Below are 142,643 nucleotides of genomic sequence, written 5' to 3'. Positions count from 1 at the left end.
GGGGTCACTGGAGGGGGGAGATCTTCAGTGGGATCATGATCCGAGACTCCATGTTCCGAACCAGGGGGACTGCAAATCAAAAGGAACAATCATCACTGTGCATGGGAGCCCTGGGCAGAGGGGGCTGTACACACCGCTCCAGCTTTGGCCCCTTAGGAGCTCACAGCTACTCCACTCTACCAGCAGGAGGCATTGCAACACACTGATTCCAGGAGAGTTCTCGTTTACACTGGTTCCAGCCCCTCCCAGGAGGCGGAACTGAAAAGGAGTGTACAGGTGGAGTGCTGGCTGGAGAGGAGATAGGGTGTGCCACAACAGAACAGACAGACAGTCCAGCTGCTCCAGTGTCCTCTTTCCGGCTGTGAGCAGCCAATACGATTTCATAGGAAAGCATATAATCCCCACAATACACCTCACTGGGCAACACTATATCAGCGGGGGCTTTTCTTCCTGACCACAGCTGACAACTGGCTTCGGCCCTGGAACATGAGGATTAGAGCTCACAGCAGCAGCCCCACCGGAGAAGCACTCACCTGTGTAGTACACATTCTCATCCCAGCCTCGCTTCCTCCAGGCAGCGTTCCTTGTCTCCTCTCGGGACTGTAGGTCCTTGTAGGCTGAAAGAAGAAAACGCCAGGTGTGCACCCCCACATTTGCTGAGTTCTCCAGTGTTCGCTGCCACCAGCAGCTTAGCAAGAATTCCAGGCAAAAGGGAGCATTGCTGTGCGGGGCGGGACAGCCTAAGTCTTGGTGTGTCTCCATGGTGTGCTTTAATGCGGGGGGGGTTGTGGGGGGGTGGAGTTCTTTGATAGGAGGATTGTGTACATGAATGCAGTGGAAGGGTCACTCTCCAGGAGCAATTCAATCCTACCAAGGATGCCAATGTTAATGGTGGGTTTTGTGATGAGGATAACTGTCCACTTCGAATTGGGCTGAGACCCACCAAACTCATTGCACATGGGTGATCTTCCACTGGAGAAGCGATGCAGCAGTGGCAAGGCTGGCCACATACACTTTGTTAGCTGCTCAGAAGTGGTTCGTCGCCATCTCAGCTGATTGCTTTTTGCAGGAGCTAGGGATTCTCCCCAGTGTCTTTCCATCAGATTTCAGTGCGAGTAACACCACTCTACCTCCCTGCACTTTCAACTAGATAAAGAGTTATTTTCAGTCCTTGTCCTAAAGTATTGTGTATGCTGCTGAGTGTTGTTAAACCAAGCTACCGTGTTCCACCCCAGAGTTGGCTGCATTTTGTTGGCCCTCCCTTTGGAAGCAGTTTGCAAAACACACAGGGATCCTTCCAGATGAAAGGTACAAAGGAAATGTACAATGTTCCTATTTTAAAAATCACATGTGTCTGCCCTAGTCAATTGGGCTGTGGTTGCCAAGCAGCACGGGTAACTAGACCTAGTAGGAAAATTTTGGATTAAACATTTTTTCCTTGGAATTTATGTTTTGCGGGACTGTGTTGATTTTGGTGGAATTCCACCAGAAACCAGCAAGAACCTGATGGAACCCTGCCTGCCATTGCAAACCTGGCTGTTTTCCTGCCAGCCTGGAGGACTGATAGAGAGCCCAGAGCCTAGGGATAGGTAGGTCTACACTGCAATTAACCACCCCTGAGTGGCCTGTGTCCGCTGACCTGGGCTACGCGGCTGTAAAATGGCGGTGTCGACTTTCAGGCTCAAGAAGGAGCCCGGGACAAGGATCTCAGAGCCTGGGCTCTAGTCCAAGCCTGAATGTCTACACTGCAGTGTTTGCAGCCCCGCAAGTCAGCTGACACAAGCCAGCCGGAGAGGTGTGTGTGTTAATTGCAACATAGACATACCCAGAGAGTTCAGACTCCCAGTTCCTCACTAACCAGGGTTGGCAGGGCTGTCAGGTCCCTGGCTCCCCATCAGCCCACCAGAGCTGCCCCAGAGCGGTGTGGAGATCGGGAATACAACTGTGTGGAGAATGTGTCTTTTTGTTCTGCGTTTGTACAGTGCCTAGCGCAATGGATTCCTGCTCCATGACCAGTGCTCCTACATGCTACGGCAATGCAGTATCAGAACTGAGCAATAACTGGGAGGTGTTTCGAACTGGAATCAAACCAAATTTTGAAATCTCAGACCCCGCCCTGAAATGGAATCCCTGCTCAGCTCTCATTGCTATGTACAAGTCAGGAGATACAAAATGTAATTGATGGGGCAGGAGCTTCTTTAAAGGCACTTGGTGATAATAAACCATCTTACAACGCTTTCAGCACTGCGATAAGGACCAGCCTCTAAAAGCAGCCAAGAGGGTAAAAACAGAGGCATGAAGGTAAAGGGGAGATGGTGTGTATGTGTTAGGAGGGCATCAGGGGAGGGAATAAGGGAACAAATTTAGGGCCAGCAAATCAAACTAAATCTCCCTTTTGGAACGGCCAGGGTCTGAAGTTGATTAAGTGGCGAGGGAGGGCCCATGGGAGTTTTATGCTCTAGGATGCATCCTCACAAAGGTGGGACCCTTGTGCTGCAGTGCTGGTAGAGCAAAGTTACCCACCAGCTGAAGTTCAGGCCAGATAATGGCTAATAAATACTCAAAAGGAAAAGGAAAGCCACCTACCCCAGAGGTGATGAACCACGTAGAGTTCTCCAATCTGGGAGAAGAACCCGCCCACCGCTTCCTGGTTTTTCTGACGGTATTTAATGGCCCGAGCCCTAGCAAAGACATAGGAGGAGAGAAGCAATCAGGTGGCATTGCTCTGGGACGCAACCAGCATTGCAAGAGGTGTTTTAAAATTTCCGTCAAATCCTAATTATCCAACCTCCTGCTATGCAAGTCTCCTTTAATGACCCCAGACTACTGGCTAGCTAAATGTATCTGTCACCCATGTGCAACAAGAAGTGGTCACGTGCACATTGCCAAGGTCAGCAGCAGGGCTTGAACTAGGAGACTTCAGCACAAGATGCACAGGCCTCGACCCTCAGAGCTACAGGAGAAACATCACCACCAGGGAAGAAGTAGCAGGCTGTTCTTGTCACCATAGCTGGGCACTAAAGGGCACCGTTCTCACACACATAGCATGTTATACGTACAGTCAGAACAGGTCAGGATTCTACCTGGCTCCTCCAGCTAAGAGGAAGAAATTAACAGCAAGAGAGAGAGAAAACAGAGCAAAGAAAGCAGAATGAAAATCCAACTGAGATTCGATGGTTAGCCACTTAAAGGTGGAAGGACGGTCTAATGGCTCAGGGACTTGCCTGGCCTAGGTCTCAGCAGACCTGAGTTCAATTCCTGGCTCCATCGTAGACTTAGGGCAAGTCACACCATCTAGCCTGCACCTCAGATCCTGTCTGATGGGGCTAACACGTCCATACCTTGCAAGAGGGGTGGGGGTGGAGGGGATGAAATCTGTTACCGATTGGACAGTGCTCAGATGCTACAGGGATGACAAGGACAATCTAAGCACCTAGCTAGAGTCTTACACATGCCATAACTTTGATTCAATAGCAGCCCCCACCTTGATATTAGTCAAAGAGATGCGTGTATCTTATTTTGGATACATGTAACTAAGACCTGGCCAATGCTGGCATGAAAAGATCAGACTGCTTTTGCCCAATGCAGACCCCCTTTATACACTACTACTGTCCATTTCTGCATCCAACAATAGTTCAGATCGTACAATACAGATACTCACCTCCCACTATAGGCCCAATCCTGCAGCCTTCCCTTGTGTCAGCTACCCACACTGGGACTGTCACCACAGGGGCAGGGTGCCTGCTAAGTTCTTTGTATCTACATTACAGTGGCTGCTAGAATTTCCAGCTGAGATCCAGACCTCCATTGGGCTAGGCACTGTATGAACACACAGTAAGAAACACTTCCTGCCCCAGAAAGGGTCTTTTCCGAATACCCATCCGAGGTAGGGAGGAAGCATTGTCTCCACATTACAGATGGGGAAACTGAGGCCCACAGATGTTACATGTCTGGCCCACGGTTGTGCTGAGAGTCTGTGACAGAGGCAGGAAATGGACCCAGCTCTCTCGAGTCCCAGTACTTTAACCATTAGGCAATCTGGAAGTCAGTGGAGTCACTCAGGAGTCTAGCGGGACCGGGCTTTCGATTATACTGATCTTCAGTACAGTGGTCTGTGTTATTTGCCACAGAACAGTGAGCGGATGGTACCCGTGGAAGGCCACTGCCTCAGCTGGAGCAGCAGCCAGCATCAAGCAAAGAGGTGAAAGGAAAGCTTGGTGCAGGGGAAAGAAAGAAGAATGCACTGGGCGTTTATTGAGGGAATTTCCTTCAGTGACCTCAGCGCACATATACAAAGTGGGTAAGGCTCCCAGCGGGGGAAACTGAAGCTGGAGAGATGAATTGTCTTGTCCAAGATCACTCAGCAGCTTATCGTGTGACCTTGAGCGAGTCACTAATGTGGCTCTGATCACATGCCAGACTGGTGACTTCTTGGGGAAGGGACGCTTTAGTACCCACATGTACAGTGCCGAGAACAATGGGGTCCTGCTCCCTGTTTGGAGCTGCCTTTGGGTTTTACCACATTACAAATAACAAACAACATACAGCATCATCAGGACTAGAACTTGGGTCTTCTGACTCTGACCCTAGTGCTCTAACTTCCAGCATCCCACTGCTTACATTCTCAACACAAGTGTTTAACGTTGTCTCTTTCAGCCTAGGGTGATACAAGGTGCTCACTGCTCTGCTTTGGGCCTCGCTTATGGGGCTCATGGCATTCAAGAGGCAGTTCCAGGGAGGTTAGATTTCAGTTAAAGCTGGATGGACTGGCACTACATAAGAACGGCCAGACTGGGTCAGACCAAAGGTTCATCTAGCCCAGTATCCTGTCTTCCAACACTGGCCAATGCCACATGCCCCAGAGGGAATGAACAGAGCAGGTCACCATCAAGTGACCCATCCCCTGTTGCTTATTCCCAGCTTCTGGCAAACAGAGGCTAGGGACACCATCCCTGCCCATCCTGGACCTATCCTCCATGAATTTATCTAGTTCTTTTTTGAACCCTGTTATAGTCTTGGCCTTTACAACATCCTCAGGCAAAGAGTTCCAGAAGTTGACTGTGCATTGTGTGAAAAAATACTTCCCTGTGTTTGTTTTAAACCTGCTGCCTATTCATTTCATTTGGTGACCCCTAATTCTTGTGTTATGAGAAGGAGTAAATATGACTTCCTTATTTATTTTCTCTACACCAGCCATGATTTTATAGACCTCAGTCATATCCCTCCTTAGTTGTCTCTTTTCCAGGCTGAAAAGTCCCAGCCTTATTAATCTCTCCTCATACGGAAGCCGTTCCATACCCCTTATCATTTTTGTTGCCCTTTTCTGTACCTTTTCCAATTCCAATATATCTTTTTTGAGTTGGGGTGACCAGACCTGCACATGGTATTCAAGGTGTGGGCATACCATGGATTTACATAGGGGCAATATGCTATTTTCTGTCTTATTATCGATCCCTTAATGATGCCCAACGTTCTGTTGGCTTTTTTGACTGCCGCTGCACATTGTGTGGATGATTTCAGAGACCACAATGACTCCAAGATCTCTTTCCTGCGTGATAACAGCTAATTTAGACCCCATCATTGTATATGTATAGTTGGGATTATGTTTTCCAATGTGCATTACTTTGCATTTATCAACATTGAATTTCATCTGCCATTTTGTTGCCCAGTCACCCAGTTTTGTGAGATCCTTTTGTAGCTCTTCGCAGTCTGCCTGGGACTTAGCTACGTTGAGTAGTTTTGTATCATCTGCAAATTTTGCCACCTCACTATTTACCCCTTTTTCCAGATCATTTATGGGTCCCTGTCCAGCCAGAGACCCCTGCAGATCTGGGCTTTGTTCCCACTCTGCACAGCACTGGGATTGCTCTTCAGGAATACAAAGAGGCTTGAAGATTCGATGCTTACCAGTTATTCCCCCACTCGATCATGGTCCCTGGCTGGAAACAAAGAGAAGGAATTAAAACCATGTCACGATTGCTTTTATCCTCTGTAAACTGGGGATCAAGGTCTTTCTCAAGCTCTGCTTGCCCACCTGGGCCAGAAAGGAATCCCACACCCTCACCCACCCTGTACAGCAGGGCAGAGCTGACGAGCTGCAGTAACAGAGGTGCTCATTCCCCCAGAACATCAGGCATAGGCCACTGCCAGACCAGGAGAGCAGATCAAATGGTCTGCGCCAGGTGGGCCCACCTAGATGCTCACCCAGTGCTCTAGACTATTGCTGTTGCATATGTGGGGGTGCTGGAGACTCAATAAAGAAGGAGCTTTGAGTGAAAATGCTCCTGTTTGTACCAGTCATTTGTCAGATGGAAGAGCTGTGTCCCCCACTGATTTAGTTCCTGACACTGTCTGGAAGACAAAGATGAGTCACCAGGGTTTGGGGTTCAGCTACCCCTGGGTAACAAGGCCTGCTCCGGGTACCTGCCTGTGTACAGGTCTAAAGGCAGTGCTGCTTCATTGCTCTATTGTCCTCAGCCCAGCTGCAGGGTTAGCAGCCCCAAGCAGCCCTGGGCACTGCTCCCCCACGTGGCTCAGGAAGGAGAGATTCACCTTTAGCTTGTACGTTCTCAGCTCGTAGATGTTGGGCCCGACCCGGGGCAAAGGCTCATTCCAGAAACTGAATTCCAGGAGTAACTGGTTCCTGCGAGACAGCAGCATTTTACTCCTCTCCTTGCGGAACTCCAGGTACTCCTGCAAAGAACAACAGCTGAGGGAAGCCGCTGCCCCCAGGGGCTGGGAGCATGAATCCCAGCAATGGCGCACTAGGGTTCCACTGTGCCCAGGGGCTCGGAGTGCAAATCCGGGCCTTAGTGCATCATGGGTGGGAAGGAGCATTGCCTGGAGCACCTGCAGGGGGAAGAAGGGGAGGCAGGGGGCTGCCAGCTGGGGAAGTGACATGGTGCCCATGGCAGGGAGATTGCAGTCCCTGGGCAGGGAGCGAGTGCATAAGCAGCACCGTGGGGGGTCACATGGCAGAGCTGAGGCGGAATTACGGTTAGGATGAGTTGCGGTGAAGCGTGCGGTACCTTGTTCTGTTTCAATTTGTTCATACAGTCCATGAGTGCCGGGTACCCGCCGGAGAAACGCCACAAGTGCACTGCAACGAGAGAGTCAGGCCTGGCTGGGAGTCCTTGTGAGGTGAACACGAGTGGTCAGCGGCTTTCCAGGGACCCAGGCACTCCACCCAAGCTGCCTCATGCGCCAGGGCTAATCCCACCTGACTTGCAAATTCCACCCTGTCTCTCAGCCAAGGTCAGAGCTGCTAGGCGACCTGCCCAGCAGGATCGGAGGAAGTCAGAACATACACACTACGACCCACGGCCATCTCTCCAAAGCTAGGCCTCCTTTCTGGGCTAGTCTGGAGCAATGCTGCAGCCCTGACCTTCACCACCAATTTCACCCTCCTTGGCATACCGCACGCTGGGCAAGGAGGATTTTCTGCATGACTTTACTTTGTTGCTTCTGATTTCATCTGTGCTATCAACCCTAAGCACAGGAGAGGCTGATGGGAGCTGTGGAGAAGGGGTGCTGGGTTAGCTTCTCCTTCTTTACAGCCAGAGACCTAGGTTCAAGACCCAAGTGACAATGAGTCAGCTGGACCAAAAGCCGAGTTTGCCCACATCAGAAAACCACCCATATGATTTGACATGCTGACAGCGTCTGCTCAAGATAAAGCCTGGCAGTAAAAGAGCAGGGGGGATTCTGATCAGCAGAGCTAGGGCAAAGAGAACTGAGACTGGAGGGGCAGGGAGTGGTGCAGGTCAGGACTGAGGTGCGTTGAAGAGCTGTGTGCAAAACAGACCTGGAATAACAGGGGGAGCTATGCGTGGGGCTGGGGTGCATTGGCAGAGCCATATGCAAAGTCCTTGTAACATACGTGGCTCGCGGCAACACGTTTATTCCGGGAATATCAAACTCCCATGCTGTGAAGAAGAGATTAATTTCTAAAACCTGAGAGGGGATTTTCAACGTATTTAGCTACACACAGTTCAGGTCTCCATCGCACGCCCCAAGTCAAGGTGCCCAGCTCTTGGTAGGACAGGGAACGTGCCTCCCGAGCTGGCTGCACCTTGGGGCACCAAAACCGTGGGCAATGCCCCCTCCTGAGCCCACAAGTCCTGTCCGGCGGCTGCCTGCTCACCTGCCTGGTCCTGTTCTCCGTACCACGTGTTCCAGTTCCCAACCAGGTCACACGGGTAATCGGTGTCCGAGTGCAGATTGGGCAGCACCTCCTCCCTGCAGAGGATGCAGAAGGGTCAGAGGGGCAATGCCCATGGGTGGCTCGGACTGCCCTGCAGAAGAACTGCATTTAAGGTCCTTCCTCCCACTGCCCAGGCTACGAGGGACTGGGCAGATGGGGAAGCAAGAGGCAGAGACCTGAAGCTGGCAGAGGGAGGGGTGGTATTTCTCCTCACCTGTCCAGCTAATGGGGGGTTGCACCAGCTGCCACTCCAAGGCAGACTTCAGAGTGTGCTGGGGCCTGGGGTCAGGGTGAGAGAACACAGGGCTCTGGAAGTGACCAAACACTCCCCCCTTACGGAGGTAACGGGCCAGTCTCCACCCATGGCCCCCCTACTCGCCCCTCCAACCCAGCCGGGAATGTCTTAGGCATGAACTGGAGCAAAGTGCTGGTTGCTAGGGATGAGCCGCACCACGTGCAACACAGTGAGTCAACTCAAGCTGACACACTCCTGCTTCCTTTGGCAACCCTGAAACCAAGGCCCTGGAGACAGCGAGAGGGACAAGGGATCCACTGGCCCCATAGAACATACGAACGGCCAGACTGGGTCAGACCAAAGGTCCATCCAGGCCAGTATCCTGTCCACCGACAGTGGCCAATGCCAGGTGCCCCAGAGGGAATGAACAGGACAGGGAATCATCAAGTGATCCGTCCCCTGTCACCCATTCCCAGCTTCTGGCAAACAGAGGCTAGGGACAATTCAGAGTCCGTGAACTTGGGGTTCACGTGACAGGGAAGGAAGATGGGATAGAAAGAGGAGCAGGGACTGGGGAATGAACATGGAGCTGCAGAAGGAAGCTGAGAGGCAGAGCTGGGGCTCTCACATCCGCCTGCTGAGGGTCTCAAAGCACTTTGGAAACGCACAGGAATGAGACCCCACAGCCGAGCGAGGGGTGAGTCAGAATCCTCTCCCCTATTTTACAGACAGGGAAACTGAGGCACAAAAGGGGAAGTGATTTGCCTAAGGTCACACAGAACCCAGGAGTCCTGACTCCCAGTCCTGTGCCTTATCCACAAGGCCCTTCCCCTCCCTACCCAGGGGCCCGTACAAGGAACAGCTCCATCAGTCAACCCCGCTAGAACCTATTGCACAGGTGTGTGTGTGGGGAAGATACACTCACGTCAGGCTGTTGTAAGCGTCCAGGCATTCGGGCTTCACATTGTGAACTGCAGCAGGGAAACAGACAGAAAAGTCACGTCAGCAGGGCAGAAATTCAGCCCCAAGCCCCAAGGAACACAAGGGCAGGGCTAAGAGCAGCCAGCCATCTTTCTGGGCTGGGCAAAGCGATATGCGGGTGTCTGGCCTCCATGCAGCTCTCACCCTCCGAGCAGTACACTGCTTTCATATGCCCACCGCCCCCATGATTCTCTGCATAACCCTGGTTCTAACGCACAGCGGGGTCAGGCCCTGGAGACCAGGAACCAGCCTCTGACTTGGCACGACTGCCAGTCTCAGCTTCAAGATGACCAGGAAGTGAACAGCAGGGGGTGCTGCAGGGCAGGACTAAGGTGCATTGGGGGAGATGGGCAGGACTGGACAGCAGGGGCATGCAGGGCAGTGTGATGCACGAGCAGAACCTGTGTGTGCGTACAGACGCCGTATCCCCGAGAAGGTTTATTTACCTCCTGGGCCAGCTGGGTGATTTGCCAGCCAGATCCCCTCCCACATCGCCCCCAGCTAAGAGGGCAGAGGAGCCCTCCACACCCCCCGCTAACACCCCCCCACGGGGCCAGCGTTAAACACACACAAGGCAAATATCTGCTTGGGGCCCTGCTATGCTGCAGCTCACTGCATGGCCCATCTCTCCTGCAACCGGGGGCAGGGGGAGGCGTGGCAATGGAGGCACTCCCCCAACGGGATTGGCCTGTGGGGGTCTCAAGGCCCACCGCCAGCAGACAGGAGCCCCACAAATGACAAGGCTATCCCTGAACACAGGCCACCCCCCCGACACTGGTGTGCAGATTGCAGTGGCCTGGAAAGGAACTCAGGAGAGGAGCCAAGGGAGGGATAAGGAGAGGGGCAGCTCACACTGGATCTTGTACAGGTTGCTGGTTTCTTTCTTCGACAAGAGTGTGGAATGAGCGTCTGTTCGGGGATCCACTTTGTGGACAAAGAGTGAGCGGAACCAGCTGCCCTCGTTGTCCCTGGAGTATCCCCTGGAAGAAGGCGCAGAGGTCAGCAATGGCCGAGATGGGCCGAGGTGTAGAAGGGAGTGAATACAGGGCTGCAGTCAGGCCCTCTCTCTCTGGCACCCACAGGCTGTCAACAGCAATAAAAGGCATCTGCCATGCACTGCTGGGTTCCCTCGCGGTCTAAAGTCACTGCCCTGATAGATGCCCTGGAGAACCGACCTACACCCTGCCAGAAGCATTGTCCCAGTAGCCAGGAGCAGGTAACTGAACAAGGCCAGATGAGGAAGAAAACCCATAACACAGCCATCTAACTGAACTAGTCTTGTTACCTGTGTAAGGAACCAGCCCTCTGAGAACACCGAAATCCTCAGGGGATCAGAGCGCAGGGCACTGGCAGCGAGCAACATGTATCCCTCCTCCAAACTGCCCTCCCCCCGGCATTCAGGAATTCAAATCCCCCACCCGCACTGGATCAGGCTAGCTCGCGCAGCACCTCCAGAGCACGCTGGCCTATTTGTTGACGCAGGGTTTTGCCACAGGCGGGTAGGGTCCAAGGCTCTTTTCGCGGGGAATGTGCCGAATCCGCTATCTGACACTGAGGCTGTTTGCTGCTTTAGTCCAGGGGTTTTAATTGGGTCCACTTGCTTAGATAGGAGGACAAGCGCATTTTCTCAACCAAAAATAGACAGACATCGATTGCCACAGGCTCAAAAATACTTACACGTAAAACACAGGAAGTAACATTTCTTCAAGGAACCCTTGGTAATTAACAATTGAGGTCCTAATAGCAAAGAACTGGGATTAAAAAAATACCACAGGGTTTCAAAACTCCACTCCCCAGTGCCAACAGGAAGGGCGGCATCCCAGCCGAGGAGAATGCGAAGCACTAGCGTACGTGGGCTTGGCTGCTGCAGCTCCCTTTCGGAGTCTGGCAGCAGAGGCCCTGCAGGCAAGGTCTGCGCGCCTGTCTAATCTGTGGCTCTTCAGGGAAACGAGCACTGCTTCCACGTGGTACGGCATAGAGAGCCCTGTGCCAGAGACACTTATCAGGCTGCCTCCTGTTCAAGCCCCTCGGACACAGGGTGCGCCACCTTTGGTCCAAGACCTGGTCTAACAAGCAACTGCACAGTGGCCTTTCCGAACTCTTCACCTGCACAGGCAAAGTAAGAGGCTGTCTCCAGGGCTGAACTCACAAGGGGGTGAAAGGTGCACGCAAGTGGGATATGGGTACTCCTCTCAAAGTCTGCCCCTAATCCCAGCAATTCATCATTGGTGAAACAAATCAACAGTGTGGGAGTGAGAGCGACATTTATAGTGCTGTTGGGCTTCAGTGCTAATGACTCAGGAAGCACCTCTCTCTCTGAGCTATCGTTGCAGGCTGGCTGCAGACTCAGGAAGACAGTGCTGCATCAGGACACCTTTGGAAAGTTATCTTCACAACCATAAGGGCCGGAACTCTCCTGGAGGTGCCAGAGCAGTGGTGCCATGGTGCACTGAAGCAGACACAGATCCCTCTCCCCCCGTCTGTCCCTCCCATGAAAATCGGCAGAGATGCACAATTTGTGCCTGGCGAGACCTTTGCCCCAATGCTACAATCTCTAGTAATGCATTAACATCAGAGATAAAGATAAATAACCCTTCTCCTGGCTTCAAACAAACCTCCCAGATGCTTCCTGAACATTTCAAACCTCCACCTGGCCCCCTCCTCCATCCTTCCACCCTCCGAGTCCTAATAATCCAGAGCAGCCGGGAGTGACCCCGCACCGAGGGGCTGAGCTGCCCATCAATCCCTTACCACATCATTGTTGCAAAGGGCTTTGAAATCTATCTGGATGGGCAGGATCATTTACCATTAATCTGGGGGCTCTATTCTGCTGCAGATCTGTTATGCCCAGCTTAGGGGCTGCAGGCCTTTCTCCTCTTACTCCTTTGATTTCAGTGCAATTACTCCAGACTTGGAGGGCAGAATCAGGCCCCTTGGTTTAAGTGTAAATGACCCCTGTGTTTCCAAGTCGGCTCCTAGAGGAGCCCCCATCTGTCCCGCTCCCCTCAATTGTATCAAACTCATGGAAATTGATTCATTCTCTTTCCTAACACTACAGTACCCTGGGACAAGAGCACATGGCGTGGCATGCCCTACCCTCTGGGCCCAACCCTGGGCATTGGAGAAGGGGCCACTTGCAGCTAATTGTTGGCCTTTCAAGCATGCAGAGCTCAGTCTGAGCTTGGGGCTGCCCTTCCCCAGCCATTCAAACAGCTTCCTCCGATCCTCCAATTTAGTGTGGGGATTTTGCAAACTCAGATACTAAAGTGCCTTAGGTAACCAGAGGACAATGCTCCCAAGCCACTCCCAAGCCAAGAGCAAAAGGTCACAGTGATGAAGGGGAGAGACAATGGGGGTGCAGAGGTCCAGGGTAGGAGTGGGAAATGGGGAGGGAAGATGATGACACAGAGGCCAGGGGAGAGGTGACAAAGGGCCCACAGTGGCGCTAATGAAGGGACAGGTGCGGGGATGATGGGGAGGGCCCGGTGTCCCAGGTGTGGAGAGGCCCTTGGGAGAAGTGATAGATGGAAAGGGACACAGATGGGGGACATTGGAAGGGGTGGCACAGGGGCCCGAAGCAAGGGGGGTATGAGGGGCAGGGATGGAAAGGACGGACACATTGGGGGGCAGGGGCCTGGGGTAACGACAGTATGGGGGCGCCGGGGACGGACACGTCGGGGCGCGGGGGCCGGAGGCGATGGGGGCGCCGGGGACGGACACGTCGGGGCGCGGGGGCCGGAGGCGATGGGGGCGCCGGGGACGGACACGTCGGGGCGCGGGGGCCGGAGGCGATGGGGGCGCCGGGGACGGACACGTCGGGGCGCGGGGGCCGGAGGCGATGGGGGCGCCGGGGACGGACACGTCGGGGCGCGGGGGCCGGAGGCGATGGGGGCGCCGGGGACGGACACGTCGGGGCGCGGGGGCCGGAGGCGATGGGGGCGCCGGGGACGGACACGTCGGGGCGCGGGGGCCGGAGGCGATGGGGGCGCCGGGGACGGACACGTCGGGGCGCGGGGGCCGGAGGCGATGGGGGCGCCGGGGACGGACACGTCGGGGCGCGGGGGCCGGAGGCGATGGGGGCGCCGGGGACGGACACGTCGGGGCGCGGGGGCCGGAGGCGATGGGGGCGCCGGGGACGGACACGTCGGGGCGCGGGGGCCGGAGGCGATGGGGGCGCCGGGGACGGACACGTCGGGGCGCGGGGGCCGGAGGCGATGGGGGCGCCGGGGACGGACACGTCGGGGCGCGGGGGCCGGAGGCGATGGGGGCGCCGGGGACGGACACGTCGGGGCGCGGGGGCCGGAGGCGATGGGGGCGCCGGGGACGGACACGTCGGGGCGCGGGGGCCGGAGGCGATGGGGGCGCCGGGGACGGACACGTCGGGGCGCGGGGGCCGGAGGCGATGGGGGCGCCGGGGACGGACACGTCGGGGCGCGGGGGCCGGAGGCGATGGGGGCGCCGGGGACGGACACGTCGGGGCGCGGGGGCCGGAGGCGATGGGGGCGCCGGGGACGGACACGTCGGGGCGCGGGGGCCGGAGGCGATGGGGGTGCCGGGGACGGACACGTCGGGGCGCGGGGGCCGGAGGCGATGGGGGTGCCGGGGACGGACACGTCGGGGCGCGGGGGCCGGAGGCGATGGGGGTGCCGGGGACGGACATGTCAGGGCGCGGGGGACAGAGGCGATGGGGGCGTGGGGGCCAGAGGCAATGGGGGTGCCAGGGACGGGCACGTCAGGGCGCCAGGGCCGGAGGCAATGGGGGCCGGAGGCGATGGGGGCCCAGGGGGCTGGAGGCGATGGGGATGCCGGGGACGGACACGTCGGGGCGCCGGGGCCGGAGGCGATGGGGGTGCCAGGGACGGACACGTCGGGGCGCGGGGGCCGGAGGCGATGGGGGTGCCAGGGGGCCGGAGGCGATGGGGGTGGCAGGGACGGACACGTCGGGGCGCGGGGGCCGGAGGCGATGGGGGCGCCGGGGGCCGGAGGCGATGGGGGCGCCGGGGGCCGGAGGCGATGGGGGCGAGGCCGGAGCCGGGGGCACGGGGCTCACCGGGCTCCGCTCAGGGCCAGGCAGGGTCCCCGCAGCAGCCGCCGCAGCGCCGGGCTCCCGCCCGCCCGCGTCGCCATCTTCGCGCTGCGGAGGCTCAGCCGCAGCCCGGCGGTGCGCGGCGCGGCGCGGCGCCGGGGCGGGGCCGGGGCAGGAGGAGCCCGCAGCGCCCGAGCCCCTCAAATACCCTCCCCGCGCCCCATTGCCTTTCGTGGCGCAGCCCCGCCCCGGCTTACCCGCCCCCCAGGGTTGCCATTCACAGCACAGACCCAAACATCCCAGCCCCGCCCCTTCCCCAGGCCCCGCCCCCTCACGCCCCTTCCCCAGGCCCCGCCCCTTCCCCAGGCCCCGCCCCCTGGTCACGACGTTCCGCCTCCCTCGGTGGTTCACTCACTTTCACTGGGCCGGGGCTGGGGCCGGGGTTGGGGCGCAGGGTTACCTGGCACAGCTCCCGGTCAGCGGTGCAGCGGGTCCAAAGCAGGCTCCCTGCCTGTCCTGGCACCACGCTGCGCCCCGGAAGTGGCCAGCAGATCCGGCTCCTAGGCAGAGGCGCGGCAGGCAGCTTTGCGCGCTGCTCTCGCCCCCCCCCAGCTCCCATTGGCCAATGGGAGTGGGGAGCCAGTGCTCGGGGCAGCACGTGGAGCCCCGTGGCCCCTCCCAACCTAGGAGCCGGATCTGCTGGCCGCTTCCAGGGCACAGTGCGGTGCCAGGAGAGGTCAGGACTAGCCTGCCTTAGCCCCACAGCACCGCTGACTGGACTTTTAATGGCCCGGTCGGTCGTGCTCACTGGAGCTGCCAGGGTCCCTTTTCGACAGGGTGCTCCAGTCGAAAACTCGACACCTGGCAACCCTACCCCCCACTGCCCCATTTGACTCCTACACACGCCCTGTCCCTAGCAGCCTCCTGCCCCCACCTCTCCCCTCCCTGCCTGGGTTATACAAACCTTTGTCTCACCAGGGCTTTCTTATCCTTCCCCAAAGCACCAAGCCTGGGTCCACTCCCCCTGCTCAGTCCCGCCTGCCTTAAGCTGTTCCATTCCCTACTCTGCCCACCTGTGACCTTGCAGCACCTAATCCCCAGAGCCACAGTGCAACAAAGGGGTCAGGGTGACCAGATACAAGTGTGAACAATAGGGACAGGGGTTGCAGGTAATAGGTGCCTATATAAGAAAAAGCCCCAAACCCCCTTGGGACTGCTACCTGATGTGCCAAGACTACTTGTGCTCCTGCTTTCCTGTCCTGTCAGCTTAGGACTTCAGTGCCCTGCCTGGTTTGAGCCAGACCCGCTAGCCTGCTGCAAACTCAGACCCAGGTCTGAACCACGTCCCCTAACAGCTGTAGGCTTAACTGAAAGCAGCTTAAGAAGAGTTCCTGCCTTTAACACTCAGATGCCCAACTCCCAGTGGAGTCCAAACCCTAAATAAATCAGTTTTACCCTGTATAAAGCGTATACAGGGTAAACTCATAAATTGTTCGCCCTCTATAACATTGATAGAGAGATATGCACAACTGCCCCCCCCCCCCAGTATTAATACATACTCTGGGTTAATTAATAAGTAAAAAGTGATTTTATTAAATAAAGAAAGTAGGATTTAAGTGGTTCCAAGTAGTAACAGACAGAACAAAGTGAATTACCAAGCAAAATAAAATAAAACCCGCAAGTCTATGTCTAATCAAACTGAATACAGATAAAACCTCACCAGTTGCAGTAAGCTTTCTTTTACAGACTAGTCTCCTTCTAGTCTGGGTCCAGCAATCACTCACATCCCCTGTAGTTACTGTCCTTTGTTCCAGTTTCTTTCAGGTATCCTTGGGGGTGGAGAGGCTCTCTCTTTAGCCAGCTGAAGACAAAATGGAGCGGTATCCCAGGGGTTTAAATAGACTTGCTCTTGTGGATGGAGACCCCCTCCTCTCTCCTATGCAAAGTCCAGATACAAAATAGAGTGATACATGCATACAAATAGGATTAATAGATTCAGTAGATCATAACCTTTACAGAGATATATTACATGGCATATGTAGCATAAATCACATTCTAGTTATGTCATATATACATTCATAAGTATATTTCCATAAAGCCTTATGGGGGGCACCGTCACAGTGACCAGATACAAGTGTGAACAATTGGAAAAGGGGTTGTGGGTAATAGGTGCCTATATAAGAAAAAGCCCTGAATATATTGGGACTGTAACTATAAAATCAGGACATAAAAGCAGCCTGTGGGCAGAAAATCCACTCCACCAGCCCTCCACAATACCAGGAGAATGGAAATGCTCAGAAAACTTCTCCAGGCCCCATTCCATCTTGCCTTCCAGCTGTGCAACCACACCAAGCCCAGCAAGGTTACTCGAGTCCTCATTTCGAATTCAGCCTTGCCGCTGGACCTCTGTTCAGTGTTGGTGATGCATGAGCCAGAATAGCCTCTAGCTCCCTCTGCTGGAGCTGAGCTGGCTGCAGGGCTCACAGGTCAAAAAGTAGTGAACCCTTACACTTGTACCTCCTGTGTGTGCAGATGTTTCTGAACATGAACCAGGCAGATCTGCTGAGTTAGAAGGTGACAGTATACTTACCTTGTGAGAGTAAAGCTACACTTGAAGATGATCAAACATACCCTAGACCCCAGTCCTGCACAGATCCACGTGGTCAGTGTGATATTCTATACCTTGGGGGAGCACCCTGTAACCCCCATATTCCTTATTTATATATAATTGTGATATTGCATATAAAGCAAGATGTGAGGTATCAGGAGAAAGGTTATGATCTGCTGAAAGTCACTGTTGTATCTAAATATGTATATCATTAGTGCACATGAAGTTATGAGATTGTGTTGTATGGTTATCACTAAAATATGCTGTAAATTGGGGAATCGGCCAGATGTTAGTTCCACAGAGACAACAGCAAGGAAAGTAAACAATGCCCAGGAGGGTGTTGAACAACCATCAACAGCCATTGTCCAGCAAGGGAGCTACAATGCAATGACTCACCTGCATAAGGCCATCCCAGGGAATTGCTCAACCTTGCCTGGGGACTTAGCAATGCCCACCAGACATGCCTGGACTTGTGTTCTCCAAGCACATGGGACTAAGGGTATAAAACAGAACACAGTGGCCCCATGCTTCGCCTTTTCTCCTCCCCCGACCTATGTTGCAAGCAACAATGCCACTGAGAAGACTGAAGACTCCAACAGAGGAGACTGGCCCAGGTTTCAAGGGTGAAACCTGTGTACCATGAACTGCAATATCCAGTGGGGTGAGAAAAACTGCTTAATCCAGATATTGCCCAGGCTAATAGGGTTGAGTGTTTAGATTGCATGCTTATATTTTATATTATTTTGGTAACCACTCTGACTTTTTGCCTATCACTTATAATCACTTTAAATCTATTTTTTGTAGTCAATACACTTGTTTTACTGTTTATCTTTACCGGTGAGTTTGCCTGAAGTGTCTGATAAATCTGCTCAGGTTTACAAAGGCTGGTGTATGTCCACTTTCCATTGATGAAGTGGTGAACCAATTAATAAACTTGAACTGCTCATCTTGAGCCACGCAAGATGGTATATTCCTGAGGTACAAGTCTGGGAGTTAGCGGGATTTGGCTGGTGCCTTTCTCTGTGTGATTCGTGAGTGGCTCTGGGAGCATTCATGCAATCTACCTGGGTATGGGGCTCCATGTGCTGTTGTGCTGAGTGATCACAGCGCCTGGAGGGGTTTGCTGCTTGTCACTAGCAAAGCATTGCAAGAGACAGTTCAGGCTGGAGAGTTAAGGTGGCACAGCAGTCCCACAGTCCCAAGCTGCACCATGGGGAACCCATCACATTTTCTCGCCTTTGCCCTCGCAAACTGGAGCATAGCATCAGAGAGATCCAAAGACTGGCCAACGGCATTTTCAAGGGATAAAAGAACAAGCAATGTCAGTCTCTTGTGGCCATTGTTGATCGAATATATGTTTTAATGAGCCAAAACTTTGAACAGCTGCGCTCACCACTCACAACTGTGACTGGCAGCATGAGCAGACTCCTCAAAGCTATCCACACATAAGGAAGAGTGCCCTTCAGCTTTGCATCATGCATGAACTGGAGAATTCAGAGTGCAGAGTGCTTCCCATGTGGCAAAATGTGACGGATATTGTCCAATTCGACATAGAGATCTTATCTTTGATGTCCGAACATTCCCCATGTGTCAGCATCCGGTGAAGGTCTGTACAATTGTTTGAGCATTTTCCTGTCTGCCGGCAGCTTACTAAGGTCATTCAAAAGCCCCCAGTCTTTTCGTGGTGCTTCATTTGTCCAAACCTTTCCTCAACGGACACTCGAGCAGTGTCAACGGGCAAGCAAAAAAACCTCCCACTTGATTTTTTCTTCTGAGCTTCCCATCACCTCATCTCTGCTTGGTAACCAAACTGTCTCTTCTTCTGGTGGAATACTACAAGGAGTCCGGTGGCACCTTAAAGACTAACAGATTTATTTGAGCATAAGCTTTCGTGGGTAAAAACCCCACTTCTTCAGATGCACCTGGTGAATACTAGTTCCCTCGAAGACAGGCTCAACTCCTATGTTTCCCACCATTTCTTTGGCAGCAGTGATGGCACCTTCAAGTACGTTTCCCCTGTCGGCCACAGCGAAATCAAGGCAGCGTCTCATCGCAGTAGTAGCAGTCGCAATGTCCATGGACTGAGTTTGTAATGCCTGGCCTACAATGTTTACTTGGAACAGGGTATTGGCCAAGCCACAACTGACACCAGATATTTGAAGTCAGTGATCTGGCTTGCCAGGTTTTGCGCTTTGTGTTAGATTCTGGCCTTGGCTTTACTCGACTACACCAATTCCATCAGAGCGTCGTAAACCTCAGTCTCTTGGTGCCTCATTGACCTTATGCTGTCAATGCAGCTCTCCCAGAGAGTGTCACTTACCAGCTTCACAGTCAGATTTGTAGCATTGGCCGTGAGGCTCTTCCACCTGATAGTTGATGCTGAAAACAGGACGTATATCCTTTGCAGTACTGCGAAGAGAGATACTGACTCAAAAGAAGATGATGCTGCATCTGACACAACCAGTTGAGGGAAAGGCAGCCACAAGGCATGAAGAAAGCTCTTGGATTCAGTACAAGAATCCTTGCTAGGACGTCACTGTTTCTTCCCTTCATGTTTGCGCCATTGTCGTAGCCTTGGCTGCGGCAGTCCTGAAGTTTTACTTTATTCTCATTTAAAACGTTCATAAACAATTCTGTTAGGCTTTTTCCAGTAGAGTTTCCACAGACCTGAAGCAGATAAAGTGTTCCTTTACTTGGATACAGTCATCCTCGTCGTCAACAGATCTTACTGTAAATGGCATCTTTTCCCTGTGACTAATGTCAGGAATGCAGTGCATTATTACAGCGTAGTACTTTGCTGAGCCACATCAACATGTCATCAAGCACCTTTCTTGCCATAAGGTCAATCAGTTTGTTTGGAATTGTTTTGCTGCAGTAATGGTCCTTCGCTTCTTTACGAACTACTCGACATAGTTGCTCACACGTGACATTGTCATATTTTCCAAGGAGCTCTGCCAAACCAAGGAAATTACCGGTATGTTCAGTGGACAACTTATCTGATGAGCCCCAGAAAGCCAAATTATTCTTTGCAAGGAAGAGGGTAACTGAAATCAGATGCTTGAGCACATTTCCCAAATCTGGGTTTCTACTTTAATAATGCGCTGGTCTTCTGCGTGTAATGCATTTATTCAGCGTGAGCCCGGACTCTGTCAGGCCTGAGGGCTTTTTCTGCAGCCACATTAGGACAGCAACAGCCATGAGCTAAGAAGCAGGAAATCACATCCTCACATTCCCTCTAAATTACATTAAAACTATGACATATCAGGCTGTTATAAGCAGGCACCTGTCCTAATAATGCCCAGCATCACCAGAGAAAGAAACAGATCATAAGATGTTTAGGGAAAACTTTGTTTGACAGCATTCTGCCTGGCAAGGAATCACCTAACAGATGTGATTGTGAAATCTATACTTCTTTATTGGCCTTCATGGTCCCTGCTTCTCTATTTATCTGTCTGGACTCTGTCTGGTTCTTTGATCATTTCTGCCTGTTGCATCACTAACTTTGCAAGATTTAAATCAGCTCAGGTGGTGGGCTCTGATTGGGTAAAGAGTGGTTTCGTAATGGGCTAGGATGGGTGGAAAATGCCGGTTTGCAGGACTTTAGTTTACAATGGTTGGGGACAGTAGAGCTAAGCAGGACTCAAGTTTCACTATAACTGGGGTCCAACAGGAATTTCTTGGGAACCAACTCCAGGGCGCAGCCCAAGATCAGAGCTGCCAGACCTCAACACCCTGCCACCTATATTGTGCAGAAGCTGGAGTCCCTGGACAATCTGATCCTGGCTGGCCACTAGGAAAAGTTCGTCTGATTATGGGGAGTGGTGAGCATTGTATGCTTAGTGTGTGTGTTCTGCTTAGGTAACTGTTAATAAGTAGAAGTTAAGAATATTACTGTGTAAGGCTCTTTCACTGGTAAAAGGCCCCTCAAACCCACAGAAGATTATGCCCTTAGTCCTAGGAATTGGGTAAGGGTGGATACTTAAATTAACCTGGTTACGCCCTGAGCCCTAGGAACTGGGTATGGGTGTCCTGGAGCCCTAGGAAGGGGGTAAGGTCGGTGCCTAAATTAACTGGATTATGCCTTGAGCCCGTGGAAAGGTAAAGGTGGGGTGCCCTAGAGTGTGTGGGTAACAGACTCAACCTCTATCCATTTGGAGTAGGCCATAAAATGCCCGGGTGACTTTTCATGTTGCTTCAGAGCATCAGCTAAGTATACCCGGAAAGTGCAAGCAAACAATTTGGCATTCTTATGAAATATTTTTCAAGAAAACCAGAACACTTTGTCAGTTGATTTTGAGTAAACTAGACAGTGCCAATTCAGTTTCTCACCATTCTCGAGCACTCTTTTGCAGTGTGACATTGAGAAGTGTCGATTCTGCTCATTTGCTGGAAACGTCATATCCTCAATTTTGCCCGGCCCGTTCAAAATTGTACGATCAAATATGGGCAGAGTTTAGGAGTGCCGGCCATAGAGCAGGATCTGATGTATCATAGAATATCAGGGTTGGAAGGGACTTCAGAGGTCACCTAGTCCAACCCCCTGCTCAAAGCAGGACCAATCCCCAATTTTTGCCCCATCCCTAAATGGCCCCCTCAAGGATTGAACTCACAACCCTGGGTTTAGCAGGCCAATGCTCAAACCACTGAGCTATCCCTCCCCCCAATTGAGTTATGGTATGCAATTTTTCTCACTGCTGTTCCTGTCATGGGAGGCTGATTCTTCTTTATCGTTTCTCTCCTTTCCATGTGAGTCACATTCTTATTTATCATCCCTCTCCTTCACTCCGCCAGGAAAACTGGACAATTCTCCATCACTTTCCTCACATTTCCATTCCTTATCTTCAGGTAAATCTGCTAATTCCTTAGTAATAGGACTTTCATCATTTACACTTTGCTTCTCAATTTCTTCTGCACTGGGATGATCGCTACTGCCTAAAGCCTGGTCTATGTCGTTCTGTTTCAGATATTTTCCCATCAGATTTGCCCCTTGCTGCAAACTATTTTGCAATTGAGCTTCCTGCTTCCTATACTGAGCTCCTGAAGACTTCTTCGGGGGCATCTTTTATTTTTGGTGAGGGAAAACAGTATTGGGAGAGCAAAAATCTATGTTACACAGTGTTAGAAAGTCATAAACATTACATGTTAAGCATGGCAAAAGCAGTACCAGTATTTTATATTGTTGTGTAGGTAGCGGTTTGATGGATATCTCTGGTGTCTCATTAAATATGTCCATTGTTAGTCGCTACTGATACTCTTCAAGTCTTAAAACACAAATACACTCTCACAATTATACAATAAAACAAAGTTCACAATATCACAGCAGGGCTCTCACTTCACTTCGTTCTTGTATCTCCAGCGGGTCAGAGGCTGGACAAGAAGTATAAGAGCTCAACCCCAGAACTCACTCAGGAGGCAGCCGCTGAAGAGGCCAGACGCCTCTGGCCCAGCTCCTGCCAGGGAAACTGTAGCAACCAGCGGCGGACTTGGAGACTGGCCTGACCAGCCAATACTTGGCACGGATCAGTGTACACGTGGTGGAGAATGTGGGCAGCGGTCCCCCGATCCCTGTGAGAAGGGATCTGAGGAGGAGCATGCCCAGGTGGCCATGAAAATGGACAAGCTTGTTAAGTTCTGGGCCAAAAGCCGCCAACAACCGTAGCAGGCGGCCCCGTTCCAGCAGCAGCAGCAGCTGGTCCAGCAGCTTGGAACGCAACAGCTGATTTTGGAGCTGGGACGCCAGAACCGGGACCACCAGCAACAGTGCCTGCAGCAGTTGACGACTGCTGCCCCGTCCTGCAGAGCCCCAGCCTGGGGGTGCCACCGGACCATCCTGTGTAGCCCCTCCAATCTGGTTGACCAAGATGGGCCCCAACGATGACGCAGAGGCCTTCCTTGTGATGTTTGAAAGGGTGGCGTTAGTCACAGGGTGGGCCCAAGACCAGTGGGCTACCCTCTTGGCCCCGTACCTGACTGGGACCGCCCAAACAGTGTATCGAGGCCTGTCTGCAGCGGAGGCATGGGACTACACCTGGGTAAAGGTGGTAATCTTAGATGCCTTGGATGTTAGCCCAGAGACCTTCCGGCAGTGGTTCTGGAGTCCGGTTTACCCAACGGGTGCCCAACCCCGGATGGTAGCACAGGAGCTGAGGGAGACAGGCAAGCAGTGGCTACAGCCCAAAAGGTGAATCCTGGAAAAAATTATTCTGGAGCAATTTGTCCACATCTTCCCATTGCGAGGGAGGGCCTGGGCCGGGCTGGCTCTAGGTTTTGCCGCCCCAAGCAAAAAATTTGCCGCTCCGAGAGAGCAACTGCCCAAGCACCAAAAAAACCCCCAAACCCCGGAACCCCCCAAACCCCGAACACCCCCAACCCCCCAACTCCCCAGCCCCCAAACCCCCAAACCCTCCAAATCCCCCAAACCCTCAAACCCCCAAACCCCATGCATGGCCGGAGGACTGCCACACCCCCAAACCCCCAAACCCCGTGCTTGGCCGGAGGACTGCCACACCCCCAAACCCCCAAACCCCGTGCATGGCCTGAGGACTGCCACAGCCCCAAACCCTGCGCATGGCCTGAGGACTGCCACACCCCCAAACCCTGCGCATGGCCGGAGGACTGCTGCACCCCCAAACCTGCCGCATTGCCGGAGGACTGCCACACCCCCAAACCCCATGCATGGCCGGAGGACTGCCGCACCCCCAAACCCCCAAACCCCGTACATGGCCGGAGGACTGCCAACCCCCCAAACACCCGATCCCCGCGCATGGCCTGAGGACTGCCAAACCCCCGAACCCCGCGCATGGCCGGAGGACTGCCAAACCCCCGAACCCCGCGCATGGCTGGAGGACTGCCAAACCCCCGAACCCCGCGCATGGCCGGAGGACTGCCACACCCCGCATGGCCTGAGGACTGCCAAACCCCCGATCCCCGCGCATGGCCGGAGGACTGCCGCACCCCAATACCCCCGAACCCCATGCATGGCCTGACGACTGCCTCACCCCCGATCCCCGCGCATGGCCGGAGGACTGCCGCACCCCGCACGGCTTTCGGAAGCCACCCCGGAATTGTGCTGCTCCAAGCACGCGCTTGCTTTGCTGCTGCCCGGAGCTGGGCCTGAGCCTGGGTCCCCCGCCCCCGGCCCGCAAGGCAGCTGCTGCCATCACCCTGACGGAGGATTTCCTCGCTGCCGAAGCCCCGGTGGGACCCACTATGCGAGTTGCTCCACCTGGACCAGAGCGCCCTAACCCAGAGAAAAAGAGGGCCACCCAGCCTGAACTGTGAAATCCTTCACGGGGCCAGGAGCCCCGACCCAGACCTGTCGAGGTCCTGGTTCAACAAGCCTAGGCCAGGTATCAAAGGGACCAACCGAAGCCTCCCCAGGGGCCTGGCGGGAGCACCCGCGCGGCCTGGGCACTCGGAGCTCAGATCCTGCTTTCCCTGCGGGAAATGTGGACATTTACAGCGGGACTGCACTGAGATGGATTGCAGCTCTGACCAGGTCTACACGGGAGAAGCCCACGCCTGATGACCACAGGCTGCCAAGATTATGGTGCCAGTGGTTGTCGGGGATTGCCCAGCCTTCTTCCTAATTGATTCAGGCTGCGGCCAGACCTTAATGCATCAAAGCCTAGGCCTCCAGGCCGACCCAAGCTTAGGGACAATCCAGTTACAGTGCATTCCCGGTGCCATACGACCCTACCCCAGTGCCCAAGTCCAGCTGGCTGTGGATTGTGGATGGGGTCAGGCGACTGATGGTGGTCGGTCTGGCTCCTAGACCCGCCTACCCGGTGATCTGGGGGGGAGGGATAGCTCAGTGGTTTGAGCATTGGCCTGCTAAACCCAGGGTTGTGAGTTCAATCCTTGAGGGGGCCATTTAGGGATCTGGGGCAAAAATTGGGGATTGGTCCTGCTTTGAGCAGGGGGTTGGACTAGATGACCTCCTGAGGTCCCTTCCAACCCTGATATTCTATGATCCTGGGGTGGGACTGGCTAGACTTCCTGGAAGTCCTCTGCTTAGACGCTGAGGAGAGCCCCGCGATCGCCCTAGTACTGGAAGGGGGGCCTCCCTGAGGCCCAGTCAGAGTTGGAGGCACCTGACCCCCCCAAACAGGGAGAAGAACCTGAGGACTGCCCTCCCTCCTACCGGGAGCTGCTGCTGAGCCCCTGCTTCACACCGATTTTTGCCATGACCAAAGGGAGGATCCCACCCTCAGTCGCGCTTATGAGCAACTAGCCGCTGTCAATGGGGCTGTAATTGACCCGCGCTGGGCGAAGCAGTGGACACACTTCGAACAGCATCCGGACCGGCTCTATCGGGTAGTACGGGACCCACGCACTGGAGCACCCAGACCCAACTACTCGTGCCTTGACGTCACTGGCGAGCGGTAATGAAACTCGCCCATGACATCCCGTGGCCCAAGTGCCTGGCAGCAGGGAAGACCCTAGTCTGGAGACTGACTCAGTTCTTCTGGCCTGGCGTGCATCAGGAAGTGAAGAACTATTGTAGTTCCTGTCCAGAATGCCTGCTAGCTGCACCCCCGTGGACACCCAAGGCCCCGCTGGTCCCCACACCCATAGTGGAAATGCTATTCGAACGCATTGCCATGGATCTGGTGGGTCCCCTCCCAAAAAGCATCGCCAGATTTCAGTACATATTGGTCATGGTGGATTATGCTACCCATTTCCCAGAGGCAGTACCACTCCGGAGCATCACTGCCCGAACCATCACGGGGGAGCCCGTGAAGGTCTTCGCTCATGTAGGCCTGCCCCAGGAGATTCTCAGTGACCAGGGCACCAACTTTACCTCCCAGCTGCTGCAGAAGGTGTGAGAGCTCCTGGGGAATCAAGTAGTTGCACACCTCTATCTACCATCCGCAAACCGACAGCTCCGTTGAACGGTTTAACCGTGCCCTGAAGGACATGTTGTGCAAGTTCCCCCCAGAAGAACTATGGCGATGGGACCAGCTACTCCCATCCCTGCTCCTGGCGATATGGGAGGTGCCCCAGTCCTCTACAAAGTTTTTCCTCTTTGAGCTGCTGTATGGTTGCTGCCCATGGGGGCTGCTGGACCTACTGTGTGAAACCTGGGAGCAAGCTCCATCACCAACCCAGGGCTTCTTGAAATATGTTCTCCAGCTCCAGGAACACCTCACTCAGGCCAGAGCCCTCGCTTGGGAAAATTTAAGGGAGGTTCAAGCACAAACCTATAAGCGAGATATGTGGAGCTGTGAGTTTAAACCTGGTGACCAGGCCCTGCTTCTCCTGCCCTCGAGGGCGTCAAAGCTACTGGCCCGCTGGCAAGGACCCCATGAGGTGGTCTGGAAGGTTGGGCTCATCACCTATGAGGTCAACCAGTCAGACCGACGTAAGTACCAGCAGTATCATCTCAACCTCCTGAAGCCCTGGCGGAAGCGAGAGGGCTTATTAATTAACCCCTGCCCCCTGGAGCCAGAACTGGAGCCCCGCGCACCCTGGACCGAGGACCCACAGCTTGGGGAGACCCTCACAGATGAGCAACATAGACAAACCCAGTGCCTCCTGCAGGCGCCCTTCACCATCCAGCTGGGCTACACAACCCTAGTGTATCATACCATTCAGACAGAGCCTGGGGTAGTAATCAGAGAGACGACCAGGCCCTTGGCGCAGTGAATGCGGCGGGTCGAAGGTGAGGTACAGGCCTTGCTAGAGCTGGGAGTTACTGAACCCTCACACAGTGAATGGTGCAGTCCGGTAGTGCTGTACCCAAACCCGATGGCATGTAGAGCCTCTGCATCGACTTCCGATGCGTCAATGCTATCTCCAAGTTCGACCCGCACCCGATGCCTCGCTTAGATGAGCTGCTTGGCTGGTTGGGGGAGGCTCACTTCCTCACCACACTGGGTCTCAGCAAGGGGCAGGGGCGGATCCCCCTTGACCTGCTTCCAGGGAGAAGACCGCATTTGCTCTTCCCTTCATGTCCCACTCTGCCCCCAGGCACTGAGACAGGTCAGCCAGCCTGTATAGGGGAGAGATTGCAGCAAGCCCTCTGGGGCAGGGACTGTCTCTTTGTCCTGCATTTGTACAGAGCCTAGCACCATGAGGGCCTGGGCCGTGACTGGGGCTGCCAGGTGCTCCTGCAATACAAACAATACGTTAGGACTTTAAGTGGCCAGGACAGTGGTTCAGAGAATCATAGAATCATAGAATATCAGGGTTGGAAGGGACCCCAGAAGGTCATCTAGTCCAACCCCCTGCTCAAAGCAGGACCAATTCCCAGTTAAATCATCCCAGCCAGGGCTTTAGCATTAGCTTAGGATGAATTGTCAGGCTGTGCTGGGTAGGGATCGGTACTCTGTCCTTGTATTTTTCACAGTGGAGGCAACACAGTCTAGTGGCCGGGGGGAGAACTGTCATCCCATTTACAGCTGGGGAAACTGAGGGATGAGAATGGGCTGTGTAGGGCTGACTCTGGTGCGGGCAGCGGGGGGGACTGAGTAAAATCCCTGTATGGGGTGGGAGGGGACAAGTAGGGCTGGGGATTGATCTTTGAAGGGGGAGAGGGTAGCAGGAGCTAGGCAGGGGTGGCTGAGCAGTTGCTGAAGAGCTGCCCCACATTCAACAAACGGGCACGTCTCTCTGTGCCCATAATGGGAACATGGGGCCACCTGTTACGTGGGGGCTGCATGCTGCATGTATATGAAAGCAGAGCAGTACACCCAGCCAGGTCCCTTGCCCCCATTCCAGCTAGCCCCCCGCAGCCAGCTGCCCTCCCTCTCACCTAGGACACTTGCCTCCACTCTGGCCAGGCCCCAGCCAAGCCCTCAACCCCAGCACAACCAGACCACCCTCTACTGGCCCCTGGCCCCGACACCAGCCAGCTAGGGTTACTAACTTTATTTTTGCAGAAAACCGAACACCCTTGCCCCACCCTTCCCTGCCCTATCCCTGAGGCCCCACCCCCACCCAATTCATTTGTCCCTCCATCCCTCACGTGCTCTTTCCCACCCTCACTCACTCACTCACTCATTTTCAACAGGCTGGGGCAGGGGGTTGGGGTGAGGGAGCGGGTGAGGGCTCCGGCTCGGGGTGTGGGCTCTGGGATGGGGCCGGGGATGAGCTGTTTGGCCTGCAAGATGGGGCTCTGGGCTGGGGGGTGGGCCAAGAGGATTGGAGTGGGGGGGCTCCAGGTTGGGGTGTGAAAGGGGGTATGGGCTCTGGGCTAGGGGTGTGGGCTCTGGAGTGGGGCCAGAAATGAGGGGCTCAGGGTGTAGGAGGGGGGCTCCAGGCTGGGGCAGGGGGCTGGGGTGCGTGAGGGGGTGAGGGCTCTTGCTGTGGCTGTGGGCTCTGGGGTGAGGCCAGGGATGAAGGGTTTGGGGTGCAGGAGGGGGCTCTGGGCTGGGGCTGAGGGGTTCGGGGTCTAGGAGGGGGATCCAGGCTGGGGTGGGGGAAAGGACCCTGGAGGGGGTGAGGATTCCAGGAGGGAGTTGGGGTGTGGGACGGGGCTCAGGGCTGGGGCAGAGGGTTAGGGTGCGGGGCTTGTGCTCCAGGTGGTGCTTACTTCAGGTGGCTCCCGGAAGAGGCTGGCATGTCTCTCCAGCTCCTAGGCCAAGGGGCAGCCAGGTGGCTCTGCACGCTGCCATCACCCACAGGCGCTGCCCACGCAGCTCCCATTGACCATGGTTCCTGGCCAATGGGAGGTGCACAGCCAGCGCTCAGGGCGGGGGCAGCACACGGAGCCCCCTTGGCTGCACTTGCGCTTAGGAGCCAGAGGGACATGCCAGACGCTTCCGGGACTCATGTGGAGCCACGGCAGGCAGGGAGCCTGCCTTAGTCCCGCTGCTGACGGCCAAGTGGAATTTGCTGACCGGAGCCGCCAGGGTCCTTTCTCAACTGGGCATTCTGCTTGAAAACCAGATGCCTGGCAACCTTACAGCCAGCCCCAGGCCCTCACCTCTGTTTGCCCTTAAAATAATGGATAACATGCGGCGCTCGACCTACAGGAGCAACACAGTGTGTGACTCTCTAGTTCAGTAATAACAGTCCGGTGTCCTAGCAGTGGTAGGGTCAGGAGTAGAACTTAAGATCTGCTGCCTCCCATCCCCCTGCTGAGTTCTCCAGGCCTGGCAGGAGGACCCCCCCAACTCCGCACACACACAGCTGAAGCGATGAGGGTGTTCTTCACATTCTGTCCCTCATCAAATGCAGTGTGGCCCATGACAATACCCAGTTGGAGCTGTGGGCGCTGCAGCACAAGCCATGCTTCAGTAAAGATGGAGGCATCCACGCCCACAAGCTTCACTGGAGAACTTTGTAGGCTGCATGTTTGACCACCCCTGAAACATGGAATCACAGAAACGATGCTTTGCCCTCCTCTGCCTTCCTGCTGTATGTGACATGCTGCCCCTGGATCGGGCATTGTCGCAAGCTGTGCAAGGCTGGGCTGAGTGGGAAGCAGCCACAGCTGAGGCCACGCCCCAAGCAGGCCACACCTGGCCATGTTATAAGGGCTCAGGGTGGAGCTGGGTCAGTCTTTCTCCTGCTGTGAAGAGAGAAGAATCTAGCTGGTGGGGAGAAAAGGTTACCTGAAGCAAAGCAGAGTAGGGCTGGGGAAAGGCCAGAGGAGCTGGGGTGCTCCAGCCTGGCAACTCCCCAGGCTGAGGCCTTGGTAAAGGCCTATGCAGGTACTGGGGCTGGGAGGTGCAGCCCAGAGATCAGCAGAGGCAGCTGGTCTAACCTTGTTGCTGGTGATGAGTGGCCATTATGCTGCAGTCTGCCCCTTGAGAAAGGAGCTAGATGATGGCTGGCAATAGCCACTGAGGCAAGGTGGGTGTAGAATGTTGGGGATTCCCCTGGGAGGAGAGATTGAGTGTGTGGGGGTACTGTGGTGGGCAGAACCCCAAGGTAAAGGGCCCTGGGATCTGGGAGGGACATTGGGGGCCAACGGCAGGTGAGACACTGGCCAGTAGGAGGCTCTCTGTATGCTGGAGAGCTAATTTCTGAGAGGACCAGCAGGAGGCACCATACTGGTGAGCCTCGCACTGCTACAGGCATCAAGTGCAGAGATTGGGCCTGGGACTTCAGTGTGTGAAGCTCTATTACCTGGGTGAAGAACAGCCTTGGCGCTAGTCCGTGAAGTGGACTCATGAACCCCTATATGTGGTGTGACGCTCCCAAGACTGTGAGTACAAACCTTGCCGCAGGTGTTGGAAACCAGGGCACAATCCCCAGATTGGGTGTGAGTTCTAAACTTTGATTGCACCAAGTGCAAACTCCTCAGGCACCTTCCCAGCGTGGCCATGGAGTCACAGACAGTCCCTATGGGTGCTCTGGACTGTCTTGCCACCAGGTGAGTGTAGCTCTGTGATGGATGGCCCCTTACACCCAGAATCAAAGCAATATTTGGGTTACTCTGCTCTTTAGGTCTCATCCAAGGACCATACTTGTAGCTGATCCTATAATAAACTATATGAAGCTTTATTAAGCAGGAAAAGAACATTGGAGAGTTATTTACAAGGCAAAAGCAAGGGAACATAGACACACAAATAAGTTACAAGCTCAAGTTTCAAAAGGTAATATAGGCTTCTATCATCAGCAAGCTGTAATTGTCCTTTAGGGCTAACCCAGAGCTCTGAGCTCTAGCAGTTAAAGTCACGGGTGGTTAGGACCTTGGGGCATCCGTCAGCCTAGCCCGGGCTGCCCCAAGGTCCTAACCACCCGTGATTTTAACTGCTAGAGCTCAGAGCTCCTTCGCAGCGGGCAGTCAATACTGACTGACACCCAGGCTAAGTTGCTGGGGAGCTCTTGCTTATGCCTAGAAACCCCTGCCCTCCAAGCAGCATAGAGGTGCTAGGTCCTTTGGCTTGGGATTTTTTATCCCCCTCCTGCCATGTGCTCTGAGTTTTTAAAATGATGGTGCCATGCCCCCTGTTATGATGCCCCTAGGACCAGGGGTGCTGGAACAGTTTGTATAGCGGGGTGCTGAGAGCCATTGAAACAAACTGTAAACCCCGTGTATAATGGAAACCACTTCATGCCAGGGGATGTTGCAGCAACCCCAGCACTCCGAGTTCCAGCACCTATGCCTGGGATAGGGTGACCAGATGCCCAATTTTTATAGGGACAGTCCCAATATTTGTGGCTTTGTCTTCTATAGGCTCCTATTACCCCCCCCCCCGTCCTGATTTTTCACACTTGCTGTCTAGTTGCCCTAGCCTAGGACTAGCCACGACAGGGAGCCAGAGATACCCATGCTTTCACAGTGGAACACCGTTTTTAACTCAATAAGCCTCACAAACCCTCGATCCTGGGAGTCAGGGAAGGATCAGGATCCCTATTTGTCAGATAAGGAAGCTGACACACATCGCTCATGGCATTCCAGCACCAGAGCTGAGCTCAGCACAGGGCCCCAGAAGGCTGGGCCTCCTTTGTGCCTTGCCTGTCATGAGCCAGCTGTGGGCTTCATAGAATATCAGGGTTGGAAGGGATCTCAGGAGGTCCTCCCGTCCAACCCCCTGCCTAGGGTCCATATGACTGTTCCAACAGCTTGGAATAACTAGAGGGCGGTTGCACTCTAGTCACACCCCCATTTTTCCGCTATGCCATCAGGGGAAGCTCCTTACACTGGGGGAATTCCCTAGGGCCTGGATCCATCAGCATAGTGATCCCTTATGCTAGTAAACCCACAGCACAAGGATGAACCAGTGAAATTAAATGCCCTGTCTAAGATCTCATGGTGAGTGTGGCAGAAGTTGGAATAGAATCCACAAGTCTGTAGCCACTACTCTTGCTACACCTAAAATTCCTAGGAGCATAGGTTTGCCAGCCACCTTTGGGAGTTTGCTCTACTAGTGCTAGCTTGTGAGTAGACTTGGCAGAATTCAACATCAATTTTTTTCAGTAATTTCAACCAATATTGCTTCTCAGCCTGCTGGCTAAAATCAAGTGTAAACATTTTGATGGATAATATCAACATTTTGGACTATAAGGTGGATAGAAAGCTGGCTAGATTGTCGGGCTCAACGGGTAGTGATCAATGGCTCCATGTCTAGTTGGCAGCTGGTATCTAGTGGAGTGCCCCAAGGGTCAGTCCTGGGGCCGGTTTTGTTCAATATCTTCATAAATGATCTGGAGGATGGTGTGGATTGCACCCTCAGCAAGTTTGCAGATGACACTAAACTGGGAGGAGAGATAGATACGCTGGAGGGTAGGGATAGGATACAGAGGGACCTAGACAAATTGGAGGATTGGGCCAAAAGAAATCTGAGGTTCAACAAGGACAAGTGCAGAGTCCTGCACTTAGGACAGAAGAATTCCATGCACCACTACAGACTAGGGACTGACTGGCTCGGCAGCAGTTGTGCAGAAAAGGACCTAGGGGTTACAGTGGACGAGAAGTTGGATATGACTCAACAGTGTGCCCTTGTTGCCAAAAAGGGCAATGGCATTTTGGGATGTATAAGTAGGGGCATTGCCAGCAGATCGAGGGACGTAACTGTTCCCCTCTATTTGACATTGGTGAGGCCTCCTCTGGAGTATTGTGTCCAGTTCTGGGCCCCACACTATAAGAAGGATGTGGAAAAATTGGAAAACGTTCAGCAGAGGGCAACAAAAATGATTAGGGGACTGGAACACATGACTTGTGAGGAGAGGCTGAGGGAACTGGGATTGTTTAGTCTGCAGAAGAGAAGAATGAGGGGGGATTTGATAGCTGCTTTCAACTACCTGAAAGGTGGTGCCAAAGAGGATGGATCTAGACTATTCTCAGTGATAGCAGATGACAGGACAAGGAGTAATGGTCTCAAGTTGCAGTGGGGGAGGTTTAGGTTGGATATTGGGGAAACACTTTTTCACTAGGAGGGTGGTGAAACACTGGAATGTGTTACCTAGGGAGGTGGTGGAATCTCCTTCCTTACAAAGAAAAGGAGTACTTGTGGCACCTTAGAGACTAACCAATTTATTTGAGCATAAGCTTTCGTGAGCTACAGATGAAGTGAGCTCACGAAAGCTTATGCTCAAATAAATTAGTTAGTCTCTAAAGTGCTACAAGTACTCCTTTTCTTTTTGCGACTACAGACTAACATGGCTGCTACTCTGGAACCTCTCCTTCCTTAGAAGTTTTTAACGTCAGACTTGACAAAGACCTGGCTGGGATGATTTAATTGGGGATTGGCCCTGCTTTGAGAAGGGGGTTGGACTAGATGACCTCCTGAGGTCCCTTCCAACCCTGATATTCTATGATTTATTTATAAGAATTTATTTTTAAATTTTGTCTATTTATGTTTTCTTGGTTGTGCAAAATTATGGATTTTAAGCATATTTTTCAATTTTTGATCCATCAAAATTTTTACAGTTCCAGGAAATTCTGGATGGGGCAGCTGAGACAATAACATTCTGAATTTCACCATCTCTTGCCATTAAATAATTTAATGCTCTGACAGTTCAAGGATAAATTGTCAATATCACATGTCAAAATAGACAAAGTATCCTTCATTCAAGCTCTAAGTTCTAAGGCAGCATTTTTCTTTTGCCTATCTGCCAGTTTTGATTATTACTGATGGGGATGTTTTTGCATGGGTTTGTGTGTACACGGTGAAATTGACGTTTACCAATTAAAAAATCAAATCCTTCCAAGGCTACGTTTAAACCATGTTTTCACTTTGCCATGCAACATCATAGTATCTTGCATAGCTGTCGTCCTGGTGTGATGCAGATGTGACAATGACACATAGGATAGCACGATCAGCCTGCTGTGGTGGGTGCAAACATGACCATGCACAGATCTGTGAGGCCTGCCATGCCATGGGCAGTTGTGATGGAACTAGGGATGCATGCACCCCCAAGTTGAAGTAGTAATAACAAACACCAAATACATGGTTTCCATCATCAACACCCCTGTGATGTTGCATAATGCTTTATGGAAATATGTTTATGAATGTATATATGACATAACTGGAATATGTTTTTACGCTACATATGCCATGTAACATCTCTGTAAAGATTATGATCTACTGAATCTTTTTACCAGCAGGAGAGTGGTGTGGGGGAGGTATTTTTTCATGCTTTGTGTGTATAAAAAGATCTTCTACACTTTCCACAGTATGCGTCCGATGAAGTGAACTGTAGCTCACGGAAGCTTATGCTCAAATAAATGGGTTAGTCTCTAAGGTGCCACAAGTACTCCTTTTCTATTTATCCTATTTGTATGCATGTATCACTTTTTTTAATTGAAAGTTATGAAAATTGGCTATGTACTTGTTTAAGTAGCCTCAGTGAAGCAGTTGGTCAGCTTCCTGAGAAGACTATTCTCAGTAAGTGCCCAATCAAAAAACACTTAAGCCAACAATGAACTTGGAGATGCCAATCCACATCTGAGCTTTCCCAGAAATGTTGCCTGGTTGGTAAGGAACTCAGTCATGCATGGACATGTGACTTGCCCATGTGACTCCAAAACTCCATCTTTGAGCTGAATTCTGGATAGGAGAGAGGAGGGGGTCTCACCCACAAGAGAGACTATCTAAGCCCCTTTGAGACCCCTCCATTTTGTCTTCAGGTGGCTCAAGAGAGAGCCTCCCAACCCCCAAAGTTTACCTGAAAGATTGGATCAAAGGACAGTAATCACAGGCGTGGGAGTGATTGCTGGACCCAGACTAGAAGAAGTCTAGTCTGTAAAAGAAGCTTACTGGAGCATCTGAGGGTGAAATTTCATCTGTAATCACTTCTACTGTTTTCCGAGTAACAGCCGTGTTAGTCTGTAGTCGCAAAAAGAACAGGAGGACTTATGCCACCTTAGAGACTAACCAATTTATTTGAGCATGAGCTTTCGTGAGCTGCAGCTCACTTCATCGGATGCATGCCGTGGAAAATGCAGAAGACATTATATACGTTCTATATTCTAGAACATCTTGGTGTTATAATATATAACATCAGTTAAGCCTGCAGCCCGTGGGGGCCGTGGGTCAGACCTGGGTCGGGGTCTGCAGCAGGCTCGCGGGTCTGGCTCAGACGGGCAAGGTTCTGGAGTCCCAGGCTAGCAGGGAAGGGGGTTAGAAGTCGTCTCCGCACATGGGGGAGCAGGTCCCCAGGGGTTTCCTGTGATCCGACCCCTCCCCCCCCCAGGACAGTTGTTCCCGCCCCCCTGCCCCGCCCACGTGGCGCTGCGGCGACGTGTCCTGCCGGTTCACTGTCACGGACGGCACCGCAGGGCTGAGCAGGGTTAGGGCCACCACTAGGGGGAGCCAGAGCCCGTGCTTCGCCTTCCCGCCAGGGGCCTGCCGCGGTCTCTCAATCAATCCTGCTGGGAAGGCGGGACCCTAGGGGAACCAAGGGCTAGCGCAGGGCAGCGCCAACAGCCAGTCAAAGTCTAGATAGCTCCGCCGTCGAGGAGGGCGGAAGGTCCTATTGGCTGCGATGCCCCTCCAGGAGGCGGGAGGAAGGGCTCTGTCCCGCTGCTGGCCAATGGCGGAGAGCGGTGGGGTTAGGGTGTGCCCGCTGAGGCGAGCGGCGCTGTGTGAGGCAGGGAGCGCGGGTTGCTGCCCGGCTCGGCTTCTCGCCGCCCCCGCCCGGGCCTGATCCCGATCCCGATCCCGCAGCGGCCGCCGGAGCTGGGAGGCCGCCTGCGCCGCGCGCCGGGGCCCCGACTTCCCCAGGCCCGGTCCCCTTCCGCCCCCCCGTCCCGGGCCCGGTCCCCTTCCGCCGGCCGCCCAGCTCTCGGGGCAGCCGCGCTGGGGTGAGCTGAGGCCCGGAGTCAGGCTTATGCTACGCCCCTGCCCCCGCTCGCCTCGCGCTGCCCCCCGCTGCCGGCCGGGGGGGCTGGCGGACCTGCTCGGGCCTTGGGTTGCGGCCGGCCCCGGCTCGGCCCCCCGGCTGGCCCGCTGAGCCTGCCGTAGGGGCCTGGGGCTGCTGGGCAGCGGGGGGGGTCCTGCCCTGGGGGCCGAACTCCCCAGCGCCTCGCCATGGCCGGCGCCATCGCCTCTCGGATGAGCTTCAGCTCCCTGAAGAGGAAACAGCCCAAAACCTTCACCGTGCGGATTGTGACCATGGACGCCGAGATGGAGTTCAGCTGCGAGGTACCCGCCCGCCGCGAGCCGGGGGCAGCGGGGTTTACGCCGCGCCTCCCGCCCCGGTCCCCGCCCGCCGCCAGCGGGATCCCTGGGCCGGCGCCGGGAGCCCGCTGCTGGGGTGGAGCGTGGCCGCGGCTGGGCAGCGCACGGCCCCCCCGTGCCACGCGGTGGTTTGGGGCAGGCCCTGGAGATGAACGCCGTGACCACTTGACTGCAGGGGGCATGGAGGGAGGCGAAACGTAGCTACCCAAGGTGGAGTTTGATCAGGATGCCGGGCTAGCACACCCCTGTGAAAAGCTGTGTGTGAACTTTATTGAACAGAAAGGGGCTTGATATCATCTAAAGCATAGTACTTCCAGCACCACAAACGGCCAGTTGCCTCCTGTTGGGGCTCAGGCTCATTGGTAAATCACAGAAGAGTGCTCCCCACTGAATCCACTTTCTGGTGCCCTCCCCCCCCCCCGATTTTCCTGTCTACCAGTGGTGGGGAGCTGCTAGCTAAATACAGATCCTCCAGAGTTTCTCTGGAGAGATGAAGGTGTTTGTAGCCAAAGATGGAACATGCAGGGTTTCAATTTGAATGTCCTTGGATCTACTCACGGCCACCTGCATCTGTTTTGTTTAGGAAGCCCTGTTCCTAAATGGTGCTGTTTTTCATTTGCCTGCATTGTACAGGCACTGGAAGACTACAGGGAGGCCCTCTAGGAATCCATTGTTAATCTAGCATCGAAGTGTAATGTCTTACGCAAAAGATGTGTTGGGATAGAAACTGTATGCATATAAGTATCAGAGGGGTAGCCTTGTTAGTCTGGATCTGTAAAAGCACTTGTGTCTCAGTGCAGGAGGTTCCTTGGTGCTGTGCTGTGATATAACAGAGGGGATGCAGTCATGTCTCAGTGCCCGCGGTTCTGGGTGCTGTGATATAGCTGAGGGGATGCAGTCGTGTCTTGTGGGAGGTTCCAGGGTCCTGCACTATAATATAGAAGAGGGGAAGTCATGTCTTTGCACAGAAGGTTCCTCGATGCAATTCTCTTGTGAGTCCCAACCGCTACTGGAATATGGTACAACACATCCTTGAGCAAAGGAATTGGGGGTGGGGTCAAAAATAATTCCTCTGATTATATTGCAGAACAACAGTCGGCTCTGGGTCGCCCCCTATTATGCTGTTAAATTAGGTACTTTATTCTCCTCTAGCCCCTAAAGAAGAATAGCTTGCAGGTACTCTGTGTAGAATAGGTAAGCAGAAAGCGGTGAACAAATAACTCTTTCATTTACATGAGGTTTTTGGATGACTTGAAATATCTTTTGGGGACTCTAAAGGACAAACTTTGAATGAGTGCTCTAGTATCCATATGCATTTGGCCTTTCATCCCCTTCATTATCACCCCAGCAACATCACTACTTTAGCCTGCTCCAGAAGTGTTTTCTTTGATATGAAAATGCAAATGATTATCTGCTTTGATCTTACTAGCTAGCAGACAGCAAATTCCAGAGATCACATTTTGCAAAGCCCATAGCAGACCTAGTGATTTGCCATTGTAAGTTGGCACTACAGCTGTGTGGTGCTAGCAGTCTGCATGATGCAGTTCCAAACAGAAGCAGGATGAAGTATCCAAGGGGGTGCGGGGAGGGCAGTAATAGAGACCAACCATAGGCTGTGACCTTTCTTGAGTGTCTTCACAACATGATGGGGCCCTGATCCTGAGTCAGGCCTGTGGGCATTAGTGCAGTATAAATAACCTGTTCCTAGGCAAAACATGTCACTAAACTGGAGTCCTAAGAATGTACAGTATCCAGGCACTTGCTATCTGGAGAATGATGCAAACAATGTGAGGGAGGATTTGGAGGGGTCCATCAGATTATTCCAGAGGCATTGCTCTGATGAGAAGTCTCCACCTGCAACTACTGGAAGGGGTGGCTGCTGAGATTCCTGGCAGGTGGTTGTCTCCAGACTTGGTTTGGGCCTCCATCTGTTTTATTAGTTGACCGCTAGAAGGTGTATAATTACACTTGAAGGCAGCAGTTCTGCGGAAAAGGACCTAGGGGTGACAGTGGACGAGAAGTTGGATATGAGTCAGCAGTGTGCCCTTGTTGCCAAGAAGGCCAATGGCATTTTGGGATGTATAAGTAGGGGCATAGCGAGCAGATCGAGGGACGTGATCGTTCCCCTCTATTCGACATTGGTGAGGCCTCATCTGGAGTACTGTGTCCAGTTTTGGGCCCCACACTTCAAGAAGGATGTGGATAAATTGGAGAGAGTCCAGCGAAGGGCAACAAAAATGATTAGGGGACTGGAACACATGAGTTATGAGGAGAGGCTGAGGGAGCTGGGATTGTTTAGCCTGCAGAAGAGAAGAATGAGGGGGGATTTGATAGCTGCTTTCAACTACCTGAAAGGGGGTTCCAAAGAGGATGGCTCTAGACTGTTCTCAATGGTAGCAGATGACAGAACGAGGAGTAATGGTCTCAAGTTGCAGTGGGGGAGGTTTAGATTGGATATTAGGAAAAACTTTTTCACTAAGAGGGTGGTGAAACACTGGAATGCGTTACCTAGGGAGGTGGTAGAATCTCCTTCCTTAGAGGTTTTTAAGGTCAGGCTTGACAAAGCCCTGGCTGGGATGATTTAACTGGGAATTGGTCCTGCTTTGAGCAGGGGGTTGGACTAGATGACCTTCTGGGGTCCCTTCCAACCCTGATATTCTATGATTCTATGATTCCTCATCATACTCACGTCAGGTTGTTGCTGTGTACTGGGGCCACTCTGCTGCTCGCTCTCCCTAGGTACTCCTAGCACACTGTCTCTAGTTTGAGTGCTTTTCTTATTCTTCGAGGCAATTATAATTAAGGCTATGATTTAGTCATGGAATCTGTGACTTCCAGCAACCTCCATGACTTCAGCCTGCGATGGTTGGGAGCTGCAGGGTCCCCCGCTGCCCCCAGAGCTCCAAGCTGCCACAGGCAGGAGGGTACCCCACAACTCCTGGCTGCCATGGGGTACCCCTGAACCCCCGAGCTCCCAGTTGGTGGTGGGGAACCCTGAGCTCCTGGCTGCCATGGGCCCTCGGAGCTGCAGACGGCAGAGGTATCCCACAGACCCCAGTTGCTGCAGGCTGTGCAGCTGCCTGCTTCAGGTGGTATGGGGACCCACAGATCCCTATTTTTTCATGGATCGTTTTAGTAAAAGTCGTGGACAGGTCATGGCTTCTGTGAATTTTTCCTTTTTGTCCATGACTTTTACTAAAAATATCTGTGACAAAATCTTAGCCTTAATTATAATATACTGCCTTGGGGGACACTATCTGCGATCCTCCTCAGTCTGAGCCATTGAGAGAGGAAAGACACTGCTTAAAAACTCTCTTGTTTTTTTTTTGTTTTTTTTTAAACCCCATCTCCTGTTTAACTCAAATATTGATAAACAGTAAGAAAGAAAAAAATTGTTAAAAATTCAACTCTTCTCCTCCTTCAGTTAAGGTCTGAGAAAGCTTTGTGTGTTCTCTGGTCCTCCACGAAGACCTTCAGAAAAGGGAAGAGAAGACTTGAGATTACTTATTTCTAAGAAATAGTAGCTCCCCTAGTTAAAAAAGGCCACTTTTCAGGCCTTTATGCCCACCCTGAACAGAGAGGGTATAAACCCATTTTTTCCCCCTATTTGTGAGTCACCTTTAAGAATAAGGAAAGTTAATATCCAACACCCGTGCCTTGGCCTAATTTAACTACAAACAATTGAATGGTTTCTCTCCATATGTTCTTAAATAAATATATCATGTTTCAGCTAAGATCAAGCATGGAAAACTTGAGCCCCAAACGAGAGTTTTTCAGTAAGGGGGGACAAAAAGAGGTGGTTTTTTTTGTGGTTGTTTTTTTTTTTGTGGTTGTTTTTTTTTTGTTTGTTTCAGAACAGTCTTTTAATAGGCTTCATAAATCCAGAGAATTGAATGCAGGAATTCCTTCACCACTTCAAATACAATACCAATGGAATGGGTTACCTAGAGAGGTGGTGGAATCTCCATCCTTAGAGGTTTTTAAGGCTTGGCTTGACAAAGCCTTGGCTGGGATGATTTAGTTGGTGTTGGTCCTGCTTTGAGCAGGGGATTGGACTAGATGACCTCCTGAGGTCTTTTCAAACCCTAATATTTTATGATTCACATTTCTTGCAGTGAAAAAAGGACAATATAAACAAACATTTTCAAGAACCTATGGTGGAAAGTTTTAGCAAGTCTTAGTTCTGAGGGTTGTTACATTATACAGTGAAAATACCTTTTTTCTGAAGATTGAATTTACGAGTCACTTGTGTCTCTTTAGATATACCAAAGGCTGCCACGCATTTCGCCCCTCCCTTGCTATACACTAAAGGAACAGAACTTTGTAACTCGTTTATTGTGCACTTGCTACTGAGCAACCAGTGAATTGGCTTTTGTAGAGCTTGAGTTATACTGGCTGGTGTAGTTTAAATCTAACACATCTAACAGCTCCTAGAATGACTGATCAAATGCTGCCTGTGACAATGATAAACAAAGCCTTCAAATCTTGTATGGCTTATTGGGCCTCTCTACTAGCTGAAAATTGTTCAAGAAGATGTGTAGGCTAAAGGGATTTTATTACGGCTTTCTCTTCCTTTTCCATCTGTTGTTTCTTCAGTATTTCCATTTTCTAGCTCATAATAGTTCATAAACACTGTTTTTTCTTTGTGGTTGATATTTAACCCTCATGAGCCTAACTCATTATATTGCTGTGTTTTCTAATGATCCGGTGGACTTCTAAATTGGGCATGGGATAATAGGAAGCTGACGTTACCCTCCATTTAAAAAACCGCAACCTTTTTACAAGTAGTTTAAAAAAAGAGTCATGGGTCTGCTGTAACTCGGTTGACTCCAACGCAATTATGCCAGGGTGAGTTTGGCCTTGTATGTTTTTATCATTTGTAAAATGTCATTTAATGGCCCTGGAGAATGAAATCCACAATCCCCAGAAGAGGTAGAGCTAATAGACCATAGCAATGCAAACTTTCCTCAACAGTATTTCTCAAACTTGCTTTGGAGGACACCTCTTTCCCCTCCGGGACAAAGAGGGAGTTGTCTTCTTGTCTCCCTGTAAAAATGTCAGTTAATAACCTATGTAGTGGCTTTCTATAGTGTGAAAACTTGTCACTTCCTATAGGCTGTGGATGATGATAACAATGTGGGTTGGATTTGAACTGGCAAGTCTTGCATCTTCAAATGACTCCTCAGGGACGCTTCTGCTAAAGAAGCCCTATTTTTATCATTGCAGATAAACTTCCACAGCCTCTCCTGAAACCACACAAAGAAACTGACAAGAATTGTCAGTGCTGTTATAAAAGCAGGACCTGCGGGAACTCGGCTGCAATCCTTTGCTGCTGTTGTTGGGGAGCCCTATCTTTGTGGGGAAGGAACAAGTGAAGGGAGCTGACTTGTGGCCTGGTGGCACAAGAGCTTGCGTTCCACCATCATCCCTTGTCTTCCAGGCTAGAAGCAATGTTGGAGGGATTATGTTTAGCTGCAGGGGATTTGATAACTACCCACCAGCCAAAAGCAGTCTGCTGCAATTTGAGTCTTTGATGTGGATCCTGGAATGAACCCTGAAAAGATTGTTGGGACATGGGGTGAAAGAATGATATGCAGCTACTAACTGCCACATGGTTGTCCTGGAAACCCATCCACATGCAGAGCTGTAATGAAGAGTCTGTCTTCGGGTTGGAAGGATGGTCACACCCCAAAGCAGCAAGACTTTGTGGTGAGGGAATGAAACTGCCAGTGCAGTGGCTTCCTAGAGATTTGTTCTCATGGGAGAAATGTAGGGTGCAGATTTATTCTTACTCTTCCCATTCACTTGTCCCATTCACTTGCTTACATGCTTTGTATTGTTTCTGGGAAATGAACTTCAACAAACTTAACTCTTATTTTAAAAGGTCTTTTTTGTGGGAATAATATATTTCTTTGCTTTTCTCTAGCGCATTTAATCCAAAAATCTCAAAGCCTTTAAATGTAAATGAATTAAGTGCCTCTGACCCCTGTGGGTGTGACATTCCCCAAGGTACAATCTGTACTGTTGACCGTTGGTGTCCCCTTAAGTCTCTAGCCTGGGGTGCCTTTTACACTGCTTTGTTGTCAGAACAGCCACTCCTGACTTACTTCCACAGCCTTCAGCGTGCAAATTCACTCCCAGCAAAATACATGAGCGTGCTGAGGAATCACTAATGATTTACATACAGGGTGGCACCTGCAGATTCTTACTCCCAACCTTGTCAACCAGAAATGTGTGTCTTGTGCTGCTCAGTACCTTTCTGAACAGTACAAGCTCATAGAATTTGAGCCCATCACTTCATCAAAGGAAAATGATATATGCACCAATAATATATGCAAATAGCGTTTCCCACATACTCTAATCCAAACATACTGGATAAAATAAAACAATAAGATAAGTTTATTAACTACAGGGAGATGGATTTTAAGAGATTACAAGTGATGATGCATAAAAGTCAGGATTGGTTACAAAAGAAATAAGAGTAATATGCAAGCTAATATTTAACAAGCTAAATGAACTTAAAAGCAAAGGTTTGTCTTGCTATACACTGTAGTAAATTTTACAGGCTGGGTCTCCTTCCAGCCTGGGACCACTTCTCCTTACTTCAGTTTTTTCAGAGTAGTTAATAATATGAGCAGAGAGAAGGGAGGAGGAGATGTGAAGTCCTCTCCCTTTATAACTTAATTTCTTGTGCTAGAAACATCCTTGCTGAGTCATGGTGATGCAGGTCATGCAGGACATGAAGTTTGAATGGTCCCTATTGCTGAAGAATGGCTGCTTAAGCCGTGACAGCTCTGGGATGCTAACGTGTCTTTGTCTCTGAACACTTGTTTGAGCCTGCTTTTCTTAAACTTGGAGCATGTTACAGCAATGATACGAAGTAGAATCTTGTAACTCCACATACAATGTTGATGCATGTATTTTACCAGAGCAATAATGTTCAGCAGATTGACTTTTCAAATGATACCTCACAGGGCATACTTTTTATAATTTTTTGTATAAGGCTCTCTCATGGGCTCCTCCTCTCATTTTATACTAAACCTCATAGAGCACTAGTTTTGGTTTCTTTAAATAAATTCTGTTTTAAATCTGCCCCATAGCAATTCCCAGATGTATATTTTCGGAGATTAAACCTCCTCTAAATGAAACCCAAATCTGTAATAATTCCTAGAAATGGAAGCTTAATGTCTTTTACACTATAAAACTTAATAAATACAGTTGGGGTTTTATTTTAAAGCTTTTAATTTGTTTAGGGAAATATTAAAGGCACAAACCCACCCTCTCTCCCTGCTTTCTACTTTCATTATGGCCATTGAAGTGTGAAGTTTAATTAATCAGCAGCATATTAAGGATGGAGACCTAGGGCTGGTTTACACTAGAAAATCAGATCAACCCAGTGTTAGAGAGCTTATTCCTTCACTCTCCCACTTCCCTGGTCCTTCTCGCATGAACAGAGAGCAACAATACCCGAAGTCCGAAGATGCAAACAATTCAATGTTTATTGGGGTGAACTTCCAGCAAGCTTAAATACAAGTTCCTTTTTCCTTATTTTTGAATCCCAATTTACTTCCTGTTTGCCCCTAATTTATATAGTAATAATCTTAGCTATACCTTAACCAATCATTCTACTAAAAAGAAAAGGAGTACTTGTGGCACCTTAGAGACTAACAAGTATTCCTTTTCTTTTTGCGAATACAGACTAACACGGCTGTTACTCTGAAACCAATCATTCTACTGAAATTTAACTAACCAATCCTAACATATTGTAACATGATTAGCTAACCAATTATATCCCACCACCTTAATTAGATTACACCCAGCAAAATTAATTATACAGCAGACAGAAACAATCACAGAACCAGACAGAGATTATATAGACAAACAATAGCAAAGTGGGAACTATAATGACAAAACAATACAGAAGTGAGGCTTTCACATCCCAGCTATTGATAAGTGAGTTCTTGCCAGACAGGATGCTATCAAACTAAGTTTCCTTTTACATCTTCTAGGCACTTCCCTTTCTCTGGAGGTGATAGGAATACAATCCTGTCCTGATAGTGCCTGACCGCCCAATAGCACCTTATTTCAATGTGACTAGTTTGGAATGTGAGGATGTGACTGTTCGCTTCCTAGCTTATGGCTGCCTCTGCTGCTTAGCCAAAGGCCTTAGCCTAAGAACAGGGCCTCAAACTGTCACAGTAAGAGAAGGCCCTTACACCAGCAGACAGTGATTTTGATTCTTTCTTTTATACCTCTAACTAGCCAAGTAATAAGAGTACCCCTAAATTCTTAAAGTACAGGCCTTTACAGACAGGCCTGAATATCTATATCCTAACACCCAGCTATGTCGCTCAGGGTGTGAAAAATCTGCACCCTGAGTTTGTAGTTAAGCCAGCTTAAACCCCCTTGTAGAGAGCACTAGGTTGATGGAAGCGTTCTTCTGTCGACCTAGCTATTGCCTCTCGGGGAGGTGGATTTACTATAGTGATGGGAGAACCCCTCCTGTCGCTGTAGTAAGTGTCTACACTGAAGTGCTACCGCAGTGCAGCTGCAGTGGTTTAAATGTGGACATACCCTACTTGCATATCTTGTAATATCACTGCATTATGGAAAAGCTGGGTTTGCCCCACCTCCCTGAGAACTAGACCACAGATGTTTTATAATACAGCCAGCAGGCTTTGTAGGGGTAACCTGCTTGGAGATCAACATAGTCCTTCTTTCAGCAAGATTGTCTTATTTAAATGTTCCAGTACAGTTAGCACTTTGTCGTGATTAAGGTTAAGATTTTGTCACGGTTATTTTTAGTAAAAGTTACGGACAGGTTGCAGGTCTGTGACTTTTACTAAAAATAATGGGGAAGGGGCTGACGGGGAGAGGGCTGAAGCCTGAGCCTCGCGGAGTGGGGTAGAGAGTTCAAGCTCTGCTGTGGGAGAAGGGAGTCTCCCTTCTGCAGCAGCTGACTGCTCCGGCACCGGTGCTGCAACCCCAATGGCTCAGAGCTCTGGGGTTCCCCTGCTGTCCTCAGTAGCTGAGCACTCTGGCTCCCCCCACCGCCCATGGTGGCTCAGAGCTCCAGGGTCCTCACTGGCTGATACCTCCAGCCCCGCTACCATGGGGCTGAAGTGGGAAATGTCACAGAGGTCTCTGAAAGTCACGGAATCCATCACATCCATGACATCTTATCCTTAAAAGTCATGATGTAAGATGTTAAAGTAATCTAGCAAAGGTAATGCGGTTCTGTCAGTAGGTGAGACTCCCAGATGAGATACTGTAATATCCCTGATTTCTGCTGCTGTATCTGAACTCCTGTCCCTGCATGCCATTGTGAGATGATCAAATTCATTTAGGAAGGAAATTGCATCTTTCCATGCTTTTTGGGGGGTGTTCTTTCTCCCCATGAATTAAGGACAGCTTGGTCTCCTGATCCCCTCTGATTTTGTCGCTGGCCTGGGACCCAATTTGTTTTGCTCTTCACTTGTGTGTCTCCTTCCCTGTCCCACTCTCTCCTTTTCTCTGCAGAGTTATCTATTTGTGTCACTACTTCCACATCTGTCCTTCCAGTAGGGTGGGCTCTCCATTCAACCATTTCTGTAAGGCCTGGGATCTTGGACCCAAAACTCTTCTTCGCTTCTTATTCTGTGGAGATTTAGCTGCTGCCTCAGCTGGTTCTCTTAATAGAATCATCGAATCATAGAATATCAGGGTTGGAAGGGACCTCAGGAGGTCATCTAGTCCAACTCCCTGCTCAAAGCAGGACCAATCCCCAACTAAATCATCCCAGTCAGGGCTTTGACAGCAGGAGCTTTATGGGTCTTGTATTAAAAGTGAACTGAAAAGCTTTGCAACCAATACAGAGAAATAATTTAAGCTCCCAAACCAACAAGATACAAGTTTAGACTAAACATATTTGTCAGTCTAAACTTGCATCTTGTTGCTGGTCTGGGGCTTAAACTAATTCTTTATTGCTTGGAAAGCTGTTCAGTTGACTTTTAAATAGACAGGGCCCAATGCTGGCACTGTATGGTATAGTATTTGTCATAAGATTCCTTAGCAGGATGTTAAGAGCTACTTAGCTGAGCCATGACACCTATGTTTCAACCCAGGAGTAAACCAGGGTTCTCTTTCTGGCAATCTGTAGGGCCAAATTGACTTCATGGGTGTTGCACAGGAAGGGATGAGGGTGTAAATCAGGGCAGAATTTGGTTCTTAGTGCTAAAAAGTGATGGCAGATGAGTAAATGGGAGATGAGTGAAATTCCCCTTCCTTTGCACAATACTCAAACAAAGTTGTGTACATCCCTCCCCACATGTAGATAAACACCAAATGACAGCAATTTGACAATGGTGTACCAGTACTGTAGTGACAACGAACTCTCTAATGCAGCTGACCTTCAACAAATGGCTGGCAAGTTAACAGCTCGGGGAAAAACGTGTGGTTGTCAGCAGCAGTAAATGTTCTCTTTAAAAAGTAGGAGAGGAAAAACACCAAACCCTTCCCTGACTGCAAAGTGAATTTCAGTGAAGTAGCTGAAATGCCACCTGCCAAATCAGGGTGTGATTGCCCAGTGCTCTTAGGGTATTCGGAGACTGTCTGGGAGGTGGGTGCGATTTGGAAACTGCTGATTTTTTTTTTTTTTAAAAAATACAGGAAATGCAGAGGAGAGGCTCCTGTTTTCATTTGAACTTTCTGGTGATACAATGAGGAGATGTGCACACAAAAAAAGAACATAATGCCCATTGAATTCTAGCAGGTTGTGTGATTTGGGAATTAGTTTATCAGATTTCAGAGTAACAGCTGTGTTAGTCTGTATTCGCAAAAAGAAAAGGAGTACTTGTGGCACCTTAGAGACTAACCAATTTATTTGAGCATAAGCTTTCGTGAGCTACAGCACAAAAGCTTATGCTCAAATAAATTGGTTAGTTTATCAGAGACATCTGCCTTGCCTGTGGTATAATTCAGCTCTGCTTCTCCCTTCTTAGAATACTTACAAGTCATTCACATGAGACATTCTGTGGTTTATGTGCCTTCCTTTGTACTGTCCCCTATGAACGGACGGCCCTCTCTGATCCTGTGTGCCCCGTAACCGTCTTCTCCTCCCAATTTTTTCCTCCAAATCCTATCTTTTCTCCCACAGTCCTCGAATTCCTTATAAACCATGACAGTTTCTCTGGATCTGACAGACTGTCTTTATTTTTAAGATAGACATTCTTTTTTGAGTTAGAAATTCATCTATCTGATTTTGTGTGTGTATTTTTAATACTATATAATGCTCTTGTTTTGCTTGCAGTGGCATCCTACAGGCAGCAGCTGCAGCCTAGGAGATTCAGGGGAGGTCTACGCTACAGCTGGGATCGATGCTCTGAGATCGATCCACTGGCAGTCGATTTAGCAGGTCTAGTGAAGACCCGCCAAATCGACAGCAGATCGCTCTCCTGTCGACCCCTGTACTCTACCCCCGACGAGAGAGTTTCTCCCGTTGACCCCCTGCTGTGTAGACCCTGCAGTAACTTGGCCTAAGGTATGTAGCTGGAGTTGCGTAGTGTAGGTTGACTTACCATGGTAGTGTAGACATAGCCTCGGTCTGAGCAATGTGGACAAGGAAACGATTTTACTGATGGCTTATCTTGCTTCCAGAAAGCACTGCACCACAACTAACCAACAGCATTCCTCCAACAGCTGTCTATCCTATTATTATTTGTATTATTGTAGTGCCTAGGATTTCCAGGTGTGGGCCAGGCCCCCATTGTGCTAGGCGCTGTACAGACACAGAGCAAAAAGACTGTCCCTGCCCCAAAGAGCTTACAATCAAAGGATAAGACAAGGCATACCAGATGTCTTAGTAATCTAAGTTCTGTTACACAGTGTGTAACAATGTCTGATTGTTTCTTTGTGCTCCCCAGTCTGTCTGTCTGTATCTGTATTAATATTACAATATGTGTAAATGCCCAATCCACTTTCAAAATGCACAATATGAATAATACAGAGGAGCAAAAACTTTTTGTGGCTACAGTGCAACATAAAACTGCAACAGTGCCTTTACTGCGTAGTACCATAAATGCTGGGGAATGAATTGCAGAGACCCTATGAAGTTAAGAGTGTTCCACTCATAGGGTTGTCTACACTACAAAATTAGGCTGAATTTATAAAAGTCGAATTTTTAGGAAGCGATTTTATACAGTCGATTGTGTGTGTTCCCACTTAAGATCATTAAATCGGCGGAGTGCGTCCACAGTACTGAGGCTAGCGTCGACTTCCGGAGCCTTGCACTGTGGGTAGCTATCCCACAGTTCCTGCAGTCTCCGCCGCCCATTGGAATTTTGGGTTGAGATCCCAGTGCCTGACGAGGCAAAAAACATTGTTGCGGGTGGTTCTGGGTACATGTCGTCAGGCCCCTCCTCCCTCCCTCCGTGAAAGCAACGGCAGACAATCGTTTCGTGCCTTTTTCATGGGTTACCCGTGCAGACACCATACCACGGCAAGCATGGACCCCGCTCAGCTCACTGTCACCATATGTCCCTGGGTGCTGGCAGACGTGGGACTGCATTGCTACACAGCAGGAGCTCATAACTGGTAGCCATCCTCGTCATCTCCTGGGTGCTCTGGCCAGCCTTGGTCAGGTTGGTTGGGGTGCCTGAGCAGACATGGGTGCTCCTGGTAGATCTCAGTGAGGTCTGTCAGGGGTGTCTGCACATAAATGGGGGTGAGTCAGGTCATTCTCTTCTTTAAGTTTTGTCTAATGGAGATTCAGTCCTGCCTGGAATATTGGCAGAGGGATAGCTCAGTGGTTTGAGCATTGGCCTGCTAAACCCCAGGTTGTGAGTTCAATCCTTGAGGGGGCCATTCTGCTTCAGGCTGCTCTCCCAGCCAGCAGCACCATCTGCTGCCAGCCAACCCCTCCCTCCCGCCGTGAAAGCAACGTCCGACAATTGTTTTGCGCCTTATTCCGTGTGGGTGCCATATTGCTGTCAGCACTGTCATCCACCCGCCACTTCCGCTGCCACTCTGCTCTCCTGCTCACGCCATACCATGGCAAGCATGGAGCCCGCTCAGATCACAGTGGCAGTTGTGACCACTCTAAACACCATGCTCATTATCATGCAGTATATGCAGAACCAGAACCTGCAAAAGCAGGTGAGGAGGCGACGGCAGCGCGGTGAGGAGAGTGATGAGGACATGAACACAGACTTCTCTCAAAGTACGGGCCCTGGCAGTCTGGCCATCCTGGTGGCAATGGGGCAGGCTCATGCCATGGAACACCGATTCTGGGCCCAGGAAACAAGCACAGACTGGTGGGACCACATAGTGTTGCAGGTCTGGGATGATTCCCAGTGGCCGCAAACTTTCATATGCATAAGGCACTTTCATGGAACTTTGTGACTTGCTTTCCCCTCCCCTGAAGTGCCAGAATACCAAGAGAAGAGCAGCCCTCACAGTCCACAAGTGAGTGGCGATAGCCCTCTGGAAGCTTGCAACGCCGGACAGCTACCGGTCAGTCAGGAATCAATTTAGAGTGGGCAAATCTACTGTGGCGGCTGCTGTGATGCAAGTAGCCAACGCTATCACTGAGCTGCTGCTATCAAGGGTAGTGACTCCGGGAAATCATAGAATCACAGAATATCAGAGTTGGAAGGGTCCTCAGGAGGTCATGTAGTCCAACCCCCTGCTCAAAGCAGGAACAATCTCCAACTAAATCATCCCAGCCAGGGCTTTGTAAAGCCTGACCTTAAAAACTTCTAAGGAAGGAGATTCCACCACCTCCCTAGGTAACGCATTCCAGTGTTTCACCACCCTCCTAGTGAAAAAGTTTTTCCTAATATCCAACCTAAACCTCCCCCACTGCAACTTGAGACCATTAGTCCTCGTTCTGTTATATGCTACCACTGAGAACAGCCTAGATCCATCCTCTTTGGAACCCCCTTTCAGGTAGTTGAAAGCAGCTATCAAATCCCCCCTCATTCTTCTCTTCCCCAGACTAAACAATCCCAGTTCCCTCAGCCTCTCCTCATAAGTCATGTGTTCCAGTCCCCTAATCATTTTTGTTGCCCTCTGCTGGACGTTTTCCAATTTTTCCACATCCTCCTTGTAGTGTGGGGTCCAAAACTGGATACAGAACTCCAGATGAGGCCTTACCACTGTCAAATAGAGGGGAACGATCACATCCCTCAATCTGCTGGCAATGCCCCTACTTATACATCCCAAAATGCCATTGGCCTTCTTGGCAACAAGGGCACACTGTTGACTCATATCGAGCTTCTCGTCCACTGTAACCCCTAGGTCCTTTTCTGCAGAACTGCTGCCTAGCCATTTGGTCCCCAGTCTGTGGTGGTGCATGGGATTCTTCTGTCCTAAGTGCAGGACTCTGCACTTGTCCTTGTTGAACCTCATCAGATTTCTTTTGGCCCAATCTTCTAATTTGTCTAGGTCCCTCTGTATCCTATCCCTACTCTCCAGCGTCTCTATCTCTCCTCCCAGTTTAGTGTCATCTGCAAACTTGCTGAGGGTGCAATCCACACCATCCTCCAGATCATTTATGAAGATATTGAACAAAACCGGCTCGAGGACCGACCCTTGGGGCACTCCACTTGATACCAGCTGCCAACTAGACATGGAGCCATTGATTACTACCTGTTGAGCCCGACAATCTATCCACCTTATAGTCCATTCATCCAGGCCATACTTCTTTAACTTACTGACAAGAATACTGTGGGAGACGTATCAAAAGGTTTGCTAAAGTCAAGGAATAACATGTCCACGGGTTTCCCCTCATCCACAGAGCCAGTTATCTCGTCATAGAAGGCAATTAATTAGTCAGGCATGACTTTTGCCCTTGGTGAATCCATGCTGACTGTTCCTGATCACTTTCCTCTCCTCTAAGTGCTTCAGAATTGATTCCTTGAGGACCTGCTCCATGATTTTTCCAGGGACTGAGGTGAGGCTGACTGGCCTGTAGTTCCCAGGATCATCTTCCTTCCCTTTTTAAAAGATGGGCACTACATAAGCCTTTCACCAGTCATCCGAGACCTCCCCCGATCGTCCTGAGTTATCAAAGATAATGGCCAATGGCTCTGCAATCACATCCACCAACTCCTTTAGCACTCTCGGATGCAGCGCATCCGGCCCCATGGGCTTGTGCTCGTCCAGCTTTTCTAAATAGTCCCGAACCACTTCTTTCTTCACAGGGGGCTGGTCACCTCCTCCCCATGCTGTGCTGCCCAGTGCAGTAGTCTGGGAGCTGACCTTGTTCGTGAAGACAGGCAAAAAAAGCATTGAATACTTTAGCTTTTTCCACATCCTCTGTCACTAGGTTGCCTCCCTCATTCAGTAAGGGGCCCACACTTTCCTTGGCTTTCTTCTTGTTGCTAGCATACCTGAAGAAACCCTTCTTGTTACTCTTAACATCTCTTGCTAGCTGCAACTCCAGGTGTGATTTGGCCTTCCTGATTTCACTCCTGCATCCCCAAGCAAAATTTTTATACTCTTCCCTGGTCATTTGTCCAATCTTCCAATTCTTGTAAGCTTCTTTTTTGCGTTCAAGATCAGCAAGAATTTCACTGTTAAGCCAAGCTGGTCGCCTGCCATATTTACTGTTCTTTCTACACGTCGGGATGGCTTGTTCCTGCAACTTCAATAAGGATTCTTTAAAATACAGCCAGCTCTCCTGGACTTCTTTCCCCCTCATGTTATTCTCCCAGGGGATCCTGCCCATCAGTTCCCTGAGGGAGTCAAAGTCTGCTTTTCTGAAGTCCAGGGTCACTATTCTGCTGCTCTCCTTTCTTCCCTGTGTCAGGATCCTGAACTCGACCATCTCATGGTCACTGCCTCCCAGGTTCCCGTCCACTTTTGCTTCTCTTACTAATACTTCCCGGTTTGTGAGCAGCAGGTCAAGAAGAGCTCTGCCCCTTGTTGGTTCCTCCAGCACTTGCACCAGGAAATTGTCCCCTACCCTTTCCAAAAACTTCTTGGATAGTCTGTGCACCGCTGTATTGCTCTCCCAGCAGATATCAGGGTGATTGAAGTCTCTCATAAGAACCAGAGTCTGTGATCTAGTAACTTCCGGTAGTTGCCGGAAGCAAGCTTCTTCCACCTCATCCCCCCTGATCCAGTGGTCTGTAGCAGACTCCCACCATGACATCACGCTTGTTGCTCATGCTTCTAAATTTAATCCAGAGACACTCAGGTTTTTCTGCAGTTTCATACCGGAGCTCTGAGCAGTTATACTGCTCCCTTACTTACAATGCAACTCCCCCACCTTTTCTGCTCAGCCTGTCCTTCCTGAACAGTTTGTATCCATCCACGACAGTACTCCAGTCATATGAGTTATCCCACCAAGTCTCTGTTATTCCAATCACATCATAATTCCTTGACTGTGCCAGGACTTCTAGTTCTCTCTGCTTGTTTCCCAGGCTTGTTGCATTTGTGTATAGGCACTTGAGATAACTTGCTGTTTGTCCTGCTTTCTTAGTATGAGGCAGGTGCCCTCCCCTTTCGCGTTCTCCTGCTCGTGCTTCCTCCCGGTATCCCACGTCCCCACTTACCTCAGGGCTTTGGTCTCCTTCCCCTGGTGAACCTAGGTTAAAGCCCTCCTCACTAGGTTAGCCAGCCTGCTTCCAAAGATGCTCTTCCCTCTCTTTGTTAGGTGGAGCCCGTCATAGTGCAGGTCATAGTGGATGGCTTTCCTGAAATGGGATTCCCTAACTGTGGTGGAGCTATAGACAGAACGCATATCCCTATCTTGGGACCGGACCACCAAGGCAGCCAGTACATAAATCGAAAGGGCTACTTTTCAATGGTGCGGCAAGCACTGGTGGATCACAAGGGACGTTTCATCAACATCAACATGGGATAGCCAGGAAAGGTGCATGATGCTCACATCTTTAGGAATTCTGGTTGGTGGGAACAGCTGCAGCAAGTGACTTACTTTCCAGACCAGAAAATAACCGTTGGGGATGTTGAAATTGCTATAGTTATCCTTGGGGACCCAGCCTACCCCTTAATGCCATGGCTCATGAAGCCATACGCAGGCAGCCTGGGCAGTAGTCAGGAGCTGGTCAACTGTAGGCTGAGCAAGTGCAGAATGGTGGTAGAATGTGCATTTGGATGTCTAAAAGCGCGCCGGTGCAGTTTACCGGCTCGGTTAGACCTCAGCAAAACCAATATTCCCATCATTATTACTGCTTGCTGTGTGCTCCACAAAATCTGCGCGTCGGAAAAGCTTTGAAAACCAGTTTCATGACTGGCCAGGCTACGGTGTGAAAGTTCTGTTTGTTTCTTGATGAAAACCCGCCCCCTTGGTTCACTCTACTTCCCTGTAAGCCAACCGCCCATCCCTCCCCTCTTTTGATCACCGCTGGCAGAGGCAATAAAGTCATTGTTGTTTCAAATTCATGCATTCTTTATTAATTCGTCACACAAATAGGGGGATAACTGCCAAGGGGTGGGGGAGGAGGGAAGCACCATGTGGGGTTCAGGAGGAGTGGAGGATGGAAGGACAAGGCCACACTGCACTTCAAAACTTATTGAATGCCAGCTTTCTGTTGTTTGGGCAGTCCTCTGGGGTGGAGTGGTTGGGTGCCTGGAGGGCCCCCCACTGCATTCTTGGGAGTCTGGGTGAGAAGGCTATGGAACTTGGAGAGGAGGGTGGTTGGTTACACAGGGGCTGCAGTGGCAGTCTGTGTTCCTGCTGTCTTTCCTGCATCTCAACCATACGCCAGAGCATATCAGTTTGATCCTTCAGTAGCCTCAGCATTGCATCCTGCCTCCGGTCCTCTCGCTCGTGCCTCCGGTCCTCTCGCTCGTGCCTCCGGTCCTCTCGCTCGTGCCTCCGGTCCTCTCGCTCGTGCCTCCGGTCCTCTCGCTCGTGCCTCCGGTCCTTGCATTCATTTTGTGCTTTCCTGGACTCTGACATTGTCTCCCTCAACGCATTGTGCTTGGCTCTTTCAGCATGGGAGGCCTGCATGAGCTCAGAGAACATTTCATCACGAGTGCGTTTTTTTCCGGCTTCTAATCTTTGATGGCCTCTGGGACGGAGATGACAGGGGGAGTGTTGAAATATTTGCAGCTGCGGGAGGGAAAAAAGGGAGATTTAGTTTTTAAAAAGAGACATTTTAGATAACAATGAGTAGACTCTTTCACGGTGAACCAAGCTGTTAACATTACATAGCACATGTGCTTTCTTTACAAGGTCACGTTTTGCCTCTTATGTCGAGGCCTGCCAGTATGGTGTGAGATCACACACACGCAGGGCCGGCGGGCAACAGAATTCGGCTTGCAGGCAGCCATGGTAAGCCACAGTCTTTTGGCTTCTTTATCCTTCCTAACGTGTGGGAATGGTTTCCAACAGCAGCACCCTCATTTCCCATACCAAGCACCCATTGGGTTGGCCCTTTAAAATGGGTTGGCCATTTAAAAGGAGGGGCTGTGGTTTTCTGGTTAACGTGCAGCACAAACCCAACTAACCCCCTCCCCATTCTCTGGGATGATCGCTTCACCCTTCCCCCCACCGCGTGGCTAACAGCTGGGATGATTTCTGTTCAGCCACAGGCAAACAGCCCAGCAGGAACGGCCACCTCTGAATGCCCCTTAATAAAATTCCCCTGTTTCAACCAGGTGACCATAAATGATATCACTCTCCTGAGGATAACATACAGAGATAAAGAACGGATGTTGCTTGAATGCCAGCAAACACCAGGACCATACGCTGCCATGCTTTCTTATGCAGTGATTCCAGATTACGTGCTGCTGGCCTGCCGTGGTAAAGTGTCCTTCCATGGAGGACGGAATAAGGCTGCCCTCCCCAGAAACCTTTTGCAAAGGCTTTGGGAATACCTCCAGGACAGCTTCATTGAGATGTCCCTGGAGGATTTCCGCTCCATCCCCATACATATTAACAGACTTTTCTAGTAGCTGTACTGGCCTAGAATGTATCCCAAGTCTTCAGGGCAAATTAATCATTAAACACGCTTGCTTTTAAACCGTGTATTATATTTACAAAGGTACACTCACCAGAGCTGCCTTCTCTGCCTTCAAGGTCTGGGAGCCCGGGTTGGGAGGGTATTGGATCCAAGGTGATAAACAGTTCCTGGCTGTCAGGAAGAGCGGTTTCTCCGCTTGCCTGGTGTGCGCTATCTTCAACCTCCCCCTCCTCGTCATCTTCCTTGTCCCCAAAATCCTCATCCCTGTTGTGTGAGACTCCCTCCTTGCAGGAGTCCATGTACAGGGGTGGGGCAGTGGGAGGGGCACTCCCTAGAATTGCATGCCGCTCATCATAGAAGCGGCATGTCTGTGGCTCTGACCCCAAATGGGCATTTGCCTCTTGGGTTTTTTGGTAGGCTTGCCTAAGCTCCTTAAGTTTCACTCAGCACTACTGCTGGTTTCTGTAATAACCTCTGTCCTTCATACCCTTGGATTTTTTTTTTTCAAATATTTTCGCATTTTGGTCTTTTGGAACGGAGTTCTGATAGCATGGATTTCGTCATCTCCTATAGCGATCAGATCTGGTACCTCTGATTCGGTCCATGCTGGAGCTCTTTTACGATTCTGGGACTCCATGGTCACCTGTGCTAAAGAGCTCTGCACAGGGACCTGTGCTGATCAGCTTGCCACACTGGCCAAACAGGAAATTAAATTAAAAAGTTCGCGGGCTTTTTCTGTCTACCTGGACAGTGCATCCGAGTTGAGAGTGCTGTCCAGAATGGTCACAATGGAGCACTCTGGGATAGCTCCCGGAGGCCAATACCGTCAAATTGCATCCAGGCTACCCCAAACTTGACCCAGCGAGGTTGATTTCAGCGCTAATCCGCTCGTCGGGGAGGAGTACAGAAACCGATTTTAAGAGCCCTTAAAGTCGGAAAAAATGGCTTCGTAGTGTGGACGGGTGCAGGGCTAAACCAATCTAACGCTGCTAAATCCGACCTAAATTTGTAGTGTAGAACACTGCTTATGTGCTTTACATAAATCAAAATATCCTGGGCTTTTTTTTTTGTTATGTGTGTATGTAGCAGTCGCTAGAGAATACTTGACCTGGAAATCAACTATAACTACATTTGATCTCACCAACTTTGAAGGTTTTGGCCCTCGTGAAGCTATTCCAGAAATTTTATTTTCTTTGCTTTAGAACCCTAATAACATCATCAGCACCTTGTGAACCCCTCTGATTGCCTTTTTCAACCTACCTCCAGGTTGTGATTGTGACCCATTGATTATGAAACATAGCAATAGTATATCAGTGTTAGTGAAAGATTGGTTGCCTTCTCCTTAAATTCCACCCAGAAACCAGTTGGCAGCCAATGCAGATCACGGAGTACCAGTATGATGTTCACAGTGAAGAACCTCACTTAACAAGCAGGTAGTTGCATTCTGCACCAGTTTCCGTCTCCAAATGGATTTCAGGTGCATCTCCTTGTGGGGCACATTACTGTACTCTAATCTCAAGGCGACAAAGGCACAGTTTGCAGAACTGAGGTGTGCTGACAGATGCATAACCTCCTGGACACATCCGGGGTGGGGGTGGGAAGAGAGCTGTCCTAGTTACTGTTGCTATCTGATCATCTAACTCCCAAATTACAAACTCAAGTGTTTAAATGGTGGGAAACACCCTCAGGCTAGGGTCTGTTATAATTTTCAACATCTCTTCTGGTTACTTTCTCCTAAGGTACCTCTGTTACCTGGATAGAGTTTCCAGCACCACTCCCTCATCTCTAGATCCTGGGCAGACGCTGAGATACATGCTCAACTGCACCATCTGGGTTGATGTGCCTTCATGCGTTTTTGATTTCCTTGGTGGTTAACTGAAATAGAGTTTAATTAAAATCTCATTATCAAGTTGTCCTACAACATTAGTAAATAAAAATAACTTTTACAGCTGCCTCTTGTGGCTTAGTAAGTGACAGTTTAAAGGATTTGACATCTGTTCATTAAAAAAGAATTTGAAGAATATTTTTTATTCCCTATCTGCTCTCAGGTTTTAAATCCAACTATGTTGTGGTCTTTTTTTTCCTACTGCTGCTATAGTTTAAAATTCCCGATGAGAGGTGAGTACACCCCATAGCAAGCTGCCTTGTTTGGATTTATAAGATGCCTTGGGAGTCATTTGGACATCTCCCTATGGGCCGGGTAGATGTATCTGTCTTGTTACAGCCTGCTATTTGATGCACCCTCCGTTTTACTACCCATTATTTGATGCACCCTGCTGTTTTAAAAAGCACAGGTAGCAGTGTTCAGCCAGTCTAATTTTTCTCCACTTCAACCTACTTACTCCAACCAATCCCATTACTTTCAGTTTTGCTAGTGAAACCTGCTTACTTTCTCCCCTCCTCTTGTCACTTCTATTTTATTCTGCTCCCTACACCTGGATCCTCCTCCTTATTCCATCGTGATAGGTGCCCATCTTCTTTTCATTCAAATATGTCCTCAAAGCTCACTTCATCCATGAGGCCCGTAAACACAAGTGTGTCATGTTAAGAGTTAGCGCTATTCTCTGGGACTCTGTTTCACTCCTCTGTGTCTGATCTTTGTCTTTTTAGACTGTAAGCTCGCTGGGCCAGGACTGTCCTTTAGGGCTGGTACGGGGCTCAGTAGAATCTTGATGCTTAGATAAATAATAAAGTGACCTGCTTGACTGAGGATCCATTTTCTGCATTAGTCACCTAAGTAAAGTAATACTATCAAATGTTTGTTCTACAGACTTGAATCATGTCTTAAAAGTCACACTTTCAGCTGGCTGTTTGACCACTACAATTTGATTCTAACAAGTGACTGTATAAATAGCTCCTTCTTACATAACAGGTCTTATCCCTGTTTCATATGTGGGGCCATACCTGCTTACTTTAGTCACAAAAGTAATATTTGACTCCTGTTCCCTCTACTGCGCCAACACAGCTACAAGCGAGTGAGCTGGATTCTGTTGTGGCTCATGTATCATCAATTACATTCCAGTTGCTGGGCCCAGTTGTGCTCTTGGTTAAACCTGTGCAAACCCAGTGGTGACAGTGGTGTTGCACAAATGTGACTGCGAGCAAAATTAGGCCCGCGGAACTGTGTTCCTGATGAAGCTCCAGTAGGTAAGAACTCAGTTTGACTCTCGGATGGCAGAGTTTGCAGAGTTACCAGTTTGCAGGGCTGGTAGTTAGAAAACTCATTTTTCCTTGTGAATTGAGTGAATTTGATCTGGAGTCATTGAAAAAAAAAACACGGAACAGCAAGGTGCCTGCCTTATAGTCCATTTTGCAGAGTAGATCCATACATGAACTTTCTCTCTCAGCAACTGGATTCTCTCCTTGTGTGTGTTTTCACTAAAATGTGGCCTCCCTACCATTTACCCTGCAGTATTTATGGAAGCTCAGCTAACCTCTCTGCTCATATTTGAAGCTACTGTGTAGGCTGTAATTGCCTAAGAAGCAGTTGTGACACTTCTAGTAAGGATGCAATACCAAAATAGATTGTATTATCAGAGTGATGCTTTGGCTGCCTGCCAATTGCATATGACTCCTGGTGCAGATTAATAGATAACGTACCCCCTGTTAATAGATCCCAAATCTGATCGTGTGAATAGACTGGAAGTACTGTATTCCAGCAGCCAACTGCTGAGTTTTTAAGTGCTTAGTGCTGTTTACTTAATGCACTCTATGCTGATAAATTAGAAGTACTCTGCACTTAGTAAAGAAAATAAATTCCAGCCCCACAAAATAAAAGCTTTGCAGCACTTAGCCCTGTTTATAGAGTAGTTCATCCACTATTCCTTCAAGACTCGCAAATATAGCTAGCAAACCATTTGACAATAAAGTCCGTGGGATAATACAAGACCACAAATTCCAGACCGTTCTTTTTGAAGGCTTTGGCTCAACAGCGACATTGAAGGAGCATGGTGGCCCCAACTCCAACTCCAACCCCAAACTCCATTGTGCTTGGACAGTAGCAGAGCCATTGCTGTTAGTTTAAGGTTACTCGCCTAACATAGTTTTCATTTGGGGATTTAGCTTTTATTACAGCAACCGTTCTAGTTTATGGCCAAGGTGGAGAATTATAAACCTTGCTTTCAGGCACTCAGAACTTTCTAAAAGATGATCCTTTATGCTAAAACTTCCCATGATTAACATAAGCAGGGGGATGGTGTTGTAAAGCACAGGTCAGAGAGTCAAGAAGTCTTGAGTTTTATTCCTGGCTGTGTCACAGGCTCTCTGTGTAACCAGGGCAAGTCATTTCACCCCTCTGTGCTTTTTTATGTTCCTTGATTGTAAAATGTAACTTGCCTATCTAATAGGGTGCAGGGGCTTAGATTGGGAATGTCTGTAAAGCATTTGGAGTTCATGCTGTCTAAATGCAAAGTTTTATAAAATAGGGCACGGTGTTTGTCATGGAGGTTGCAGGAAGTCACGGATTCCATGACTTTCTGTGACTTCTTCAGCAGCCAGTGTGGCTGACCCCAGGGCCGCCCAAGCAGCTGGTCCCAGGAACAGCTGGTCCCAGGAACAGCCACACCAGCTGCTGCGGCTCTGCAGTTAGCTGCTCCGGGGGCCCCGCAGCCAGCCACACCAGCTGCTGCTGGAGTGGCAACCGCGCTCAGGCCAGCTGCACTGGCTGCTGCTCTGGTGGTCCTGGACAGTTGGTCCCCGGGACCACCCCCCACAGCTGCTGGTGCCCCCGCTCTTAAGATTCAGTCACGGGTATTTATGTTCAGGTCGCAGGCTGTAATTTTTTTGTTTCTTGCCCATGACCTGTCCATGACTTTTACTAAAAATACCCATGATTAAATTGTAACCTTAATTATAAATATCAAGGTGTGGAATTCAGTCATATATGTTGAAATAAACTGGATTCCTATTCAACTATTATTTTCAATTAAAGTGTGTGTGTGTGTGGGGGGGTATGCTAATGTGAAGTGGTTGGAATTTTAACACCACAGTAAAATGTATAGTTCCCACAGCAACCATAACTCTGTCATTCAAAATACTTTATACACAAAGGGCGAAATTACATTTGTGGGGAGAAAACACAGATCTCAGTTAAATTCTGGCCGCCGATATTTTAAAAAGAAAAGGAGTACTTGTGGCACCTTAGAGACTAACTAATTTATTTGAGCATGAGCTTTTGTGAGCTCATGCTCAAATAAATTGGTTAGTCTCTAAGGTGCCACAAGTACTCCTTTTCTTTTTTGCGAATACAGACTAACACGGCTGTTACTCTGAAACTGATATTTTAAACTAACCATAGACCTCTTTCTGGAGAGGAGAGAATCAATTTACTTGTGATAGTTAACTCAGTGTTTGTAGTTGAGAATTTTAACATAGGTTTTTGCACAAAGTTATGTAACTGCAGATCATTTGTAGTCTGCAGGCTGGTTTAAACTCCAGCTGGGGTGCCTCAGTGTAGTTTGCAGTCTAAAGCACAGCTGGAGTTTCAAAACATTGATTCCATAGAGTACAAATTGCATCTGTGGATGAAAGCCTCCAAATGGCAGTGCGCAGTAACCTGAATTTGTGAACGCTTTCTTTCTCATCTCTGGTAGATAAATGTCTGTACGTAAACCTTAATTGGTCCTTTTAAAACAATAGCCATAAAGATGACCTTTTACACAAAGCAATTTAGTCCTAGTTAGGAAATAACCTCTTGCTAAAAATGTTCTGAATTTTAGAAGCACAAAATAGCATTTTGCATCTTTTATTCTCTCTCTGTGTTTTGTTTAAAACCTCAGATTACACTCCCCTTGAAAAAACTGGCCAGAAAAAACTCCCTCCCAGACTGAGTCCTCATACACCAAGTTGTATCCCATTGCAGGAGGTGCGTTTGAACCCCTGGAATTAGGGCCTTCTAATGGCAACACTGGAAAATCAACCCTGGGTCCTTTCAACCTCACGGTTTGATTGTATCTTCTGTGGATCACAGAGATGCTCTCTGACATTTGATTTGTTTTTATTTGAGCATCTGCAATCTTCTGTTCTTCGGAATGCTCTGGTAACATTTGTGCATGTATTGGGTGAGGGAAGGAGTTCTGATCTGTTCCTTTTGACTCAAAACAGCCGTGGAGTAATGAAAGGGACTACGTATTCCTTGACTGTATTACCCACAAGGTGGCAGTGTGTCACAGCCGCTGGTGTGGGTGACGCACGATCTCTGCTGTTCTTTAGCATTAATAGTGAAGCTGTCCAGGTGGTACTAAGATTGAGCGGCTGTGACAGGGAGGTGTGCTGAGATTCTTCTGCCCTAGGGTTTTGAAAAAATGGCCATATGTCCCTGTCCAGCAGTATTTCCATTCATGCAAGTGGAAAAGCGAAGTGGCTTTGGAATATAGGATCTCCTGTTTTATATCCCTCTTCATCTTCCTCCTCCCCCCCCCTTCATTTTTTAAAATCAAACTTTAACAAGGCTGAGGCAACTGTGGAACTGTTGGAAGGTCATGGCTTGTGGCCTGAGTCAGTTTTCTCGGCTCCAGCAGTTACTTTTTATTACCAAATGTCTCCAGTGTAAAGTGTGGTTGTACTCTGTAAAAATGGCCCTTTGTTACTCACACCACAGCTGCTCCTTGTGTGTGTCTAGAACAGAGTTGCAGACTTCAGTGATAAAAATGAGGCTTTTGTTACTTTTTATTCCTGTCAGTCCTGCAGAGCTAATGACTCCGGGAGAATAAACTGGTCTATTCTTGTTTGTGCATCATCATTAGAAATCGTTTAAGTTCCAGTTTCAGGGTCGAATGGTGCTCTCTGTGTCATCTGTGAAACTCTGTAGAAGATATTGAAGTGAGTCTAGGGATAGCTGGGAACAGGATTTGAAGACATTGGGGTTGCACACGTGCAATTAAAGGCAAAATTTTGCATGCTGAATATTGACCACTGAGGGTGGTGCGGGCGTTGAAAAGAACCCAGATTTTTCAGATCCCAGGTGAGGTTTGGTGCATTAGCAGTAAGAGAAACTGACTTCTTTCTTCTAAACTGAACCAATTTGATATGGTTTCACCGAGACGTGCTCAACATGGGACCTCCATAAAGTCATGTTTGTGGTTGATTTCCAGAGTAAAACCACCCTTCCATGCAGTGCAGGGTAAAATTGCCGATCTGCCATCTGGATTCTATGGGAGGATTTAATGTACGGTGTGCTTGCAATAGGATAACATTGGCATTCCTAGTGCTGTATCTGCATTACAAGGCATGACAGTGGGAGTAGTGGGGGAGGGCAAGCACACACGCAGGAGAAAGTGAATTTGATGTGTCTGAATGGAAAGAAAGGGCGGAGGGGAAGATTATAGTTCAATCTTTCAAATGCCCTTTGCTGTTTGCTCTCTTGCTGCAGGTGAAGTGGAAAGGGAAGGATTTGTTCGACTTGGTATGCAGGACACTGGGACTTAGAGAAACCTGGTTCTTTGGACTTCAGTACACGATCAAGGATACCGTGGCCTGGCTCAAAATGGACAAGAAGGTTGGACTAGAACTTTCCTTTTAGGGGATGGGTGTGGTGGAGTGGGAGGGTAGAACTTTCCCTGGCTGTCCATGCATGAAACATGGAGATGCATCAGTGGGAGTTCTGGGGGTGCACCGGGAGCAGAACTAGGCTTTGGCTGATTTATAGATACATCAGTCAAGAGATCCAAATACAATATGATTGTCCTCCAGCACAGTTAGTGTTAGGTCGGACCTTTAGTCTATCCCTGAATCATCACAAAGCCTTAGACTATACGTACAAGGTCCCTTCTACATTATAAAACTGGTGCATTACATGTTTCAAGGGACAGCCATGTTATAACCATACCCCCAAGATGATTATAATGTAAATGGGGTCTAATATCTTATTTGGAGAATCTCCATGTGTACATAAAGGGCAGACCCTTTAGAGGCGGTAGCTTTCCAAAATATACTGTGCAAATACTGGAAAAGTGAGGTTGAAGTATGACATCTCATTACTAATAGTCTGCCAGTGTTTGAGGTATGGAAGTGCCGAGGAAGGAGACACAATAGCGAACACATATGGGAGATGAAGTTAAGGAAAGGAATACTTCCCAACAGTGTGATCCTCTCAACTGCTGAATAGTCTCCTAATGGAACCATCATTTCTTTTGCTTGTATGATTTAAAACTAAACTGGGCAAACCACTAGAAAATGTACAATAGGGAATTCTTCCTTCTGGTGTCTGAGATGAACCTTTCTTGAGCAGTATTGAAATAAAGGTCTGGTTGAGCCTCTGTTTCCAAACACAGGATATTTAGTTCAGTGAACAGAAGTTAGGATTGTATCTCTCTGCCTAAGAAAAAATATGAAAGCAACTTCCAGGCTCACCAGTTGTCTTTGTAGCAGGAAACTGCATACTTTGACGAAAGATTTGTGTGTGTTGGTAGGACCTGTATGTGCTCAGCAGGGAAGAAGAAAAATGAATCCTCTGCCTCATGCATAGCATGCAGGATGATTTGTTTCTGCTTTGAGTTTGTTTTATAAATATGTAGAAATTGCAAACTTCTTACAGGCCTGTGGGGCAATGGTTCCTGAACTTCCCAGATTGCATCATATTGACCAGGTGACTGGAAAACCTGGAGAGGGAGTACTGCAGTTTGAGGGGAAGTAAAAGTTTGGCACCTGTGTCTAGGCTGTAAGAGGCAATGGTGTTGGGGAGGTTGGAGTCACTGATTGATTGTCCAATCCTGCAGGTCCTGGATCATGATGTTCCAACAGAGGAGCCGGTCACTTTTCACTTCCTTGCCAAATTTTACCCTGAGAATGCGGAGGAGGAGCTGGTTCAGGAGATCACACAGCACTTGTTCTTTCTGCAGGTATATGCTTCAGCAACTGGTTGCCCTTCCCAAGGGCTGGGAAATGTGGTGGGTGGTAGGGCTGTAGGTGTGTTTCTTAATGTTGACTGGCTCTGGTCATCCCAGCATGGCTTCTCGTCTTTAAGTTCAAACCCACTCTGAAATGAGCAATTTCAATAAGCACATGGTGATCTAAAAATAGAGAAAAGATGGTTTGAGTAAACCTAGCAGCATTCAACATACTCAGTCTGTAAATGACAGGTTTCAGAGGAACAGCCGTGTTAGTCTGTATTCGCAAAAAGAAAAGGAGTACTTGTGGCACCTTAGAGACTAACCAATTTATTTGAGCATGAGCTTTCGTGAGCTACAGCTCACTTCATCAGATGTTTACCGTGGAAACTGCAGCAGACTTTATATACACACAGAAATCATGAAATGAGGTGACTAGCAATATTAATAGGTTATACTCTCCCGCTAGGAGGGTATCTGTGTGACAGAGGGGCAGTTTCGGGAGCTAAGCAAAGTGCAGGAGGTGTCACACCCTTGCAACGAGTGTGCATGTCTTGTGTCAAGATATGCCAGCTGTCCGTAATGCATGGCTAGCATTTTTATTGTAAAAAACACAGGCGCATCCTTCTGAAGGAGAGCAGGACAAGTCCAGCCCATGCCATATTCAGGGTACACTATAAAGCTTTCTTCTTCACCAAAGTAGGCCCCAAATAACTGGAGCAGAAGAAAATCCCATAAGACCAATGGAGTCAGAAGCTGATGACTAAGATGGAGTGGGATGGAGAACTAAATGTTTCAACTGACCCACTGTAGTTTGCAGTCTGTGATAATGACACCTAGCTCTTATGCAGCACTTTTCATCAGTAGATCTCAAAGTGCTTGACAAAGGAGGTCCGTGTCATTATCACTGTCTTTTTAGAGATAGGAAAACTGAGGCACAGAGCGCCAAAGTGCGTTGCCGAAAGCCACCCAGCAGGCCAGAGCTGGGAATAGAATCCAGATTTCTTGAGTGCCACTCCACTGTGCTGTCCACTAGGCTAAATTTATAGTAATAGGCTCTTCAGCTTTTCTGGAGAGAAGGGAAATGCCATGCAACTTTGTTTTGGGGCAGTTTGCTCTGATGCTGTTGCACTCTACTTCAGGTTAATGAGGCAGTTTCATCAGAAGTCCCATTTTTCAGGCAAGGATGATTTCTGAAATAACTACCTTTTGGGCTACAACATTCCAGGTTTATTCTCAGCCCATAAAGGGACTTGTGTGTATGTGTGAGAAACTTATAGGACTGGGAAAATTACAGTGATGTCTAGTGGTTACAGTAGGATTCCTTGGTTCTATTCCCAGCTGCTTTTCCTTGGGCAAGTCATTTAGGCTTAAACTTTCAAGTGTCTGCTGATTTTCTTTTTGGGTGCCTCAGGTTGAAGGAGGTTGGATTTTCCAGTGTCCCAAGTTAAAGCACCCAAAATTAGTAGTTTCGGGGCTATTTAGACCTTTATAGCCCCCAAACTGAAGCCATCCAGGTCAGTGAACACTTGCAAATGTAGGCTTCAAACCTCACTGTGCTGTTTCCTGTCCCTCTTTAAAATGGGTATAAAAGCTACCTCAGTGGGTTGTTGTGAGGCTTAATGTTCATGAAGTACTCTGTGCCCTTCTAGTATCTTTACTCTGGGGAGCAAAGTATTCATGTTAATTTTCAGGTCCTTTTTGTTACTCAGATACCTCACATAGGTATTTTAAAATTATTTTAAAATGGCAAATTTGCCACGGGTTTGATCCTGGATGAAAACTGCATCTCTCAACTGCAGTATGTGACTTTTTACTGGGGTTTTTAATAACATAGTGGGGTGGTGGAGCTCTAACTCTGTTTGTGACATAGGAACATGTATAAGTCTGCAGACTCGCCTGATTATGTTAATGCAGAAGTGTAGCCTCTGTGATTGGTAAGGAAAGGACTTAGATGCAAATCACACTGTAAGTGCAAAGTGATGTTACTGTAGCTGATTGTGTGTTAGTGTGACAATCCATTTAAAGCTCACATTGAAATAAAATGCACTTTTTTTCTCTTTGGAAAATTAGTGTTTAATACAAAAATAATCAAACATGATAAGTTAATTTTTAAATGCATGCAAGTCAGGAAATGCAAAGTAGTGGTCCTCAGTAGCTGTAATTTGGCCCTTGTGGGAGTGTGTGCAGTCCTGTGCATGCCACTAAAAGTACTGTCACAAAGCGACCCACAACTCTGGTAATGGTCAGTGGAATTTGAGGGTGGTTGGCACCTCCTGGATGAAGATCAGGGTTTCCAGTAATCAATAATTAATCAATATCTAGTAGACATTTATTAATCAATAGCCAATAGTTAATACAGATTGAATTTATGAAGGAATTTAAAAAAAACTTGGATAAGTCAGTGATTTGAATGTATTAGATGAGACATATTAAAACAGTGCATGATGGAAATAGATATCAATCATGGTTGCCAGAATCTGGAGAAGCAACACTACGATGACAAACTGATCACAGTCTTGTCTTGGTCCTGATAATTGCTTATCCCTTGCCAATATTTATAGTAAGGTTGTTTACAATCCCATTAGTTCCTCTTTTCATATCATGGATAAAAATACATATTTGTCTGGTACATTTCATAAATTTTCAAGCACGTGATCAGACAGACATTTGGTTACTCATTACTTTAATATTTTATATATTGCTGTCTGTTGTGGTTTAAGACATTACTTGCTCAGTCACAAGAGCAGGACACTGTGTTAAAAGGTCACTATATCTTAAGTTTAGCAAGCTTGTATTTTCCCTTCTTAGCATGACCATAGAGGATCATAGGAGTCTAGTTCATGAGCAAGCTATAGGCCTTGTAAAAGACTGGTTCGTAGGCCAACACTGACTGGGCACAAAAGCAATCACAATTAGTCTTGTATATAATAATACAAAATCCTTCATGTGCTCAAGGGGAAGGAGCTGTAGATGCTGTACAAGTCATCATTTTGAATTGTGTGTGTTTATTAGACATAAAATGTTATGTTTAACAAAGGGATGGGTTTAGTTTTCGCTCAGTAGTTTTGCATGTTGAACTAAAGTTCTTCTCATGAATCCAAAGGTGGATTAAGGTTTCCCTGGGCCAGAGCAAGTGGGGGGGCCTCTCCCCATCCCTTCCATTTGCGGCCCCGCCCACAGCCCCATCCCTTTCTGCCCCTTCCCTGGGACCGCACCCCTGTTCTATCCAGGGTCCCCCCCCATTCCGCCAGCTCCACAACCCATTTCTAGTGTCCCCCACCCCCCCGGTGACCCCAAGACAGGAGAAGCTCTGTCCCTGCACCACAGCTTCCCCTGCCACTCCCTGCACTTCTTCAGGGGACCAGGGTTGGGGTGCTGGAGTTTCTCCTGCCCTGCCCACTCAGTGCTTCTGCTGGAGAGTGGGATCAGGGGAGGGGTTTCCCTTGGTGCCCTCAGCTTCTGCCGGGATGGGGTCGGAGCACTGGGGGCTTCCTCTGCCAGGGATGGGGTCAGGTGTTGCTGGGGGGCCTTCCCCCTCCCAGGGGCTTCTGCAGGGGATGAGGTTGTGGGGTCGCTGTGGACTGAGTTGGGAGGTCCCAATTCCATGGCTTCTGCCGTGGACGGGCTGCTGGAGGGGCTTCCCTTGTCCCATGGCTTCTGCTGGGGACAGGGTAGGGGTGTGTGCTTGGGCGGGGGAGGGGCTTCCCCCATCCCGTGGCTTCTGCCAGAGACCTGGTCGAGGGACGCAGGGGCTTCATCTGCTGGGCAGCAGAAGCCAGAGGCCCCCGGGCCCTGTGGGTCCAGTGACTAATTCGCCACTGCATAAATCCATCTGAAAACAGTGGCTTGTGGAAACCTGAGCCTGTTCCCTGAAGAGTGCCAGAGTTTGCATCAGGCAGAATTGTGCCCAGTATGAGGAAAATCTTTAACTGGCTGGTTGGCAGCCCTAGTTAAAACAAACTGCAGCCATCTGCTGTGATGGTTGCGCCTTGAATAGCTCCATTAAAGCAGTGTTCTATCTCCTTTGCTGCTTTGCTCAGGTAAAGAAGCAGATTTTAGATGAGAAGATCTACTGTCCTCCTGAGGCATCTGTGCTGCTGGCCTCCTATGCCGTCCAAGCCAAGGTAGGCACAGAGGAATGACGGGAAATCTCCCATGAGCCCATTGGTGTCTGAGTGGTTTGGTTTTATTTCCTCATGCCTTTTGAGGTGTCAGATGCTCCGTGATAGACCATCATCTGCTGAGGAACTGGGGCGGTGCTAGATTTGTGCAGGCTTGAGTGAATGGCAGGAATGCCAGCTTCATAGCCTAATCTGTGCTAGTGATCCTTCGGTCCTTAGGATAGACCCTGCATCCCCTATTAGGACTCTGTAACGAGGGCAGCGCTTATAAACTGCAGTACCCAGGCCAGCTGGTGTTGCTACAGGAGATAAGTCATCATACCCCACTCCTGCTTTCTGCAGTAGCCATTTCTAACCCCTACTCTTGCACCTTTCAACTCCTCTTTCTGCCAAAGACCCTCCAGCTGGACTGCCACCATGGAATTAAATAAACCCTCCATTGCTGGCCCCAAGCCTTGCTCCAGTCCATCTTACGTTGTTAGTAGTGCAGATTTGTTGGGGTGAGGGAAATAACTTTAGTGAGGTGTTTTTCTTTCCCCTCTTCCTTTCTCTTAGGCATCAGATCATGGGTTCTCTTGTTACAGCTGGCCTAGCCAGATCACAGGCTCAGCAGACATTGGGTTTCCTCCCTTTGAGCCAAATTCTTGTCTTGCATACTAAACCTGAATTGTGCTGGGGACCGATATGAAAGTGACTAGCAGGGAGGAGAAGGGATCACAGAGTCAGAACTCGGAGCAGCCACAGTGACACTATTGAAAGTTGCAGGCTGTAGTCACGCTTACAGCTTTCTACATGCCTACTAATCAGAGCTCTTGGCCAAAGGAGTGGTGTACTTCATGGATCCACTGGCTACACCACTGGCCTACTCCCTCCACCTATGTATGAGAGAGTGGCTGTGGAGCAGTGCTTAGTGATACACTGGGCATAGAGACATCTTGCTTCTCTCGAGCTATCCATGATGGCTCCTCTTCTTTATGAACTGCAGTTGCAGAAGGGAGAATTTGTCTCACTGTCTTTGTAGAACCAACACTTATCCCCTTGTCTTTCCCTACCAGCCTGGCCCTTCGCCTGTCGTGTCATCCTACCCCTTTGTTCAGACTACCTATGTCATTAGTGTTGCCACCTCTGCATAGTTGGGTGGCATTTGACATAAGTATATATTGATAAAAATTGGGACTTATTGAGGGAAAAAAAGTATAGGGCTTTTGGATTTTATTTGTTTTATAACTACAATATCTTGTCTCTGTTTTTAACAAAGCATTATAATTTTGTTTAGAGCGGTTATCAGCCAGGGAAATGGATCTTTTAAAATATTTATTTTCTAAGAAGCATTGTACTGAATATTCATTCAGCACCCTTGTATTCAAGAGCATGAGCAAACATTTGTTTTGATTTCTCTCATTTCCTGTTTCATACAGAATATACATACAGGTTGTGTCTACACTACAGCTTATGTTGGCATAATTTATGTCATTCAGGGGGATGAATAAACTACCTCCCTGAGTGACATAAGTTACACGGACATAGCACTGTCATGTAGACAGTGCTATGTTGGCAGGAGAGCTTCTCCCACTGATGTAGCTACCGCCGCTTGCAGAGGTGGTTTTATTATGCCAATGGGAGAGCTCTCTCCCATTGGAATAGAGTGTCTTCACCAGACGCGCTGCAGCAGTGCAGCATGTATGTATGTCTAGACAAGCCCACAGCGACTCTTTTGATCACAAAAATAGTAGAACTGTTGAGTAAACACTCTGTGCCATTAGTTTCCCAGCGACTGCCACTACGGTTCACATGCTCAATGCCAGGCTGAAGTTAGGTAAGACATATGTGGTATTTTCAGTGTACCCTCTCTCCTGCTCCAGCCACTTTTGCAGTTCCTCTATTGGCCACATGCTTATTAACACACTATTGAATTGTGCTTGATGTTTAGTTTGTAAGGTGCAGCATGGTTTTAAGCAGGGTTTCCTACCTCTGCTGTGATATCTTAGAGAATCACCAGAGGGCAGCAAAAAATACCCCTTGACTTTCAGGATCTGGACGATAGAGATACAAAAGGAGCACTTAAAGACGATAAAGTCATTGTAGAGAAAGTAAATGAATTCTTTGCTTCAGTCTTCACAGCTGAGGATATTAGGGAGATTCCCAAACCTAAGGCATCTTTTGTAGGTGACAAATCTGAGGAATTGTCACAGATTGAGCTATCACTAGAGGAGGTTTTGGAATTAATTGAGAAACTTAACAGTAACAAGTCACCGGGACCAGATGGCATTCACCCAAGAGCTCTGAAAGAACTCAAATGTGAAATTGCGGAACTATTAACTATGGTTTGTAACCTGTCCTTTAAATCAGCTACTCTACCCAAAGACTGGAAGATAGCTAATGTAACGCCAATATTTAAGAAGGGCTCGAGAGGTGATCCTGGCAATTATAGACCGGTAAGTCTAATGTCAGTACCGGGCAAATTAGTTGAAACAATTGTGAAGAATAAAATTGTCAGACACATAGAAGAACATAAATTGTTGCGCAAAAGCCAACATGGTTTCTGTAAAGGGAGATCGTGTCTTACTAATCTCTTAGAGTTCTTTGAGGGGGTCAACAAACATGTGGACAAGGGGGATCCAGTGGACATAGTGTACTTAGATTTCCAGAAAGCCTTTGACAAGGTCCCACACCAAAGGCTCTTACGTAAATTAAGTTGTCACGGAATAAGAGGGAAGATCCTTTCATGGTTTGAAAACTGGTTAAAAGACAGCACTGGAAGAAACACTGGAATGCGTTACCTAGGGAGGTGATGGAATCTCCTTCCTTAGAAGTTTTTAAGGTCAGGCTTGACAAAGCCCTGGCTGGGATGATTTAGTTGGGGATTGGCCCTGCTTTGAGCAGGGGGTTGGACTAGATGACCTCCTGAGGTCCCTTCCAACCCTGATATTCTGTGATTCTATGACAAGGAACAAAGGGTAGGAATAAATGGTCAATTTTCAGAATGGAGAGGGGTAACTAGTGGTGTTCCCCAAGGGTCAGTCCTCAGACCAATCCTATTCAACTTATTCATAAATGATCTGGAGAAAGGGGTAAACAGCGAGGTGGCAAAGTTTGCAGACGATACTAAATTACTTAAGATAGTTAAGACCAAAGCAGACTGTGAAGAACTTCAAAAAGATCTCACAAAGCTAAGTGATTGGGCAACAAAATGGCAAATGAAATTTAACGTGGAGAAATGTAAAGTAATGCACATTGGAAAAAATAACCCCAATTACACACACAATATGATGGGGGGGCTAATTTAGCTACAACTAATAGGAGAAAGATCTTGGAGTCATCGTGGATCGTTCTCTGAAGATGTCCACACAGTGTGCAGCGGCAGTCAAAAAAGCAAACTGGATGTTAGGAATCATTTAAAAAAAAAGGGATAGAGAATAAGATGGAGAATATCTTATTGCCCTTCTATAAATCCATGGTATGCCCACATCTTGAATACTGTGTACAGATGTGGTCCCCTCATCTCGAAAAAGATACACTGGCATTAGAAAAGTTTTAGAAAAGGGCAACTAAAATGATGAGGAGTTTGGAACAGGTCCCATATGAGGAGAGATTAAAGAGGCTAGGACTTTTCAGCTTGGAAAATAGGAGACTAAGGGGGGATATGATAGAGGTCTATAAAATCATGAGTGGTGTGGAGAAAGTGAATAAGGAAAAGTTATTTACTTGTTCCCATAATCTAAGAACTGGGGGCCACCAAATGAAATTAATGGGTAGCAGGTTTAAAACAAATAAAAGGAAGTTCTTCTTTACTCAGCACACAGTCAACCTGTGGAACTCCTTGCCTGAGGAGGTTGTGAAGGCTAGGACTATAACAGGGCTTAACCTCCATGAATTTATCCAGTTCTCTTTTAAGTCCATTAATGGCTATTAGCCAGGATGGGTAAGGAATGGTGTCTCTAGCCTCTGTTTGCCAGAGGGTGGAGATGGATGGCAGGAGAGAGACCACTAGATCATTACCTGTTAAATTCATTCCCTCTGGGGCACCTGGCATTGGCCACTGTCGGTAGACAGGATACTGGGCTGGGTGGACCTTTGGTCTGACCCAGTATAGCCATTCTTATGTTCTTGTGTTCTTATCTTAATCCCAGTGCTTCCATGACTGCTTCCTTTAGTGACCTCACCACTGCCCTTTACTGGCTGAGCAGAAGCTGGGACTCCTGGCTTATTTCCTTCAGTTGGGCTGGTGCTGGTCAGAGCTAGGAAGAGAGAAAATTCTAACTGCTGGTCTCTCACCTGAGTGGCCTCTAGAGGTAGGGATGAAGCCACTAAAAGAGGCATTTATTTCCCTAATGATCAGCTGGCTGTTGTAGGCAGGTGCTTAACAGTAATGCAAACAGATGCATTTACGTTTGATTTCGCTGACTGGTAAGTGCATGTTTGTGTTGCTGTTTTACCTTTATAATAACAATGTAGCCATTAGAGAAATAAAAAAAAAAATGTCTATTTGTAATATTGCTCTGTTCATTCTGGGAATTACTGGGAATTTTTCCCTCCAGTGTTGCTTTCAAATCACCTCCACCATTTTCAAATGTTGGTATAGTCTTCAGTTTTAAATAGCAAGTGTTAGGACAGAATCTATTGAAAAATACATCCCTGCTGAAAACAAAAAAATCACAGAGAGATTTTCCTATTTTTTTTTTTCAGTGAGAGTCATTCTGACTCTAAGCCTGTTCAGCCTCTCTGATGTTGTAGGATTCCAGCAAGAGTTATTTTTTTCCTATTTGTTTTTATTTCTTTCCTAAATAAATAATGCATTGCATGTATATTCAAAATATTAATGTACACAGATTTATACAGTACAATATAAACCGGATGTCTGAGTGATATAAAGATAATCTCAAAGTATAAACGCAAATATTAATCATATAGTTCAATTAACAAGAACTAAATTGCCATGACAGTTTGAGTTATAATTGAATTGAAAGGTTTTTTTTAATATGTTTGCCAAATCACTTGAACCAATATATCCTGCAATATTTCAGCCATTTGTTGATTTTCATTTTTGAATAATGAATGTTCTCATCCAGACTTGCTCCCTGCACACACATTCCTTTGGGATGTGGTGACATCCTTGACAGTACTAAAATCACATAATCCACACGTAGTCTTGGGTCCCCATGATAAATCACAACCTAAAATAATCATATTAATACTATTTATCATTTTTTTTTCCAACCAGAAATAATTTATTTTCTGCCTGTCCAAGTTTATGGGAGTTGTTTTTCCCTCCCAACTCCTGCATTTTTATTATTATTTCTCAGTTTGACATGTGTTCAGTAGATCCATATATGCAGCCTGTTTTTGAGAAGCACTGAGCACCTGCAGCTATGATTGAAGCCAGTGGGGAGTTGCCAGGTGCTCAGCACCTCTCAGGATCAGGCCAATGGTATCTCTGTTGTATTAATTTACATCTGAGTCAGTTGATTGTTGCATCTTTGCAACCTTTTCCTCTGTCTTGGCTCTAAATCAATAATTCTGTCTTTAATCTCCACTTGTATGAGATGTTGACCATTTTGCTGCTGAGGGGTTATATGTATAGATTGTTGATTCTGAGCTCTGGTGTTTTGTTAGTGTATGTCGTTGCAGCTCAGGAGTTAAATGGAGGCTGATTTGGAATGTCTCTTGACTTCCTATTGTTGCTGTGTGTTATTATTTGTCTGTCTTATAACAATTGCTACTGTGTGTTCTTTCCAAGCAACGTTCCCCTCAAGAAAGAGAGATGAAGGGCATTTTCATCATGAAATGACTGACGTAGGGAAATGGTGTCCTGTCTTTAATTGGATGATGCCGTATTGTGACTCTTGCATTGAGAGATGAATTAAAATCTAAGTATTTCCTGTACATATCACTTGTAAATCATCTCCTTTTCAGTCATCTGACTCATTTCAGGCACTGTGGCTTGGCCATTACATGACCTGCGTACTGTGCAGGAGGAACGTTGAATTTTACACACACTGCAGAGGCATTCAGCATTTGAATCTTTAACAGATGCTCTTTATATCTGAAGTGGTTGTTTTGCCAATTTCATTTTATATGAAGCTTGAAATGATTTATAATCTAAACTAGCGTGAATAATTATTGGGCACACTTTTCAAATAAGAGTAGTATTTTGTGACCTAATTTGAGTAAGAGAACTTCTGGCAGTGGGACAAACTCCTGTCTGAGAAGGGTCCCCAACTGTCCATTGAAATCTCTCTTTAAAAAAATGTTCCTAATGTTAAACTTATTAAATAGGACATTGAGACGTGACTGAAAGGGGGTGCCAGCTGCATCAAATGACTTGCTGGTCTTGGTCCATGCCACAAAAACCACTGATGCAACTGGACCCCTTGTGGACCGCATCAGCTAAGAGGTCAAGGTCTGAATGACTATGAAGAGCAAACTCCCCTCTTGCTGCTATAGGGTGACCCTTGAGGGCAGGGCTGAGGCCCACTGCTGGGAGCTGTAGAGGGGTGTTTGCTGTACTATTATCCAGCTGCTCTGGAGATAAAAGAAGGTAGTTGGTCTCCAGGCCTGCACCAAACAACAACACTAACATCACAAAGAAAACCTATGGGGCTGACACACTGGCCAACTGTATTCTCTACTCTCGCACAGTGGTTATTTTAGGGGTGTGTGATATTGAATTAAAGTTCAAGAGTGTAGACAGTTTCTATCGCATCTTCAGAGGGAGTCTTTGTGTGTTGTCACCATCTTAAACATGCAGTGTTCGCGTTTCTTTTCAGTATGGTGATTACGATCCCACTGTTCATCAGCGTGGCTTCTTAGCACAAGAGGAGTTGCTTCCAAAACGGGTAAGGAGTTCAACCAGGCAGAAGCCTAAATTCGTGGCTGGGTCTCTAGGACTTTACTGGCATCTTCTGTGGAATAGCCCTGTAGGACTACCTATAAAAGCCACAACGGTAAATTATTTTCTCTTGATCAAAGTTCCCTTATTGAGGCAAGTTATACAATGTGCTGTGCCCCTTGGCCATAAATAGTCTTCTGGGTAAAGCTGTACCAGCACAGCAGCCTAGTGTAGACACAGCTTATACCAGCAGAAGGTATAGAAACACCACCCCCTCACCGAATGACAGTAGCTGTGCCAGCAGAAGCACTCTTCTGTTGGCATAGCTGCATCTACTCTGTGGGATTTGCTGGCATAGCTCTGGGTATGCCTACAGTGCAGTGGGGAGTGAGCCTCCCAGCCTGTGTGGCCAGACTCTTGCTAGCAGGGCTTGAGTTGGAGTGCTAAAAGTAGCAGTGTGGAGATTGTGGCTCGGGCTCTTAAGCCCACATGACGGTTGAGGCTTGAGAGCCTGAGCTCCAGCCCAAGCCACAGCATCCATGCCGCTGTGCTAGCATGAGCCCCGCTAGCACAAGTCTGTGTCCCCAGGCAGGGAGGACACAGCTCCCTCCCAGCTGCAGTGTAGAGGTACTCTCTGTGGCTGGCAGAGCTATGCCAACAGAACTTTGTAGTGTAAACCTGGCCATACTGAATGAGGAAACCTTAATCTGTATCTAAAATATTTTAATAAATATGGAAGTGAATGTTTTCTGCCCACTGGCTTTTGCCAGAATAGCAGCTGCATTCTGCAGGTGTCCTGGTGTTGGCTATGGGGGTGGTTGGAGTGTGATGTGCTCAGGAAGGCTAACTAAGAGCTGGTTAATTAGAGCGCAGGGTTGAGCTTAGCTTAGTCACAAGGGAGTTGGAAAGGCATCTGAACTGGAGCTCAGATGTTAAGGTTGGGATGGTGCATGTCAGGGGACAAGAAGGGCATTTTGAGGTTGAGGCTCTCTGTTTCTGGCTCATTCATCAGGTGACGAGTCAAAGCCACAGGTAGGACAATGTGAGTTGAGGATTTCTCTGCCTGTCTCTCTCAGGTAATTAACCTGTACCAGATGACTCCAGAAATGTGGGAGGAAAGAATAACAGCCTGGTATGCAGAACATCGAGGCAGGGCAAGGTGAGTGTCTGTTTAAGGTAGGCCACTGACTGGTGTAAATTCTCTAGCCCCTCAGTGAGCAAGCAGTCAGAGTGTGAATGGGGTCTCCAAGATCCCTAGCAGGCTATGGGCGAGTTCTGCTAAGAAAGTGCCTCTGGTAGGTTGTGGTGAGGGCTCTGCCAAATTCACAGCCATAAAAAATGCATCACGGACCATGAAATGTGAAACCCCCCCCCCCATTAAATATCATCTTTTGTGTGCTTTTACCCTATACTATACAGATTTCATGGGGGAGACCAGCGTTTCTCAAATTGGGGGTCCTGACCCAAAAGGGAGTTGCAGGGGGGTCACAAGGTTATTTTAGGCAGGGGTCACAGTATTGCCACCCTGACATCTGTGTTGCCTTCAGAGCTGGGTGGTCGGAAAGTGGTGGCTGTTGGCCAGGTTCCCAGCTCTGAAAGCAGTGCCCTGCCAGCAGCAGCACAGAAGTGAGGATGGCATGGTATGGTATCAATACTAATAATGGGGGATTTCATCTATCCCCATATTGACTGGGTACATATCACCTCAGGAAGGGATGCTGAGATAAAGTTTCTTGACACCTTAAATGACGGCTTCTTGGAGCAGCTAGTCCTGGAACCCACAAGAGGAGAGGCAATTCTTGATTTAATCCTAAGTGGAGCACAGGATCAGGTCCAAGAGGTGAATATGGCTGGAACGCTTGGTAATAGCAACCATAATCTAATTAAATTTAACATCCCTGTGGCGGGGAAAACACCACAGTGACACAACACTGTAGCATTTAATTTCAGAAAGGGGAACTACCCAAAAATGAGGAGGTTAGTGAAACAGAAATTAAAAGGTAAAGCGCCAAAAGTGAAATCCCTGCAAGCTGAGTGGAAACTTTTTAAAGACACCATAATAGAAGCTCAACTTAAATGTATACCACAATTTAAAAAACATAGTAAGAGAACCAAAAAAGAGCCACAGTGATTAAACAACAAAGTAAAAGAAGCAATGAGAGGCAAAAAGGCATCCTAAAAAAAGTGGAAGATAAATCCTAATGAGGAAAATAGAAAAGAGCATAAACTCTGGCAAATCAAGTGTAAAAGTATAATTTGAAAGACCAAAAAAGAATTTGAAGAACAGCTAGCCAAAGACTCCAAAAGTAATAGCAAATTTTTTTTAAATACATCAGAAGCAGAAAGCCTGCTAAACAACCACTGGCCCCACTGGTTGATCGAGATGCTAAAGGAGCAGTCAAAGACGATAAGGCCATTGCGGAGAAACTAAATGAATTCTTTGCATCGGTCTTCACTGTTGAGGATGTGAGAGAGATTCCCACACCTGAGCCATTCTTTTTGGGTGACAGATCTGAGGAACTGTCCTAAATTGAGGTGTCATTAGAGGAGGTTTTGGAACAAATTGATAAACTAAACAGTAATAAGTCTCCAGGACCTGATGGTGTTCACCCAAGAGTTCTGAAGGAACTCAAATGTGAAATTACAGGACTACTAACTGTCATATGTAACCTATCATTTAAATCAGCATCTGTACCAACTGGCTGGTGGATAGCTAATGTGACACCAATTTTTAAAGAGGGCTCCAGAGATGACCCTGGCAACTACAGGCCAGTAAGCCTCACTTCAGTACCGAGCAAATTGGTTGAAACTACTGTAAAGAACAAAATTGTCAGACACATAGATGGACATAATTTGTTGGGAAATAGTCATGTTTTTTGTAAAGGGAAATCATGCCTCACCAATCTATTAGAATTCTTTGAGGGGGTCAACAAGCATGTGGACAAAGGAGATCCAGTGGATATAGTGTATTTAGATTTTCAGAAAGCCTTTGACAAGGTCCCTCACCAAAGGCTCTTAAGCAAAATAAGCAGTCATGGGACAAGAGGGAAGGTTCTCTCATGGATTGGTAACTGGTTAAAAGATAGGAAACAAAGGGTAGGAATAAATGGTCAGTTTTCAGAATGGAGAGAGGTAAATAGTGGTGTCCCACAGGGATCTGTACTGGGCCTAGTCCTATTCAACATATTCATAAACAATCTGGAAAAAGGGGTAAATAGTGAGGTGGCAAAATTCGCAGATGATACAAAACTACTCAAGATAGTTAAGTCCCAGGCAGACTGCGAAGAGCTACAAAAGTATCTCACAAAACTGGGTGAATGGGCAACAAAATGGCAGATGAAATTTCATGTTGATAAATGCAAAGTAATGCACATTGGAAAACATAATCCTAACTATACCTATAAAATGATGGTGTCTAAATTAGCTGTTACCACTCAGGAAGAGATCTTGGAGTCATTGTGGATAGTTCTCTGAAATCATTCACTCAGTGTGCAGCGGCAGTCAAAAAAGCGAACAAAATGTTGGGAATCATCAAGAAAGGGATAGATAATAAGACAGAAAATATCATATTGCCTCTATTTAAATCCATGGTATGGTCACACCTTGAATACTGTGTGCAGATGTGGTCTCCCCATCTCAAAAAAGATTTTTTGGAATTGGAAAAGGTTCAGAAAAGGGCAACAAAAATGATTAGGGGTATGGAATGGCTTCCATAGGAGGAGAGATTAATAAGACTGGGATGTTTCAGCTTGGACAAGAGGCTCCTAAGCGGGGATATGATAGAGGTATATAAAATCCTGAGTGGTATAGGGAAAGTAAAGAAGGAAGTGTTATTTACTCCTTCTCATAATACAAGAACAAGGGGCCACCAAATGAAATTAATAGGTAGCAGGTTTAAAACAAACACAAGAAAGTATTTTTTCATGCAACGCACTGTCAACCTCTGGAACTCCTTGCCAGGGGGTGTTGTGAAGGCCGATACTATAACGGAGTTCAAAAGGGAGCTAGATAGATTCATGTAGGATAGGTCCATCAATGGCTATTAGCTATAATAGGTGGGAATGGTGTCCCGAGCCTCTGTTTGTCAGAAGGTGGGATTGGGTGACAGGGCATGGATCACTTTATGATAACCTGTCTGTTCATTCCTTTTGGGGCACCTGCCATTGGCCACTGTCAGAGGACAGAATACTGGGCTTGATGGACTTTTTGTCTGACCCAGTATGGCCGTTCTTATGTACTTCTGTGCAGCTGCCTTCCGAGCTGGGTGGCTAGAGAGTGGTGGCTGCTGACTGAAGACTCAGTTCTGTAGGCAGCAGCACAGAAGTAAGGGTGGCAATGGCATACCATAGCATACCATCCTTACTTCTGTGCCACTGCTGGTGATGGTGCTGCCTTCAGAGCTGGGCTCCTGGCCAGCAGCCGCCACTCTCTAGCCACCCAGCTCAGCAGCAATGCAGAAGTAAGGGTAGAAGTACCGCAACCTCCCCTGCAATAACTTCGAGACACCCCCGCAACTCCTTTTTGGGTCAGGACCCCTATAATTCCAACACCATGAAATTTCAGATTTAAATAGCTGAAATCATTAAATTTATTATTTTTAAAATGCTATGATTGTGAATTTGACCAAAATGGACCGTGAATTTGGTAGGGCTCTAGTCATGCTGGAAACTGAAAAGGAAGAGACTATGGAAGAGTGACCTGAGTTACAAATACTGTATTGTGGGGAGGGCGGAAACATGAACAGTGGTGGTTTGGATCAGCCCTTTAGACTAGAAGTCAGTTTTGCAAGGCAGCCTCCCTCTCTCTCTAGGCTGCCAGCACAGTGGAGATAATGCTTACAACAAAGAATGGGTCTACGCACTTTTTTGTGTGTAATACAACTATCTCAGCTAGGAGATTTTTCTACCAAAATCATTAAATCAGTACAGCCCCTAGTGTGGATGCAGTTATATCACTATAAGTGATCATATTCTATGATTCTTCTTCGAGTGCTTGTTCGTGTGTGCGCACGCACATGCATGTTGGCCAGAAGATTTTTCCCTTAGCAGCATCCGTTGGGTCGGCTTGGGCGACTCTTGGAGTCGCGTCCTCATGGCGCCTAATGTATAGCCCTGCCGACCCGCCACCCCTTCAGTTCCTTCTTACCGCCAGTGACGGTGGCTGGAACTTCTCTTGGCTCTTGCTTAGCAAGTTTCTTCTCTGTTCCGTTGCATATAGTTAGTTATTAGTAGTGTTCAAGTTAATAGTTTAGTATAGTGTAGTGTTTGTTGGGGGTTCCCCCCTCACTCCGGCCCCAGTGCCATGGCATGCCGCAGTCCCCAGGTTTCAAGAACCAAGCGCATGCCAAAAAGCAACCCGCACTCGTCATGTCTACAATGCCTGGGGGAGACCCATCAGGAAGATCATTGTAAGATCTGCTGTGAGTTCTGCCCGAGAATGCTTAAAGAAAGGGAACAGCGGCTCAAGCTGATCCTCATGGAGGCAGACCTATGCTTCCACTCTGACCTGGGCTCAAGAGACCCAACCCCTACAGCGTCGTCTTTGACGCAAAGCGCCCCGACGCCGTTGGCAAGTTCGGTGCCGGGGAAGGATTCCTTCAGGGACGCTTGGCACTGCTATGGCTCCTCACGGGGCCTGTCTGACAGTAGGCACCGGTGCCTCAAAAGAAGAAAAAGCCGGATGACCGTTCTCCAGCTAAGCCACGAATGTGCGACCCCAGAGCCTACCCGCTTCCCGAGCTCTCGACGTTCGAGGCATCGAGGATCAGTTCCTCCGTGGTCTTCGGTGTCTGAGACCTCGGAGTCGGAGTCCAACTCCTATTGCTTGGGTAGGAGCAGAAGTCATAGAGCGAGGTCAGGTAGAGACAGAAGGGAGCATCAGGCATATGAGGTGGCAGAACCCGCCTCAGAGGCCCTTCTGGACCCCCGGGCTTATTACCAGGGCCAGGGAGGAACCCAGGGCCCACGCTCAGCAACATCTTTGGTGGCCTCCACCACTTTTGTAGCGCCTTCCACTGCGCATCTGCCCTTGGCGCCTGCAGTCCTGATACCTTTTCCTCCGGCCCCGTCGTTGACTCCAGCACCGTGCTCAGCTCTGACTTTGGCACCAGCCTTCACGGCGTCTTCGCACCCGTCTCCCATGCCTGAACCATTGTCGACATCGGCCTTGATGCAGGACCTACGGCCCTGGTACTGATGTCGGCACCGGGCCCCCCGACCCCGGCGGCTCCTGTGAGTGTGCCAATGCAACTCCCTCTGGTGAGACTGATGCCAACACCGGTTACGATGCCTATGGCCCTGGCACTGTCATCAGTACCGCTTCTTCCACTGCTGCCCTGGGAGTCATATGACCCCTCTGGGACAGATGGTAGGGAGCTTCCACTACCAGCACACACTTCCCCCTCCTCGTCGCCGGACGAAGTGTTGGCAGGGACAGCCATAACTCCTGCGTTAGAGGACAACAGAGTCCTACAGCAGTTGCGCTGCAGGGCTGCCCAGGATCTGGGCATCAAGGCTGAGGAGGTGGTAGAGGAGGCAGATCCCATGGTGGGCATCCTCAGGACCTTCACGGGTAGCATTGCCCCTCATAAAGATGGTTGTGGACACCACCAAGACCCTGTGGCAGACGCCATCCCTGCCATCCACTGCCAAATGTAATGAGCGGCGGTATTTTGTGCCCTCCAGAGGCTTTGAGCATTTCTACTCCCACCTGCCTCTGGACTCGCTGGTGATCGATGTGGCTAACCAGCAGGAAAGACAGGGTTTCCAAGGTCCTTCCCCAAAGAATAGGGACTCTAAATACCTAGAGCTTGTGAGTAGGAAGATCTGCTCCACTGGTGGTTTGCAGCTCCGTATTGCTAACCAACAGGACATTGTGAGCAGGTACCCTTTTAACACCTGTGCAGCAATGGCAAAATTCACGGAGCTCGTCCCTTCGGATTCTTGGTCGGAGTTCACCGCCTTGGTGGAAGAAGGGAAATTAGTCTCCTGGGCTGCCTTGCAGGCAGCTTTAGATGCTGCAGACGCTGCCACAAGAGTCATGGTGACAGGGGTGGCTATGAAACGGGGCCTGGCTGCAAGTCTCAGGGTTGCCCTATGAGGTCCAGCAAACCATTCAGGACCTCCCATTTGAGGGAGGGACTCCGTTTTCAGAGAAGACAGACAAACGGCTCCACAGCCAAAAAGACTCCTGAGCCGCTCTCCGATCTTGGCTTGCGTACCCCCGCCACACAGTGGAGACATTTCCACCTGCAACCTCCTCAAAGGTTCCAGCAGCAGAACCGCCAGGACAGCTCTCAGAGGAGGAACCGGAGCGGCAGGAGGAGGCAACACCTCTCTGCTAATCAAGGCCAACCCAAACCGCCCTCTGGCCCTAAACCGGCCTTTTGAAGGTGCAGTCGAGGACGGTACACCAGATCAGAGACTGGATCTTACCTTTTCCTCCCGACTGTCCCCTTTCTACCGTGCATGGTCCCGTATAACCTCAGACCGCTGGGTGCTTCTCACGGTAGAGAAGGGATACTCCATCCAACTCTGTGCCCTCCCGCCCTTCCACCGCCCTTCCCTGTCTCTCTTCAGGGACCCTTCTCATGAGCAACTTCTCATTCAGGAGGTGCTGTCGCTCCTAGTGGAGGAGGTTCCACTGGAGCCACAGGGGTGAGGGCTTCAATTCCCTCTATTTCCTAATACTGAAGGCCAAAGGTGGCCTCAGGCCTATCCTGGACCTGCGCGACCTCAACAAGTTCATGAGGGCCAGGTTCCGCATGGTTTCCCTGGCCTCCATTATCCCTTCACTGGATCCAGCAGACTGGTATGCTGCCCTCAACTTGAAGGATGAGTATTTTCACAGAGCAATCTCATACAACCACAGAAAGTTTCTCAGGTTTGTGGTAAATGGTTCCCATTACCAATTTACTGTTCTCCCGTTCAGCCTGTCAGCAGCACCTCAAGTATTCACCAAGTGCATGGCAGTCGTTGCCGCCTTTCTGCGGAGACATCAGGAACAGGGGTTTCATTACCTTGGAAAGGCCGCTCCAGGGCTCAGGTGGAAGCTCATCAGAGCCACCTTCAAGAATCTGGGACTGCTACTGAACGAAGCCAAATCGACTCTGTCCCGAGTTCATAGGGGCGGTACTGGACTCAACTCAAGCCAGAACATTCCTCCCACAGGTGAGATTCCAGGCCCTCAACACCATGATCCAGGGACTCATGCAGTTCCCTACTACCACTGCAAGAAATTTCCTGAAACTTCTCGGGCACATGGTAGCCTGTACATATGTGGTACAACACGCCAGACTCAGGCTTTGGCCGCTTCAGTCGTGGCTTGCGTCAGTGTACAGACCTGCCAGGGACAGCTTGGACAGGATTGTGACCTTGCCTTGCCCTATCCTTGACTTGCTCCTGTGGTGGACGGATGTTCAGCAGGTGTGCTCAGGAGTTCCCTTTGCTGCCCATAGCCATCCCTAGTGCTGGTGACGGATGCATCAGATTTGGGATGGGGAGCCCATCTGTGGGACCACAGGACTCCAGGCCTCTGGTCACAGACAGATCTCAGTCTTCATAACAATGTCAGGGAGCTCAGGGCGGTACGCCTAGCATGTCAGTCATTCTGCCCTTATCTAGCAGTTCGATGTGTATCGATCATGATGGACAATACGACTGCGATGTTCTATATCAACAAATGGGTGCACACTCCTCTCTCCTGTGCCAGGAAGCCCTCAGGCTATGGGACTTTTGTACAGAACACTCATTCGATCTTCAAGTGTCGTACCTTCCCGGGGTCCAGAACAAGCTGGAGGACGGCCTCAGCAGGTCCTTTCACAGCCACGAGTGGTCTCTTCGCCCAGACGTCGCATGTTCGGTCTTCCAGAGGTGGGGCTGTCCCCTGATCGACCTCTTCGCCACGTGACACAGCAGGAAGTGTCAGCAGTTCTGCTCCTTCAGACTCACAGTCCGGGCTCCGCAGCGGATGCATTCCTCCTCCATTGTGGGGGACCTCTTCTATACGCCCTCCCGCCCATACCGCTCATCCAAAAGGTCCTGCTCAAGATCCGCAGAGACCGGGCTCGGGTCATTCTCATAGCACCCGCCTAGCATTGGTACATGTCTCTCTTAGACATGTCAGTGGGAGCCCTGATTACCTTGCCGCTCTTCCCGGACCTTCTCACTCAAGTTCATGGGCATCTCCAGCACCTGAACCTGCAGTCGCTCCATCTCACAGCATGGAGGCTCCATGGCTGAATCTGTTCATGCTCTCCTGTTCAGAACAAGTCAGACAGGTTCTTCGTGGCAATAGGAAACCCTCCACTCGGGCCATGTGCCTGGCCAAGTGGAAGAGATTTTCAATCTGGTCAGCTCAGCGCGACTTGCCCCCGGCACTAGCCTCAGTGCCCCAGATTTTGAATTATCTTCTCCACTTGAAGCAGGAAGGGGTCTCCTTCTCCTCTATAAGAGTGCACCTGGCTGCCATCTCGGCTTTCCATCTGGGGGTACAGGGCCATTTGGTTTTTGCTAACCCTCTGGTCAGTCGCTTCCTGAAGGGCCTCAACAGGTTATACCCCCACGTCCGCCAACCAGTTCCTGCTTGGGACCTTAACTTGGCCCTTGCTAGGCTCATGGGGCATCCCTTTTGGGCCTCTAGCAACATGCTCCCTGCTCTACCTTTCTTACAAGGTCACGTTCCTGGTGGTGATAACTTCAGCCTGGAGGGTGTCTGAGCTCAGGGCTCTAACGTCGGAGCTGCCCTACACCATATTTTTTAAGGACAAGGTTCAGCTCAGACCCCATCCAGTCTTCCTCCCGAAGGTTGTGTCGCAGTTCCACATCAACCAGGACATTTTCCTCCCAGTTTTCTACCCTAAACCTCATGTGAATAAGAGGGAGCAGAGGCTCCACACTCTCGACGTCCACAGAGCGCTGGCTTTTTACATCGAGAGGATGAAACCGTTCAGGAAGTCAGTACAGCTCTTCGTAGCAGTAGTGGACAGGATGAAGGGTCAGCCTATTTCGACCCAGCGCATTTCATCATGGATTGTGGCCTGCATTACAGAGTGCTACAGTCTAGCAGGGATTCCGATAATGGTGCAGCCTACAAGGGCGCAAGCTTCATCAACAGCTTTCCTGGTTCAAGTCCCCACCCAGGAAATCTTCAGGGCGGTGACGTGGTCATCCATACACGCTTTTGCTGCGCGCTATGCGGTTACTAGGCAAGCCAGAGATGATGCGGCCTTTGGTAGAGCAGTACTCTAATCAGTGGACAGCTCTGACCACACTTTTTCTAAAATTGCTTGGGAGTCACCCGATTAGAATCGACATGAACAAGCACTCGAAGAAGAAAAAATTGTTACTCACCTTTCGTAACTGTTGTTCTTCGAGATGTGTTGTTCATGTCCATTCCAATACCCACCCTCTTACCCCTCTGTCGGAGTAGCTGGCAAGAAGGATCTGAAGGGGTGGCGGGTCGGCAAGCCTATATATTAGGCTCCATGAGGGCACGACTCCAAGGGGCGCCCAGGCCGACCCGACGGATGCTGCTAAGGGAAAGATCTTCCGGCCAACATGCATGTGCGCACGCACACGCCTGATTGGAATGGACATGAAGAACAACAGTTACGAAAGGTGAGTAACCGTTTTTTCTATATCACTATAAGGCACGTACATAGCAATATAGCTTATACCCCTTCCCTTCAGCAGAGGTACCCACATCTGGCCCGCAGGACCGTCCTGCCCAGTCCCTGAGCTCCTGGACAGGGAGGCTAGCCCCCGGCCCCTCCCCTGCTATCCTCCCTCCCCTGCAGCCTCAGCGCGTCGCACTGCCAGCGCTCTGGCCTGCCGCTCCTGCCAGGCAGCATGGGCAGTGTGGCTGGCTTTGGCGGGGCTGCGAGCTCCTGCTGATCTGAGCAACATGGTAAGGGGGCGGGGAGCGGGGGGTTTGGATAAAGGGCAGGGAGCAGGGGACGGTTGGATAGGTGTTGGAGTTCCGGTGGATGGGTCGGGGCAGACAGGAAGCAGGGGGAGATTGGATGGGGCGGAGGTTCGGGGGGGCGGGGGCACAGTCCAGGGATGGGGAACAGGGGTGGCTGGATAGGCATGGGAGTCCCGGGGGGGCCTGTCTGGGGCAGGGGGTGTGGATAGGGGTCGGGGCAGTCAGGCGACAGGGAGTGGGGAGGGTGGGGTCCTGGGGGGCGGTTAGGGGTGGGGGTCCCAGGAGGGGGTGGTCAGGGGACAGGTAGCAGGGGGGGTTGGATGGGTCGGCGGTTTTGAGGGGGGCAGTAAGGGGGCAGGAAGTGGGAGGGGGCGGATAGGGAGTCGGGGGCCAGGCTGTTTGGGGAGGCACAGCATTCCCTACCCGGCCCTCCGTACAGTTTCGCAACGCCGATGTGGCCCTTGGGCCAAAAAGTTTGCCCACCCGTGCCCTACAGGAATAAGCTATACCAGCATACGCACCATTATATCAGTAGAACTGTAGCAAAGCAAGAGTGTTTCATAGAATCATAGAATATCAAGGTCGGAAGGGACCTCAGGAGGTCATCTAGTCCAACCTCCTGCTCAAAGCAGGACCAATCCCCAACTAAATCACGGTTTGTACCATTTTAGTTATGAGTATGGCTAATGTGGTACAATTTTGTATGTAGACAAGTCCTAAATGAGCAGTTGGAGAGAGCTTTTACCACTCCTAGTGCCCTCTGCTGGCCAGTCATAATAGTATGTTAATGGGATTCCAGTGGGAGGCTTTGGAATACCACTGCAGCAGGGCCATGCATGTGGTAGGGCATCACAGCACTCCTGCTGCTGACCCACTGAAATGATGGCTGAGATGGGAGTGATGCTCAGTGGGCAGGAGAGAGAAATAGGAGTCTAAGTGAGTGAAATCTCACAAATCCAATGATTCCTTGTACCTCAAGCTAGTATGCGTAGTTATACCCTTACTGGACAATACACTCCTCCTTGGGGATGAGCACAAAGCAAGAGAGATCTGAAACCATAGCCACACAAACTGAGTCTGTTCAGGGGATTGGGGTCGAGACAAGGCTTGAAACATTGCATCCTCTGTGCTGTTGTTAATAGACATTAGGATGCAGGTAAGCTGCAAACTGGGATTTTCTGGGGATCTTGATCGATCTTGCTGGTAAGCAGAGACTTGACCCTTGCAATAGAGAAGTCCTGGCTCGAGTGCACTGCATGCCTGTAAGGCTTAGAAGGTGTCTGTTTCCCCCTCTCTCTTCCTGTCTGTAACTTTGGCCTGTATTTACCTGACAGAGATGAAGCTGAAATGGAATATTTGAAGATCGCTCAGGACTTGGAGATGTATGGAGTAAACTACTTTGCGATTAGGGTGAGTTCAGAGTTTGGGTCATGTTTTCAAAGCATCTTGAGTCCATTGTGTTTCTGGGGCAGGGGAAGAGGTATGTGAGAGGAATAGTCCTCGCGTTAAAGGTCCCCTCACCAACTTGCCTTGAGATGACTGTGTGAAACTCAAAGCTGGCTGCACTCCTGCAGTATTTTACCTAAGGGCGGGGAGAGGGGACGGGGAAGGCATTGGATAAGCTGCTGCCAGAAGCCTCCCAAGAGAATGAGTGAATGAATGAGTTACCACTGCAGTGCACGGTGCCTGGCGCTTGGGATGCAGGATCCCCTCTGGCATAGTTGGTGCTGCATCTCTGGTCAGGGCTGGATGAAACTAGTAGAATGTAACCATTTGTGTCAGATCCTCCTCAAATCTTCTGGCTTCAAATGGAAATGGTTTGTTTTGCTCTGTTCTTCCCTCCTGTAGAATAAGAAGGGCACCGAGCTGTTGCTTGGGGTTGATGCACTGGGGCTTCACATCTACGACCCAGAAAACAGGCTGACCCCCAAAATCTCTTTTCCGTGGAACGAGATTCGGAATATCTCTTACAGTGATAAGGAGGTAGGGCACCTTTATCCTATGTACAAATACCAATAGGAATGTAATAACAAATCAGAGGGACTTCTCTTCTCTCCCGCTTCACTTGCATTTGCTCTCACAGTCTCAGCCAAAGCTATCTCAGTCTTTCCTATAGAACCCTTCATTCCCAGGCTTTTGTATGGTTTTGAAAGCAAGTGTTCAAGAGCTCAGCCCAGGGGCTATTTTTTTTATTTGCTATTTTTAGAGCCCTCTGTTTAACTATTTTAAGAAGAAAATTACCCCTAGTGTGCTCAGCCCAGCCAGCTGAAAGCTCAGAAAATGAGAATCTTGTCTTACTGTGACTATGCCCTGGCATCGTGAAGTATAATTAAATGCATTCCTGGTAAGAAGAGCTTTTGGCTCTCACTGCTTCGTTATATTACTCTGAGCGTCCAAACTTCCAGAATGCCAGGCTCAGTGCAGCAGATTGAATCTTTTCTTAGGTGTCAAGTAGTGTAGGCCCAACATCTGTGGCTGATTTTGATTAAACTGTTTATGTGAATAGGAGTGGCTTCTTGAGTAGTTGTGATCCCAACACCGCTAAGACTAGGATAAGGAGGTAAAATTGGCTACAGAAAGTGAAAATGACCAATTCCCTGGGCAGTCTGAGGGAATTGCACAAAGGAAATTAGCTACATTCATGATAGGTAAACAAATTAGCTGTTTAGTTTCTGTTTTATTTTTAATTTAAACAGATATTTGATGAGGGCAAAAAGCAAACGATTCTCACTTCAGTTGAGCTTATGCTTGTTTTTCTTAAGTGATTCATGCACAATTTAATCCCCCCCCTTTGTTTAGGAATTAAAACGAAAGCTCTCCATAACTTAGAGCACCAGCCCAAGCACGGCAGGCTTTCTTCTCCTACGACTCTTTTCTGCCCACACCCAGGTCCGTGCAGCGAGAGCTCCCTGTTCATGCGTTATTCTAGGACTTGGTGAGGCCTCATCTGGAGTACTGTGTCCAGTTTTGGGCCCCACACTTCAAGAAGGATGTGGATAAATTGGAGAGAGTCCAGCGAAGGGCAACAAAAATGATTAGGGGACTGGAACACATGAGTTATGAGGAGAGGCTGAGGGAGCTGGGATTGTTTAGCCTGCAGAAGAGAAGAATGAGGGGGGATTTGATAGCTGCTTTCAACTACCTGAAAGGGGGTTCCAAAGAGGATGGCTCTAGACTGTTCTCAATGGTAGCAGATGACAGAACGAGGAGTAATGGTCTCAAGTTGCAGTGGGGGAGGTTTAGATTGGATATTAGGAAAAACTTTTTCACTAAGAGGGTGGTGAAACACTGGAATGCGTTACCTAGGGAGGTGGTAGAATCTCCTTCCTTAGAGGTTTTTAAGGTCAGGCTTGACAAAGCCCTGGCTGGGATGATTTAACTGGGAATTGGTCCTGCTTTGAGCAGGGGGTTGGACTAGATGACCTTCTGGGGTCCCTTCCAACCCTGATATTCTATGATTCTATGATTCTATGACTTTGCGGGCTGAAGCAGCTGCAAGTAGGCCTTGACACAATAGACTGTAATAGATATTTCTCCTGGAGGAGGCACTGTCATCTTCTATCATGTCAGTAATCCTTGACCTGCTTTAATCTTTATGCAGTGATCTTGTGAAGTATCCTTTTGTTAACTGTGAGTCCCCATCCATTCAGCTTATGATATGGGCCCCCAGCACCATGATCCTTGAACCCCTATCCCTGGCAGTACAACCAGTACTGTATGACCTGAAGCTGGAGTGGGCTGATTGTAGTTGGGAAGTACTTTGAATGCAGTAAGCACCAAGGAGGGGATGAAATTGTTTAGGGTGGCACAAGATTGTGTAAATACACTTAGGAGTAACAGGATAACATTTTAGACTGCAGAATAGTCTCCCAAGGGAAGTGGGACATAAGGCCTGTAACATAAAGTTAAGTTTGGCCAAAGTCCTGGAGAATAGACTGTATGGAGCAATCACATACTGGCTCTCAGGGTTGGGGGAGATAGGCTAGAGGCATGGATGGAATATAACTGGCTCGGAAGGATTAGATATGTAATTGGTAAATGTCAGTTTCACCACATACACACAAACCAATTAAAAACTATTTCCGTCGATGATGATCAAAATGTACAGATAGGCAAAGTAAGAATAATGCTGCTTGAGAACTTCTTAGTTTGATTTTAAGGATATTTATTTTGTATATTTTGCCATGTGCTGTTGACAATTTGTGTTTTAATGATCAGAAAGATAAAGATTTATAAATCTCAACATCTACTGAGATTAAATTATTATTGTCTGACCCCCTGTTTTCTGAACCTCCCGGTTTCCTGCAGCTGTGAAAATTTAAATTGATAAAGGTTGAAAATTTAAATTGATAAATGAATGTTCAAAGTTATAAAAAAAATTAAAATCCAGTTCTGCCAACCCTAAATAGAACTGTTTCTTTCCATCTCTGCTTTCTATAATTAAGCACCAACCCACTGGGCAGTTCAAACTAGTTCTTCTACTCTGATGGGCCACAATTGTTTTTAATCCTCCCTGTTCCTAGTTCCCCATATCCTGCTAGACAGAAGCACCTTGCCTTTGGTTGTAAGGGTGGGTATACAACCCCATCCAAGACCTGTGAGCTGGTCATCAGAGAGCACTCGCTGAGCAGACAGGAATCACTCTCTCCTCTTGCAGCTTAAGGACATTGCTTCTGGGAGGCACTTGAGCTTTCCTGATGGGGGAACAGCAGTTCTTGATTGCTTTTTGATCCTAGCTGGCCTGCTTGGAAGGAAGCCATGAGGACTGCTCTCAGGCTTGTTTATCTGGCACTCCATTTACCTGCTCTTAGCCAGCATGCTGTGTAATTCTTCTGCTACCCTGTTTTGTTCTAGGCTCTGAGTTTGATAGCTTTTTTTCTTTTTCTCTCCTTTCAGTTTACAATTAAGCCATTGGACAAAAAGATCGATGTCTTTAAATTCAATTCATCAAAGCTGCGTGTGAATAAGCTGGTAAGTTCGAAGGCACAGTGATTTTATTGTCTGTAGCTTGAGGAAGCTTCTGTAGGCAATGTGAGGGAATGTTCTTTAAGGGTTTTCCTTATTCACACATCTTGGCTACTGTCAGAGGTAGCACACTTGACTTGAGGGACTGCACATCTGATCCAATGTTTTGGATCCAATCAAGAATTTATAGCCTCTGAGAAAGGGTGGGGGGAAGAGTCAAGCTCCTTCATGGAATTTCTCCCCATCTCTTCCACTGATCTCTTTTTTTGAGCCTTCTGGTTACATCTGACCTGCGCTGTAAATACAAAATTCTTCTCATCTCCCTCGTTCCCCAAATGTCCTTTTTGCTTCTCCTGGGCTTCCCCTTGCTGCTCTGCTGATGTATTTCAGGATGATCACAGTGTCTAATAGAAAACACTAACTGGTCTGTGCTCACTCAGTACTCAGCCTCTATCGGGACACATCACTTGAGTTGTGACAAGTGGTTGTCTGAAGAGAAGAGACTAACTCATATCCATTGTATTCATGTACTTATGGCCATTTATGCAAGGTGGAAAAAAGTCACTCACTTTAGACATTATTGTCTGTTTTGACTGTAAAGTTTACAGCCAGAAAACCACGTAATAAATCTAGAGCCAGATTTTCAAAATTGGTCGGTAGCCAGCAGCGCTTCTTGAGGCATCCTGACTAGTGACCAGACTTTCAACAGCACTCTGCATCAGGAGAACAATAAGAGCTGCTGGCTCTTGAAAATCTGACCCAGAATCTGTAATACCTATTACTCAGCTGTACTCTCTAGAGGAGAGTACAGTATATTTTGGGTTCTTTTGGGGGTAGGCAGAGGGATTTCTGTCCTGACTCTGCCAACATAGTCTGCCCTGTACCTACTGTAGACTCAGGAAAGGTACTGTTACCTTACCAAGACAGGGCCTAATCCTTGGGCCTTATAGAATATCAGAGTTGGAAGGGACCTCAGGAGGTCATCTACTCCAACCCCCTGCTCAAAGCAGGACCAATCCCCAATTTTTTCCCCAGATCCCTAAATGGCCCCCTCAAGGATTGAACTCACAACCCTGGGTTTAGCAGGCCAATGCTCAAACCACTGAGCTATCCCTCCCCCCTTATACTTATTGTACTCTCCTCAGTCTCACACTGATGTAACTTCACTGTACTCTAGTCCTGATTTATGCCAGCACAAGTGAGGTCTGAATCAGGCCCTTAGAGATGAGTCTGAGGGAGACTGTAGTTTTCACCTACCCCTTAGCTTTTTCCTACCATTCTTCCCACCAACTCAGTTTCAGATCATTCTCCTCTGCCCCTAAGGGCTAGAATCAACTACATTGCTCCACAAGTCATGCAGCAGGCATGGCTGAAGGCCTCCAGCGAGGCTGTGGTTCTGCTCCAGACTGGTTGGTGTAAGTGGGTTGAATGCTGTGCATCGGGTAGCCTTTCTGTCTTTTCATCTCCCCTCCTTCCCGAGAGTGAAGATATGTTTCTTATGGTACCTCATCCCATAGTGCTCCTTTAACCTGGAGGGGCATTTTGATCCAGCTCATAGGAAAATGCACTGGGATTTAGAAGACCCGGGTTCCATTTCTGAGAGTAACTCACTTTACCTTTCTGTGCCTTGATTTCCCCATCTGTAGAATGGGGATAATGATACTTTGTAAAGTGCTTTCAGATCCATGGATGAAGGTGCTATATGAGCACTAAGTATTAATAACTCTGGTCTATGTGCTGGCAGTACAGATCATGTCATTTAAGTATGTATGTGTTAATTTCTTTCCTTTCTTTCCCCTTATTTTTGGCTGGAACAGATTCTTCAGCTTTGTATTGGAAACCACGATCTATTCATGAGGAGGAGGAAGGCAGACTCGTTGGAGGTCCAGCAGATGAAAGCACAAGCCAGGGAGGAGAAGGCCAGAAAGCAGGTGAGAGAGACCTTGTAATACAACCCAGATGTGAGCTAAAATCAGAAATATAAATATACCAGGAGGGAACAGAATAGCACAAAGCACCAGGTGTGCAAGGCAGGCCCTGCTGAGCAGCTCATCTAGTAGCCTGCCCCGTTACTACATGTAGTTCTTACACTTCGGTATGTGGGCTGATGGCAGAATGGCTGACAAGTCACCAGACTACAGGCTCGGAGGTATAAGTAGATGGGGAAAAGGATAACCTGTGCGCATGGTACATATGTTTGCATCCATCCCTACCTAGCCCTGTTGCAGGAAAGTTGTAGTGTCTTGGGGAAGTTGATTGTAATTAAGGCAGGAGTTGTGCTTTGCCATTGCTTTGTGCTCTCATTTCCTAATTAGATGGTGATGGAATGCATGCTGACATTTCAGGGCATGCAGCCTGCATGCTGATTTAGTCCTGGCCTCTATCCGTCATAGGTCAGGCGGCAGGAACAACACATCGCAGGCACCAGCTTGTAGCCAATGAGAATATATCAGCAAATTGGATTGTATGAATCATTGTTTTCTGTTCATAGACCTTTTCTACTCACTGAAACCCACACAGCTAATCTGAGTGCTGCTGCTTAGAATATAAATGTTTGTTTCTGGATAAGCCACTAGATAGCAGCAGTATCAGCAAGCTGTACCAAGAGACTTTAAACGCAGATGTACTGCTCTTGGATTCAGACATGTCTACTGGGATTTATTGCAAAGGATTGGGGGTTAGAACTGAGTACCTTGCCTCGCCTTCTACTATGCTCTGGAGTGCCATGCAGGAGACCTGTGTCCAGTTCTCCTTTCAAGGGCAGCACCCTCGTCTTTGGTTGGGAGGAGAGAATGCTTGCATCTAACCTCTGTGCCTCTGGCCAGTATAGGAATGGTGCTGGCAGACTAAAAGGAGCCCCAGGCAATCCTCCTTGAGGTTGAGGATGATGAGTAACCTGGAATATTCAGGAATTAGTGGGGAAGGGGGCAGTGTTTGGAATTTGATGGGCTCCTTGAGGGATATGGAGGATCTGTCTGAATGAAGCCAGGAAGAACTGAGAAGCCTTGGGTGACTGCCTGGTAGGGATTCAGGGGCTTGGGAAGAGTTACCAGGGAAGTGACCACCTGGCTCTGGAGGTGAGGGGTGGGTACATGTTTATCACTGACTTTGCGATGAAATGGGTAGAGCTTTTGCAAGTGGGGCCAGAGGAGGAGGAATAATACCTGGCTTATAGCTAGGTTTCAGAGTAACAGCCGTGTTAGTCTGTATTCGCAAAAAGAAAAGGAGTACTTGTGGCACCTTAGAGACTAACCAATTTATTAGAGCATAAGCTTTCGTGAGCTACAGCTCACTTCATCAGATGCATATCGTGGAAACTGCTGCAGACTTTATATATACACAGAGAATATGAACCAATACCTCCTCCCACCCCACTGTCCTGCTGGTAATAGCTTATCTAAAGTGATCATCAGGTGGGCCATTTCCAGCACAAATCCAGGTTTTCTCACCCTCCACCCCCCCACACAAATTCACTCTCCTGCTGCACCAGCAGGAGAGTGAATTTGTGTGGGGGGGTGGAGGGTGAGAAAACCTGGATTTGTGCTGGAAATGGCCCACCTGATGATCACTTTAGATAAGCTATTACCAGCAGGACAGTGGGGTGGGAGGAGGTATTGGTTCATATTCTCTGTGTATATATAAAGTCTGCAGCAGTTTCCACGATATGCATCTGATGAAGTGAGCTGTAGCTCACGAAAGCTTATGCTCTAATAAATTGGTTAGTCTCTAAGGTGCCACAAGTACTCCTTTTCTTTTTGGCTTATAGCTAGTGCTTTTAATCCATAGATCTCAAGGTGCTTTGCAGAGGAGGTCAGGCTCACGATCTCGTTTTACAGAGGGAAAGTGACTTGCCCTAGGCCACCCAGCAGGCGTGTTAATTAAACCCAGGTCACCTTAGGCACAGTCCAGTGCCCTCGCCACCAGGCTATATAAGAAATGTGGAGATTTGCCGCCTTCCCTTGGATTAACCCCCTTTATTGTATCTCGCTGCCTACACTCTAGGGTTACTGTGTGAACTGGCTCCGAGCAGTTTGCTCACATCATGAACCCTGAATGGGATCCTGATCATAACAAGTGGTGATTGATGAAGGGTACCTTTAGTAGAGAGAAGCACCACTGTAAAAGCAATGGGTGTCCTGCTTTCAGAACACAGCCAGTGCCTGAGGATAACAGGGAGATGGCTTGCTTCCTTGTTCGGCTCATTAAACTCAGTATGTGGCCTGAGTAATGCAGTGATCTATACGTGTAACCAAGGTACTGTATTTATAATGGGCCCATCACTGTGCGATCTGAGTACTAAGAGGTGGTGAATTGACTGGTTTTGCAGTTCCCTTCCACCGCTTGGTTAGCAAAGGGCACAAGTTGTACAGTGTGCAGCTGCTGCCTAAACTACTGACTGCCGGGTGCTTTCAGGGGTAGTACAGGTCCTGCACATTCTCCTGGGAGCAGGTGGAAGGGATTCCGCTAGATTAGGTTGTATCGGAGAGGACCTGACTGGCTCTTTCTCACGTGTACCGTGACTACTTGTACACGGTGAGAGGAGGTAGCTTGACGTGTATCGGAATCTTACTGTTGGTAAGCATACACTTTCTGGCCTACCCATTAAATGAATAGAATGGGGAAGAACTTCCAGTGCATTAGGTTTTAGCTGCTGTTGTATCTGATGGGAAAATAACAAAGGTCCCTGTTTGAATTTGTGGTTTACAGTGCTTGTCATCCTGGGATCACAGAGTGTTTCACACACATTAATAGGCCTGTCCCCTTTTGGTAGTGAAATATCACTAGTTGACAAATGGATAAGTTGAAGCAGAAGGAGGAGATCATACTCATCCGAGTGCTCTCCGACCCGCAGACAATATTCCCATCCTGTCCGTGAAATGCACCATACCTAGGGAATTGTAACATGGTTGGTGGGAGGCCCCGTCCAGTGTAGGGCGAGTGTGTGCCGTCTCTCTTAGGGTTGTAGGTTAGACATAACCTTAGCCTGAGTCAATATACTTGCCGTTCTTAGCAGGGCAATGAGGCCTAAAGGCAAAAGTCAGTGTACTTGCCTCTAATAGCTGGGCAGTGCGGCCCAACGGCCAGTGTCAATAGTCTTGCCTCAGTTGGCAGGTCAGTAAGGCCTAGTGGCTAAAGTCCATAGGTTCGCTCCTCTTAGCAGGGCAGTAAGACCTAATGGCCAAAGTCAGTAAATTCATCTCTGGTAGTGAGGTCCAGTGGTCTCAGTCGGGAAGGGGGCCGCCACGCACAAAAAGGGGTCACCGGACCCCAGCCCAGGCCCCTGGTTGTGCCCGGAGTGCGGGCCACTGCATCAGCGTGGGGTTCAGACTGAAACATGCTGTATCAAAATTCAGGTTCACTAACCAGGCCACTATTTAGTTGCTCTTGGCTGCTTCCTATTATAGTTTCCGCTGCTGTGGTCTGGGCATCTCAGCTGTCTCCGGGTTCCCTAGCCTGCACTGTCCCCGACAACTCCGGACTCTGTGGGGCCTCTGAGGGTAGCTTGGCGTTTGCCTGGGTTTTGGTGTCTGACTCCCATGGCTTCGGGCTTCAGCTGATCCTTGGCTGGAACCGGTGGTGTCCTTCCTCCCTGGCAGTCAGAAGTACCTGAGCTGAGCTGCTCCCTTTTATACTAGTGCATTTGGAGCATGCTCAGTAGAGTTGAGAGGGTGTGGTTAACACAATGTAGTGTTAACCCTTCCCTGTCCAGTGTGGGGCGAGTGTGCCCCATCACAGGAATACACTGAACGTTGGTTATTCTAATATTTGTCATTTCCTTTCCTTCGTCTCCTCTCATCTCCCTAGATGGAACGACAGCGGCTGGCTCGAGAGAAGCAGATGAGGGAAGAGGCAGAGCGAACAAGGGATGAGTTGGAGAGGAGGTTGTTGCAGTTAAAGGAGGAGGCGACAATGGCCAATGAGGCTCTGGTATGTCTTTATGGTGGTTGTTCTCCAGTCACTGCAGACGTTTGTGACTCCCTTTGCTGAAGTCAGCAGACATGCAGTGTGCATTCTGGGGCTATTCGTAAGCCCCGGCTGGTGAACAGTGATTAAAAAGACAGATGGGTCAGCTGAATGGTGTGGTGCAAGGGCCCTGCTATGACACCGTCTGAGTGGAGGATTAACTGGAGGCAGAGAGCCTGAGAGTATCAGAGTCTTGGTTGGGAGCTTATTGCACAGTGGCCAGAGCACTGCAAGGATTGTGGAAATGGGGAATTTGTGCACATGTGAGTCATAGTAAAAAGGTGGGGCAGGGGACTTAGGGTCCCTACCACAGGAATCTTGGACATGTCAGGGTGGGGCCTTGTGCATGCTGACACTGCTGTATATGTTGGTTCCCAGATGAGATCTGAAGAGACAGCAGACTTGCTGGCTGAAAAAGCCCAGATCACAGAAGAGGAAGCCAAGCTGCTGGCTCAGAAAGCAGCTGAGGCAGAGCAGGAGATGCAGCGGATCAAAGCCACGGCAATCCGGACAGAGGAAGAGAAACGGTTGATGGAACAGAAGGTCCTGGAGGCAGAGATGTTGGCGTTGAAGATGGCAGAAGAATCGGAGAGAAGGTCAGAGGGAGGAACCCTACACCTGCTTCCATGCTCCACTTTCCAGATCTGCCAGTGAGATTGACCAAGACAGTATCCTGGGGTCACAACTTTATACAGGCCTTCCAAACGGTGTGCAGTGAGCCCTTGGTATCTCAGACACCTGTGAGGGCTAGTTGGCCACAAGACTGAGCTGTTTTCTTTCTTTAGGCAGCTGTGTTCATCAAAAGTAGGCTTCTGCTGAATGGTAAACGAATGCTAATGTACATATTGGGCCTCCCTGATTTTCTTGTATTTGAGCCTGATGCGGAGAATTCTTATGAGAGAGATGCAATGAGGAGAGAGTGACTAGGAGAGGGACTTTCAGCTACTGGCTTCAGTGAGTGGCTGGAATATAGTCTTCCTTTCGAACTGCCCATAGGTCTCTTCTTCCCTGGCTCTTCTTGGAGCACTAACTAGAATGTGCAGACATTGGCTCAGATTATCTGAGCTGTAGGATCAGCCAGAGAAACACCTGCCGTATTCTCCAAAGTATTTGGCTCCATTAATTAATAACACTGGAGTTTTTTGCTTCTGGATATTAAACACAATTCATCATTCTCGCCCTTGCTCTGGCATTGCACTCACAGATCTCTCGCCTTCCTGACTAGTCACGAGGCTTCTGTTGCATGTTGGGCCTGGGGACCCTTTGTGCCAGAGTCCCTGTTGTGTGTTATTCAGAGCCTATGGTATGCCAGAGCTCTTGTCACACGTTGCATTTCGTTAGTGGGTGAACTAACTTCCTCCCTGTTATCACTTATGAGTGCATTGGGCTTCAGCCCTCTCGCTTGTTCAATAGCTTTATCCCCAGCCATCCCTTCTCTATCTTGAGCTCCTTGTAAATTCTGATGGAGCAAAGAAGGCTTCCCTCTCTCTCTCTCGTCATCTTTCCTTTTGCTTTCTACCCAGGGAGTGTCCTCAGGAGCTGCCATACATCAAGGATAAATGGTAGTGTTAGAACCCTTTGGCCCTGAGATTGGCATGTTAAAGTCCATATAGGACTTTTTGGGCATTTTCTTCTGTTCCTTTTAGACAAACAACCCTCAATAGATGATTAATATTCAGAAGACCAAACCTTCTGCTCCCCAAGCCAAAGTTTCCTACTTCTGCTCTGATTTTGATCACTCACTGTATTCCCAAGTTGTCCTCCCAACTCCAGCAGCTTGACCTTATTGTCCAGGTGTCAGTCTTTTTGCAAATGCTAACACAACATCCAGATTTTAGCTCTTGCCCTTTTGTGATGTGGATCTCCTGCCGCTTCTTTGTTTGGGTTCTCCACTGCCCTGTAGGCCTGAGACCTGATTAGCCCCTCTCCCACCCCATATTAAACAAGTCTTGGGTGAAACTCGAAGTTCACCACTAAAACTGGGGGGGAAAAACCCTTAAATTTAGGGTGTCCTAAATTGAGCAGGTAGCAGCCCCACCTGCAGTATCAGATCCTAGCTAGAAGGAGAAGACCTGGTAGGTCATCTAGCCGGTCTTCTCCATCCTTGGTAGTTCAGTGCAGATTTGTTTTCTTCAGTATTTGTCCAGTCTAGTTGGAAGGTCTCAAGTGATTGGGTTTCCACCATTTCCCTTTTGGAAATTATTCTTCAGCTTAATAGATCTCATTTCCGGATAAATCCCAATCCCCGCTACACCCACACTTTGGTGTTGCTCCATTTTCCCTTCTCTGACTTTCATCCCACTCCATTCCTTCCCTGTCCATCTCTGATTTAATATTTGTCATTGTTTGTTACTGTGCATAGGGCAAAGGAGGCTGATCAGCTAAAGCAGGATCTTCAGGAGGCTCGAGAGTCTGAGCGGAGAGCAAAGCAGAAGCTCTTGGAGATCACCAGCAAGTCATCCTACATGGTAAGAGTGTTTTGTATTTCAGCTCCATTTTTTTCCCAGGAAGAGGGCAGCATCCACTTGAGGGCTTTGAAAGAAGTTGGGCTGTTTTCCATAGTGCCACCTCCTCATCAGGGGGGTTATGAGACTACTTTGTTGTGGAACTCAGTAAGGGGAATTGCAAACTATTTCCTGTGCTCCTCAGCCAAGATCCTCAGATCTGGTGGTCTGCAGTTTAGCAGAGAACAGACTGCTTCACTCTGTCTCCCATCTACCCTTTTTCTTAATACAAGAACAATGTGGTACAAATGAAATTGAAAAGACAACAGATTTAAACTGAATAAAAATTGTGTTTTGTTAACACTGTGGAGACAAATATAAAGTATTGAGGCCAAGGGCTTAGTAGCATTCAAAATAGGATTAAACACTTGTGTGAATAAGGGCATCCTCTGTTTCCTTATATCAGATAAAAATTGATCAGAACCTATAAACATATGCTCCAGGGCATTAACCCAACCTCCCTGTGTTCAGGAAGAAACTTCCCCTGTGAGAGATTACTCTATAACTGCTAAAAGAAAAGGAGTACTTGTGGCACCTTAGAGACTAACCAATTTATTTGAGCATGAGCTTTCGTGAGCTACAGCTCACTTCATCGGATGCAACTGCTAATAACTGCTAGTAAGAGGATTGCACATCTTCCTTTGATGGATCTGGTACTGGTTGCCATTGAAGACCAAATACTGGGTTAAATGACAGTTGTTCTGATCCAGTCTGGCAATTCCTTTCCTCCTGGCTTTGCTTCTTTTGCTGTGAATCTTATTGGGACCTGTGAATGCCATCAAGTGATCTCTACCCTGCAGCATACACCTGGTGGCCTTGCTATCCATCCTGTTGTTTTAGTCCCAAGAGGTGGAAGATCGTAGCTTGAAGGGATGTGAATAGTTTCCACAGATACATCCCATCTTGAGCAATTACCAAACCTTTCACCATTTCAATTTTTCTTTGAAATGCCATCACCTCAAGTAAGTATTTAAACAAGCAGCATGAAGGTGGTTAGAAGTAAATGACTTCTCGTCCACATTTTCCAAAGCTATCTGCAAATGATCAGAAACTTTTAAGAGACTGAGGAGGAGTACTAGTGGCACCGTAGAGACTAACCAATTTATTTGAGCATAAACTTGCATCTGAAGAAGTGAGCAGTAGCTCACGAAAGCTTATGCTCAAATAAATTGGTTAGTCTCTAAGGTGTCACAAGTACTCCTTTTCTTTTTGTGAATACAGACTAACACAGCTGCTACTCTGAAACCTGTCATTATTTTAAGAGACTGCAATGATTAAATGTCTGATACTTCCAGACTTAGGGCCCCTCCACTGAGTGCTAGTTGCCTCTCTGCTTCATAAACCTACTCTTTGAACACAACTAACTTTTTACTACACTATGGACCAACAGGCTGCTGGAGTCCAATAACTCTAATAATGACTTTGTCGTACCCAGATGGTGGAGGATTGTGATTTGCAAGCCCAATGGTCATATCAGCCAAGTACCAACAGCTGTGAGGAGATTGCAGCTCCAAGCTCCCTCAAGCTGGTGGGTCTGTCCTTTGTTAAACCCACAAAGCAGAGACTAGTGAGTTCTCTCCTCTTCTGCACACACGCCTCTGTCTCATTCTGTGCTAATTAGCAGCCAGCGTAGATCTATTTTGCCTATAGAATGGAAGTATAATTAAGGGGAAGATTGTTGGACAGAATCAAGCTTCACTCCATCCCTCCAGCTGCATCTGTCCTAGAGGCATTGAATAGAGAATTGTTTTTCCTGCTGTGTTACGTTGCCTTCCTTCCACATCCCCTCCTTTCCTTAGAGGCAGGGGACCTTCTCCCACCAGAGCTCCCAGTATGGAGAAAGAAATGGAATGCCTCACTCTCCTCCTCAGTTACATTGCAGAGGTTCCCTGTGGATTTGCTGGTGCTCCTGCTTCTGCCCTTTGGGTTAACTCTGCAGGTACCAACACGTCACACCAGCTCAAAGGCTGCTATTTTCCAAGGTGCCAAATGTCAGTAGTATGCGAGTATGGCCATTGTAATTTCATAAGTACAGCAATACTTTGCTATGTACATATTTTTAAAGCTCTCTCTCCTGTCCTTCCGTTGCTGTGCCTGTCTGTTTTGTTTTTCCCATGCGGTCTCTCTCTTGCTGCGCTGCTCTGCTCTGCTGCATGTGTGTTCCAGGGCAGTCAAGTGATATGTACTGAAATCCTGTTCTTGCACATTGCTTCAGCGAGCTGGCTTCTGGTAAGTCCTCCTTCCCTGCCAGCATGCAGAGGGACCCAGCTGGGCAAGAGCCTTCAAAGAAAGAGAATAAGAACATAGTGGCTTAAGGGGGATCAGGAGATGTGTCCCTCAGGTGAATGGTAGCTCTGTCTAGTACACAGTACAGTACCCAGACTTCCTCTCTCTGTTAATCAGCCTGTCCCACTGAACATATTCATTCTTGTCTCATTCCTGTACTTTGGTTACGCAGTCCCTCAACTCCAGAGCCGGCAGGATCCAATACCTCTGTGCTGCCTAAGGAAGGAGAGGAGGAATCATAGAATATCAGGGTTGGAAAGGGCCTCAGGAGGTCATCTAGTCCCTCCCCCTGCTCAAAGCAGGATCAAACCCCAACTAAATCATTGGAGGAGGAGAGCAGGAGGTGGCTAGGCTACAGAAAGGACAGGAGGAGGCTGTTACTATTTTTGTAACTCAGTCTTCCATGAAACAAACTGGTAGCAGATATGCTTTATAAAAGTTGCTAAGTTGTTCTCAGAGCTCTTGAAGCCCATGGCCAGTGTGCTTTTAGGTTTTTTTATGTTACCAAGCAGGGAGAATTAGGCTTATTTAGCGCCAGTATGTGAATTTGAGTCTCAGATCAGCAGGAGTAGGAGGCTTCTTTGCACCATTCTTCAGTGACTCAGTTGGGACTGATTGGCTCCAAAGGGAGTTGTTATCAGGTTCCCATCAGTGGGAAGGCAAGAGGGTCTCTACATAGCTAAGGGGGGAACCCCCTTGAGGCTCTGAGAAGAGCGTGATGGATCCTTTACAATCAGTGATATGCTTTTCAGATGCTACTCTTGATCTCAGCTCTCAGCAGCTGCCTTCACTCCCTCTCCTTGCTTAATGATCTACCCCAGCCCTTTGTTTTTTTCCATTCATGGTACCTCTTGTATCTCATTATTTCAGTGTGCCCTCAGCCTACTTCACTTTCCTTGGATACTGAACACTCCAGGCAGTTCTAAATATTGTCTACCTTTCTTTGATCCTTTTAGCATAACCAGTTCTCCTGTGCTTGCCCCAAGTTTTCCAGCTGGCAAGGACAAAAGATGATGGCAACTTACAGGGCATGACTGTGACATGGCTTTGTCTTCATTCCTTCTGCCAATCAGTGTCTTTCATGCCTTCAGGCACTTAAACCTTACCTCTTGATATGTTTATATTAATAAATATAGACTAACATGCAGACTGTTAGTCTATATTTATTAAGTGCAAGAGACTGGTAGTGCAGCATTAAGGTTGTGCAGTTAAAATCACTTCAAGGGAGGAAAAGCAAAAGTTCTTCGAGTGATGTCCCTTTTTGTGCTCCACTTCAGGTGTCAGTGAGGCCCAGCACCGTCAACTGGAGATTTTCGGCAGCAGTGTCTGTCGGGGCCATGTGTGCATAGTAGTGGTTTTGTGCTGCTGTTGGCACCTTGACTAGTGCACGACCTGACCCCCTCAGTTCCTTCTCAACCATCCTCAGCCTGAGACAGAGCTCTGGGGAAGTGTTCCAATGTCATCTTCTACAAGAAATAGTTTAGATAAGTTAGTTGTATACTTAATAAGAGATTAGTTAGTTCAAAAAAACTTGTTTTCTTACTTCATCATTGTTCGCCCTGGGAACACTCAACTGCCTGAATGATGCTTGGTTCCCCAGGCTTTAAGAGTTGTGGCCCCTGCCGCAAAGCGATGCCGCCGGTCTCCAATGGATACTCCTTGTGTTTCCGATGCCTTGGTGAGTTGCACAACCCTCAAAAGTTTGCTCACTGTAGTAGTCTCAAAGTGAGAACCAGGTGTGACCATGATCTCCACCTCAAACTGATTCTTATGGAGAAATCGCTCCAACCGAACCGGGACAACAGACCTCCCCATCCACTTCGGAATCAACTAAAGACAAGGCTCAGTCCTCGACAGTTTCGAAGAAAAGAGTATCGACCTCTCCGCAGAGAGAACCACAAAAAAAGAGACTTTCTCCTGACAGGTCGCTGTCCTTGGTTCTGACCACCACACAGGTGAGCACCTTTAAGGCACTGGGCACCTCCAGCACTGTCTGTACTGGGCCATCTGCTGAGTCCAAAACAAGAGACACGGAGTCAAGGCATAAACATAGACATGCCTCCTCCACGGCACCAACCGCAGTGGTGTGAGAAACTGCACAGAGACCCTCGCTGACAGTCATGCCGCCACCACCCGCGCCATCGACTTTGTCAGCATCGATGGACAGAGTCCAAGATGGTGCCACCCACACAGGCTAAATCGAGCTGCAAGACACTGGCTCACTCTATGGCTCCATCTAAGACTACATTGTCGGTACCACAAGTACTGCAAGCAATGGCATCACAACAATTTCTCAGTCAAACAGACATTTCAGCCTCCTCAGTACCTCAGTCCCCCTTCTTCAGTACTGATGGCTCTCCAGAATGCATCGCCACAGACCAGCCTATACTGCCTGTTGCACCATCAGTGCTGAGTGACGAAGAGAATGACGAAGAGGAGGAGAGTGCCTTTTCTTCGCAGCATTCCTCCCCTACAGAATGCGGAGTAGCAGGGGGACCCTTTACGGTCTAAAACTCAGCATAGGCACGCAGTCCATCCATGGTATAGACAGCCCTGGATGTGTCCCCCTATGCCAATCCCCATGCAATGGCCACCCTAGGCCCCATAGGCGGCATACAGGGCTCATGATATCTGACCAGTATCTCCACCTACAGGCGAACTCAGATCACCTCCACCATCCCCCAGTCCACAAACCTCAGTAGCCGAGGAGAACACTGAATAAGAGCCCTCTTCATAAGAGCGCTGACAATTGCTCTTCATCGTCAGATGAAGCCATTATGCCACCACCTCTTACTGTGGCATATGATTTCAGTTTCAAGAACTCTTCAAAAGAAATGCATTGAGCAAGGACAGCCCCCTGGAGGAGGTCCAGGACACACAGTACAAACTATTACAGATTTTACAAACCTCGTCCACCTCTAAGATCTTCTTGGCCATAAATGACACTATCCTGGAAACAGCAGAGAAGGTATGGCAAACACGAGCTACCATCCCACCAACGTGCAAGAGGGCAGACGGGAAATATTATGTGCCAGCCAAAGGAATGGATTTACTCTTCTTCCACCCAACCCTCTAGTAGATGAGGCAGCAAACTAACGTGGCAAGCATCCACATTACAGGTCCACTCCACAGGACAAGGACCGCATGAGGCTCGACCTCTTTGGGAGGAAAGTCTATTCCTCAGCAACTTTGCAGTTCAGAGTAGCCAATTACAGTGCTCTCCTACAAAGTACTACCACAATAATTTTGGCAAATTATATGAATTTATCAACAGTCTGCCGGAAGAGAAGCAGGGCCAATTTAGAGCCATATTGATGGAGGGACAACTGGCAGCCAGAAAGGCCTTGCAAGCATCCCTGAACGTCGCTGACACAGCAGCACAAGCAACAGCTACAGTGGTGGTCATGTGTAGGGTGTTACGGCTACAATCTTCAGGAATTCCAAAAGAGTTGCAAGTGAAAGTAGAAGATCTCCCTTTCGATAGGGAAAAATTATTTTCCACCAAAACCAATGAGGTCTTGAGCGACTCTCTGCACACTGGGTATTTACACACGTCCCATCAAACGGAAGCGCTACCAACCATACCCACAACATAGAGACGCATCATTCCAGAGACCCTATGAGACGCAAAGACAAAGACTGAGACCATCTCTGGCTACCAACAGTCTCATCACAGCTGACAGTGAACAAACAGTTTTGAAAGATTGGTCCAGGGTCTGAACAACCTCCCCCACCAGACAGCACCACTGACAAATACATCTCGCTTATTTGGCCATCGATTGCGACCGTTCATGGGCAACAATCACCATGGACTGTTGGGTCTTAGAGGTCAAGATTGGCTATGCTATCCCCTTTACCTCTTGCCCACCCACCTTACTCCTGTCCCCATCCCTCTTCAGGTACTCTTCTCATGAGCACCTTCTATGACAAGAAGTAAACCATCTTCTTCAACTTGGTGCTGTGGAACTATACCTCTGCAATACAGGGGGAAGGGTTTCTACTCCCATTACTTCTTAACCCAGAAGAAAAACTGGGGATGGAGGCCTATCCTAGATCTCAGGATGCTCAACAAGTTCGTCCAATCCCAGAGATTCAAGATGGTCACACTAGGTATGAGAATACCTGCGCTGGAATGTGGGCACTGGTTTTCAGCCCTCAATCTACAAGATGCATATTTCCACATTACCATACACCCAGCTCATAGACAATTCCTGCAATTCACAGTAGGAAGCAACTACTACCAATACAGGGTTCTACCCTTCGGTCTTTCCACTGCACCAAAGGTCTTCTCCAAAACTCTCAGGGTAGTTGCAGCACACCTTTGCAGACAAGGAACAGTGATTTTCCTGTACCTAGACGATTGCCTCTTGAAAGGCCCTACCCAGATGGCAGCGACAGAGATCACCCAGAGAGCCCTCACACTCTTCCGGAACCTAAAACTATAAATAAACATACAAAAGTCAACCCTTGTGTCCGTGCAGCAGTTGGACTTCATCGGGGTGCACCTTGATTCCATACAGGTCAGAACGGCACTACCAATGAACAGATTCATGACAATGATCAACCTCATCTCAGTATTCAACACTAGTCCACAAATCACTGCATGAACCTGCCTGTAATCATTAGGCCATAAGGCAGTTACAACCTTCATAGTAAGACACACAAGACTGAAAATCTCCAATTGACAGCACTGGGATGCACCGACATCTGAAGTGGAGCACCCACAGGGATACACATCTTGAAGAACCTCAGTCACCACACCAGGTGAGTAACCTTTTCTTAAACCGCCTCAGTTTAGTAATCACCGTTTGCGCTGGGAATTTCTCACCTTCACTCGTTAAAAGTTTCAGAGTAGCAGCCATGTTAGTCTGTATTCGCAAAAGGAAAAGGAGTACTTGTGGCACCTTAGAGACTAACAAATTTATTTGAGCATAAGCTTTCGTGAGCTACAGTTCACTTCATCGGATGAATTTGTTAGTCTCTAAGGTGCCACAAGTACTCCTTTTCTTGTCACAAGTGTAACCTAGGTTTACTGCAAATGAGAGACGTGAGATGGGAAAATATTTCCCCCAGATTTGAAGCTGTTGTGCCTGATAGCACTTTGTGTATAATTGGTTTCACTGTTCTTTGCTCCCTATCCATTCTCTGGTGCATATGATCAGTTAGCCTGTTCTTCACCTGCTTAGGTGGCTCTTCCATACAGCAACAGTGAAGAGAGGGAGGATTGTAGTTGTATAACCACAGAAAGTTGGCATGGGAGCTCAGCAGATGTAATATCTGAAACTACTGTTCAAATTTGTAAAACTTGTAATCTAGTAACTTTTTGACAAAGTATTTAAGGGCAAAAAAGGAACCATTATCATCATCTAGTCTGACTTCCTGCATAGGCCAGAAAACTTCATACAGGTAAAGCTGTCCAAAGTGCCTAAGTCCCACTGAAAGTCCATGAGATTCAGGGTCTGTCTACACTGCAGTCAGGAGGTGTGACTGCAGCAAGTGTAGACTTACACAAGCTAGCTTTCAGAGTAGCAGCTGTGTTAGTCTGTATGTGATCTAGCTAGCTTGAATAACAATAGCATTGAAGCCACGGCAGCATGGGCTGAACAACGCTTCTTAGGACACTGGGTATATACCCAAGCAGCTAGCCCACGCTGCCATGGCTTCATTGCTATTGTTGTTCAAGCTAGCTCGATCATGTCTATGCATGCCGCAGTCACACCTTTGATTGCAGTGTAGACATACCCTTAGGCTCTTCAGTCACTTAGGCACTTTTGTCTATTTTGTCTCTCTCTCTGAGATTCTGGAATTTAGAGTCACAGGTGTCCCTTTGAAGAGTCTCACAGCAATATTAACTTGACTGCACTGCACACAAAAGCAGCAGGATAAGCTGTGTGTTGGAAAAGAAACAGGAGTAGGAAATGGTATTTACATTGCATGCACAAAGTGGGTAAATTAACGTAACCCTTGTGCCAGGCCAAGCATCTAGCTTCAGCTGCCTTGTTCTCACTGCTTTTGCTTGTACAATATGTTCCCATTTCAGCTCCAGTTCTTCAGGACAAATGAAATGATGTCTCACTGGATTTGCTCATTGCAAGTGAGGGACAAGCTCCTATTGACTGTGAAGTTTATGCCTATGGCAAGGGAGGGAGGGTTATTGTGCAGAGTAAATCCATTGCTATCCCATCAGACCTACTGCTGCCAGCCTTGGACTAGCTATAACAGTCCTTGGATTATCTTAATCTAGGGAGCAAGGGAGGGAGACCAAGCACAGCATTCTAGTCTGTGAAATTCGCAGACAGTTCCTGCCCTCGGTCCCAGAGTCAATACACACAAAGCATGGCCTTATTCTTGACAGTTATTGTCAAACCTCCCACCAACCTGTAATCCTTTAATAACACCTTTTGCTATGATCCCCCAAGACAAACAAAGTTGGGGCAGGTCAGCCTTTGGCTAGGAGACCTTAAAGGAATAGTGTGTGCAGGAATTGGTGTTGGTGATTTTAGTACATGGCACTCTTTCCTTTGAGTCAATAATGGGCCGGTTCCTCAGCATAATACTAGAGGATGGTGTGTGAGAGATGAGGTGCCATCTTCCAGATGAAGCTTAAAACGGATGTTCTGGCCAATTGTGACAATTGAATATACCATGGAACTTTGCAAGGGTCAGGATGTGTTGTGTCTGAGGTCCTGGCCGATTTCTGATTTGGGTAATTCCATTCTGCCACCCTTTTCTCTGCACTTCCAATTGATTCTTCTGTCATAGAGGGTTTTGTACTAGCACCCTTTGCTTCCTATCCTTAACTGGTATGCAGTTTTACTGTTAAATAGCTGCCGAGTTTCACCCCAGAGGCAGCTGCCTTCCAGCAGTCTTTAGTGATCCTTGTATATATATTAAATAAAAATAATACCTAGCTTTTATATAGTGCTCTTCTTCAATAGATCTCAAAGGTCAGTAGTATTTTCCCCATCTGTAAAATGGGGATACGGAGGCATGGATAGGCAAAGTGACTTGCCCAGGGTCACTCAGCAGGCCAATGGTAGAGCTGGGAATAGAACCCAGGTCCGTTGAGTCACAGTTCAATTCTCTATGCACTGGGCCATGCTGCCTCTCCTAAAGCGCTTAAAGTGTTAGAAATCCTTCAGCATGAAAGGCACTATGTTTAATATAAGTAGTTATCTTTTATTTCCACTGTGGCATATGCTAGGTTCTTCCGATGGTTTTGATAATGAAGGTATGAGTCACATTGTCCCAGCAATACTCTCAGACCCCTGTACACAGTAAATGAGATACTTTCTTGATCAATGTCGTTGGAGGCAGCATAACGTCCTTCAAAAGGGATGCAGTGAATTAGCACATCGCCAGCATTGTCTATGCAGTCAGTGAGCCAGCTCTTCACTAAAGCACAATTATGTAGCTTCTTGTATTACAGGATCAGCCATTGTCTTATCTTTTTAGCTTTCTGCTACAGAATGCTTCCAGATAGCAGTGGCTGTGTGTCCAAAGATGATTAATCTGTGCTTTCTCTTTAGCAGCCCATGAACTCAGGTATGACAGCGCTGCCTGCTGACCTGCCAAGTTTCAACCTCATCAGTGAGAGCCTCTCCTTTGACTTCAAGGATACAGACATGAAGAGACTTTCCATGGAAATAGAGAAAGAGAAGTATGTAGCTTGCTTCAACAGTCTGTGTGCACAAGTCAGAATAGTTCCTTGTCTAGCACAACTGAAAATGAATGTTGTTACGCCTAATGAATTTGGCCTATTGTTCTGAAATGGTAGATCTCTGATTGGTGGCAATGTGAGGCAAAATGGGAAGGCCTCAACATTTCAATCTGCTGGAGCAGTCCAGGCATGTGGTGTAGTTGTTAAGAAACTTAGTCTCCTGTCCTCCAGGATGGGTTCTCTATGTTGCCCTGGTGGAATCCTGATTCATTGAGACGAAGAGCTTAGCAGGATTCAAAACAGGTTTGAACAATGAAACCTGTTCAGTTACCATGTTAAAAAACGGATGGGATATACACTCATCTGCTGTGGACATGAGCTAGCTACTAACTTCTTGGGATTTGAATGAAATTTCCCCTATAGTCTGGTTAGTCCGTAACTATCCATTCTGGGATTTCTTGAACCTCTCAATTATCTGGTGCTGACCACTGTTGGGGTGAGAGATTCAACTAAATGGACCACACTCTGATACGGTATGGCAGTTCCTATGTTTTTACCGTATATGGGAAACTTGAGATACAGAGAGATTAAATGACTTGCCCAAGGCCACAAAGGAGAGGATTAGAGCTGGGATAAGATCTCAGGAGTTTCTAATTTCCAGTCCAGTGCTTAAATCACTAGATCACATCATCCCTCTCTAACCACACAGCTCAAATGATAAGGACAAAAATATTCTGTCTGTGTTGATCCACTGCAGGAATGTCTGCACTCTTCAGGTGCTTGGGTGCAGTTCGTAACAGGGCCTCACGCTTAGCAAGGTAACCGGGGATGTGCTGGTATTTTGCAATCTCTGCATGCTTGGCCATGTGTTTATTGCTTGGGTCTCGGTACTGAGTCACAGTCTTGGTTGCCTAGAGTGTGCTAGGCAATGCATTATGGGAGACAATTAAGGTCAAGAGTGACTAACCATTTTAGGGTTCAGAGTAGCAGCCGTGTTAGTCTGTATTCGCAAAAAGAAAAGGAGTACTTGTGGCACCTTAGAGACTAACAAATTTATTTGAGCATAAGCTTTTGTGAGCTACAGCATCCGACGAAGTGAGCTGTAGCTCACAAAAGCTTATGCTCAAAGAAATTTTAGTCTCTAAGGTGCCACAAGTCCTCCTTTTCTTTTAACCATTTTAGATGCATCAGTTTTTGGGGTCCTTGACACCTTAAGGAGACCTATATTTGAGACAGTGCTGAGCCCCCACCCTCTAAAAATCAGGACTCTTTAAGACATTTTAAGGCACCCAAAATCACTAGTCACTCTTGGTAAATCTGGCCTAGATGAATTGAGAACTTCATACATTTTGGTAGACTGGGTTTATAAATACACTGTAGCGTAAAACAGCATTGTTCAAACCGGTAGCTCTCATTGGAATTGCAGAGGACTAACCAGCATCATGCTGCAGCTACTAGCAGAGATGCGGAGGTGTATAAACATCATCTGGCCATGCTAAACTGGCTATTTTTTCATACCTACATGACATAGTTTTGCTCTTGAATTGGCTATCTGGCATCTATTTTTAATAATGAACAAACTGCTCAGTGTAGTTCATTGAACAGCATAAACTAGTGTAATCAATTTCATGCTCTGGGCATGATGAAATTAAAAGCCCCTATCAGTTGTCATGGAACCACGTAACCACAAGGCTGTGTATTATGTGTGCCAGAGTGGAGTACATGGAGAAGAGCAAGCACCTGCAGGAGCAACTGAACGAATTGAAGACCGAGATTGAGGCGCTGAAACTGAAGGAGAGGGAGACAGCGCTGGATATACTGCACAACGAGAATGCTGACCGAGGCAACAGCAAGCACAACACTATTAAAAAGGTACCCAGGTTCCTACCTTGCCCCTGATGAAATCTTCCTATTTTTTTAAACAGGGCTTAGACTTTGCTCAAGGAGTCAATAATAATATTTTGATTTAGGTGTTTGTCCATGAATGCTTAATCCAGACCACGATTTAGGGAGACTCTGTACAAGAACTCTAGGTAGCTCAGACTGGTGTGTGTGTGTGTTAGTTACAGCTTGTCTTCACTATGGGGGTAAGTGAACCTAAGTTATGCTACTCCAGTTACGTGAATAACCGTAGCTGGAGTCGACATAGCTTAGGTCGACTTACCCCAGTGTTGTCACTGCGCTGTATTGATGGGAGATGCTCTCTGGTCAACATACCTTACTCTTCAGAGAGCTGTACCGGAGAGTGCTCTGCCGTTGATTTAGTGGGACTTCACTAGATCCGCTAAATCTATCCTTGCTACATGGATTGCAGCAGCATGGATCTTCCCTTAGTGAAGACCAGCCCTTAGTCTGGGAACTAGAGAGCCAGGAAAAAACACAAGGGTCTCTTTTTGTCCAGCAGCTTCAATAAAGCATTTTGTTTATATTCATCACAGCTGACTCCTGTCTATTTCCATGCTGTGAGAGATACTACACTATACATTCCTGAATTATGGATCCTAGGTGGAGAAGCCTAGCCTGGATCTAGGCAGCCAGTAGTCTCAACCCTTCCCATCTCATGGGAAGACAAAAGGGGGCAGGTGGGTGTGTCAGGTTGACTGGTCCTAAATCTTGTAAAGCTTTAAAAACTCATAGTAAGATTCTTGAATTGCACCTATTCCATGAGGTAATTGTTCATTACCCCTTGTTTCAAGTCACTATCTGGATCCAGGAGCTACCTGTACTTGGCCAAAGGATTTAAAATGACTCTGCCTTACTGGCATCAGCATTAAGCAAATGAAAAGATCCCAGCAAAACTTATCCCTTTTTAAAAACTGATCCAATTTCTTCTGTTGCTGAGAAACTCTGCTACTCAATCCCCCCAACAGGGGAAATTTTAACAAGGGGCTGATTTTATTATTATTTTTATTATAATGGGAAATCCAAACATAAGGAGTGGCTTCCACCCAGGCTTTCTTACAGTCTTTCTTTTGAAGGGTTTAGAACTCCTAAGATGTGCCAGAGGCTACAATTTAAAGGGGACAATGCCAGTGTTAAAAGTCACACTTTAAAAATTAGATCTTCCCTGTGTTACTAATCCCACCTGAAAGTATTAAAACAAAGCATTTCAATGTTCTGATTTGCTCTGCCTTTCACCATGGAGTGTTTGATTTTACTGTCCCAACTGAATGAGAACAAAGAGTAAAATAATCTAGCAGTTTCACTTCCTAGTTCTCCAGTTCTAGCCCTATGCTGCCTGGGTTTCCAGTTGAGAGAGAGAGAGAGAGATACTGATACTTAAATGCTCACAGACCTTGTGTTTTTAGAGTCTGGAAGCCTTTTTGTTCATATTAGACTTTGATAAAGCTCTCAGTTTACACTGCTGGAGAGTCCCCTTTTAAGCTGAAAATGCTAAATTTGACCTCTGTACACAAATCTCAAAAGCTGTTGGCAGAGAGGAGAGAGAGTCCCATTTGTCTCATTCAGGAAGGTGGCTAGGCATTCATAAATCGTGGGTGAATCGTCATTGCAATCAGGAGGGTCTACTCAGTCTTTGTTCACTAGCTGAAGCTTGAGTCTTGTCCTCTCCGCTTGTCTTCTGAAGTATTTTCTAAGGGGGCAGCAACAGAGAAGCTCTGGCACCACTAGGTCATGTTGCCTAGTGGATAAAACACTGGACAAGGCCTCAGAAAATTGGGGTTCTGTTCCCAGGGCAGCCACTGCCTGCTGCCCTTGGGCAAGTCACTTCACCTGTGCCTCAGTTTCCCCATCTGTAAAATGGGGTTAATGCTACTGACCCGCTTTATAAAGCGCTTTTGAGATCTGCCAACGAACAGCACTACCTAAGAGCTAGGGATTATTGTTATTTATTATCTCAGTCAGTGGAGCAAAGATTTTTAAAAATTGAGTCTGTTAGCAAGAGGCGTTAAAGTAAATACTCAGACAACTTGTTTCATGCCATCTGGGTATGAGGAGGGTTTTAATCTTTACCACTATGACGGAAGTGGAGATTTGAGACACCTGACATAGAAAATTATATCAATAGTTTTTCCCTACTTAACTAATAACCCTCTCACCTCTCCTGGACACTGCTAAACACTCCAGCCCGACGGGCAAACTATACAGATTGCACAAATGACTTGGTGCTGCTCAAATCACAGAGGAATTTGTTTTTTTTTGTTTGTTTGTTTTGTTTTTGTTCATTTTACTTTGCTGGTTTAGCCTCAAGCCCAAGGCAGAAGACCTATCTGCATTTGAGACTTCAAAGTAGGTTATTCCAAGGTACTCTGTGTGTGGTGATGGGATCACCGTCTGTAATACTAACCTGCGCATGAGCTTGCCTGTGAAACATGCTGCTATAGCCAACTGTCAGTGCTGCAGCCCCCAAAGTGCACCATGAGCCTGAGCCACCTCAGCAGTGTGCTTTGCAAGCACAAGAGCCAGTGCTATGTCCCGTCCCACCCTTATGTGGATCAGAAGAGCATGTAATAGACAGCAGGATTGTCATGTCTCATCTTGTTTGTGGGGTTCACAGCTTTTGTCTATTCACTTCTGTCCAAAGTCCTTGGTGGTGTCCTCCTTAATGAAAGCTGAACTGGGACAGTAAGTGGGGAGTGGAATAAATGCGGAATGCCTCACATGCCTGATCCCACTTCACTGCATGTGGGTGGAAATCTCCCAGAGAAATGGATGACCTTTGCAGACTCTGCAGGGTGTTGCAAAGTAAAGTGGAAGTTGCTTCCTCCTCCATTTGCTGCGGATGAAAATTCATGAGTTTAAAAAAAAACAAAAAAAACCAACCTCAACTTAAATTCACTCTTGATGCTGCCACTTGTGCTTCAAAACTGCCCTGTGGAAGCCATGCCTCTGTCTCGGAGCAGAGCAGCCGGTGAACATAGAGTCAGCATCTCTCGGCTGAGAGCTGCTTATTCAAGAGTGGTGTCAAGGGAAACAACTGAAGCCAGCCGGTATCTGGAAGCATCAGCCAGGCAGGCGTGCAGCTAAAGCTAGTCCTGTGAGACTAACACAGTTAGAATTGTTTGCCACAATTGGTACCCAGAGACTGGTATTCTCAGTTTTAAGGGCCGCATTCTCGTTCCTTGTCTGCAGTCCTGTAGAATCCTGGAAATGGAAAAGACCTTTAAGTCCCGTCTTGCCCATCCCATTGGGAGCACAGTTGTTCTCTATAATCCGTTCTCCAGGGCATTAATCCAATCCATTTTTAAATGATTCTGGTAACGGTGCTTCCTCTGGGAACCTGTTTTATTGATGGAATGTTAGCTGAGCAGCAATGTTGCCTTTGTCTCTTTCATAGCAATGCCTACATTTCACAGTGCTAGTACCATGGGGGGGTAGCGTGGCCAGACGAGGAGTCTGGACAGGGAACCAATGAATCTTTCTTTATTGCCCTAATCTCTAGGGGCCAAATTCTGCTCCGTAACAGGCACACCACTCCGTTGCAGTCAGTGGGATCAGAATCTGACCATTGCAGCCTAAACTAACGCTACCATCTCTCAAATTTTGTCTCTTTCTCATCTTTCATCCCTCTGCTGCAATGCTTTTGCCCTACTTCCTCTCCCCGAGTGTACTAATGGCTCCTGCTCAGTTATCACCATGTCTGTTGCCTACAATATGTGCTTTTTTCTAAAGACTTAGCTTCATGGATTAGCCTCGGTCTGTGATGGCATGTATGCAGTTTACTGACTTGTGTGCCTTTGTCAAGATCCTTTTGATACCTCAAACAGCTTCAAAGGTGGTATCTCTCTTTACCATAGCCAAAGAGAAGCAGTTGTGTCCTGATCTTCAGACACCAGAGGGCTGCAGTAGGTCCTGTCGTAGCATTGAAAGAAGAAACTCTGTGACTGCGTGCCACATTAGTAACCTCTCTCAAATGCAAGCAGAAAGCCTCTTGGCAAATTTATTTTGAAATGCAGTGTTCTGTAGTGTTGTGGGGATCAGGTTGGCCTAATACATGAAAGGCCCCTGGTTCAAAACCAGGAAGAGATGCTTCAGTCTTGGGAGGCAGTGCAGCCTGTGGATAGAGCACTGGGATTGGAATCAGGAGACCTGACTTTTTCTGGCTCTGCTGCTCTGTGCCTCAGTTTCCCCATCTGTAAAGTTGGGATAATGGTTCTTTTCAGAGTGCTTAGAGTTGTGTGGATGTGTAAGAGCTAAGTATTATTTGGAATTTGATTTTATCATTGTATTTTAGTTCATTTCCTATTTAATGATACACTATTACTAAAACTGGGGGAAAAGAAAGATGCCCAGAATTTCACCTTTCTGGATGTTCAGTTTTGAGTCATTTTTCCTTCCCTGCCGTATTTTATTTTTCAGATTGATCAGTGTTGTTGCAGGATCTATTTCTGAATCAAAGATGTATGCTCCATGCAAAAAGTAGCAACAGTCAGTGTAGGCAAAAATATTAGTGCTTCTTTTATAAAACAAATAATCTGCAACTCCAGTTTTACATGTGTGAGTGGCATCTATAGGCTGAGTGTGTGGAGAGCATTCTGTTCAGTTAGAGCTCACCCAGAGGGATGATGTGATACAGGTTAAAGTGTTAGCCATAGATCATTCAGTACTGGATCTTGAATCTGCATTGTTAATAGAGTGGTTTGGATGCTTATTTGAGCTGTCCAGACCTCTTGCATCTACACGGCTGGACTGTGAATCATTCAGTCAAGATTTTGTATAAGCAATCTGCTCCTTGCTGCTCCTGGCTGAACTGCAGGTGCCCTAAAAGAAGCCATTCTCATTGTATTTTGGCATTTCCTGCCCTCAGGATCAAAGAGGCCAAAAAAATGAAATGAAAGTGTGTAAAGTGGCATTGAATGACTTCATTCAGATTTTGTCACCCCTCTGAAAGGTTTGGGTCAAGTGTTCAGATAGGGCGGGATGAACATTTGTGTTGGAGCCTGCTGTCCCATCTCTTAATCTGCAGTTATTTTTAAGAAATTCAGTGTCATCTTTTAATTTGAGCAATATCCAGTTGTGGGCACAACACTGGGGTAAAATGAAGCACTGACATCTCTTGAAAGAAATAATCCATTAACTGTAAGAAATTCTGGTTCTGGAAGGAGCCCCTTCTGTAATTAAACCTGATTCACAGCAAATTTTGTTTTTGTGACCTCTGGGTTTTTGTTGCCTGCCTTTGAAGATGCCTGCTAAATTTTTCATGTTTAATTATGTGGTTAACATGCTAATCCCTTTTTATGAGCTCTGTGGGCACAGCACAGGCATCTCATCTGGAAACTGATTTCCTTCCCATGTAGCTTGTTCTCTCTGATGCTGATTGGCTCTACTAACTCCAGCTGGCTCAGCTTCAGGAGGGTTTGCTTCTTAGACTGCTGTAGAATATAAAACTCAAGGCATTTTCTCTTCTCCACACTCTTTGACTTAAGGGGCCCCCTCTCAGGACAGATAACAAAGCTCTGCTTAATGTCAACAGGATTGAACAAAATTTGTTGAGGTGTTGATTTTTTCCCCACTTCCTTTTCTCTTGCCTGGATTTCTCCACAGGGGGTCAGTGTGATAGGTGAAGTACCCAGTCTGGGAGCAAGGCACTGTATGTTCCTAGGGCAGTTGTCTTGTTGTTAGTCCATGATCTGGTAGTTCTGCAAATGGGAATCTTTTTTTCATGCAGCTGCCATGTCTTCCAGTGCCCAGGGTTTCCATTCAATGATTGAAGCAAGGTGTAAGTCAAGGTGCATTCTCCGATGGGATCCTCAGGTGAAGCTTGGAGATCCCTTGGTACCCTGAGAAGAGGGGAAGGGATGTAATTCCTTTTGGCCAGGTTGACATTTCTTTGCTCGGTAAAAGCCGAGCCTGATGTTCATGGCGCTGTGTAAGCTCTTGCTCACTGTGTAATGGCTGTTTTGTACTAGCCCAGTCAACAGTTGATTCATTCCTTTTTAGAGAAGCTCTGAAAGTGGAAGTAAATATATAAAATTTGTCTTCTATTTGTGAAGAGCCCTCTCTTGTCAGCTGGAGTTTTGGTAGCCCACTTCAATCGTCAATTATTTACCATCAATAGGCTGGCCTTGCTTACTTTGCGTCTTTGGGCTGGGGATGGTAGCCCTGCTGCATAGCTCTAAGTATAACATGTTCAGCTAGTTTGGATATCTGGAAGCTGACTGGATATCAAGCAATGGAAGGGGTAAGTCAGGTTCAGAATCAGGAGTCAAACTTATAGACTCAACCTACTTTTGTGTAATCCTCTTGACAATCCCCTGCCAGAGCCCTCACGTTGACACTGGTAATGTGCATGTTAACAATGCAGTCTCATGGGGCAGTGCACCCTGGCACCTACAAACACACATTCTGGCAGCAAAAAGAGGAGTGTGTGACTGCAGGGTAACATCCCTGTAAGAGCAATCCCTACTTCACACTACCATCTCCCTGAGAACTAAAACGGCAGGTAAGGTGCAAGCCCAGCAAGTCAAAGGAGTACAGCTCTGAGTGCTCAGTGGCTCTGAAAATCGGACCTGTAGAGCATATCTAGGGTTCCCATAAGGCCATATCCTCACTAACCTTTTCTTTCCCATCACAGCTACCTGATGCAGCTTCATTGGTATGAGTGTTTGTGTAGACAAGGCACTAGCTTTAACAGCCATGTGCTCTAGACCTCCTCTGAGCCAGAGAGTGAAAGTGACTAGAAACATAAAGGAAACTGACTAGCTTTTTTTTTCTTGTTCACACTGAATGAAATGCAACAAGTGAAAATCAGGGCTGTCATCTTGCCAGCATTTGGAAGGTATCACCTGCAAATTGACTTTCATCTGCTCCCATTCAACACATTCCTCACCCAAGTTGGGAGGACAAGGAAGACCTGTGCTCTGGCCCCCATCCTGAGAGGAGTAAAGGTGGTGTGGGAACAATAGAAATAGAGAGATCACCAAGGGGAGTAGAAAATGGGGGTGGGGGAGAGGAAAAACAATGGGAGTCTTTAAAATAGAGAGGGACAATTAAAGCATTCAGCTAGAAGTGGAGACTAGGAAGGGCAGATGTGGGAATGGGATGGGAAGCAAGAGGGAGCGAGAGAGTGTTTGCTGTATACAGTGTTTTGAATTTATGATTTAATAGAGACCGTAGCTCTACCAACAATCTGAAGATGTGCCGTGCCGTGCCGTGCCATGCCATGCTTGGACTGGGGTGCTGGGGGTAAGACCTGCCTCTCTTGGGGGGTATAGGTCACTCGCCCCTTGAGGCTGGCAGGGATGCAGCATAAACAATTAAATCATAGAAGATTAGGATTGGAAGAGGCCTCAGAAGGTCATTTATCCAACCCCCTGCTCAAAGCAGGACCAACCCCAACTGTGAGAAGTGGGGGGTTTTTTTACCCACGAAAGCTTATGCCCAAATAAATCTGTTAGTCTTTAAGGTGCCACCAGATTCCTCGTTGTTTTTACCAACTATGAGAATTCTCTGTTGCCGTCCTCGAGGTGATGCTTGTATCACAGGTAAGGAAATTGCTATTTAAAATCAGGCTGTTAATATGAGCATCCCATAAAGCAGAAGCCTCCTCTGTCCCCTCTTTTGTACCCCTGACCGAAAAGGGAATGTTTATCACGTGTGTCCAGGCTTTTAGTTTTTCCCCGAGCTTCTTGGTGGTTTTGCAGCATCCTTGTGCTGTAAACAGACTCCATGCCTGGAGGATTGAGCTCCTGCCCTAAAAGATTTACATTTTATTCCCAGTACCTCTTCCTCTCCTCCTTTCAACCCTTAATCTCCAGAACATTGGGGAGGGTATGTAAATGGATTTGGTGGTCTCATTTCAATGCCACACGATTTTGCTGTGCCAGCAGAAATTCTGAATGTGGAGTTATTGGGTTAGCTGCTGTAAAACGGGTTTGGATGTGAGGGACATATTGTTTGCTTTAAAATCAAATAAAAAATCTGGAACTCCTGGGTAAAGGCAGATGCTCCGCAAAGCCGCAGCAAAGAGAGACAGGGAATGAATCTCCATGTTCTCTCTTCCTTATCTTGATGCATTTTAGCACTAGCTGCCTAATTGCCCTCTGTTTCTCCCTCTACATTTTCTTTGATGGCTCTAGTAGTATATTGTGGAGTCCATCTCCCCTCCCCTTCCTGCAAGAAGGAGATTATCATAATACTGCCTTGTAAATCAATTTTCTGTCTGCACTGACGAAAATGTAATTTGCTCTTAATCACTCGGCTTTGGCTGCACAATCTTATGTTACACATAGACAATTATTTATTCTTGCATCACTATGGGGAAATGGAATCGGTGTATGGAATGCTTTAGGAGGGCAGCAGGGAGAGCTTGCAGCTGATCCAGGGCCAAGCTTTCCAGGCAGGACGTGCTGGAGTTGTTGCTAACAGCTAAACGAGTACCAGCCAGAAGGCACTGGGGGGCAGTGATGGGGCGCCTCTCAGTTTTAGTTGCCGGACTTAGGGGTGCTATAGGGAATGGTGTCAGCTGTTCCCGTCCCAGCCTCTGGCTATGGGCAGCAGTGTAGGAACACTGGCTGTAGGGAGTACTGCAGTCTCCTACTTTTATGTAACTATGGTGCAGGGCAGGTAAGAGTGAAACTGGTGGTTCCCAGAATAGGGAGTGGGATTTCCCAGATACCTGGTGCCTGTCTCTTTTGCAGCAGAAATAAAATGAAAACAAGCTTGGTTCAAGGAATCCCACTGCACCTCCCACTTACATAAGTCTTCTGGCCACCCAGCAGTGCTCAGTATGATGAGTCAGGCTTGTTTCCTCTCTGCAGAAGCTGAGGACAGAGCCTTCATTGGCTCTGACCTTCTTTTTACTTGAGTGGATGTGTCAGGCTTTGTCATGCCACTTGCAGTCTGGATGCAATTGCTATGTGCGACCCCAGAGTGAGTGTGCAGCTCTCTGGGCAGCCTGCAGCACGGTGGCTGTCAAAAGCAATAGGCAGGCTGAGTGGCGAAACACTGCCTGGGATCAGAGCTTCCCTGAGCTTATTCACCCGAGCATTTCTTGTTGATGCCAGAGGTGGGGGAGGGGAGCCAACCAAACGCAGCCCTTCTGGAATTTCTCCACAGTGGAAGGACAGTAATAAATATATTTACAAGCTCTTTAAAAAGTTTTCTGTTCAGGAGCAGGATGTCATCAGTGACAGAAAGTAACCGTCTGCTCAGTCAAGAGCAAACTTAAATTCCTTCTGTGTTATTCACAGGACAGATTTTAATCAGATGTAAGAGGGCCGCTGGATGAGGGATCTGGGTTAGCCCCAGGGTCTGGTGGAAGCTACTCCCAATTTGTGAGAGCCTGCTGATGGATGTCAAGAGTTGTCCCCACACCTAGAGTAATAGGGGTGGAGCAACTTGCGCTGCTGTCTGGATTCCTGGAGTGGAATTGCAGCCGGGGCCTTTAGCAGGCTAACAGGATGGTGAACCCTCACTGCCTGGAATAACCCACCTACCATTAGCATGAGGCCCTCTAGGTTACACCAGCTAGAAGGATAAGTCTGAGGCTTCTCAACTCTCCTGCAGGTGGGCATAAGATGGGGTCAGGAAAGAATTTTTCTCCATGGAATTCTGGGGAGGTTTATTGCTTCCTCAGAACACCCAGCATTAACCATTGACCCAAACAGTGCCCCACTGGTCTGTTCTGGTACAGCCAATTCAATGTATATATGGGATTTCTGGCCACATTTGATTCTCTGTTATACTGGTGCAAGTTCCACATAAATCAGTTGGGCCACTCGAATGTAACAGGGCAAAACTTGGCCCTCATTGCTCAGTGCTGTACTCTGATGCATGGCCTGTATCTCCTGGCCATTGTGGCCATTATTCTAGATTCTGCAGTAGCTGACCCAACCTAGGAGGTTACAGGACACCTGCATTCTGTTTCCAGCTCTCCCATTGGCTCACTTTATGACCTTGAGCAAGTCACCTCATCGGTCTGTACCTCAGTTTTATTATATATTAAATGGGGAGAGCAATGCAGATCTGCTCAGGAAACGTGATGTGAGATCTACAGATCAAAAGCATTAATCAAGCACTGAGTGGCATTAGTGCCTAGAAGGATAGAACAGAGCTATATTTCATTTTTCTCCTTGCATCTATGTAGGATCTGCTCATTGCTGTGCTTTGCTATGCCCTGTCCAGATTTGCAGCAGCATTTACCCAGACTTGTACAGCCTTCAGCACTGAGGCTGCTGCAAAAAGAGTGATTGTTTTGGTTTAAGGTGTTACTAGAAACACAGAGTGGGGAGGGAATTGATGGAAACGCCCACATACATCAAAAGGTATCAACAACAGTGGAGAGTTGAATCAAAGTAGGTCAGAATCTCCCTCTGAAACCTGAGAGAAACACTATCTATTTCCGTTCACCTTAAATCAGTGTTCTTAACTGGCCCTTTTCACTGTAGTGTCTGAGCACGGAGTTCATGGTGGGGTCTCTTGAGTAGCACTTCTCAGTCACAATCATCTTCCTGTAGGCCAGGGTTTCTTTGTGTCTCTCGATCCAATTAAGGGCTTCCAATATTTCCTCTTTAATTGAGCAGGTGCCTTGATGGCAGCACCAACCAAAGGATTTGCTAGTGAGTGGGGGATTGGAAGCTCATGGGAAATTTTACCCCCAGGCCATTCCTGTTCTCCCAGTGGTTGCAGAGCCTAACGGGAAGGGATGATGAATTGCTTCAAGCTGAGTTAAGCCTTGCCCATTTGCTAGACCAAGATGCTCAGAGGCAGTGGCACGTCTTCTCTTGCTCACGCTCAGCTGAGGGGGAAAACCAGCAAACCATAGTGAATGATTGTCTGATCAGGGCATGATAGGAGGAGAGAGAGGCTCCTCTCTCTGGAGCAGGGAGCTACTTCTGCAAAAATAAATACATCAAATGGACTCTGCAGATACACAAGACATCTAGTTTTGACTAACCCTTCTGCAACTTCCCAGTGGAGAGTGTTTACCTGAAATAATTTCCCTGCTTTTTCTTACTGCTCAGCTGACCCCTCTCTTCCTCACCCCCGTTCACTGCCAGTAGAATTTGGACTAGAATGATTCAGAGGGAGTATTATGGCAGCAGAGGCTTTGCTCTAAGGGAAGGAAGAACCCAATGAATTAAACTTGCATTAAGGGGGGTTACATTTGCTTTTGCAAGCTGATCCCTCTTGTTTTGATATTGCAGTGTCTAGCCATAACCGAGCATATGTCTGTGAAGGTTGTCCACTGCTGTAAATATTTCTTCATGGGAAGTCCAGGACAGATTGGCCTAGAGCAGGTATTCTGCTGCCCTCCTGCTTCTCCCAGTGCCCAGCATTACCCTTAACCCTCTTTTATTGTAATGATTGGCTAAGAGCACTAAGTGATTGCAAGAGACCAGGTTTAGTTCTTGCTGGATCTCAGTGAGAATGTTTCTCCTGTGGAGCTGTCTGCCTTTTCCTCTTCCTGCCTCCTGCAAATTAATTACATTTGATCTTGCAAGTATCTTGGGGAAGGCCAAGGCTTTGCAAGGGAAGTGGCTTGCCAGTAGAATGAGTCTTTCTTCTCCTTAGTGTGTGGATGGGACCAGCTGTCCCTGGGATAAGTAGCAGGCAATTCTTAACCAAGGAACTGACTGTTGCCTGGAAGAGGAGGAGTTGGCTATTTGAGCAAGCCCTGGTCCTGGGTGTTATTGGAAATGTTCCAGCAGAGGATGTTAAGCCCCTGCAGTCATTTCCCCTGCAATACAGGCTTTCTGAATGGAATTGGAGACGTCAGGAATTATTGAGTAAGGGACTAGGGCAGGCACACAGTGGAAGGGAGGGTGGTGTTTAAACTGTATTGTATGGTGATTCGGACCCAAGACCCCTGTCTGAGCAAAATGCCAGTCCCAGGCACATCGGTAAATCCATCTGAGTTTAAACCACCTCCATTGAGCATTGGGTTCTGTTAGCTGCTTTGGTCCCTCCCCAACTCATTTACTGATTCAGCTGCTGTTTAGAAGGCAGCCATTGTACTACGGCACTTTTTTCTGTGTCTGTATTTAAGTATAGTGACTTCCTTATGGGGCCCTAGTGTTTCCTTTATCTTCCTGCTCAGGGTCTTGTTTCCAAAGAAGACTTGAGTAGTGGTTCTTGCCAGGGCTATTATTTTATAAATACTCTCTATGGCAGCATAAATAATCTGCTGCTGCTTGCCAGACAGGGATGAGACACGTTCCCTGCCCTGCAAAGGAGAAAGTGCCCTCTGAGGTGCTGCATGTCCTCCACTCTTTCGGCCTTCAGTGGGAGTCAAGGATGCTCAGCTCTTTGCAGGATCCGGCCCTAAATAAGAGCAGGTGAGGGATTTGTTGAGGAGGAAGGTGTGCCTGGGTTTGAAGAAGGGGCCTACCAGCTGAGGCAGATGTGGCTCGCAGCTATAGTAAGCAATTACAAGTGGGCTGACATTCAGAGGGGCTTGAGACCTGAAGCTTCAGTAGGAGATAGAAGAGCTCTGCCTGTCTTGGATCTGTGCATTGCGGAAGTGGTGGAGAAATTGTACTTGACAGTCTCCACCTGAACACCCATTCCCCTAGTTTTGGAGTAGCAGGACTGAACTGCACTAAACTCCTTGCTTGGGATCAGCAAATAGTACGTAGTATTGGATTCTTCTCAGCATAGCCAATTGGACCCTGGCTTTGGGAGCACCATTATCAAGAGGAGAATGCACTAAACTATCCCCACACAATGCCAAAAACCCAGTATGGGCGGCAGCAGGTTCAAACACTGGCACCATGAGTCAGTTTGCCTGGCCTGCCGCCTTCTGAACTCCCTGTAGACCTTCACACCGGTCACACATTCAGCTTGCTGCCTGCTGTTCCTGCCTGTCATATTTAGTGAATGTGGAGCGTTCCCACCAGACTTTCAGCAGAGAGCCTCCAAGTTCCCCTGTAAACATGGAAAATGGTTCAAACTGTGGCGGATTTTAATTGTTTATCCCCATGGCTTGCAGCAAGGCAGCTCCTCGGACAGGGCTTTCAGCAGTCGGTGATCCAGGCTTGTAAACTATCTGCAGCCTAGTGAGCATACAGGGAGCTGCTCCTACTCCTGTTCACTCAGTGCAAAACTCCTAGTGACTTCATTGGAAGCAGGATCTGACCCATCGCAGGGCCCCGTTTTCTCCACAATATAACAAACCTAAGTGCTGCAGCAATATTAATTACATTAATTACGTTAATTTATTCTGTTGCCATGCAGCACCCTTCTCTTCAGATGAGTTGTCAAAAAACACAGAGTGCACCTACTAGGTATCTACTAGGTCTGCCACTCCTCCCAGCCTGCTGCTCGCCTCCTGCATCGCCTACCCACGTATCGCTGCTGGAGACCCCCTGCCTCATTTTTATATGGGTCTCCCACAGTATTCTTGCCAGCAAGTTAAAAAAGTATGGGTTGGATGAATGGACTATAAGGCGGATAGAAAGCAGGCTAGATTGTGGGGTTAACGGGTGGTGATCCATGGCTCAATGTTTAGTTGGCAGCCAGTATCAAGCAGAGTGCCCCAGGGGTTAGTCCTGGGGCCGGTTTTGTTCAATGTCTTTATCAATGATCTGGATGATGGGATTAACTTGCTCAGGGTGCAATTTGCAGATGACACTAAGCTGCGGGGAGAGGTAGATACGCTGGAGGGTAGGGATAGGGTCCAGAGGGAACTGGGGTTATTTAGTCTGCAGAAGAGAAGAGTGAGGGGGGATTTGATAGCAGCCTTCAACTACTGGAAGGGGGATTCCAAAGAGGATGGAGCTTGGCCATTATCAGTGGTGACAGATGACAGAATAAGGAGCAATGATCTCAAGTTACAGTGGGGGAGCTCTTGGTTGGGTATTAGGAAACATTATTTCATCAGGAGGGTGATGAAGCACTGGAATGCATTACCTAGGAAGATGGTGGAATCTCCATCATTAGAGGTTTTTAAGGCCTGGCTTCACAAAGCCTTGGCTAGGATGATTTGGTTGGTGTTGGTCCTGCTTTGAGCAGGGGGTTGGACTGGATGATCTCCTGAGGTCTCTTCCAACCCTAATATTCTATGATTCTGTGATTCTATTACCCTTGGGAAAGGAGGGGGATTGAGCCAGGTTGGGATGACAATGGACACTTGAGGAATCAGAGGAGCCATTGAAGGTGGCTTCCCTTTTACGCCAAAGTGGGAGGGTGTCTCTAGATAGGGCCTCAGAAGTATCAGGCAGGGTAGGCCAAGCGAGTGGGTCTAAAATCCATGCAGCTGTTCTAAAAGGCTGTTTGTAAATAGCAGCTTGGCACCGTCCCATTCCCAGCAACGCTGGCCACTCCTGACCAGACTCCAGCTCTGGCTCCTCCTACTCCCTGACTGCGAGACCTGAGCAGGCATCTTTACTGGCTCCCAAAAGAGCTCCTCCTCCTAAGCCCCAGCCATTTCCACTGCCAGGCTCCCAGGAACAGCACAGGGATATGCCCCACACATCCCTCTTGCAGGGATGTCTAGCAATGGCTTGGGCAGGCTGGGCTGGGCTGGGCTGCAGTTCCCCAGCCAGCAGGCCAGTGGCTGAAGAGATGGGGACAAAAAAATATCTCCTCTTTCTGCGCAGCACAGTGGAAACTGGGGCTGATCATGCAGCTAATATCCCCAGCCAGGGAGGTGCTGCAAGGCCTAGACAATGGTGGGCTCCCATGGTTCCAGCACAGTGGAGAAGTCTGCCGAATACTTAAGAACTTGCTAAAATACCAAAGTCTACAGCCAGTTGCTTAGCTGTGGAATCCTAGAGTGCATGGGATCCCTGCCTGGGGTTGCATAGCAGTGTGTGGGGCAGGTCATGTGCTGATGTGGGAGAGGGAAGGCTATGCAGACTCATGGTCTCAACGTGGTAGCTTTGGTCTGAGGGATTCTTTCTCTGCCGCTCACAAAGTGGGGTGGCCTGGCGAGATTTTGGGCCCTTGTAGTTGGTGAGGTGAAGAAGGCCAAGCCGGGAGCATTCATCAGTTATCTGCATGGGAGAGAGTCGGTCTCATTGATGGACTCATCTTCTGAGATGTTCCTCTAATGGCACCTCATTTAAATGCTCTTCCTGTACCTCCTCCCTCCTGCTATCTTGGCTAGATGGAATCTTGGGTCCAGGATACTCTCTGGCCTGAGTGATGGGGAATTCCTGCCCCTCTCCTTCCCATGGCTGCTACAGCAGGTGTCTCATTTTAGCTCCACAACTGATAACAGTGGCCAAGTGAGTCTAGACCCTACCCTTCCGGGGGAATCCGGTTCCATCACCCAACTTAGAGGAACAGCCGTGATAAACTTCTGATCTAAGTAATTCTGAGCTACAGTGCTGACTGAAAACATCCCCCCATCTCAATGAATATGCTTCATACAAAGGTACATTAGAAGGTATCAGGTTTCAGAGTGGTAGCAGGGTTAGTCTGTATCAGCAAAAACAATGAGCAGTCCTTAGAAGGTGTGTTACTCAGAAGCCTCTTCTGAGGAAGATGCTCGTGAGTCAACAGCTGGCCAGAATGTTTCAGGACCCTTGAGGTGTTTTCTTTGTCTGATCAGACTGCCAGTATTCTCATGCTGTAAGACTGTTCTCCGATGCGGAAAAAGGTGAAGACTGTAAATGTTTGATCAGTGTTTGTAATCTGGAGCAGCCTTTCTGTATCTGTGTGTGACCTGTCCTAGGGTCTTGGGATTGAGTGAGATGCAGGCGCCAGGCAGCAGGTTGTGGGGAGCAGATCTTGACTGCTGTCACTTGCCCCACAGGGAGGAGGGCACAGTGGCTTGTTGCCTAGTTCATCCCCAGCAGAGTCTGCCTGGCGGTGTAGTTAGTGGCAGCAGGCTTCCACACCTAAATATTCCCGAGTTGTGTCTATTAATTCCATGAGCTTCAATTGAAATGCATTCCATCCATCCTCTCTGTAAACAGCTCTCTCCATTTTCATATGTATTTCAGTGGATAATATTTCTCTTTGTGGGATGACTCTTTATTTTGTTTAAAGATAGTGAGATAGTAAAGTCACACTGCCTTCCAAAAGATGGCAGCATAAACAGCCTTTCAAGAGGGCTGGCCTCATCGTAGTGTTCCCCTGTCTCCATGCTTGCAGACACCTCCCTATTTAAGTGCCAACTGATTGGCTGCTCAGTGGCCTCCATAAAATGGTTGGCGGGGCCTCAGTCCAGTTCCTAGCAGATGGGAGCCAGCGTCGCGAAAGCCATCCTGGTGGGAAGTCTCGAGGGAGAATCTGAGGGCTAAATGTGTGAAATGTGGGTGTCCTTTGTGACTGTGGGGCCTTTTTCTGGTCCCTTGTCCATTCATGCATCCAGGCAGAGCTCCTCTGGGTGGTGTCCAGTGGCACCTTGGACTCCATGGGGCAGTTGGGCGATCTCTGAGGTTCTTTGCTCAGTGGCCCTTCAAATGCGTCCTTTTGACCCTGTGACCTGCACCCTCATTCCCATTTATTCATTTTTGATCTCCATGATCTGTTGAGGTCTGGGCCCCAGGGCCTTTTGTTGCCCTGGTGAGTACCACCCACCAATCCCAGTTATCAAATAGGCTGGCATGTTTAAATCTCCCCAGTGTGGATGGGTGGGTGAGGAAATTCTTGTCCTGATCATGGCTGATGCCCTCTTCCATTGAGCTACCAGAAAGAGCTGCTTTCACTCAGGCAGAAACTTGTGTAAAAGGACTCCTCTGGATGTTCCCAGCCTGAGAAGGACAATGCTGTTTGGGACTTGATTAGATTTCCTGAAGTGCGGCCTGATCCTGAGGGGTTCTGAACACCAGCAGTACCAACGGACCTCACCAGTAGACGCAGGCGCTCAATGCTTCTGTGTGTCAGGCCTCTGAACCTAAACTCATGTGGTATATTGCAATCCCCCAGAATGTATTGAGATAGCATTGTGGAGGGCTGATGGGAAAGCAGGTCAAGCTCTTTCTTCAGCCTTTCTCTCAACTCTCTTGCAGCTCACCTTGCAGAGCACCAAGTCCCGCGTGGCCTTCTTCGAGGAGCTGTAGGAGGTGACCCAACCATCGTGCACTGCTGCTTCCAGCGAGCCAGCCACCTGCCAGCCAGAACCTCCTTCAGCAAGGCCATGTAGGCACATCCCAATGGCTGGGGATGGAGCCCCTCTACCTGCTGGCTGGGTGCATTCTGGGACATGATGCTGCTCCTGTGCAATGGACTTGGTCCGTCAGCAGTCCATGGATTTCAGCGTGATGTTCTCTAGTTTAGTCTATCCTAATCCCCCTTGTAGGTTTTTAACTAGCTACCCTCTTCTGCCATTTATATGCAGAGCTGTGGTATCCCTTGCAGTCTTTTTAAGCAGCATTTGTATTTGGTCGTGACTGTCATGTGACCTCCTGGGAGATGGTGAGTAAGCGCGTGTGCCTTGGAAGGGGCCCCTTTCTCTTCCGGCCCTGCTTTAGGGAATGCCACAAATAATGTGCGCTCCTGCAGGCGGAGCTTTGGTGCCTTTGGCAGTTCGGGAGCCAGGGGGTGGGATGTGTGCTACTCTCATCAGACCCCCCAGTACTTCTGCCTGACTTTCAGGGGGGCTGAGTACTGGTGGACTCCATTGGTGACACACACATTGGTATAATGGAATGCTGTAAATTGGGGGTATAGCCTCACCTAGGAGAGCGTGGTTAGGTCTGGTCTTCCCGCCTGTTAGAGGATCTAACAGACATAGAAGGGGTTCAGAGATACGCCGTGGGAATAGGTTTGGAACGACTTCTGTACGAGGAGAGATTGAAAAGACTCTAGCTGTTTACCCTGGAGAGTTGCCGCATAGAGGGGACATTACAAAGGTGTGCAAACTAATGTATGGGATGGAGAAGGTAGATCTACCCTCTCTGGTATGACCTAAGAGCAAGGGTATAGTCAAGGAAACTGAAAAGTGGGCTATTCAGCACTGATCAAAGGAAATACTTTCCTACACAGTGTCCAATGAGCCTCTGGAAGTCCTTGCTACAAGATTCTATTGACACCAAGAAATTTGTAGGATTAGGTCTTTGTCTGGATACAAAAACAGCCAGAAATCTAGCAGTGAACATTTAAAAAGTGAAGGGATATGAACCTTCATGCTTGTACCTAGAAGCTGACCTCTAAATAATGTAAATCAGGAGGGAATTTCCTCTGTGCCTTGGTCATCCCATAGCAACCTACTATAGCCTTCTTTTCACTTTCCTCTGAAGTATCTGGCGCTGGCCACTGCTGGAGATGGCTAGATGGGCCATGGGTCTGATCCACTATGTCAGTTCCTGTTCGTGGGAGCTGCATGCGCTCAGCCTCCCTGCACATCACTTCCCTTGCTCCATTTTGACTCCTCTGGTAGAGTGGTAACCAGCACCCCATGAGCTGGGGCTCCACTGAGAGCAGTTCCAGTATCTCTTTGCTGCTGAGTCCTGTTCGGCAATGTTCTCTCTAATTTTTGACAGGCCGTGTGCCCCAAAAATTTCTTCTGCACACATTTTTGTGCGTGCGGTGTTTCGCTGTGTGCGTGGGGTTTAGGATCTGTGTGCACGCGCACAGCTTAGAGGGAGCAGTGCTGTTGTGTGCGAATGGCAGGAGCAGCCTTGCTCTGGCTGGGGCAGAGTCTGTGGTTTCCGGTCCCTGAAGGAGCATGCTGTGAACACTTGTGCGTCCTCTGCCTGCCGTGAGACAGAGCCAAGCAACAGGGTTGAGGTACTAAAGCCGCCAAGGTAACGTTGGCTGCTAAATGAAGTAGCTCTCTCCTAGCAAGGGACTCTAGACAGCTATGTCGAAGAAGTCAGTGGCATCCTCAGCTCTTGAAAGGGCCTAGGTCTGCTGCCTTGGGAGGAGAGGGATAGCTTCTGGTACATGATTTGTCATCCCCCTGCCTCCTTTGCCAGTGCTAGCCCCTCTCCTGCCCTGCTTTGTATTCTCTGTTTGGGGGACGAGTGGGGAGAGGTGCTAGAAATCACTTACAATTTATCTTCTAGGTCCTGGAAGTAGGGGGGCTGCTTAAAGAATTTGGTAAATTCATGGAGGATTGGTCCATCAATGGCCATTAGCCAAGATGGTTAGGGATTAAGCCCCATGCTGCGGGTGTCTGTAAGCCTCTGACTGCCAGATGCTGGGACTGGCCCATGGGCTGGGCTCACTCAGTAGCTGTCCTGTACCATTCATTGCCTCTGAAGCCTGTGGTACAGGTCACTGTCAGACAGGACACTAGGCTAGATGGACCATTGGTCTGACCCCGTATGGCTGTTCTTATTTAAACAACACTAGCAATCGTGTCCTCGCTGTCCACTCTCAGCAATGCTGAGCAATCACTAATGGTCTGTCTTTAACCCACCCAATTCACTTGCCTTTATTTTACTTTTTTCAACAGCCTGGTTTAATCACAGAGAGCTGAATCTAGCCCTGTGGTGACTTCAGTCGAGTTATGGACAGGGTGGATTTGACCCAGAGTCAGCCCTTGGCTCGGCGTAGTACAGGTGTTCTCAAACTTTTGTACTGGTGACCCCTTTCACACAGCAAGACTCTGAGTGCGACCCCCCCTTATAAATTAAAAACACTTTTTTATATATTTAACACCATTATAAACGTTGGAGGCAAAGCAGGGTTTGGGGTGGAGGCTGACAGCTCGTGACCCCGCCATGTAATAACCTCACAACCCCCTGAGGGGTCCTGACCATAGAACCCCTGGTATAGTATATCCTGGCTTTTATCAGATCACACCTGTGAATCCTTTTATTTAAAAGGTCCCTGATGTGCATTGAATCTCCTCCCACTTGGAAGTGTATGTGTCTGAAATTCAGATGGATAAAGCAGTTTTTTCCTTGGGATGGGGTCTGGGACAGAAAGGCCTTTTTTTTTCTACTCCCATGGATTGTTATATTCTGAAGATACCATTGTTTTCTCATGTGTTTTAATAAAAATTGAAAGCAGTTGGAGGTGCAGTTGTCTTTTTTGGGATGGGTTAAAAAGAATAAAGAGCACTTTGTTATTGTAATATTACAGCGTGTCATAAAGCAGGTTTAACAAGAGACATGATTGCATCATCTCCAGAGTATTAAATGCACCATAAAGGCATGTCCAGAACTGAGACACGACTGCGTCCCCTCTGCTGTATCACAGCACACAGGAACCCTGAGCATTGAGATATACCTGCCTCCCCTCTACTATATCCCAGTCCTGGGAATCCCCAGCACTGAGACGTGACTGCATCCCCTCTGCTATATCCCAGCACGGCACCCGGGAACCCCCAGCACTGAGACACGACTGTGTCCCTTTTGCTACATCTAAACACTATGGGCCATATTCTCCCTAGTCCGCCATGTCTGCTCAATAGAGTAAGGCATAAGGCAGCCTCTGCCTCTCTTGCATGGGCTATTCGTACTGCAGCTTGCAGTGCAGGAGGGGAAGGAGGCATTGCAGATCCACTATCCCCTTTCCCTCATACAGGAGGCATGCCTGTGGACATGCTACTTGCTTAATATATTGGCTCATTCTGGCTCATAAATGAAGTGGCTAGTGAGGTGGAAGCTGTTCATTAAATGTCAGAGGGAAGTTCTTGGCAGCTGTGGATCCTGATCTGACTTGACTTGGGAAAACTCAAGTCTTCCTTTGCTTTGATCATAGCTGTCCTGTTCCCTGACATGTCTCCAGAAGTTGTGTTCATACTGGCCTGGCAGCCTCTCCCTGAGTTTTTGAGTAGCACCAAGCACGCTGTTGGCACATAAATAATACCAGCTCTGTGGCATGAGCCCCCTTCAATCAGCTGTCATTTCTTAGCCACTTGTGCTGTCCTTGAACGCATGGGTTTGGGGTGCAGGGAGCTGCTGCGGAGCTGGGTTAATAGATATTTGACCCAGCTGCCTCTGAGCTAGGCTGGGATCAGGAAATGTTTAATTTTCATTATCCATCATTCAGGCCTTTACAGAGGACATGAGGACATGCACACAAAAAGCAAGGAGGCTGCTCCCTCTGACTGGCCCCTTTCTTCGCCATCTAAGCCACAGACAGGTTTGCAGCACGGTGTTTGCATATGTCATTTAATGAATTCAGCAGCAGAGTTGTTTATCTGCTCTGTGTTTGCACAGCCCCGGCAGCAAAACCCCTGGAGATGAAATTTAGCTCTTGACGAGGGCTTGTCCTAGAACGATGGTTCTGTTTGTCACATTTATGTACACTTTTTTCAGTCAATAATTGACTCAGCAGAAGTGGGTAGGCTGATGTGACTTTTCTTTTGCTGGTTTGTGTCAATGTTGGGCCTGCCCCTAGGAGAGGAGTTGACTTTACTTTTTTAAGAGATGCTGAAAGGAAAAGTGGGATCTGCCTGCACTGCTCCATAAGGACGAGGCTGCAAAAGAAAGGGAAAATAAAGAGACGCTGACCTGATTTCACTGGTATCAAACACAGAATATTTCTATATAATATAGCTCGTGTGTGCATGAGTGTGGCAGGCAAGAGCCTCAGATCTCAAGGAATTTAGCTGGTACACAAAGACTAAAAGGTTTTTATAAATGCTCCCTGCAAGTCCCAGGTTAGGATTTTCAGCTGATGAGTGGTGTATTCTGTAATGCACTGAGGAGTTAACTACGTGAAACTAAAGGGGAAAGTGATGGGGAGGTAGCAATACCCTGCCTCTGACATCAAGGCTTGTTTCTTCTCAGCTGCCCCAAGGCCTCCTGCGGGGTAGAGGTGAGGAGATGGGCTTGCAGGAGTAGCCTGATTGAACCCCAATAAAGTTTTGCATAACAGCTATTCCTACACATGAAGCATGTCCAGCCGGCCAAGGAAAATAAAGTACACGCAAAAGAGAAAATGCTGAAAGTTCCGGGGAACTACAGGCCAGTCAGCCTCACCTCAGTCCCTGGAAAAATCATGGAGCAGGTCCTCAAGGAATCAATTCTGAAGCACTTTGAGGAGAGGAAAGTGATCAGGAACAGTCAGCATGGATTCACCAAGGGCAAGTCATGCCTGAGTAATCTAATTGCCTTCTGTGACAAGATAACTGGCTCTGTGGATGAAGGGAAAGCAGTGGACGTGTTGTTCCTTGACTTTAGCAAAGCTTTTGACACAGTCTCCCACAGTATTCTTGCCAGCAAGTTAAAGAATTATGGGCTGGATGAATGGACACTAAGGTGGATAGAAAACTGGCTAGGTCATTGGTCTCAATAGGTAGTGATCAATGGCTCCATGTCTAGTTGGCAGCCGGTATCAAGCGGAGTGCCCCAAGGGTCAGTCCTGGGGCCGGTTTTGTTCAATATCTTCATAAATGGTCTGGAGGATGGTGTGGATTGCACCCTCAGCAAGTTTGCAGATGACACTAAACTGGGAGGAGAGGTAGATACGCTGGAGGGTAGGGATAGGATACAGAGGGACCTAGACAAATTAGGGATTGGGCCAAAAGAAATCTGATGAGGTTCAACAAGGACAAGCTCAGAGTCCTGCACTTAGGATGGAAGAATCCAATGCACCGCTACAGCCTAGGGACCGAATGGCTCGGCAGCAGTTCTGCAGAAAAGGACCTAGGAGTTACAGTGGACGAGAAGCTGGATATGAGTCAACAGTGTGCCCTTGTTGCCAAGAGGGCCAGCAGATCGAGGGATGTGATCATTCCCCTATTAGGCATTTGGGCCCCACACTACAAGAAGGATGTGGAAAAATTGGAAAACGTCCAGTGGAGGGCAACAAAAATGATTAGGGGACTGGAACACATGACTTATGAGGAGAGGCTGAGGGAACGGGGATTGTTTAGTCTGTGGAAGAGAAGAATGAGGGGGGATTTGATAGCTGCTTTCAACTACCTGAAAGGGGGTTCCAAAGAGGATGGATCTAGGCTGTTCTCAGTGGTAGCATATAACAGAACGAGGACTAATGGTCTCAAGTTGCAGTGGGGGAGGTTTAGGTTGGATATTAGGAAAAACTTTTTCACTAGGTGGGTGGTGAAGCACTGGAATGGGTTACGTAGGGAGGTGGTGGACTCTCCTTCCTCTGAGGTTTTTAAGATCAGGCTTGACAAAGCCCTGGCTGGGATGATTTAGTTGGGGATTGGTCCTGCTTTGAGCAGGGGGTTGGATTAGGTGACCTCCTTAGGTCCCTTCCAACCCGGATATTCTACGGTTCTGTGACTGATCAATCTCAGGCCTCTGAAAAATGTTCTGACAGCTCCTGAGCAAACAGTGTTATTTTTAAAACTTTGGGAAACAACCCATCTCTAGAGGATCCACATGACAGGTGGTAGTTACCTGGGTGAGCGCACACCTAAGTCAAGAGCCATCTTGATCATTTGTGAGACATCAGCACCATGGAGAGCAGTGGAGGAGTGGGGAGTGAAATCCAACCATGGCTTCTTAGTCCTTCCTTGTCTCATGTTATAAGGAGCTGTCAGTACTCCGGATTCAGGGCACAAGTTGATCACAAGAGTCAGGAAGAAATTTCTGGCTGTGCAAAAGTATTGCAACATGGTGTTTCCCTTCTCAAAGCCTTCAGTCCTTCTCCCATCACCCACATCCCATCCCTGCACTGCGTTTCCTTCCCAGCCTGTATATCACTTCAGCATTTCTCTTAGATTCCCAGCTGTTAACAGCCACCAGAAAGAAACCCTCACTTAGTCTTTGCTGCAACATGTTTGCATCAATGCCTTGGGATTCCTGCCCCTGACGTGCCCCCCCCCACGCCCACCGTACCATTACAAGGCAGAGTTGGGGTCATTCCATCTGCTTCTTGTTGTTTTATTTAAATCAGTTTCCCCCCATTCCTCCTCCATCCATTCCTTTCTTCAGTGTGGGATCTCATTTGGTGTCTTTAGAGGCCTAATTTCCCTCAGAAACCAGCAGGGTGGGAAAGGGGGGAGAGCAGTGGGGGAGAAGGGACAGAGGGCTCCAAGTCTCCCCTAGTTTCAGCAAGATGAAGTTGTGTGGAGGTGGAAAGCTCCAAGCTCAAGATCCCACTTAGCCTGGCAGCCAGAAGCCCCATTCTGCACCCAGCAACAGAGACATAGGTCCTGGACAGCAAATCCCCAGCTGAACCTGCAGTGACTGGGGAAAGGACCCTGGCATGGCCCGTACCAACGGGACACAGTAGGAAGCCTGCTAGAGAAATGGCTTGGTTTGGCATTCCAATGCACGCGGCATTTCTCATCCCCCTCCCTATTTGAGTCTGTTATTGGTCTTCCCAGGAGCAAGCTGAGTTTCCCGTTTGGCACCTGGGTAAAAAGGTGCCTTGTATTTTCCAGAGACAAGCTCTGCTTTGGCTAATAAATATTCCGAGCCAGCCCCAGCCTCGCCCCACCCCTCTCTTGGAACAGCAGAGTGATTAATGGCAGCACTAATGATCAGGATGTTCCTCGCTGCTGACTTCACCTGCATGCTAAGCAGATTAGCCTGGGCCAGGACTGCTCAGCCAGCCCGTGCTGTTCCCAGGGCCCAGTCCAAGCCTGCATGCTGCTGGTACAGTACTGAGGGCCTGAGCCAAACACCGCCGGAGCCAGAGTTGCTTGCTAGGCTGCTGGGGAATGTGGTGAATTTGTGACATAATGGCTGACCTCTCAGACAGGAGAAGCTGCGGGGGGTGGGGTCTCGCAAGCAGCAGCAGGAATGGCCTGCAGTGTGTTCTAGTGGGGAGAGCAATGGCCAAGGGCACTCAGAGATCCCACGGCCAAAAGGGACCGTTGTAATTGTGGGACCTGACCTCCTGCATAGCACAGGCCAGAGACCTCCCCCACCATAATTCCTGCCGATCCTTTAAAAAACAGCCAATCTTGATTTTAAAATTGCTACTGATGGAGAATCCACCACGGCCCGCAGTAAATTATTCCAGTGGCTAATTACTCTCACTGTTAACGATTGACACAATATTTTCAGTCTGAGTTTGTCTAGTTTCAACTTCCAGCCATTGGATCTCGTTATGCATTTGTCTGCTAGGTTGAAGAGCTAAGTATTAAATAGTTGTTCCCCATGCAGGTACTTATAGACTGAGATCAAGTCACCCCTTTGTCTTCTCTTTGGTATGCTAACTAGACTGCACCTGTTTCTATCACTGTAAGATGTGGGTTCTGTTCCTGGCCCCACCACTGACTCATTGTGTGATGCACAGTCAACCTGTGGAACTCATTGCCAGGAGATGTGAAAGCCAAAACTATAAAAGAGTTCAAAAAAGAATTCTATAAGTTCATGAAGGATAGGTCCATCAGTGGCTATTAGCCACGATGGGCAAGAATGAAACCCCAAGCTCTGGGTGTCCCTAAGCCCACAACTGCCAAATCTGGGACTGGATGACAGGGCATGGACCACGCAATGATGGTCTGTTCTGTTCATTCCCTCTGAAGCTTCTGGCACTAGTCACTGTCAGCAGACAGGATACTGGGCTAGATGGACCATTGGTCTGACCCAGTCTGGCTGTTCTTATGTTCTTGGACAAGGAACTTTACCGCGACCTGCAAGGGGGGAAAACAGCTTTATGCCCATTAGGAATATCAGCAAAATGTTACCTGTTTTCGATGGACTAAAGACCTGGAATGGGAGCTTTCTCTGTCATTAAAATCGATAAAGTTAGAGCAGTCCTTAATTGACGGGGTTGGGGGTAGATGTTGAATCTTCAAGCAACAGATCTTTATTCCAGCTGTTTATCGTGTTGGAGATAAATAGGTGTCAACAAAACCAGAGAGTGGAATAAAACCCTATCCTCTCTCAATAGCCCACTTTTCCCTTCCTTGGTGTCTCTGACATCATGAGCCTACTGGTTCTGCAATCAGCATAGACATTTGGCAGGTGGGGGAGGGTAGAAACAACTTGTGTTTCCCCACTGCAGGTCAGCTATCGTCTCTCCGTGCCTCCCTCTCCCCAGCTGTGATACCCCTTCTGCGAAGGGTGCCAGATTGAATTCACTCATAGACGTAACAAGTTTTGAGATCCTCAGCTCAGCAGCACCAGGGAAGCGAAGAGAGATCATTATTCCTTTTAACATCTGGCTGGTTGCTGGGGAAGGCTGAGGGCATGGCTACACTTGCAGATGTAGAGCATTGTGAATTAAACCTGTCTTCGTAGAGTGCAGTAGGGAAAGCGCTGCAGTCTGTCCACGCTGACCGGAATAAGCCCACTGGCATGGCCACATTTGCAGCACTTGCAGCAGCTATGGGAGCGGTACATTATGGGCAGCTATCCCACAGAGCATCTCTTCCCATTCTGGCACTGTGGCTTGTGGGAAGGGGATGGGGGGGGGGCATTCTGGGTCCTGTCCCAATGCCCCGTGATGCATTGGTTCGCATCCCAGCAATCCCTGTGCTTCCGTCCACATTTGGAGCCATCTTTCAATGGTTTTTGTACTGCGCGCTCTGTCTTCCCTTTCGGTCTGCGGGAATGGAGCCCGAACTGCTGAGGAGTACGCTGACGAGTCTCGCCAGCACGTCACGTTTGGCAGTCGAGTTATTCCTTATGATCCAAAGTGACAGTGAGGGCTCCAATGATATCGACTTGAGTAATGCATATGACATGAGTTTGCTTGTGGCATTCACGGACATGCTCACCACCGTGGAACGCTGCTTTTGGGCTCGGGAAACAAGCACTGAGTGGTGGGATCACATCGTCATGCAAGTCTGGGAAGACGAGCAGTGGCTGCAGAACTTTCGGATGAGAAAAGCCACTTTCATGGAACTGTGTGCTGAGCTCGCCTCCACCCTGCGGCGGAAGGACACGAGATTGAGAGTTGCCCTGACGTGGAGAAGCGGGTGGCTATTGCAATCTGGAAGCTGGCAACTTCAGACAGCTACCGATCAGTCGATAACCAGTTTGGAGTGGGAAAGTCGACCACTGGACTTGGGTTGATGCAAGTTTGCGGGGCCATTAATTGCAACCTGTTCAGAAGAACCGTGACTTTGGGTAATATGCATGACATTGTGGCTGGCTTTGCACAAATGGGTTTCCCTAACTGCGGAGGGGCGATAGATGGCATGCATATTCCAATTCTGGCACCAGCCCACCTAGCCTCCGAATACGTTAATTGGAAGGGGTATTTCTCGATAGTTCTCCAGGCGCTTGTGGGTCACCATGGGCGTTTCATTGACATTAACGCAGGCTGGCCTGAAAATGTACACGACACACGCATCTTTTGGAACACTGGCCTGTTCAGGAAGCTGCAAGCCGGGACTTTCTTCCCGGACCAGAAGATCACCGTAGGGGAAGTCGAAATGCCCATTGTGATCCTTGGAGACCCTGCTTACCCTTTAATGCTGTGGCTCATGGAACCCTACACAGGGAGCCTTGACAGCAGCAAGGAGCGGTTCAACAACGGGCTGAGCTGGTGCAGAATGACTGTGGAGTGTGCTTTAAAGGGCCGCTGGCGCTCTCTGTATGGGAAGCTGGACCTGGCCGATGACAGCATCCCTGCAGTTATATCCGCATGCTGTACCCTCCATAACATTTGTGAAGGGAAGGGTGAAAGATTCACGCAGGCATGGACCTTGGAGGTTCAACACCTGGAGGCTGAATTTGAACAGCCAGAGAGCAGGGCTATTAGAGGGGCCCAGCGTGTGGCTGCAAGGATTAGGGATGCCTCGAGGGAGCAATTTGAGGCTGAAAGCCACCAGTAATGTCTGGTGCCCTGCACGGGAGTGAAGTGCAGTGGTTCCAATGTTAGTAGGAATCTGTATTTGCTATGCTGACTTGCAGTGCCTGTTTCTTTCCTGGGCTAAGGTATCTTTTACTTTATGCAATGATAAAGAATGTTTTCAAAGCCCAAAAAATCCATTTATTGAAAAGAGACACAACTGCTTGGGAAACGGAAAGGGCAAGGGGGTGGGGAACGGTACAATCACAGATTTGCGTATGTCCTGTCTGGAGTGCTGTGCAATGAGCGCTGCACTTCAGGATGGCTCTACTGCCTGGTGATGGGGGCTGAGTGTAGCGGGTCAGGGTCGTCGTTTTCAGGGCTGGGTGGTGAAGCTACAGGTGTTGGAGGCAGCTGGTGGCGATAAGAACCCGGATGTTGGGGAAAGTGGGTCAGAGGTAACATGGGGGCACAAGGGAAAGAGTTTTGGGACAAGGGCTGCGGGGATGGGCTGGGGGCGGGGCACAGAAGTGCTCTGCCTGCATTGCTACGAGCGCCTGGATAGAGTCCGCTTGGCGCTCCATGATGCTTAGCAGCCGCTCTGTGCTTTGCTGCCAGCAATCCACATTCTGCTGGCGGAGCCTCCTTTCACTCTCCTGCCATCCCTACACTTTCTGATTTTCATTACTTGAATGCTGCATTACTTCATACAACATGTCTTCTTTGCTTCTACGCGGCCGCTTCCTGATTCTTTGGAGTCTTTTGGCCGGTGATAACACGGACGGCTGAGATCTCAAGCTTGCATCTGTAAAGGTAAAAAACAACACTTACTAGAGGCAGCATTGTTCACACCAGACAGAGCAATGATTCCCCCATACTTAAAGACAAGCACAGTCTACACAATAGCAGAAATTGCCCGTCCCAAAGCAAGCGCACATAACCCACAGAAGCCCCAGAATGGTGAGTAAGCACAGGGGCAAGGGGGACTGATTGTTTCATGGCCGTACTGTCCTCTGGGTTTCTGTGCCTTGGGGAGAGCCAACAGCTGCTGGGGGCCCCTGTACTGAACACTGTCCCCACATTTTCCACAGGAGACCGTCCTGGAAGAGATCTCGCTGCTGAGGGTAACCTGGGAAGCAAGGGAGGGTCTTCTACTGCAATGCGGCTTCTGCCCTGGCCCATATGCAGCTTGCCTGTGTGCAGCAATGGTCCCCCCGCCCCCATGGCACAGTGGCACGGGCAAGTTAGCCTGACTGGGGCAAGGAGCACAGTAGCTCTGCCAAGCAACCTGCGCAAGCGGATTGCCCAGCTTCTGCATGAGACCTTTGAAGAGATCACTGAGGCTGATTACCGCGATGTGAGAGAGCACATCAACGCCCTATTCCACATCCAGGCATGCATGCATCCCTAACCCTCCTTGCCCCAAGAGCCCGCACAGAATAACTTCCTTCCCAAAATAAAAGTCGCTTATCGGAAACCTCTTCTGGTGTTTGTCCTTCCCCAAGCACCGGCCACCACGACTGTCTACCTTCCTCCTGGCTTGAGAACAGCTCTTGGCTGCATGCATCTAGGGATACTGGGGTGTCTTCCTCCGCCTCAGCACCCTCGCTCCCGCTTTCCTCTTCCTCCTGCCTTCTTGAACTGGGCTCTGAAGTGTCCATGGTGGTCCTCGGAGTGGAGGTGGGGTCGCCCCCAAGTATTGCGTCCAGCTCTTTGTAGAAATGGCAGGTTGCGGGGGCAGCACCAGAGTGGCTGTTTGCCTCACAGGCTTTGCGGTAGGCATCCCACAGCTCTTCACTTTAACCCTGCGCTGCACTGCATCCCGGTCATGGCCCCTTTCCATCATGTCCCTTGATATCTGCCCAAAGGTATCGTAATTCCTGCAGCTGGAGCGCAGCTGGGACTGGACAGCTTCCTCCCCCCAGACAGTGATGAGGTCCAGCACGTCGCCATTGCTCCATACTGGGGATCGCCTGGCGCGTGGAGACATGGTCACCTGGACAGATGCACTGAGAGCACTCCACGCCTGGCTGAGCAAACAGGAAGGGGATTTTCAAACTTCCCAGAGAATCCACACTGGCCCCGCAGCACTCCAGCGGGGGCACTGACAGGGCCGGTGCAAAGATGTTTCGTGCCCGAGGCGAAACTTCCACCTTGCGCCTGCTGACCCCCCCCCCCCCCCCCGGGGAGCCTTGCAGCAGTTCCCCGCCCCCCCCTTAAGACACCCCTCCTGCGGCAGCTCCGTGCCCCCCACTCCGCCCTGAGGCGCACCCCCTCCCTCGGCCCGGGGAGCTGCGTGCGGCAACTCCCCCCCAGCTCACCTCTGCTCCGCCTCCCCCCCGAGCAGGCCGCCGCCGCTGCTTCTCTGCCTCCCAGGCTTGCGGCACCAATCAGCTGTTTGGCGGCAAGCCTGGGAGGGAGAGAAGCAGAGCGGGGCGGGGCTCGGGGAGGAGGCGGAGCAGAGGTGAGCTGGGGTGGGGAGCGGTTCTCCAGTGCGCCCCTGCCCCCCCCGTTACTTGCTGCAGGCGGCCCTCCCCGCGCCCCCCTGCCCCAGCTCTCCTCCGCTCCACCGCCTCCCCGGAGCGCGCTTTTGGCCGCCCCCAACCACTTGGCGCCCTTGGCGACCGCCTAGTTCCCCTAGCGGTTGCACCGGCCCCAGGGGAGCAGCAAACGTGATTCCACTCGCCGAGGTGGATCGCCAGGAGCGCTCTAGCCGCGGAGTCCGAGCGCTCTGCCTGCCTTGCCAGTGTGGACGGGTAGTGAGCTAGGGCACTGGGGGCTCCTTTAACGCGCTGTAACTCGCAAGTTCGGCCAAGGCCTGACAGTCGAGGGAATTGCTGAGGAATGTGACTAGAATGAAGTCAAGTGTGTGTGAGAGAAGAACTAGTGCATGCCCTGGACACCCATGTGGCTGAAATTCTTTGCTGCAACCCAGGTTTGGGGCCTCCCCACAGGATTTTGGTATTTCTGATCTTTCCTGCAGAATATAAGCTTTAAAAAAAAGATTCTTGCCTTTCTTGTTATGAAAGAAACTTTAAGGATGTGAGGTGATACTATGCTGTCATCCCTTGAAAACAGTCAAGGATCAGGAGCTTAGAGAAAGGTGCGAACAACCCCATTCATCTTTTTTGGGTGTTTACTCTGAACCCTAATGATGATTGGTTTCAGAGTAACAGCCGTGTTAGTCTGTATTCGTGTTAGTCTGTATTCTGTTATTGAGGTGTATTTCCGCAGAGCTGAGCTGTCCCAGCCATGGGCCCCGGCCCTGTGTGCTAGGCGCTGGACAGACACAGAACAAAGATCTTGTAATCTAGGACGAGATAGCAGGTGGCGCCAGACTTACGGGGAGCACAAGGGAGCCATGAGACAGTGTTCTCTCTCATTTTTCCCACCCACGTGCAGAATGAATTTTGTTATGTGCACCAATATGGAAGTGATGTGTGACACGTGACCTTCCTATTGTGCACATAACAAAGTTCATGTGGAAGGAGTGGGGTTGAGGGGTTTGGAGTGGGGGGGGGGGGAATCAGGGCTCGGGCAGAGGATTAGGGTGCGGGGGGTGAAGGCTCCGGCTGGGGGTGCGGGCTCTGGGGTGGGGTCAGGGATGAGGGGCTCAGGGCTGGGGCAGAGGATTGGGGTGCAAGGGGTGTGAGGGCTCCGGCTGGGGGTGCGGGCTCTGGGGTGGGGCTGGGGATGAGGGGTTTGGGGTGCAGGCTGCCCTGGAGCTACGGTGTGGAGAGAGGACTCCCCCCAGCTCTCTCTTGCCGCAGCAGCCCTTGGGCTGTGGGGAAGGGGTGCCTCTCCCCGCTGCGGCAGGTCCGGGGCTGGGCTGGCTGGGGCTGGGGAAGAGGAATCTTTCCTGAGCGCCTGCACGGTGCTTAACTGGCCGCCGTGCAGCTTAGCGGGAAGGGAGCAGTGGGGCGACACGGGGCGCGGGGGGCCCAGCCAGCAGTGGCCCAATTGCTGCAGCAAGGCCAGGGGGCTCGGCTGGTCAGCACAGGAGCTCGGGGAGGCGGTCGGCTGGGGGTGCCGGCTCGAGCCGTGTGCCAGGAGCGAGGGGCTGCGGGCCGGGGAGACCGACAGGCCTCGCCAGGTGCAGAACACGTGT

General features: G+C 48.7%; 2 protein-coding genes across 9 annotated transcripts in view; one reads left to right on the top strand and one right to left on the bottom strand.

The window, feature by feature from the left end:
• The window catches only part of NIPSNAP1 (nipsnap homolog 1), a 15,567-nt gene extending 888 nt beyond the window's left edge, over positions 1-14,679 (bottom strand). The window contains exons 1-10 of the mRNA XM_073312585.2: positions 14,470-14,679; positions 10,272-10,399; positions 9,364-9,409; positions 8,144-8,238; positions 7,029-7,099; positions 6,553-6,693; positions 5,908-5,939; positions 2,587-2,681; positions 534-617; positions 1-69 (exon numbers count right to left, since the gene is read on the bottom strand). The exon at positions 1-69 is cut by the window's left edge and continues 888 nt beyond it. Coding sequence (XP_073168686.1) covers positions 5-69; positions 534-617; positions 2,587-2,681; positions 5,908-5,939; positions 6,553-6,693; positions 7,029-7,099; positions 8,144-8,238; positions 9,364-9,409; positions 10,272-10,399; positions 14,470-14,546 — 834 coding nt within the window. The 5' untranslated portion in view covers positions 14,547-14,679 and the 3' untranslated portion in view covers positions 1-4. The remainder of the gene's footprint in view (positions 70-533; positions 618-2,586; positions 2,682-5,907; positions 5,940-6,552; positions 6,694-7,028; positions 7,100-8,143; positions 8,239-9,363; positions 9,410-10,271; positions 10,400-14,469) is intronic.
• Positions 14,680-35,509: 20,830 nt separating this feature from the next.
• On the top strand, positions 35,510-130,933 carry NF2 (NF2, moesin-ezrin-radixin like (MERLIN) tumor suppressor). Of its 8 annotated transcripts, XM_073313221.2 has the most exons (18): positions 35,510-36,096; positions 62,413-62,538; positions 63,758-63,880; positions 67,912-67,995; positions 74,760-74,828; positions 75,898-75,980; positions 87,079-87,154; positions 87,593-87,727; positions 90,641-90,715; positions 92,527-92,640; positions 96,515-96,637; positions 97,052-97,323; positions 99,036-99,141; positions 107,504-107,557; positions 108,993-109,123; positions 110,836-110,995; positions 113,327-113,371; positions 127,984-130,933. In XM_073313221.2, the coding sequence occupies exons 1-17, from the start codon at positions 35,983-35,985 to the stop codon at positions 113,360-113,362; spliced, it is 1,881 nt and encodes a 626-aa protein (XP_073169322.1). In that variant the 5' UTR covers positions 35,510-35,982; the 3' UTR covers positions 113,363-113,371; positions 127,984-130,933. The 8 variants fall into 8 exon arrangements, with proteins under 8 accessions (XP_073169322.1, XP_073169321.1, XP_073169325.1 ...); XM_073313220.2 differs by lacking the exon at positions 113,327-113,371; XM_073313225.2 differs by lacking the exon at positions 107,504-107,557 and having other exon boundaries at positions 35,512-36,096; positions 97,052-97,269; positions 108,996-109,123.
• The last annotated feature ends 11,710 nt before the right edge of the window (positions 130,934-142,643 follow it).

The sequence above is a fragment of the Lepidochelys kempii genome, chromosome 15, assembly GCF_965140285.1.
Source record: "Lepidochelys kempii isolate rLepKem1 chromosome 15, rLepKem1.hap1, whole genome shotgun sequence".
NCBI classification, from domain to species: domain Eukaryota; kingdom Metazoa; phylum Chordata; order Testudines; family Cheloniidae; genus Lepidochelys; species Lepidochelys kempii.
This window is presented reverse-complemented; position numbering and strand designations above follow the sequence as displayed.

Excerpts from the sequence above, each read along its gene's own strand:
- NF2 (XM_073313220.2), top strand. The coding sequence starts at position 35,983 with ATGGCCGGCGCCATCGCCTCTCGGATGAGCTTCAGCTCCCTGAAGAGG. Across the intron at positions 87,155-87,592 it reads TAAACTACTTTGCGATTAGG|AATAAGAAGGGCACCGAGCT; the intron begins GTGAGTTCAGAG and ends TCCCTCCTGTAG. Across the intron at positions 99,142-107,503 it reads CCAGCAAGTCATCCTACATG|CTCCAGTTCTTCAGGACAAA; the intron begins GTAAGAGTGTTT and ends TTCCCATTTCAG.